This window comes from Nicotiana sylvestris, chromosome 10 (assembly GCF_000393655.2).
Source record: "Nicotiana sylvestris chromosome 10, ASM39365v2, whole genome shotgun sequence".
NCBI lineage: Eukaryota > Viridiplantae > Streptophyta > Magnoliopsida > Solanales > Solanaceae > Nicotiana > Nicotiana sylvestris.
Genome location: NC_091066.1, coordinates 53,147,211 through 53,281,217, shown reverse-complemented (window position 1 = coordinate 53,281,217; position 134,007 = coordinate 53,147,211). Strand labels below are relative to the sequence as shown.

The following is a 134,007-nucleotide window of genomic DNA, read 5'->3' as shown; positions in this document are numbered from 1 at the left end:
CCTTAAACTCCTCATCCCTTCCACAATCCCAATCCACAACCAACTTCGTTCGAACATACTCAGAATCCCTCGAATCTGAGGTTGAAGTCACAAACCCTAGCACCGCACTCATTTCCTCTGGTGGCGCCGCCGCCTCTGTTCACCACCAAATTGACACCATAGAACCGCCATGACCCCCTTGTACCAAATCCACACTCCGTTCCCCTCGAATTTTGCTAGAACATCTCGAATCTTAAGTCTAAGGTTTGAGCCCCAGAAGCCAAAGCCAAAGCTGCGCATGCAACAGTGTTTTCCCAGTTTTTATGAGTGTTCTGGGACAATTCTACCACGGAATAGCATTATTCGACAAAGAACAAGTAGTTGACGATATTCGGGGTTTAAATCGAAAAGTCAGTCGAAGGGTCGAGCCCGAGTTGGTGAGTTTCTTTCTTTCCTTTTGTTTACGCTTTTGATAACTTCATCTTTCTTTCCTCTTCTCTTCTTCTCTTTCCCTCCGGTTAATTAAAATAAAATTGAACGAGTTTTCTAGCTGAGATCGAGTACTGTCCGTTTTGTTCCGTCTCAGTTTTCCGTTCCAAGTTGGTTCTGTGATTTTTGTTTGGTCGGTCTAGTTCTTTTGTTGACAGCACGATTAATTTCTGATTTCATTTTGTTTGTTTAGACCTGTTAGTTTAATTAGAATTATATGACAATTAGTCCCTTAGCTTAGGTTTTAAGTTTTCTGAAAGTTGTTTTAGTCATTTTCCTGATGTTTGCCATAGTCTGCTCAACCTGGGTTCATTTCATTTGGGTTTTGAATTTATTTCTTAAACCATTCTAAAGATTTCGAATGGATTTTTCGAGCCCAAGTCTGTTTTGATCATTGGGTCATTTGACCCATGACCCATTTGAGGTCCCAGGGGTAATAAACAGGGTTGTTAAGTGTAATATGGGTAGTATAGGTAAGGGAATCTTTTGTAACAACCAAAGGAAACTTCTAGGAAGCTAGGGTAGGGGCTAATATGAAAATCTGAGTTTTAAGCTAAGGGTATTTGAGCAGAAACGAAAATATCAAAAGGTTAAAAACGCAAATCTGAATTCCTTTTATTCTACCCTAATAGTTTGCCTATAAAGGTATCCTAACTTGACACTCAAGGCAGATTTTGGAGGAAGGGATAAAAAATATAGAAAAGAAATGGCTAAAAGAGAAAAACTACTGCTCCATTGAAATTCATCGGGGGACTTTGAAGCTTTCCCAGTTCTGAATCAAAATATCTGGTTTATATTGAGTTGGAAATGGTTTAAGTATTCATGTGGTTAGCGTATGGAGTTATTTTAAAGTTCCTGGGGTTGTATTTTGGGTTTTAAACTTGGCATTCAAGCTTGGTTTGAGCTGATTTCTGCTGTTGGATACTGTTTTGCTGTTGCTGATTCCCTGCTTTCTGCTTAATTTTTTTCCCCAGGTATTTCTTCATACCATTTGCTAACAAATGAGGTGCTACAAGTTAGAACCGGTCTGAATTACTACATAAAGTTGGAGATCTAAGCTGGAATTTGAATAGAAATCATGTTTAAATGTTAAATTCTATTAGCTTTTGCATTTTACACCTTTAATTTCCCTGTTATAAAGTATATTATCATCTTCTCTTTCGAATATGTTAAGTCGTTCATCCATGCTCAATGACTTGGGTTTGTTTTTGGCCATTTAGAAAGAACATTTGGATTCTGGCTATGTAAATAGACTGTTAAACATTTTACAAGGATTGAATGCTTGAATATCTTAGTTTGTTTGTTTCTCTGTAGTTTGGAACTAGGATCTAGTATGAAGAAGTTTTGGTACTGAATCTGGTATAGCATGTTTTGAATCTGGATTTTCGAAATTGTGATGTTAGAGGGTTTATTTAAATGCATGTTCATATTTGTTTCAGTCAAACTCGAAGCTAGTTTGTTCTTTGGTATTCATTATTGTCCAGCTTGCTGAAATAACAAGTATAGGACGAGGTACCATATCTCAATTGGAATTCATGTTAGGGATTGTTTCGTTAGGCCTGAAATCCAAACCATACAATACTGTTTGTTTAAAAGTCAAGGGAGAGTATTAATTTCTGGGTAACAAGGTGATAATGAATAAGTCTCATAGGATAATATCCTCATTACAAGTTTGGTTTTGACATCAAAATGCATTTTGATCATGCTTAAGGATAATCAGTTCTAGTCTAGCATTTCTGGAATATTTTGAAGCAATATGGTTGTGATTGTGACGGGAATAATTTGGATCCCTAAATTGGACTATAGCGTGTGGCTCAATAACTCTAAGGGGTACATTGATGCGTCTGGTTCTATGATTTGGGCCTTTATGGATTTTGGATCATAAGTCCACTTGAGTTGAAGTTGCCAGCTCCATCAATCGGTCCAGTGCAAGTGGCCACAAGAATTTAAGTTGGGATAGCTCCCTTCGTGCTGTTGGGCTTGCCCTAGGCCCAAACGAAGCAGGTTTTTCCCTTTTAAAACGTTAGTTCGCTTAAGAGCTGAATTGAACCCCACTTGTTTTAAAATTAGCATTCTCTTGTAAGCTATGTAGGGAATTTCTAATTGGCTTAGAGACCTTTCAAGTAGAATAAATTGAGGTGCGTTGTGCCAAACAAAATTAAAATGCACGACCCTCTACTAATTTCTTATGATTTAGATGTAAAAATGACAAGTTATCGTAGTTTGCTTTGGGCATGTTTAACATATTATCATGGTCATGGACACATTCGCGTGCCATGATTATGATTGTAAAAACAAAACTGGAGTATGCGTTCGCGCAACTTTGGTCAAACTTTCCTAATAATAATAATGCATTATTAATTGTGGACACGTTCACATGACATGATTTTCGATGCGCCAAACAAATGGGTACACGTGCGCATGACCTGTTTCAACATAATCTTCTTAATTAAAAAGCGGTGAAAGGTAAAAGCACATAGGTTCTGAAATCAGTAATTAGACAATTTAGTCAAGCCATGTATAATCAAAGCGACCGTGCTAGAACCACGGAGCTCGGGAGTGCCTAACACCTTCTTCCGGGTTAACATGATTCCTTACCTGGATTTTTGGTTCGCGGACTGTTAAACAGAGTCAAGCTTTTCCTCGATTCAGGATTCAACCGGTGACTTGGGACACCATAAATCTCCCAAGTGGCGACTCTGAATCTTTTGACAATAAATCCCGTTTCGATTGTCCTATAATTGGAAAAAATCCCTTTATACACCCATCTTGGGGGTGTAGTGAAAAAGGAGGTGTGACAGCTCTGGCGACTCTGCTGGGGATCAAACCCAGAATCTCTGGTTCAGGGTTCAAGAATTCGAGCTTGTTAGTATGATTTTGCTTGGTTTTATTTATTGTTGATATTACTATATTCAGTGAACTTTTTGTGTTAAATGTTATATGTTTACCGCTTTAATATTGTTTGAATTGTATATAACTGTCTTCTTACGCCACCCATATGAGTCTTCTAGAAATGGTGCATATGTTCGCGTAGCCCGCTTTTTCTGTAGAAATTATACCAAATAGAACGAGGCTGGGCAAGCGACAAGGCCGGGTAGACTTCAGTGCTCCCGGTACGTCACCCCCTCCTCAACCCCAGTTGTCCGCTCGGGTACCCCAAGTCTAGACCAAAACCCCAGGATTTAAACCTAGAAAAACACAGCCCCATGCTGGATCCCTAGTAAGAACGTTTGTTTGCATCATGTGAATTTGACTTAGGGGACTCAATACAGGGGTTGGGTCCATCTAGGACAGGTATGCCCGAAAGAACAGACCATCCTGATGCATTCTACGTGCTATGTGAACATTTATTTTGGCTTGCATGCTGACCGGCAAGGGAAAATAAAGCCAAAAAATGGGGAGGGGGAACCAAGAGTGATATAGGGAAGGAAATAAAACCCGGTTCTAAACATCCTGGTATTTGAAAAGTGTCTTGAAACTCTGCCCAAAATATTTCAAATAAGAGTTATTTTAAAAGAGTCAAACACTGTGTTCTTTCAAATGTGTCAAAACTAACCGAACTACGCAGGTCTGATTCTCACCGGATGTGGGATACGTAGGCAACCTACATAAGGTTCGGCCTTATTTTGAAAAAAAAAAGAAGAAAAACAAGAAAAGAGAGTCAGTGGTCAAGTGAATGCAATCTTGATTTTGGTCAAAATAAGCCGATCCAGCTTCGCTACGTCTTAAACCGTTCTTGCCGAGGTAGCCTCAGAGTATTTTTCAGTTGTCGAAAGGCTATTTTTGTAAAAGGATGGACAAGTTTGTGAGGGGTCATAAAATAATTCCCTCGGCCTCAAAATTCGCGTGAAAGTGGAAAGGGGGTGCATTTGCAGAAATACCCATTTGCCTAAAGTTGGCATACAGGGGAAGAGATTATGGTTCTTTTCTCTTTTTTTTCTTTTTTTTCTTTTCTTCTTAAAAAAACTGTTTACAAAAGGGTCAACTCGAGTCAACCCTAACCTTAATCTTCCACATGAACAAATGAATACCATCCAGGAACCACCAGAAGTGGTCAGGGAATAGGCTCGGCTACACTTGCGTATATGGTGGAATGATCTAGACGAAGATGGTCAGAAATGGGTGAAAAAGCACTTGGGTGCTCTTATAGACATCTTTGAAATCAAACCGTGGGAAGATCTGGTCAAAGCTTTGGTAAATTTCTAGGATCTTGTCCACAATGTCTTCTGTTTCTCGGATTTTGAGATCACTCCTACTTTGGAGGAGATAGCCGGGTACATTGAATTCCGACGGGACTTGAGGAAGCAACACCTTATATTTGCAAGGGCTCCATCGGTGCACAAGTTCTTTGACCTCTTGAATATTAGTAAACATACAAATAAGGAACATGTGAGCAATGGGTGTTGTGCTTTCCATTTCTTATACTTCAGGTTCGGGCATTCTACTGGTTTTGAAATGCATGAAAAGGGTCTAAGCAATAAACAAAATAAGGGCCTTTGGCAAGTTCATCACCGGTTCACATTTATTGTGGCATTCTTGGGGATCATGGTTTTTCCAAATGAGAAAGGGATGGTGGATATTCGTACGGCTAGAATTGCACAAATCCTTACTACCAAGAAAAATCATACACTTGCTCCGTTGGTGCTGGCAGATATCTATCGAGCATTGACTTTGTGCAAAGCAGGGGCTCAATTCTTTAAAGGTTGCAGTATCATTCTGCAAATGTGGTTGATCGTGCATCTTCGCCATCATCCCAGATTCATGAGTTACGGTTTGAGCCCAAACAACTTTATCATTAGTTATGAGGAGAGGATAAAAGATTACAACGCACCAGAAGGATTTGAAACATAGGTTTCTCATTTGAAAGTTCTTGATGAAGGTCAGGTCGAGCGGACTATAGGATGACTCCCAAGGATAGAAGCCATCTATATGACTGCTACCAAAGGATACCTGAGGATAATGGGTGTAAGGAGTATTCAGCCATATGCACCGTAGAGGGTCTTGATGCAATTGGGAAGGTATCAGATTGTGCCTGAAGATCAAGATCTAAGCACCCAGGTCAAAGAATTGCATCCAGAAGCTGCATTGCCTGAGGCTGCAGATCAACAGGATTGGAATAGCTTTCGGTATCTAAAAAATGGCACCTAGGTACCAGACATCGCCAAGGGGGAAATAGATCCAAATTATGCTGCTTGGTTTGAGAAAATGTCTTATGTAAACAACGAGCCAGAGCCCGAGAGGCCTGCCAAAAGGCCTCATGTTCAAGCCTTTGATGATAAAATTCAAGAGAGGTTAGCTTGGGGGGAGAAGGAAAAGGAATATAAGGCCATTATCCATGGTCTGCGAGAAGAATTGAGAAATGTCACCTTCAACAATGATTTGCAGGCACAAGAGGCCAAAAGTGAAAGGAGAAGATTGGTGTGAGAAAATGAGGCCCTCAGAGCTCAGGTTCGACAGTTGAAAATTGAAGCCGAGAACCCAGGTCGAAGCAGGAAAGATGATAGGCTCATTTACAACCTCACTCAAAAGGTACGTGACTACGAAGATGACTTGCAGAAAGTTGAGTCTGAACTAGCAAAAGCACGGGCAAGGTTGGCTAAAAGCGCCAAAGGACGTGCAAATTTCATTCAACAGATGAAACAAAAATATGAAATAGGGGTCACAGGTTGGGAAAAGGCAATTGGAAACCTCGAGGGTGAAATGGCTAAACAGGCCAAAAATTTTAAGGCTGAAAGAGAACATTGTTACGCCTTAATGGCACGGCTAGAAAGGGACTTGCAACAACTCCAAGAGCAGAACCAGGTAGCCGAACGAACTTTGGAAGCCAGAACTGAACAAATTGGGCGTTTGTTGTAAGAGAAGGGCGTCATAAGAGAGCGAGTCAAAAGGGTCGCCAACTATATCGCAATGAAGTGCAGTAGCTTTGAGGATATGACGAGATCTATGTTCTTCGATACTATGATGATTTTTGTTCGCCGGGTATTGGAAGATCTCTACCACCTTCCGGGGGATTTAGCGAGTCGGCCCGCAGCAAGGCCGAATAATGCCCCGCGGGTCCCAGGGACAATTGAGGCATTGATGTATTCGTGATTTCTTGAGTCTGTGTTTTCTTTCCATTAAAGTCTGCCATGTTGTTTTGGAGTCTGTATTTCTATTATCAGAGTATGTGGGTTGTTTGTTTTTGAGTCTGTATCTCGAGTCTGTTAGTTTCTTTCGAGTCTGTTAGTTTCAGTCTTTGTAATAGCGTTTTTTATATATATATGAAAACTAAAAATCCCAAAATGTTTTACTTCACACTTATCCCCAAGAACTACGCTTGGTCTGATTCATGCGGGGTCATAATACGTAGTCAATCTCCATAGGATTCGACCGTAACCAAATAAAAGAGAGAAAGAAATAGCGGAAAAACAAGAAAGAAAAGAGAGAAAATAAAGATCAAGAGAGAATAAAAACCAAGAGAGAACGAAAGGAAGGAAAAGAAAAGAAAGAAAAGGGGAAGTTTGCAATCGAAAGAAAGAAAAGGTCGGGATGACGCATGCAACCAATCAAATACATAATAGAGTCGGTTAACTGTTTAGGTGCATTCATGCCCAATGTGCGGTTACCAATCTATTAAAGCCTAATCGCTAACAAGGTTGTTGTTGATGTATTGAGCTCAAGCAGGTGGTTAGTTGACTGGCATTCTGACAACTCATTCCTACAACACCCGATCAAAAGACAGGCTGAATATGGTCGACCAGGAACCGGAAACAAGTATTGTCGACCCACCGAAAGAGGTGGAAGAAATGGAAGTTAATGCAATGAGGGAAGAAATGTATAAACTGAAGCAGCAGATGGCTGAAATGTACCAAGCCTGGGTGAAGGGGCACCCACCACCAGTTTATCCCGCCAACCCTGCTTATATCCCACCATCAGCCCAACCTCCGGAGCCTCCCACTGTGAACTCATCTCCAGCCTTTCCTCTTTACCAACAATGCCATGGCGCCACTTCCCACACTTCTCAAGCTCCACTACCCAAACAAGTCCCATACTCTCCTCCACCAATTACACCTGTTTTTGTGGCACCTCCACCTGCTACATTACACTGATCTTCCAGTGAACCCCTGTTCCAAACTCACGACAACCAGTACTATCCCCCTGAACTCACCTTCAAAGTTCCAGAACCATATCCTTACACCCCTCATCTTGATATCCCGACAAAGACCGAGAAGCCGTCCAAAAATCCCGAGCATGAAGAGATGATCAGAAAGGTAAAAAGCTTAGAGCAATTATTCCGAGATATGAGGGGGCTGGGAGGTCAAGTGAGTGTGACCTATAAGAATTTATGTCTGTTCCCAGATGTTCAGTTTCCAGCAGGGTTCAAAATGCCCAAGTTTGATCTGTACGATGGGCATGGTGACCCAGTAGCGCATTTAAGAGGATTTTGTAGCAAAATGAGAGGAGCAGGTGGAAGAGATGAATTGCTGATGGCATATTTCAGCCAAAGTTTAAGTGGATCGGCCTGGGAATGGTACATCATACAAGATCACAACAGGTGGTACACATGGGACGACTTGGCCCAAGCCTTCGCTTGCCATTTTCAGTACAACCTCGAAATTATCCCAGATCGTCTATTATTGACAAAGCTAGAAAAGAATCCCGGTGAGAGCTTTAGGGAATATGGATTCCGCTGGAGAGAGCAAGCAGCGAGGGTTGACCCTCCAATGAAAGAACGCGAGATGGTTGATTATTTCTTGTAGGCTTTGGAACCCACTTATTTCGGTCACTTGGTGTCAATAGTAGGTAAGTCCTTTAATGAAGTCATGAAAATGGGAGGCATGGTTAAAGAAGGACTCAAGTCCAACAAGATCATGAGTTATTTAGCAATCAAGGCAACCACTTAGGCCATTCAAAACGGTACTGGGGGTGTGCTCGGGAAAAAGAAGAAGGAGGATGTTGCGACAATTGAGTCGAGAGCTTGGGTTGGATCCAGGAACCTTCCCCGTTACTACAACCAACTGCGAACCTATCTCTAAACTTACCCCCATACTCCATATAACCCACCACAACACTATTACCCACTGCCAGATCCCCATTTTTCTATCCATCACGCACAAACCTATACCCAGCCGCCTGCTCACTCACAATGGCGCGCGCCAGCTCCACAAAACCCATACCAAGCTCCACAAAATAACTACCCACCCCCAAAAGCCCACAGAAATCCTCCTGGAATGGGTTTTCGACCCAACCAAGCCTTTAAGAATGAGAGGTTGCAGAAGCAAAAGACTTTCACTCCATTGGGAGAATCGTATGCTAGCCTATTCCACAGACTAAGACAGTTGGGTATGTTGAATCCGATCGAGCCTAAATTGCCGAATACCCCTCCAAAAAATCTTGACCGCTCAGTGAGTTGTGAGTATTGTTCAGGGGCCCCGGGACATGACATAGAGAAATGCTGGAAATTGAAAACAGCCATTCAAGAACTCATTGACACCAATCGGATTGAGGTCCAAGCTCTGGAGGCGCCCAATATCAATCAGAATCCCTTGTCAGCCCATCATGAAACAAATGTGATTGAGATAGTGCATAAGGGAGGGGAGCCTAGGAAGCCTTCGCAAACCGTCATGATGATTCGGTCTAGTGAAGCCAGACCATTTGAAAAGTCAACAAGTGAGAAGTCTGTGATCAAGTTGAACAGGGCAAATAATGAACCATCTATGGAGGTTAAGAAGGGGTCCTCCAGTGACGTCGCAGGAAAACATGGAAGAGCAAAAGTGGTTGTGCCAAGAGTGACGAACAAGCCTGTGGTAATTGTGAAGGGCGCCCCCACAGATCCTGTTGTTATAAAACCGGTAACTCAATTACCGATAGTTGACAGCAAGGCAGTCCCGTGGAATTATGAATGAGTGACCGTGACTTACAAAGGGAAAGAGGTTAAAGAAGAAGTGTGTGAGACTCATGGTTTGACTCGATCGGGGAGATGCTTTGCCCCCGAAGAGCTGAGAAAAGCTAAGACCTCAAAAAATAATCCAGTATTGGTGAAGAAAGCGGTGATTGAGGAAGAAGCAGAAGAATTTCTGAGAAAGATGAAAGTGCAAGACTATTCCATTGTGGAACAGTTAAGGAAGACACCAACTCAGATCTCGCTCTTGTCATTATTGATCCATTCAGACGAGCACCGTCGCGCTTTGATGAAGATCTTGAACGAAGCCCACGTTCCTGACAAAATCTTAGTAAATCACTTGGAAACGATAGCTAACAAGATATTCGAGGTAAACATAGTCACCTTTTCTGATGATGAGTTGCCCGTGGAGGGTACCGAGCACAATAGAGCCCTTTATCTGATGGTGAAATGCGAAGATTCCGTGGTTACTCAGGTATTGGTTGACAATGGGTCGAGTACAAACATCTGTCCTCTCTCCACATTGACCAAGTTGAAAGTGGAGGATGAAAGAATTCACAAGAATAGTATTTGCGTTCTGGGATTCGACGGTGGAGGGAAGGATTCAGTCGGGGACATAGTGCTTGAGCTCACAATAGGGCCAGTTGAATTTACTATGGAATTCCAGGTGCTCGATATGGCTGTTTCGTACAATCTATTGTAGGGACGACCCTGGATCCATACGGCCAAAGCAGTCCCGTCTACTCTGCATCAAATGGTCAAGTTTGAATGGGATCGACAGGAAATTGTTGTACATGGCGAAGATAATTTGTGTGTGCCCAACGGTACCATTGTTCCGTTTATAGAGGTTGACGATGACAAGGGACCATGGGTTTATCAGGTTTTCGACACAGTATCGGTAGAGAAAATTCCGAAAGGAAAGTGCGTTCCAACTCCAAAGATGGCTGCGGCATCAATTATGGTAGCTGTTGAAATGATACGAATGGATAACCAGGTGTCACACCTCCTTTTTTCCTACACCCCGGAAAGGGTATAAGGGAGTTTTTTCCAACTTAAAGTGACAATCGAAACGGGATTCATTTATTATTAAAAATTCAGAGTCGCCACTTGGGATAATTTATGGTGTCCCAAGTCACTGGTTCAAATCCCGAATCGAGGAAAAGATTGACTCTGTTTTACAGTTCGCGAACACAAAAATCCGGATAAGGAATTCTGTTATCCCGGGAGAAGGTGTTAGGCATTCCCGGGTTTCGTGGTTCTTGCACGGTCGCTCAACTGTTATAATTGGCCTATTTTCTGATTTTAATACATGTTTTAGCCTATGGTTCAATTTTAACTTATTAACCACTCTTATTCATTTTTAGGAAGATTGCAACGTCATTTAAAATATGTCTTGAACCACGTCACATAAATGCACCCGCAGTCCATGACACATTTTATTTAACGTTGTTGGGATTTGGATTTGGGTCACATGAAATGCACACCCTAGTTTAGGAAGGTAATTTCAAATTACGCGCCTAAAGCAACTACGCATTTTTCAACTTTGCGAGGGCCATAGAAAATTCGCTAAATGACATGCCTCGAATTCTAAGGATTTAAAATTAATTAAATGAGGGTCATGAGTTTTGATGTTTTATTGTGGATGGAGTGGTATAAATTGATAAGTACAAAAGGCCTAAAGAAAGGGGTTAGCTACATGTATATCACTGAAGCCTTTTGTTATAGCATACTACAATTCAGAAAGGTGGAGTTGGCATTTATGTGAAAATAACAAAAGACAGGTGCCAACTTTGGGTTCATCTCCATATCATCTTCAAAAGACCGACTTTCGTTTTCAAATTCTAGAAAGAAACTAACAAAATTTTATAACAAAATAATGAATCTTAAATGACCATATGAGCACAAAAAAAACCATGCTGAGAACTATTCAGATGAACCAGAAGGAACAAAACAAACATGGACATACAAAAATGCATTTTAAACTTGATTATAACAAAGAACACTTAAAGTAATTAATTTATTTAACATTATGCTAAAGAGAAAGTTGTAGTATCACCACTATAACTTCTACAGTACCATTTTGAAGCAGAGGAAGTTGAATCTTCACATGGTTAATTTAAGAAAATATGCAGCCAATAACATAAACTGAAAATAAGATCCTTCCACTAACGCAATCTATTTTTTTTACATCTTAATGTTGACAAATTGTTCAACTTCACATACTTCTTTAAATTTCAAAATATGAACATGGTGCTACATGAGTTTGAAATCTAAATGTAAACAAAACAATACCTGCTGGTTACAAGTCATTAGCAAGGAAAAATTAAAAAAAGAAAAAAAAACGAGACTTAGTCATGAACATACTAAAATAACGTTAACATTTGCAAATCTCAATTCACTCAATCAAAGAAACATCATTCATGCGAACAGATTAAATACGAAAGAAACTTTATCAAAAGAACCAAATCAATTTGCTTCTGCTTCAATAAAGATGCTCCGACATTTTTTAACTCAAGAGCTTGAATTACATACCTACAAGAGAGTGAATTCAAATGAATAAAATCTGAAAGTTGTAGAGTCAATACAGCAGCAACAACAAAATCTCTATCAACTCTTCTTCAAACCCAAGATTCAAGGCCCGAAATATTGAAAGAAAAATTTAATGAAATTTTTCAACCTAAATTTCTCTCCTCCCCCTCTCTTTTTTTTCTTCTCAAATTATCTCTTCTATTTATAGCAAAATTTTCGAGATTTTTCAGATTTTTTTTAAAAATATATTTTATTATTTTTTAATTAAAATAAATCCCACTTACAAATTGCTTTTATTTTTTTATAAAAAGAAATTCCACCTTTATTTACTTTTATTTTTTAAATTCCAACTTTAATTACTTTTATCTTATTTAAAATCCCACTTTTTTTACTTTTTAAAAGACAATTCCACTTATTTAACTTTTCTTTAAAAAAAAAATCCACTTTCTTTTGCTTTTCTTTTAAAAATGCTACTTTATTTTACTTTAAATTTTTTAAATTTTTAAATACCTTTATATTTGTTTTTTAATTCCAACTATCTTTTAATTTTTATTTTTTTAAGATTTCCACAATACTTTACTTTTATTTTTTTAATTTTCTACTTTCTTTTACTTTTTAAAAGAGAATTCCACCTACTTTTACTTTTATTTTTTTTATTCAACACTTCCATTTTTCTTATTTTTAAATCACTCCTGAAAATTAAAAAAATTAATATTTTTTCGGAATTTTTTTATTATTTTAAAATAAAAATAAAATAATATTAATAGTAATAATTCACCTTTTAAATTTTTTTTTTACCCTATAATAAAATGTGTAACAAAGCTAAAAATTGTAGGTTAAAACCCCTAAAATATTTACATAGAAGAAGTGATAAAAAATTAAATATTATCAAATATTAGGTGCTCACACCTACCCCTCTTTATTTGGAAACATGAAGAGCTTTCAAGCAAAGATAAGGTGAGCCATGTGACTAATTTTTGAACATTTTTATTCAAAAGGGAAGAAATAAGTATAAGAGAAAATAGAAAGGGTGCAACCGAGTCTTAGTTTTGGACAGCCTACATATTCCGGGTTATAGGGGAATCAGGTTGCGTGTAGTTCAAGAAGTTTTGGTAGCTGGTACTACCGAAGAGCTGTGATTTTGCTGCTATTGCTGCTGTTTCTGCTTACTAAACTCCTTATTACATCGTGACAAAATAAAAGAAGCCAGACTAAACTATGATATACGAATTACAAGAATCATATCTATATCTTGAACTTGCAGTTTCTGCTGCCCTGCTGACTTGTACTCTCTGAGTGAGATTCCTTTGTTGCTGACTTGAATTTCATTCTGAGATGCTTTCCCTTTGTTCTTCAAGTGGGCTCCTGATTGTTGTCTTCCTTTGAACCTTGCTGCTTCCCTTCGTTCTCCAGGTGGGCTCCTGATTACCAACACTTGCGCTGCTTTTCCTCGAAACTTGAATTGCTTCCCTTCGTTTTTCAGGTGGTTTCCTGATTACCAACACTTGACTTGCTGCTTCCCTTCGTTCTTCAGGTGGGCTCCTGATTACCAATACTTGAATTGTATTCCCTTGCTCTCCAGGTGGGCGCCTAATTGTCAAAACTTGAATTGTATTCCCTTGCTCTCCAAGTGGGCGCCTGATTGCCAAAATGTGAATTGTATTCCCTTGCTCTCCAGGTGGGCGCCTGATTGACAAAAATGGAATTGTATTCCCTTGCTCTCCAGGTGGGCTCCTAACTACTAAAACTCGAATGTATTCCCTTGTTCTCTAGGTGGGCTCCTGACTGCTGAAACTTGAAATGTATTCTCTTGTTCTCCAGGTAGGTTCCTAATTGCTGAACTCGAAATGTATTCCTTTGCTCTCCAGGTGGGCTCCTGACTACTAAAACTCGAATGTATTCCCTTGTTCTCCAGGTGGGCTCCTGACTGCTAAAATTTCAACCGTCTTTCCTTGTTCTCCAGGTGGACGCCTGATTTCTGAAACTTGGTCCATCTTCTTCTTGAAACTGCTTTTCTTTGACTTGTTCTCCCTCGTTCCTCCAGGTGGGTGCCTGATTACCAATACTTGTGTCAATCTTCCTTGAAACCTGATTTGTTTTCCCTTGTTCTCCAGGTGGGCTCCTGATTGCCAAAACTCGAACTGTTGTTCCTTGTTCTCCCGGTGGACGCCGGATTGCTGATACTTCAACTGTTGTTCCTTGTTCTCCAGGTGGACGCCTGATTGCTAGTACTTGGTCACGCTCTTATCTTTAATATCCGTGTTGTTCTCCTTATTCTTCAGATGGGCACCTAACTTCAACAAAAATAGACAAAACAAAATAAAATTTTCTGCCCCAGTTTGGTAGTTGGGCGCATCTGTGAGTTTAAACTGAATCACATCACCAAATATTACTAAGAATTTGAAAGCTAGGTCTCATTATCCAGGGGGGTCCTGACAACTCTTGACTAAACGACGATTTGAAATCTAAGCTATATCTTGTTATCTAAGGAGGTCTTAAACTACTCCCCATTATCCAGGAGGGTCCTGACAATTCTTAATTAAACGACAATTTTAGAGCTAAATTATATCTACTGAAGGGTATGTCTTATGCTAAATCTTGTTATCCAAACCAGTTTTAAACTACGTCCTATTATCCAGGCGAGCCCTGACAACTCTTAAATCAAGTCTTATCTTAAGAGTGAAAATTCTACGGCTAAATTATATTACCCTACAACAAGAACTTATGCTAAACCTTGTTATCTAATGGAGATCTCAAAGCTAGGTCCCATTATCCAGGAGGGTCCTGAAAACTCCTAATTGAATCATATCTTAAACATGCGAACTTTAAAACCATCTTATTCCTTGGGATACATTTATGCTAGATTTTACTACTCATGACTGTTTTAAATTTTAAACTAGGTCCTATTTTTCAGGAGGGTCCTGACAACTCCTAACTAAATTCTATCTCCAGAATGAAAATTTTGAAACCAACTTATATTCTTTTGGGGTACATTTATGCCAGATCTTGCTACTCAGTCGTGTATTTTGAATTTTAAACTAAGTTCCATTTTCCATGAGGGCCCTGAGAATTCTGCGATCAAACCTGCATGGTACTTGTCTTCCTTACAGGGTGTTTCCTGAAACAAATGCCATTTTTGCCCCTGTTTCAAATCAAAGAAAATCTTGTCAGTTTAACGTGGCGGTTAGTTGTGGCATTCTTGCTAGGGGTGGTTTTCTCTTTGTTAGTCTCTGCTTCGTTTCGACTGCCTTGAACATGGTCAAAGGATTGTTTTGACCTTCTGACTGATCCTTAACTGTAGGATCCCCAACTGTTGTTCTCCATTTTTGACCTTTCTGTCTGAACTCGTATATCTCCCACGACATTACTGAACCATTCCACCGATTTAACTTTTGCTTACACCATATGTCCCACTTTTCATAATATCATCTCTGGCATGTTCTAGCCGTATTTTGCTTTGTGCAATTTCGAAACTAGTAGTAAGCTTTGAAATTCCTTCTTATTTGTTGAAACAAGGCTAAACTTGGAAAAATTAACAGCAATGAAATGCAATGATTTTGGGAATTAAGAATAAAGAAGAAAATCTGAATTTGGATGACTGTTGGAGATAGGAAAAAGGAACTTATCGAGTGGAGTCACTGGCACCAATGATCATGGTATGCATTTTGGATTAATCAGCCCAATCTATTAAACCAATCTCTTTTCCAATTGTTTTACTTTGTGCTCCAAGATGTTCCACAACCCAATTTACTTTCCGCCAACTTTACGGATCTTGTTCGACTGCAGTGCCCTGAAGGGTTTTCACCGACAAACCTCTCTCATTTGTTGATTCTTCAATTCTTTGTTGCCTGATGGTGCCCGTGAAGGTTTTCACCGATAAAACTCTCTCATTTTTATTTTCTCTCAACTTTCGTCGCCTCATGGTGCCCGTGAGGGTTTTCACCAATAAGACTCTCTTATTTTCATTACTTTCCCTGCTTGGACCAGAGTGTTACCCTGATATGAATTACCTCTATTTGCTCTACTTGGCATCTCTCGAAAACTGATCGGAAGGTCTTTCTTTTGACCGTAATGTGGGCTTTTGGATGGGGTTAGAAAGAAATGGTATCAAAGGCTCAAAACAATTTGACATGGGTTTAAAATTACAACTTTTGGAATCACATTTCTTATTATAAATACAACCTCTGCCCCAGTTTCTTGCTTGGGGATCTTTTGACTTTTATTTTACTATGACCGAACTGTAAAGCTACCTACGTATCCTTAACAGGAATCAGGTCAAACGTAGTTCACACCTGAATTTCCTTGTTGTTATACTTTTCACTTCTTTTCTTTTCCCTTTTTCTTTTCTTTCTTTTTCTTTCTTTTTCGTGATTGATTCCAAAAGAGGGGTATGAAAGAAATAAATAAGGCTCAGAAAGGGAAACAAAGGGTAAAGTGTTTAGATAGTAGAACAAATTGCCTTCGTCATTTCAATCTTCGAAATAATGCCAAATACAAACAATCAACAATTATAACAAAGAAATCATACAGAATATCTTTTTGCTGCATCAGAATTGATAGTCATGTCTATGCATTTTCCCTCGATATCTGTTAAACATAAAGCACCATTGTACAATACTCTGGTTACAATGAATGACCCTTGCTAATTCAGGGCGAACTTGCCTTTTGCCCCAGCCTGATGTGGAAGGATGCGTTTCAGCACTTGTTGGCCCACTTCAAACTTCCGGGGATGCACCTTTTTATTGTATGCTCTTGCCATTCTCTTTTGATACAACTGGCCATGACACACAACTGCCAATCGTTTTTCATCAATCAAGCTCAACTGCTCCAAACGGGTTTTGATCCACTCATCATTATCAATCTCAGCCTCAGCGACAATCCGAAGGGACGGGATTTCAACTTCCGCAGGTATCACTGCTTCGGTTCCATATACCAACAAATAAGGGGTTGCACCTACTGAAGTACGGACAGTAGTGCGATAACCTAGCAACGCAAATGGTAATTTTTCATGCCATTGCCTGGAACCTTCTACCATTTTCCGAAGTATCTTCTTTATGTTTTTGTTGGCTGCCTCAACTGCTCCATTCGCCTTGGGACGATATGGGGTGGAATTACGGTGTGCAATCTTAAACTGTTGACATACTTCTTTCATCAAATTGCTGTTAAGATTAGCACCATTATCCGTGATGATCACCTTTGGGATTCCAAATCGACAGATGATATTTGAATGAACAAAATCGACCACTGCTTTCTTGGTTACAGACTTGAAAGTTTTGGCCTCAACCCACTTGGTGAAATAATCAATGGCTACCAGAATGAATCTATGCCCATTGGACGCTGCTGGCTCAATTGGTCCAATGATATCCATGCCCCAAGCAACGAAGGGCCATGGTGCTGATATCGTGTTCAATTCCGATGGTGGAGAATGAATCAAATCTCTGTGTATCTGGCACTGATGACATTTGCGCACAAAACTGATACAATCTCGCTCCATGGTGAGCCAATAATAACCTGCTCGGAGAATTTTCTTTGCCAGCACATATCCGCTCATATGTGGTCCGTAGACTCCTGAATGTACTTCGGACATGACAGTCGTAGCTTGTCTAGCATCTATGCATCTTAACAATCCAAGGTCTGGTGTTCTTTTATACAAAACTCCTCCACTTAAGAAGAATCCACTTACCAACCGTCGAATTGTTCTCTTTTGATCCCCCGTGGCTTGCACTGGATATATCCCCATTCTGATGTACTCCTTGATATCATGGAACCATGGTTCGCCATCAAGTTCTTCTTCAATTATGTTGCAGTAAGCATGCTGATCTCGTACTTGAATGTGCAAAGGATCGACATAGGCTTTGTCCGGATGGTGCAACATTGACGCTAGGGTAGCCAAAGCATCGATAACCTCATTATGGACCCTTGGAATATGCCTAAACTCCACTGATCGAAACCGTTGACAAAGATCATGCAAACATTGTCGGTATGGTATGAACTTCAAATTGCGTGTTTCCCATTCTCCTTGAATTTGATGTACCAGAAGATCCGAGTCTCCTAAGACCAAGACTTCCTGGACATCCATGTCTGCAGCTAGCCTTAAACCCAAAATGCATGCTTCGTATTCAGCCATATTATTGGTACAATGAAAACGAAGCTGAGTTGTAATAGGATAGTGATGCCCTGTTTCAAAAATAAGCATGGCTCCTATTCCCACTCCTTTCATGTTAGTAGCCCCATCAAAGAAAAGTTTCCAACCTGGTTTTTTGGCCTGTTCTAGCTCGTCAATATGCATCACCTCTTCATCGGGAAAATAAGTCCTCAGTGGCTGATACTCTTCATCGACCGGGTTCTCGGCCAAATGATCGGCCAATGCTTGGGCTTTCATCGCAGTCCGAGTCACATAGATGATGTCAAATTCTGTGAGTAAAATCTGCCACTTTGCAAGTCTTCCTATCGACATGGGATTTTGAAAGATATACTTCAATGGATCCAAGAGTGAAATGAGGTAAGTAGTGTAGGATGACAAATAATGTTTTAATTTCTGTGCCACCCAAGTTAGGGCGCAACATGTCCTTTCTAGGTAAGTGTACTTAACCTCGAAAGCCGTAAACTTCTTGCTAATATAGTAGATGGCCTATTCTTTCCTGCCTGTGACGTCATGCTGCCCCAGTACATAGCCAAATGAATTTTCCAGGATAGTCAAGTAAAGAATCAAAGGTCTCCCTGGTTCTGGTGGTACCAGCACAGGCGAGTTAGACAAGTACCCCTTTATCTTGTCGAATGCTTCTTGACACTCATCAGTCTACTTGATTGCAGCGTCCTTCTTCATCAACTTGAAAATAGGCTCACAAGTTGTCGTGAGCTGAGCAATAAACCTACTGATGTAGTTCAACCTTCCTAACAGACTCATCACTTCAGTCTTGTTCCTCGGAAGTGGCAATTCTTATATGGCTTTGATCTTTGATGGGTCCAATTCGATGCCTCGTCGGCTGACTATGAATCCCAACAGCTTTCTGGATGGAACACCAAATGCACACTTGGCAGGGTTAAGCTTGAGGTTGTACCTGCGAAGCCTCTGGAAGAATTTCCTCAAATCCCCAACGTGGTCGGCCTGACGCTTTGATTTTATGATCACATCATCTACGCATACCTCAATCTCTTTGTGTATCATATCATGAAACACGGTAGTCATGGCCCTCATGTAAGTTGCCCCAGCGTCCTTCAAACCAAATGGCATTACCCTGTAGCAATAAGTACCCCATGGCGTGATGAAAGTCGTCTTTTCTGAATCGTCTTCATCTATTAGAATCTGATGATACCCGACATAGCAATCCACAAAAGATCCTATCTCACGCTTGGCACAATTATCGATCAAAATGTGGATATTGGGTAGTGGGAAGTTATCCTTCGGACTTGCTTTGTTGAGATTGCGGTAATCGATGCATACTCTGATCTTGTCGTCCTTTTTCGGTACAAGCATGACATTAGCCAACCAAACAGAATATCGAGTGACCCGAATAACCTTTGCATCTAACTGCTTGGTAATTTCTTCTTTAATCTTCACACTCATATTAGTTTTGAATTTCCTCAACTTTTGCTTGATGGGAGGGAATGCTGGATCAGTAGGCAATTTGTGGACCACTAAATCAGTGCTCAAACCTGGCATGTTGTCATATGACCATGCAAAAACATCTTTGTCCTCGATGAGTTCTTTGATTAACTCTTCCCGGATCTCTGGCTCAAGGTGGACACTTATTTTAGTCTCTCGGATATTGTCTGTGTCCCCTAAATTGACGACTTCTGTATCATTCAGGTTGGGTTTGGGTTTTTCATCGAAGTGAATTAACTCCTTACTAATATCTTAGAAGGCTTCATCCTCATCATCGTATTCTGATTCATAATCACAATCTACTTCTTGAACTAATATTTCAGAATTAGATTGATTTTTAAGACTGGGCTGAGGATTCCTTATGCTTGCCATGTCATTAGAACCAACGTAAAAAGAACTGTATAGAACAGAAAAGAAAACAAAAAGGAAAACTATCAGGAATGATGAAGAAAGGGAAATTGTATTTCATTGAATGATAACAAGGTTTGCACACTCAAACAAACTGGAAAAAAATGAAATCTGGATTACAACCCTGGAATAATCGGTACAAACTTAAAGGAAAATCAAAGCAAACTACCAAGACTCCTTCTGAGTAGGGAGAGGAGTAGTCTTCCAATTATTAAGCTTTGTTTTTGGCCCGACAAGTTGCACTTCCGCATTGCTAGAACCTTCTCCAATTTCCACCATGTTCACACTGTCGAAAAACTTCTCAAATCTTTCAATTAACTCCTTGTCAGGATCAATCACAGAACTCGGAATTGCTGTTACTGGGCGACTCCTCGTACCGGACTTGACAAATGATCTGGAAAGATGTGGGACCGGCTTTGGAAGGACCCATGTCCTCTGTTTCAATTTCCTGGCTCTTTTTATGTCTGCGGCTGTGGGCTTGAATCCCAGACCAAATGTTCCCAAGTTTTCAGGAAGAGACACGGGCTGTATGATGCCTTGCAGAGCTGATCCCAAACCCTTTCCTGGTACAAAACCATTCTTCAGTATTTCATACACTACCATGACTGATGCGGCGGTTATCTTTGGATTTGGGATACACTTCCCTTTTGGAACTTTCTCGACTGACATTGCGTCAGAAACTTGGTAGACCCATGGTCCCTTGTCATCTTCCATTTCAATGAATGGCACAATGGTGTTGCTGTGAGCGCAAAAATTATCTTCGCCGTGCACAACTATTTCCTGTCTGTCCCATTCAAACTTGACCATCTGATGGAGTGTTGATTGTACTACTTTAGTGGCATGAATCCACGGTCGCCCTAGTAGCAAATTGTAGGAAATAGCTATATCCATCACTTGGAATTCCAATTGTGAATTCTAGTGGACCTATAGTCAGCTCCAACATTATGTCCCTGACGGAGTCTTTGCCCCCGCCGTCAAATCCTCGCACACAGATACTGTTCTTATGGATCCTCTCATCTTCTACTTTCAGCTTGCTTAGAGTGGAGAGAGAACAGATGTTCGCACTTGAACCATTTTCAATCAATACCCGGGTAACCACGGAATCCTCACATTTCACTATAAGGTAAAGGGATTTGTTATGCTCAGTACCCTCTACGGGCAATCCATCATCGGAAAAAGTGACTCTGTTTACTTCAAAAATCTTGTTGGCTCTCTTTTCCAGATGGTTTACCGAGATCTTGTCGGGGACATGGGCCTCATTCAAGATTTTCATCAGCGACTGACGGTGTTCATCTAAATGGATTAGCAATGAGATCTGAGCGGGCGTTTTCCTCAACTTCTCTACAACAGAATAGTCATGCACTTTCATTTTCCTCAAAAATTCCTCTGCCTCTTCTTTAGTTACAACTTTCTTTACCGGCATTGGATTATCTTTAGCTTTTCTTAACTCCTCGGGAGTGAAACACCTTCCTGAGCGAGTCAAACCTTGTGCTTCACAAACTTCTTCTTTGATTTCTTTCCCTTTGTAAATCACTGTCACTCGTTCATAATTCCAAGGAACAGCCTTGCTGTTGATCACTGGAAGCTGACTTATTGGTTTTATAATAACAGGCTCTGTGCGAGCACCCTTCACGACCAGAACTGGTTTACTTGCAACCCCTGGTACTACCACTTTAGCTTTCTCTAGTTTCACTGCAACAGTGCTTGACGACCCTTTCTCGGCTACCACAACTGGCTTATTGTCTACCCCTTTCAACTGGACCACTGATTTCCCACTGGTTACCTTCTCCTTTGAACTGGTTTTGCTGGAACGGATCATCATTACCATCTGCGAGGTTTCTTAGGCTCCTCTCCTTTGTGTACCAACTCAATCATATGGGTCTCATAGTGAGCTGGCAGTGGATTATGATTGATATTTGGTGCTTCTGGGGCATGGACCTCGATCCGATGAGTATCAATAAGCTCTTGCACAACTGTTTTCAATTTAAAACACTTCTCTGTATCATGCCCAAGGGCCCCTGAACAGTACTCACAACTCACCGAGTGGTCAAGATTTTTAGGAGGGGGATTTGGAATTTTAGGCTCAATTGGATTCAACATGCCCAACTGTCTCAACCTGTGGAAAAGACTGGTATACGATTCCCCCAGTGGAGTGAAAGTCTTTTGCTTCTATAACCTCTCATTCTTGAAGGCTTGGCTTGGTCGGAAACCCATTCCGGGGGGATTTCTTTAGGCTCTTGGGGGTGGATATGTGTTTTGTGGAGCTGGGTATGGATTTTGTGGAGCCGGCGCACACCATTATGCGTGTGCTGGGGTTTGGGTATAGGTTTGTGCCTGATGGACGGAAACATGGGGATCTGGCAGTGGGTAGTATTGTTGTGGAGGGCTATATGGAGTGTGGGGGTAATTTTGGTGGTAGGGTAGGGGTTGGTTATAGTAGGGTGATGGGCCTCTAGATCCGAACCAGGCCTTGCTGCCTGCTCCCTCCATCGGAAACCATATTCTCTGAAGCTTTCACTGTGCTTCTTCTCCAGTTTAGTCAAGGACAGTCGGTCTGGAATGATCTCAATTAACAATTGCAGTGACTCAAGTCCAACAAGATCATGAGTTATTTAGCAATCAAGGCAACTACTCAGGCCATTCAAAACGGTACTGGGGTGTGCTCGGGAAGAAGAATGAGGAGGATGTTGCGACAATTGAGTCAGGAGCTTGGGTTGGATCCAGGAACCTTCCCCGTTACTACAACCAGCCGCGACCCTATCTCCAAACTTACCCCCATACTCCATATAACCCACCACAACACTATTACCCACCGCCAGATCCCCATTTTTCTATCCATCACGCACAAACCTATCCCCTATTTTTCTATCCAACTATCTATGGAGGTCAAGAAGGGGTCCTCCAGTGACGTCGCAGGAAAACATGGAAGAGCAAAAGTGGTTGTGCCAAGAGTGACAAACAAGCCTGTGGTAATTGTGAAGGGCGCCCCCACAGATCCTGTTGTTATCAAACCGGTAACTCAATTACCGATAGTTGACAGCAAGGCAGCCCCGTGGAATTGTGAACGAGTGACTGTGACTTACAAAGGGAAAGAGGTTAAAGAAGAAGTGTGTGAGACTCATGGTTTGACTCGATCGGGGAGATGCTTTGCCCCCGAAGAGCTGAGAAAAGCTAAGACCTCAAAAGATAATCCAGTATTGGTGAAGAAAGCGGTGATTGAGGAAGAAGCAGAAGAATTTCTGAGAAAGATGAAAGTCAAGACTATTCCATTGTGGAACAGTTAAGGAAGACACCAACTCAGATCTCGCTCTTGTCATTATTGATCCATTCAGACGAGCACCGTCGCGCTTTGATGAAGATCTTGAACGAAGCCCACGTTCCTGACAAAATCTTAGTAAACCACTTGGAAACGATAGCTAACAAGATATTCGAGGTAAACATAGTCACCTTTTCTGATGATGAGTTGCCCGTGGAGGGTACCGAGCACAATAGAGCCCTTTATCTGATGGTGAAATGCGAAGATTCCGTGGTTACTCGGGTATTGGTTGACAATGGGTCGAGCACAAACATCTGTCCTCTCTCCACATTGACCAAGCTGAAAGTGGAGTATGAAAGAATTCACAAGAACAATATTTGCGTTCGGGGATTCGACGGTGGAGGGAAGGATTCAGTCGGGGACATAGTGCTTGAGCTTACAATAGGACCAGTTGAATTTACTATCGAATTCCAGGTGCTCGATATGGCTGTTTCGTACAATCTGTTGTTGGGACGACCCTGGATCCATGCGGCCAAAACAGTCTCGTCTACTCTGCATCAAATGGTCAAGTTTGAATGGGATCGACAGGAAATTGTTGTACATGGAGAAGATAATTTGTGTGTGCCCAACGGTGCCATTGTTCCGTTCATAGAGGTTGACGATGACAAGGGACCATGGGTTTATCAGGTTTTCGACACAGTATCGGTAGAGAAAATTCAGGAAGGAAAGTGCATTCCAACTCCAAAGATGGCTGCGACATCAGTTATGGTAGCTGTTGAAATGTTGAAAAATGGTTTCGTACCGGGTGTCACACCTCCTTTTTTCCTACACCCCGGAAAGGGTATAAGGGAGTTATTTCCAACTTAAAGTGACAATCGAAACGAGATTTATTTATTATTAAATATTCAGAGTCGCCACTTGGGATAATTTATGGTGTCCCAAGTCATTGGTTCAAATCTCGAATCGAGGAAAAGATTAACTCTCTTTTACAGTCCGCGAACACAGAAATCCGGGTAAGGAAGAAGGTGTTAGGCAATCCCGGGTTCCGTGGTTCTAGCACGGTCGGTCAACTGTTATAATTGGCCTATTATCTGATTTTAATACATGTTTTAGCCTATGGTTCAATTTTAACTTATTAACCGCTCTTATTCATTTTTAGGAAGATTGCAATGTCATTTAAAATATGTCTTGAACCACGTCACATAAATTCACCCGCGGTGCACGACACATTTTATTTAACGTTGTTGGGATTTGGATTTGGGTCACATGAAATGCACACCCGAGTTTAGGAAGGTAATTTCAAATTACGCGCCTAAAGCAACTACACATTTTTCAACTTTGCGAGGGCCATAGAAAATTCGCTAAATGGCATGCCTCGAATTCTAAGGATTTAAAATTAATTAAATGAGAGCCATGAGTTTTGATGTTTTATTGTGGATGGAATGGTATAAATTGATAAGTACAAAAGGCCTAAAGAAATGGGTTAGCTACATGTATATCAATGGAGCCTTTTGTTATAGCATACTACAATTCAGAAAGGTGGAGTTGGCATTTATGTGAAAATAACAAAAGACAGGTGCCAACTTTGGGTTCATCTCCATATCATCTTCAAAAGATCGACTTTCGTTTTCAAATTCTAGAAAGAAACTAACAAAATTTTATAACAAAATAATGAATCTTAAATGACCATATGAGCACAAAAAAGACCATGCTGAGAACTATTCGGATGAACCAGAAGGAACAAAACAAACATGGACATACAAAAATGCATTTTAAACTTGATTATAACAAAGAACACTTAAAGTAATTAATTTATTTAACACTATGCTAAAGAGAAAGTTGTAGTATCACCACTATAACTTCTACAGTACCATTTTGAAGCAGAGGAAGTTGATTTTTCACATGGTTAATTTAAGAAAATATGTAGCCAATAACATAAACTGAAGATAAGATCCTTCCACTAACGCAATCTATTTTTTTTACATTTTAATGTTGACAAATTGTTTAACTTCACATACTTCTTTAAATTTCAAAATATGAACATGGTTCTACATGAGCTTGAAATCTAAATGTAAACAAAACAATCCTTTTCTGGTTACAAGTCATGAGCCAAGAAAAATAAAAAGTAAAAGTAAAAAAAACGAGACAGAGTCATGAACATACTAAAATAATGTTAACATTTGCAAATCTCAATTCACTCAATCAAAGAAACATCATTCATACGAACAGATTAAATACGAAAGAAACTTTATCAAAAGAACCAAATCAATTTGCTTCTGCTTCAATAAAGATACTCTGACATTTTTTAACTCAAGAGCTTGAATTACATACCTACAAGAGAGTGAATTCAAATGAATAAAATCTGAAAGTTGTAGAGTCAATACAGCAGCAACAACAAAATCTCTATCAACTCTTCTTCAAACCCAAGATTCAAGACCCAAAATATTGAAAGAAAATTTAATGAAAATTTTCAACCTAAATTTCTCTCCTCCCCCTCTCTTCTTTTGTTTTCTTCTCAAATTTTCTATTCTATTTATAGCAAAATTTTCGAAAATTTTCAGATTTTTTTTTAAAAATTGTTTTATTATTTTATTATTTTTTAATTAAAAGAAATCCCACTTACAAATTGCTTTTATTTTTTTTATAAAAAGAAATCCCACCTTTCTTTACTTTTATTTTTTAAATTCTAACTTTAATTACTTTTATCTTATTTAAAATCCCACTTTTTTTACTTTTTAAAAGACAATTCCACTTATTTAACTTTTCTTAAAAAAATAATCCACTTTCTTTTGCTTTTCTTTTAAAAATGCTACTTTCTTTTAATTTAAATTTTTTTAATTTTCAGATACCTTTATATTTGTTTTTTAATTCCAACTTTCTTTTACTTTTTATTTTTTTAAAATTTCTACAAAACTTTATTTTTATTTGTTTAATTTTCTACTTTCTTTTACTTTTTAAAAGAGAATTCCACCTACTTTTACTTTTATTTTTTTATATTCAATACTTCCCTTTTTCTTATTTTTTAAATCACTCCTGAAAATTAAAAAAAATTAATATTTTTTCGGATTTTTTTTATTATTTTAAAATAAAAATAAAAATAAAATAATATTAATAGTAATAATTCACCTTTTAAATTCTGTATTGTTACCCTATAATAAAAATTTTAACAAAGATAAAAATTTTAGGTTAAAACCCCTAAAATATTTACATAGAAGAAGTGATAAAAAATTAAATATTATCAAAAATTAGGTACTCACACCGGGCAAGGGTTTAGGTGCATCTCTGCAAGGTATTGTGCAGCTAGTTTCTCTTCCAAAGAATCTGGATACTTTTGGTCTGGGGTTCAAGCCTACCGTTGCAGACGTGAGAAGAGCTAGAAAAATGAAACAGAAAGTATGGGCATTGCCAAAGCCAATCCCGCTTCTGTCTAGGTCATTCGTTTAGGCCAGGTATCAGAAAGAAACTGTTGTCAAAGGTCCCTGGACCTCTGATTGGTGCCGATGGAGACTTGGAGAAGGGGTTCGAAAGGTTATTCGCTGAGGTCAACGTGGTTCAGGCTGGGGAAGGGTCCAGCAGGGCAGATGTGCAATTCGTGGGACCACGTGCAAAAGTCAACAACTGGGAAGCTACTCCTCTTCCTACCCGGAGGGAGTCTTAGTAGTGGGTTTTGGTTTTCTTTTAGTTGCCTGGATTATTTCAGGGTCTGTAATTCAGATATTATATTCCATCTAGTTGGATGTGTTAAAACCCTGTTATCGTTAAATTCAATGAAATGCAATTGTTCCTTTTCCTTCATTTCTTCTAATTTTATTTTTGTTTTCTTCTTTTGTACAGTTCTTTTTATGCTGATATCAATGACATGACATGCATGAGGAATCTTCGGCCCAGTTTTAAGAGCCAATCTAACTTTGAAATAATAATATAAGAAATTGAGTGTGATGACGAGTTGGAATTTGATGATGATGAGGCCTATGAAAAAATTAGTAAGGAACTAAGTCATTTTGAGGAAAAGCCCAAACCTAATTTGAATGACACAGAAGCAGTTAATCTAGGGGACCAAGAAAATGTTCGTGAAACTAAAATAAGTGTCCACCTGGAGACTCAACTCACGGAGGAGATAATTAAAGCATTGTTCGAATACAAAGATGTTTTTGCATGGTCCTATGATGACATGCTGGGCCTAAGCACTGATTTAGTGGTTCACAAGTTGCCCACTGACCCGGCATTTCCTCCTGTCAAACAGTAGCTGAGAAAGTTCAAAATGGATATGAGTGTAAAGATCAAGGAAGAGGTCACCAAGCAGTTCGATGCTAAAGTCAATCGGGTCACCCGGTATCCCACCTGGTTAGCCAATGTTGTGCCTGTACCGAAGAAGGATGGCAAGACCAGGGTGTGTGTTGACTATCGGGATCTCAACAAGGCAAGTCCAAAAGACAATTTCCCGTTGCCGAACATCCATATCTTGATTGATAATTGAGCCAAACATGAGATTGTCTCTTTTGTGGATTGCTACGCGGGTTATCATCAGATCTTAATGGATGAGGAAGATGCAGAAAAGACGGCATTCATCACGCCGTGGGGAACGTACTGCTATTGGGTCATGCCATTTGGCTTGAAGAATGATGGGGTAACCTACATGAGGGCAATGACAACAATATTCCATGATATGATACACCAGGAAATCGAGTTGTACGTGGATGATGTGATCGTGAAGTCTACAAAGCAGTCTGACCATGTCAGGGATCTGAAAAAGTTATTCCAGAGGCTTCGCAGGTACAATCTCAAGCTTAATCCTGTAAAGTGTGCTTTTGGGGTGCCGTTTGGAAAGTTGTTGGGGTTCGTAGTCAGCTGCCGGGGCATTGAACTGGATCCATCAAAAGTCAAGGCCATCCAGGAATTTCCACCTCCGAGGAACAAGACCAAGGTGATGAGTTTGTTGGGAAGATTGAATTATATCAGCAGGTTCATCGCTCAGCTCACGACAAATTGCGAGCCAATCTTCAAACTGTTAAAGAAAGACACTGCGGTCAAGTGGACAGATGAATGTCAGGAGGCATTTGATAAGATAAAGGGTATTTGTCAAATCTACCCGTGTTGGTCCAGCCAGAACCAGGGTGACCGTTGATTCTATATTTGACGGTTTTGGACAATTCATTTGGCTGCGTATTGGGTCAACATGACATTATTGGTAGAAAGAAGTAGGCCATATATTATCTCAGCAAGAAATTCACACCGTACGAGGTCAAGTACACTCAGCTTGAGAAGACATGTTGCGCCCTAACCTGGGTGGAGCAGAAGCTGAAACATTATTTGTCATCTTGCACTACCTATCTCATATCTCGCTTGGATCCATTGAAGTATATCTTTCAGAAGCATATGCCCATAGGGAGGCTTCCAAAGTGGCAGATCCTGCTCACAGAGTTTGACATTGTCTACGTGACTCGAACTGCAATGAAGGCACAGGCCTTGGCGGACCATTTGGCCGAGAACCCGGTTGATGAAGATTATGAACCTTTGAAAACTTATTTCCCCGATGAAGAGGTGATGTACATTGACGAGTTGGAGCAAGTCGAGAAGCATGGATGGAAACTTTTCTTTGATGGGGCTACAAATATGAAGGGTGTGGGAATAGGAGCGGTACTTATTTCTGAAACAGGGCAACACTACCCTGTTACGGCTCAGCTTCATTTTTACTGTACCAACAACATGGCTGAGTACGAGGCCTGCATTCTGGGTTTGAGGTTAGCTGTGGATATGGGTTTATAGTAAGTCTTGGTCTTGGGTAACTCGGACCTTCTAGTGCACCAAATTCAGGGAGAATGGGAAACGTGGGATTTGAAACTCATACCGTACAGATAATGTTTGCATGATCTTTGTCAGAGGTTTTAGTCGATAGAATTCAAGCATATCCCAAGGATCCATAATGAAGTCGCCGATGCTTTGTCTACACTGGCGTCAATGTTACATCATCCAGATAAGGCTTATGTGGACCCTTTGCACATTCAGGTTCGTGATCAGCATGCTTACTGTAATATGGTGGAAGAAAAACTTGATGGGGAGTCATGGTTCCATGATATCAAAGAATACATCAGGATGGGGGTGTATCTGGTACATGCCACAGGTGATCAAAAAAGAACAATTCGATGATTGGCAAGTGGATTTTTCTTCAGTAGAGGGGTATTGTACAAAAGAACTCCAGATCTGGGATTGCTAAGATACATAGATGTTAGACAGGCCACAACAATCATGACTGAGGTACACTCCGAAGTTTGTGGACCGCATATGAGTGGGTACGTTCTAGCAAATAAGATTCTCCGAGCAGGTTATTACTGGCTCACTATGGAGCGGGATTGCATCAGTTTTGTGCGTAAATGTCATCAGTGCCAAGTGCATGGAGATTTGATTCATTCTCCACCATCTGAATTACATAAAATGTCTACACCATGGCCTTTTGTTGCTTGGGGCATGGATGTCATTGGGCCAATCGAGCCAGAAACATCGAATGGACACAGGTTTATTCTAGTAGCCATTGATTATTTCACTAAGTGGGTTGAAGCGAAAACATTCAAATCTATGACCAAGAAAGCAGTGGTCGACTTTGTGCATTCAAATATCATCTGTCAATTTAGGATTTCGAAGGTAATCATCACGGACAATAGCGCTAATCTCAACAGTCATCTGATGACGGAGACATGTCAGCAGTTTAAGATTATACATTGCAATTCCACCCCATATCGCCCTAAGGCAAATGGAGCAGTCGAGGCAGCCAACAAGAATATAAAGAAGATACTTCGAAAAATGGTGGAAGGTTCTAGACAGTGGCATGAAAAGTTGTCGTTTGCATTGCTGGGTTATCGCACTACTATTCGTACTTCAGTAGGGGCCACTCCTTATTTGTTGGTGTATGGCACGGAGGCGGTGATACCCGCAGAAATTGAAATCCCATCCCTTCAGATTGTCGTTGAGGCAGAAATTGATGACGTTGAATAGGTCAAAACCCGCTTGGAACAATTAAGTCTGATTGATGAAAAGAGATTGGCAGCAGTGTGTCACGGCCAATTGTACCAACAGAGAATGGCAAGGGCATATAACAAGAAGGTACGTCCACGGAAGTTTGAAGTGGGTCAGTTAGTGTTGAGACGTATTTTGCCTCATCAGGCTGAAGAAAAAGGAAAATTTGCCCCAAACTGGCAGGGACCATTTGTTGTATCCAGAGTATTGTCCAATGGCGTGTTGTATTTGACAGATGTAGAAGGGAAATGTGTAGAAATGACTATCAATTCCGATGCAGTCAAAAGATACTATGTATGATTTCTTCCTTTGATTGTACTTGTTTGTATTTGGCATATTTTGAAGATTGAAATGACGAAGATATTTTGTTCTGCTATCTAAACACTTTATCCTTTGTTACCCTCTTTTGAGCCTTATTTATTTTCTTTCATACCCCTCATTCGGGATCAACGGCACAATTCAGAAACGCAAGTGCGAAGGATAAGTAAGTGAAAAGAAAATAAAGAATGAACAAGCAAGGAAAAGGGAAAAGAAAAATGAAAAGAGAGAAGAAAAAGAAAGAAAAAAAAAGAGAAAAGCAAAAAGAAAAAAGGAGAAAAAATAAGAAAAAAAGAGAAGAACAACAGAAGAAAAAGAGAGAAAGAAAAGAAAGAAAGAAAATAAAATCACAACAACAAAGTAATTTCTACGACATGAACTACATTCGACCTGATTCCTTTTAAGAATACGTAGGCAGCCTCATGGTTCGGTCTCATCGAAACAAAAATCCAAAAGTCCCCAAGCAAGAAACTGGGACAGAAGTCGTGGTTGTTGTGGGAAACCTGATTCCGAAAGTTGTAATTCTAACCCATTTAAATTGTTTTGAGCCTTTTATACCCTTCCTTCATAGCCCTGTACAAAAGCCCACATTACGGTCAAAATAAAGACTTTCTGATCAGTCTTTGAGAAATGCCAAGTCAAGCAGGTAAAGGTAATTCATGTCGGGGGAAACACTCTGGTTCAAGCAAGGAGGGAAATAAAATGAGAGAGTCTTATTGGTGAAAACCCTCACGGGCACCGTAAGGTGATGGGAGTTGAGAGAAATTAAAATGAGAGAGTCTTATTGGTGAAAACCCTCACGGGCACTGTAAGGAGAAAGTGAGTTGAGAGATGAATGAATGAAAGAGGTCTGCTGGTGAAAACCTTTCAAGGCGCTGCAGGATGAACAAGGTCAAGGTTCATGGAAATTCTGGGGCAACGAAGTACGACAACTGAAAGTTGATTGGTTGGACATATTGGGCTGATTAATCCGAAGTGCATGTCATGATCATTGGTACCGGCTGTTCCACTCAGATAAGTTTCTTTTTCTTTTTCCTTTTATAGCAGTCATCTGGTTTTGGATTCTTCTTATCCTTAACCCACAAAGTCCTTGCATTTCATTTTCTTTTGGGTATTTATCTAAAGATGTGTCAATGTCAGTCTTGTGCAAATCAAGTGAAAAGGATTTCAAAGCTCACTACCAACTTCTAAAATTGCAAAGCACGGAGTGGTCAAAGTATACTAAGGATAACATGATGTAAGAGAGGGGTACAAGGAATCACCGGAAGTTTCATCGGTGGAATGGATTGGTAATGTCATGGGAGATGCAAAGGTTCAAATAAAAAGGTCAGAGGTAAAACAATAGCATGGGTATAGAACACTCAGTTCGTCGAAGGTCATGGGGTGTGAAAGTCAGTCAGAAAGTCAAAGCGGTTCAAGGCCATTTCGGGGAAGCCAGTCAGAACAAAACAATGCAGCGGAAAGATCTTTAGCAAGAATACCATCGGCTAACCACCATTTTGAACTGACAAATTTTCTTTGATTGAAACAGGGGCAGAAAAGTTCGTTTGTTTCAGAAGAACTCTCCGTAGAGAAAGGCAGTCACCAAACAGGTTTGATTTTTGATTTTCAGGATCCTCCTGGAAAATGGGACCTAGTTTAAAGTTCAGAAATAGCATAATCTAGCATAAATATATCCCAAAAGAATATAAGTTAGCTTAGAAGTTTGCATGTTTGAGATAGGATTCAATTAGGAGTTTCCAGGATCCTCCTGAATAATGAGACTTAGCTTTAAGATTTCGATTAGATAACAATAATTTAGCGTAAACTCTGTTGTAGGGCAGTAGAATTCAGCCATGAAAGTTGTCACCCTTAAAATAAAAATTGACATTTGATTTTCAGGACCCTCCTGGATAATGGGGAATAGTTTAAAGATTCTCTTAGATAGCAAGATTTAGAAGAAGTCACACCTGTAGAAGATATAACTTAGATTTAAAATTGTCGTTCATTTAAGAGTTGTCAGGACCCCCCTACATAATGGGACCTAACTTTCAAATTCTTAGTAATACTTGGTAATATGATTCAGTTTAACACTCACATATGTGCCCAGTTACCAAACTGGGGCAGAAAAATTTTCTTTGTTTTTGTCTATTTTGTTGAAATCAGGTACCCTCTTGGAGAACAGGGAGAAGACTTTCAAGCGCAGTAGTCAGGAGCCTGCCTGGAGTACAAGGGAGTACAATTTAAGTTTTAGATTTCGAATTCTTTGTTTTATTTATGTTGAAGTCAGGAGCCTGCCTGGAGAACAAGGGAGTACAATTTAAATTTTAGCTTTCAAATTCTTTGTTTTGTCTATGTTGAAGTCAGGAGCCCGCCTGGAGAACAAGGGAGTACAATTTAAATTTTAGCTTTCAAATTCTTTGTTTTGTTTATGTTGAAGTCAGGAGCCCGCGTGGAAAACAGGGAATACTTTTAAGCGCAACAGTCAGGAGCCCCCCTGGAGAGCAGGGAATACTTTCAAACGCAACAGTCAGGAGCCCGCCTGGAGAACAAGGGAGTACAATAAATTTAGCTTTCAAATTCTTTGCTTTGTCTATTTTGAGTCAGGAGCCCGCCTGGAGAGCAGGGAATACATTCAAGTTTAGCAGTTAGGAGCCCGCCTGGAGAGCAGGGAATACATTAAAGTTTAGCAGTCAGGAGCCCGCCTGGAGAGCAGAGAATACATTTCAAGTTGAAGTCAGGAGCCCGCCTGGAGAGCAGGGAATACATTTCAAGTCAGCAGTCAGCAGCCCGCCCGGATAGCATGGGAATACATTCACGTTTTGAAGTCAGGAGCCCGCCTAGATAGCATGGGAATACATATCAAGTTCAGCAGTCAGACACCCACCTGAAGAAGGGGAAAACATTTCAGTTTACAATTCAAGGTGGCAACAAACGGATGTTTTCGAGAGAATGGAGGAGAACAAGGCAACAAGAAACACAAGAGCAAGCTTGAAGATATAGATAGGACTTTTGTAATCCATAGATCATAGTCTAGTCTAGCTTTTTGTTTTATTTTGACATGGTGTAATAAGGGGGTTCAGTAAGCAGCAGCAGCAACAACAGTGGAAGCCCAGCTTCATGGTAGTCCCAGCTACCAAACATTCTTGAACTACACTGACCTGATTCCTTTTTAACCAAGGATATGTAGGCAACCTCAGAAGCAGGGTGCGGTCAACCTTTTCAAAAATGCTTCCCACGGAGTATTCAAACGGGCAAAAATCGCTCGTATCCGCTCACTTATCTTTGCACGAAAAATCTTCATATTTCCGGGCAAAGAGGGGCAGCTGTGAGCACGTGATTTTTGCCCTATATGTATTACTCCAACAAATTCAAAACAAAATAACTTCTTTCATTATTTGCCATTTTTGTGAATTTTGTGGCATTTTCTGTTAATTGTTTGTATTTGTCTGCGCATTTTTATTTTTTGTTTAATTAATGAAAAATACAAAATATATTGCATTTGCATTTAGGATTTAATTTTTGCATTTTTGAATTAATTAGTAATTTAGTATTTTATAAAAATGAAAAAATCACAAAAATAGTTTAAATTTGCACTTTTAATTTTAGCTTTGATCTTGAATAGTTTTCTTTTGTTAATTTGTTTTTAATTAATTGAGTTAATTATCATTTTAGGGTTAATTAGTTTTTTTTAGTTCTAGGAATTGATTTTGATTTTCATTAATTTTCAAAAAAAAAAGGGAAAAAAGAGTTTTTGAATTAAAAGGGTGGGCCAGTTTTCAAATTAATTTCCCAATCCGCCAAAACTAGCCCAAACCTTTCCCCTTTAAAAATCCGGGCATGCTCAGCCCAAAATTTGTCCAAACCCGGCCTCCCTACCACTTAACCAAACGACCCCGTTCCTGATCCAAACGTCCCCGTTTTGAATTCCTTTGATCTGGGCCGTTGTTTTTTGGTTAATCAGACGGTTGGGAACTAGGATATTATTGGTATATATCTGTCTGAACGCCATTACCCCCCCCCCATCTCGTCTCTTTCAGAGGTTAATCCCCAACTAACCCTAACTGAGCCGCCCCTAATTCCCACCACCTCAGACCGGCGGCGCCACCTCCGATGACCACCATATTCACACCTTAAACTCCTCATCCATTCCACAATCCCAATCTACAACCAACTTCGTTCGAACACACTCAGAATCCCTCGAATCTGAGGTTGAAGTCACAAACCCTAGCGCCGCCCTCATTTCCTCCGGTGACAGTTCCGCCTCTGTTCATCACCAAATTGATACCATAGAACCACCATGACCCCCTTGTACCAAATCCACACTCCATTCCCCTCGAATTTTGCTAGAACATCTCGAATCTTAAGTCTAAGGTTCGAGTCCTAGAAGCCAAAGCCAAAGTTGCGCATGCAACAGTGTTTTCCCAGTTTTTATGAGTGTTCCGGGACAGTTCTACCACAGAATAGCATTATTCGACAAAGAACAAGTAGTTGACAATATTCGGGGTTTAAATCGGAAAGTCAGTCGAAGGGTCGAGCCTAAGTTGGTGAGTTTCTTTCTTTCCTTTCGTTTACGCTTTTGATTCCTTCTTCTTTCTTTCCTCTTCTCTTCTTCTCTTTCCCTCCGGTTAATTAAAATAAAATTGAACGAGTTTTCTAGCTGAGATTGAGTACTGTCCGTTTTGTTCCATCTCAGTTTCCGTTCCAAGTTGATTCTGTGATTTTTGTTTGGTCAGTCTAGTTCTTTTGCTGACAACACGATTAATTTCTGATTTCATTTTGTTTGTTTAGCCCTGTTAGTTTAATTAGGATTATATGACAATTTAGTCCCTTAGCTTAGGTTTTAAGTTTTCTGAAAGTTGTTTTATTCATTTTCCCGTTGTTTTCCATAGTCTGCTCAACCTGGGTTCATTTCATTTGGGTTCTGAATTCATTTCTTAAACCATTCTAAAGCGTTCGAATGGATTTTTCGAGCCCAGGTCTGTTTTGATCATTGGGTCATTTGACCTATGACCCATTTGAGGTCCTAGGGGTAATAAACAGGGTTGTTAAGGGTAATATGGGTAGTATAGGTAAGGGAATCTTTTGTAACAACCAAAGGAAACTTCTAGGAAGCTAGGGTAGGGGCTAATATGAAAATCTGAGTTTTAAGCTAAGGGTATTTGAGCAGAAACAAAAATATCAAAAGGTTAAAAATGCAAATTTGAATTCCTTTTATGCTACCCTAATAGTTTGCCTATAAAGGCATCCTAACTTGACACTCAAGGCAGATTTTGGGGGAAGGGCTAAAAAAATATAGAAAAGAAACGGCTAAAAGAGAAAAACTACTGCTCCATTGAAATTCATCGGGGGACTTTGAAGCTTTCCCAGTTCTGAATCAAAATCTCTGGTTTATATTGAGTTGGAAATGGTTTAAGCATTCCTGTGGTTAGTGTATGGAGTTATTTTAAAGTTCCTGGGGTTGTCCTTTGGGTTTTAAACTTGGCATTCAAGCTTGGTTTGAGCTGATTTCTGTTGTTGGATACTGTTTTGTTGTTGTTGATTCCCTGCTTTCTGCTTATTTTGTTTTTCCCAGGTATTTCTTCATACCATTTTCTAACAAATGAGGTGCTACAAGTTAGAATTGGTCTGAATCTGTACATAAAGTTGGAGATCTAAGCTGGAATTTGAATAGAAATCATGTTTAAATGTTAAATTCTATTAGCTTTTGCATTTTACACCTTTAATTTCCCTGTTATGAAGTATATTATCATCTTCTCTTTCGAATATGTTAAGTCGTTCATCCATGCTCAATGACTTGGGTTTGTTTTTGGCCATTTAGAAAGAACATTTGGATTCTGGCTATGTAAATGGACTGTTAAACATTTTACAAGGATTGACTGCCTTAATATCTTAGTTTGTTTGTTTCTCTGTAGTTTGGAACTAGGATCTAGTATGAAGAAGTTTTGGTACTGAATCTGGTATAACATGTTTTGAATCTGGATTTTCGAAATTGTGATGTTAAAGGGTTTAATTAAATGCATGTTCATATTTGTTTCAGTCAAACTCGAAGCTAGTTTGTGCTTTGGTATTCATAACTGTCCAGCTTGCTGAAATAACAAGTATAGGACGAGGTACCATATCTCAATTGGAATTCATGTTAGAGATTGTTTCGTTATGCCTGAAATCCAAACCATACAATACTATTTGTTTAAAAGTCAAGGGAGAGTATTAATATCTTGGTAACAAGGTGATAATGAATAAGTCTCATAGGATAATACCCTCATTACAAGTTTGGTTTTGACATCATGCATTTTGATCATGCTTAAGGATAATCAATTCTAGTCTAGTATTTCTGGAATATTTTGAAGCAATATGGTTATGATTGTGACGCGAATAATTTGGATCCCTAAATTGGACTATAGCGTGTGGCTCAATAACTCTAAGGGGTACATTGATGCGTCTGGTTCTATGATTTGGGCCTTTGTGGATTTTGGATCATAAGTCCACTTGAGTTGAAGTTGCCAGCTCCATCAATCGGGCCAGTGCAAGTGGCCACAAGAATTTAAGCTGGGATAGCTCCCATCGTGCTGTTGGGCTCGCCCTGGGCCCAAACGAAGCAGCTTTTTCCCTTTAAAACGTTAGTTCGCTTAAGAGCTGAATTGAACCCCACTTGTTTTAAAATTAACATTCTCTTGTAAGCTATGTAGGGAATTTCTAATTGGCTTAGAGACCTTTCAAGTAGAATAAATTGAGGTACGCTGTGCCAAACAAAATTAAAATGCACGGCCCTCGACTAATTTCTTATGATTTAGATGTAAAAATGACAAGTTATCGTAGTTTGCTTAGGGCATGTTTAACATATTATCATGGTCGTGGACACGTTTGCGTGACATGATTATGATTGTAAAAATAAAATCAGAGTATGAGTTCGCACAACTTTGGTCAAACTTTCCTAATAATAATAATGCGTTATTAATTGTGGACGTGTTCGCGTGACATGATTTTCGACGCTCCAAACAAATGGTTACACTTGCGCGTGACCTGTTTCAAGATAATCTTCTTAATTAAAAAGCGGTGAAAGGTAAAAGCACATAGGTTCCGAAATCAGTAATTAGACAATTTAGTCAATCCATGTATAATCAAAGCGACCGTGCTAGAACCACGGAGCTCGGGAGTGCCTAACACCTTCTCCCAGGTTAACAGGATTCCTTACCCGAATTTGTGGTTCGCGGACTATTAAACAGAGTCAAGATTTTCCTCGATTCGGGATTCAACCGGTGACTTGGGACACCATAAATCTCCCAAGTGGCGATTCTGAATCTTTTGACAATAAATCTCGTTTCGATTGTCCTTTAATTGGAAAAACTCCCTTTATACACCCCTCTCGGGGGTGTAGTGAAAAAAGAGGTGTGACAGATAGGAATCTTGCAACTCATAGCTGATAGGCTTGTTTAGTTTCTTTTGTTTTGACTTCGGTGTAATAAAGAGTTCAGAAAGCAGTAACAACAGCAATAATAGTGAAACCGCAACTTTTCGATAGTCCCAACTACCAAAACTTCCAGAATTATACTGACCTAATTCCAATATAGCAAAGGATATGTAGGCAACCTCGGAAGCAAGATTCGATCAAATTTTTTCTCAAAATTCTTCTCATAGAGTATCAAACGGATAAAAATTATTTATAATTTCTCACTTTATCTTTGCCCAAAAATTTTCGTGCTTTGAGCAAAGAGGGGCAGCTGTGAGCACGTAGTTTTTGCCCCAATGCGAATTACTCAATCTTCCAAGAATGGCTTTTAATCATTTTATAGAATATTATGAGTTTTTTGTATTTTATTTGATTAGAAAATAAAATGACAAAAGTATTTTATATTTAATCCTTACATTTCTAGATCTAATCACGTGTTAATTGCATTACTAAAATACAAAACCACAAAAATGCATTTAGTCACTTTGCATTTTGTATTTTAGGTTTAATTGATTAGTTTCTTTTTCTTTTAATTTGTAAAACTAATTAATTAGGTAATTAGTTATTAAGAAAAAATAGACCACCGGATTAAATTTGCAAAATAGACTTTAATTAGGATTTTTAAACAAAGTGGCTAATTTTGAAGATCAAACAAAGAAAAAAGAAAGAAAAAGAGGCTGCCCACTCTATGTCAACTGGGCTAAACAATTAGAACAACCCAGTTATTTTCAATAGGGATTTTTACCTATCTATACCATATATCAAATCTTATTATCAAAAATATTCATAATTTATTTACCAGTGTAGTCCACACTTTTACTACAAATTATATACCAATCCAAAAATAGGTAGATTTTGCCATAAAAAAGCCCTAAAATGAAGGCACCAGATATGATGTGATTCTGTCAACGATTTTATTCGAATTTTGAAACTGAAGGAGATCTCTCTTCCTGATGAAGGCACCAGATCTGATGAAGGCACCAGTTGCGTAATTCTCTCCTTCCTCAACAGAAAGAGATCTCTCTTCTCTCACTCAACTACAATTCTCAAAAAACGCAAGCTACCGAAGCTCAATACAAATTGTAGAATACAAAATTGCTCTTCGTCGATATCAGTACTCAAATTGTCGAAACTATATCTGTTCTTCGTCTTTTTTCCTATCAACTACACGAAATCATGTCAAAAATCCCAATAATGCTGAAATCGAATGGTAATTGGGATAACTATGGTAGATTTAGAGATTTTGAAGTTGACGCCATTGTGGTAGATGATAATGCAAGCTACGGAATTCTCAGTTCTACAATTGCAGAACAATTATCGATTGATACATCGGATAAAATTATAGAAATCAAATACATTGTGAACGAGAATTGTCCTCCAATGGAGATTAGGAATGATATGGGGGTTCGTGCTTACATGGAAACCAAAAAGGAGAATAAAAACTTAGGTTCGTATCCTTTATGTATAAGCGTAAGAGATTTCAATATGGAATTGGCAATCAACAATGAAAGCACCAGTGCAGGTATGTTTGATTCGACATTGCAGAGAGTTATGGTGTTACTATGTTATCTACAATATTACTACAATTACCTACAATTAAACTACAAAGCTCACATAGTACTGAAAAGGATAAAGCAATGTTGCTTTCAAAATTATCTACATAGAAACTACATTTATGAATTTATTGTTTGCAGGTTCGTCTGGATCCCTAAACTTACTTGAATTTCCATCCTCACCAGCTATAGAGGAATATCAAAGTGAAATAATAACTGAATCTACGCAAACATATATTGAAGAAGGACAAGTTTATCAGGACAAGCAAACAGTAGCTGCTGCAATGAAGAATTATTCAGTGATGCACAAGTTCCAGTTCAGAGTAAAAAGATCTAGTCATAGAAGGTATGTAGTTATTTGTGGATAATATATCAGCAAAATCAGTGTATGATTGAAGATAGGTGGGTTTTATAAATTGTAGTTAAATTGTAGTCAGTTTGTAGTTAATTGTAGTTTTTCATAAATTTGTGTAAATATTGTATTTCTTTTGTAGCTACTGGCTTATATGTGTTGCTGAAAGTTGTAAATAGCATTTCAAGGCAACGTCAATTAATGATTCGGCAATGTTCAAGATAAGAAGTTCCAGCCGTCAACACACATGCTGCCTAATGGACGAAACATTCATACAGCGCAAACGTACTGCAGCAGTACTTGGTAGCATGGTCGTTCCAAAGTATTATGATCCTAAGACTGTTTACACACCAAAGGACATACAAACTGACATGTTATCCGAACATGGACTGAACCTAAGCTACATGCAAGCATGGAGAGCAAAGGAAAAAGCTTTACAGTTTTTGAGAGGGAATCCGTGTGACTCCTACAACAAATTACCCAAATATTTTTATATTCTTGAGAAGAATTATCCTTGTTCTGTTGTTAAATTGAAGAAGGCAGCAGATGATTGCTTCTTATACGCATTTGTTGCTCTTTGTACATCAATAAATGGTTGGCAACATTGTAGGCCGGTAGTAGTGGTTGATGGGACATTCTTAAAGTCAGCCTATAGGGGGATTATGCTGACAGCAAGCACCATGGATGCAGCAGGTAAATAATGGAATAATTTTGTACTTATTTTGTAATCAGTCTTTAAAATGCAGTTAAATTGTAGTTATGTTGTAGTTATTTTGTAGTTATATAAAAGAATGTAGTTAACATGTCTATATTTCTCAATATATATTGTAGTTGTTATTTAATCATATTTTATGTCTTAAAAATGTAGGTACTATTTTTCCCTTGGCATATGCTGTGGTTGATTCTGAAAACGACGCGTCTTGGAAGTGGTTCTTTGAGCAATTCAAGGAGGCATATGGTGAAAGACCTTCAATGTGTGTTGTTTCAGATAGGCATGAGAGTATACTGAAGGCAACATCAGTTGTCTATCCGGGATGGCACACTACTCTTGCATGTGGCATATATGGACAAAAATAAGGTCAAAATTCAAGAAGGGACATCTACAATTACATGAATTGTACTTTGCTACAGCACAGTCATACACTCTGGATGAATTTAATGAAAGGATGTTGAATATTGAAGAGGTAGACCTGCATGTAAAGTCTTACCTATATGATATTGGCTATCATAGATGGTCAAGAGTACATGCAACGGTGAATAGAACTTATACTATGACGTCAAACATTGCCGAGTCGTTGAATGCTGTAACAAAAGATGCAAGAGAGCTGCCAATATTTGATATATTTGAGTATATGAGGACTCTTCTTGAACGTTGGACAAAAGAAAAGTTATCGAAGGCAAAGGGTACTTTCACATACCTTGGTCACAAATACAACAAAGAATTGGAAGACAACAGTACATTATCTCAGAAACTAAGGGTAAGATATTTTTTTTTGGTGCAGTAGAATCAAAAAAGTACTAGCTGCAGTTTTTCCAGATTGTAGTTAAACTGTAGTCAAATTGTCGGTAATAATAGTTTGTAGATGAGCTGTAATATATTTGTTGCTGATTTGTAGGTAAATTGTTGATAATCCATTTTAATGATTGATGTATTATTATTTCTGTTTGGTCTTCAATTGTAGGTGAGGGCTTCAACAGATCATATACATACTGTGTTAGATGGTGTGAAGCGGTACATTGTGTGTCTAGAAAACAAGAAATGTAGCTGTGGACAATTCCAACTTGATGAACTTCCATGTGCGCATGCTTTGGCAGCATTAAGGCATAGGAATGAAACATACGAAAACTATTGCTCTCCGTATTACACAAGGAAGAGCCTTCTGCTTACCTATGAAATGCCAGTAAATCCTCTTCCTGATGAAGGCAAATGGGATGTGCCACAACATATTTTGGATGAGGTAGTAAAGCCACCGGCGGGAGATAAAAGGCAGCCAGGGAGACCTCACAAGGAAATATATAAAACATTTGATGAAATAAAGTCAAAGAAATACAAGATGTCATGTGGCAATTGTGGAGGTGAAGGGCATAACAAAAGAACTTGCAAGAATGCGCCGAAAAAGAAATGAATATCATGTAGTTAGAATAGTTATTCAAAATAAATGTTAGTGAGCTCAAATTATCGGATTTTCTTGTGTAATTGTTTAAGTTTTTGAAGATGAATAAGAAGTATAAACATCAATTTGTGTATCTGCACTATTTATGTTTTTATGTATTCTGTCAAGCGTCTAAAGTTGTCTTTTTTTATAGAATAGTTAAACTTTAATATTTACTGTATACAAAAAACTGTTATTAATAAAGAATGCATTCAACGTAAATTGTATCCAGATTGTAGTGAATATGTAGTTTAACTGTGTTAGAATTGTAGTCATGTTATTCATATGTAGAGGAGTTGTAGTTAAAATGTAGTTTAACGTAGTTTAAATGTAGATAAATTGAATTTTTTTGATAAACCTTGTTGATAAAAGATGATTAAATTATTTATATGATTCCTGTATTTATTTTATCTTTATGTTGTGTAACAAATGACAGTTATATACAGATATTACTTGGCACTTGAAGGTATTTATAAAAATAACTTGAAGATTAAAGTCAAATTGTAAGACAAAGTTGTTGCTGTAAAAATGTAATCAGAGTACTCGAGTATAATGTAATCAACAAAAAGTGTTGTAGAAAACCAAAACGACATATTTCCTACATTGTTTTCCAATTCAACTACCAAATTTCACAGACCAAACTAGGAACACAATAGTCTATTTCTTCTTTCGTTGCACTCTAGTCCTCTCGTTTTTTGCCGGAGCACCCTTCCTCCTTGCTAGCCTGCCAGTAACCTCACTCTCACTGATTGACCCATCTTCTTGCTTCTTTGTTGCATAGTCCCACAGTAGAGCTCCATAGCGTCTACGGTGTTGGTCAATATCAGAAAGATCTTCCTTTGGGATTGCCAAATCTCCAAGGCTAACATACTCCGCAAATGCAGCCACAAATACACCACAATCGCTGCATAAGATGAGAATTTTTCATTATATAACAAATAATTAAAATAAAATAATTAAACATATAGAAAGGGAGATTATTTTTTACACTGAGCCTTCCTTTTGTTGTGGAATCTCAGCAACCATCCATTGTATGTCGAGAGGGTCCGTAACTGGTTTCTCGATGTATGCCTTTGTGGTCTTGAAGTCAATGTCTTTACGTTTACCATAGAAACCAGTGCATGACAAATACATAGGGATAATGATTGAAAACTTGTCAACCAATGTCTCAACTGTTTTATGACGGTTTGCTCTCACCATGGAATCATAAACATAAAGTTGTCTGTCCTTTATGTCAAAAACTAGCAACAACCAATGGAAGTTCTCTACAAGGTTCACAGGTATGAGCACATAGTCAACAAGATCCCAGGCAACATTAGCAAGAATTCTGTACCCAAGAATATATTCTCCAACATCATCCTCGGGTTTAACAACCGAATACCTTTGTTCCGGTGGAGAACTTATGAACTTGTCATAGATTCTTTCAATCTTTGTCTTGAACAAGCAATCCGTGGTTGTGAACCTAGTATTATTGTTGGGGCCATATTTGCCTCTTTTTCGCAGATAATACATAATAACATCAATGTGCTGCCAAAATAGAATAAACATATACAATAAGGTACGGTGTAACCACACTTGTCTACAAGACAGCTACAGATTAACTACAATTTGAATTTATTAAAAACTCTAACAGATTGCTGCAAATTAGCTACACTATAACTACAGAAATATAACAGTTAGTCCAAGTACCTCACAAAATGTAATTTAATTGTAGTTTGTATGAACCATAGTGAACAAGTACTATATGTACAATTGACCCATCAGACTACAAAACAACTACACATTAACTATATTTATGCACTGTCTACATTTATTCACTATACAGAGGAACAAATGAAACATACCACCTAACTTAAGGTCCCAATAATCAGCAAGTTCAACCTACAGTTAATATTAATAGGCACAATCACAAGCTCTACAATATTACTACAAGGTAACTACAGTTGTGGTACACAGAGATTCCAAGTCAGTCAAAAGTACCAAAATTCCAGTTTGTACATACAATCATCATCACATATGATACATAAGGTCCATAAAAAGCAAAATTTCACAGCTGAGACATAAATATAGTAACATATATATGTTGTCTACAATATTACTACAATTACACATCATAGCTGAAAAATAAACTACAATTACACTACACAGCTGAAGACAAAACAGATATTGTGAATGATTCTGTTCTTTATACTTACTGTGTTATTGATGACTTGTCCGGGGTGAGCAAGGGCATAAAACCAGTCCTTCTTATCAATCTTTTCACAACCAAAATCCAACCAAGGCTTGATTTGATTATCCTTCTTGAAAAAGTAATATTTCCTCCTGTAATAACAAAAAAATATCAAATACAAAAAATTGACAAAATGAATTACAATTTTAAAGTATAAAAATGATGAACAGACAGTGTAAAATGAAGCACTCATACCTCCTAGATACTTTATCACTACGAATGTATAACCAGTTGGTGAACCTTTCTGTCAATTCAGGATCTACATTTTCACCTATGACACTTGTGAAGGGGTGCTTGAGGTTAAAAAATTTAGGTCCAACAGATGTGCTGCCTCCAGAACTATACAAAGATGTGAAAGGTGATCGTGCATGTTTTCCCGGTTGCCTGGTTCTACCGGGATGAACAGGGGTTGATTCATCTGGTATGGGCTCGCCATACATGACCAACTGTGATAAGTTTTCTGGCAGCTCAAAATCATCCAATGTCAAACCTTTGTTGTCAATGCCTTCAGGAACAACTTCAGGAACAACTTTTTTATCAATGCCTTCAGGAACAACTTCAGTCACAGTCACACCGTGAATTGGCGACTGTGGAACTTCACCTTCTGTAGATAAGTGTAGATCTATGTAGTTATGAACAGTATTATGGAGTTATAGAGAATATAGAGAATATATTACCTGCTTGTTGTGCCTCAGCTACTTCATCAATTACTGGTTCTTCCTCAATATTTCCTTGTAGATGTTCTGCTGAAACTTCAGCTTGAATGAATAATTGGAAATGAGAATTGTAGATATATGTAGGAATATGTAGTTAAGGTGTAAATTATTAAAATTTTGCATAAAAACCTTATTGTAATGAAGGAATGGTTCTGTACCTGCTTTATATGCCTCAGCTGCTTCTTGGAAGTCAGGATATAAGTCAACATGTGGTTGAAAATGTTCTGGAGAAATTGTAGCTGCAACACATAGTAAAAAAGTGATTAGTATAATTAAATAATGTTGTCTTGAAATTTGTAGATATGTATGTAGGAATTTTGTAGATACCTGTATTGCTTGTGCTTCCATGCAGTTGATCACCAGCATTGAACTGGAATTGCTGGTTGTTCTCTCCTTGATGTTGGTAATTATTTTTTGTTGAACTACCAGCAAACTACAATTTTGGGGAATATTTGAGACTACTTTATTCATATGTCTTAATTAGTCTTAGTACAAAATTATATGTAAATTCTTACCTTTGACTCGTCCAAATCAAACCTCTTGTTTATCACATTCATAACACTCTTCAAAGATTGATCTATGAACTCTCGAAGGCTTGAGAGTTCCTCAAAAACAGTCTTCCTAAAGGCATCTAACTTTCCATCAACCTAAAAATTAAATATATAATTAGTTGGTAATCTTATTCTAACTGCTACAGTTACACTACAATTCAACAAACTATAATTGTTATAGATTTATACCACAAATTAACTACAATGTATAACATACTATAATTGTTATGTAATGAAGTCAAAATGTAGCAAATTATGTCAATATATTGTAGTTATTCATAATACCTGCACAATCCCCTTTTCCAACTTCCTGAGCTTGCTACTGACAGATTCAATGTCCTCTTGACAATCTGTATATTTGGGTTCAAATGATGGAGAAGCAGCAGTTGGAACATGTGATGGTTGAGCACCATGTTCATCTTCATATTGAATCTTGTCTGGCAGATTAAGCACTCCAAGCTCTTCTCCAGATTCAATCATGTTTGTGAACTGAATGATGAAAATAACAGTTAATTCAAGTGACAAAAAAATGTAGATTCAATGTAGTTATTATGAATGTAATTGTAGCATCATACAAAAGTGGAAAAAAATACCTTGATCCACTCAGGCTTGATCATCTTCTCTTCAATTGCAATTAACCAAATCTGCCCCTTTGTAGCTGACCATCTTAAAATGCGAGGTATAGATTCAGAACATCTCGTAGAAAGCTCGGTGCTGACGGACGAGCAACACTCATATAGCCACACTTGCAAGGCTAATGAGCATCCCCGTATCAGATAAGAATGTACATGGGGATTAAGACGATGTCAGACAGATTCAATAACCTGCTTGAAGGATTTGATACCCCATGGGTATGACTCAAAATTACCAGACTCTATTAGAAAGAACATAAACTTGTCTATGAAAGTCACATGGTCTTTATCAGAAGGACAAACAAAAAATTCCAACATATAAAGAATGCACAACTTCACCGCATCCACATCGTTTGCCCATGCTTTATTAGTCACTACATTTTTCAAATGCCATTTCTCAACCCTTTCTTTGTTCGGAAAATATGTATTCATTAAAGGGCTAACATAGGTGGAAGTGTAACCATAGTCTGAAAACTTATTCACACAATTAAGACCAGTTATCAACCCAAATTCTCTCAAGGAAAAATTCAATTTTTCACCCTTAAATAGTACTGAAAAATATGAGTCAGTAGACTTTGTCAATTCATACTTCATCAGAAGATGAAGTGATTGGTTTTGCATACAGATTGTGGGGAGACCTAATAAGTAACCAAAACAAGTTTTTTTGAAAACCCTTAAAGCATTCAGAGAGAGTAAAGCTTGTATCTGGCTAGGTATGCTAGGATCACACAAACTGTGGAATCTAAGCACACCATAATCAACATTTTGTTGTGCAAAGTAAGGGCCATTATGTAGAAAATATAAAATTAATGAACATTAGTAGTTTGCATAAAAAGGAAGCAGTAATCTACATATAACTACATGACAAATACAAAATATAACTAGAAGAAGAACAACCTACCCACACCTATAACTACAAAACAATAACAGAAGAACAATGCACGTGTAAACATTATCTACAGGATGTAACAGTTACTTCAAGTATCTCACATAAATGTATATTAACTGTAGTTAGAATGAAGTTAAATATATGAGCTATACATGCTACAATAAAAAATATCATATCTACAATTTAACCATCAGACTACACATCAACTACAAACTAATTACATTTATACACTGTCTAAGAGTCACAGTTCCAATTAACCTACAAAATTGAGACAAAGAATCTACAAAATTAGGACAACATCACATTTTACCAGAATACACTTGAACAATCAAAGAAGAACAATGCACGTGTAAACATTATCTACAGAATGTAATAGCTACTTCAAGTAACTCACAAAATGTAGATTAATTGTATTTAGAATGAAGCTAAATATAGCAGCAATACAGGTTGCAATGAAAAATATCATCTCTACAATTTAACGATCAGACTACAAATCAACTACAAACTAACTACAGTTATAGACTGTCAAATAATCACAGTTCCATTAAACCTACAAAATTGCGACAAATAATCTACAAAATTAGGACAATACCACATTTGGCCAAAAAACACTTGAGCACTAAATTAACACTTGAACAACAGATTTTTACAACCAAAATCAAACTACAAAATAGTGAGGAAAAATAAATAGTGTTTACCTTTATTGAAATTTTTTGGTGAACCAATTTTGGTACTTTTTTTGAGGGTTTCTTCTTTTTTGGTTTTGATGAAGAAGGAGAGACCTTGGGTTTTTTTCACAGATGGAACTTTGGGGGAATCATCTACAAAATCGTCATCTACACTCAACTTTTTCCCCTTGCGTTTGAGTTGTTTCTCGACTAGTTTATCAACTCCACCAGCATCAACATCGTGCAAATGCTTGCTTCTCATTTCCGCACGAATTTGTCTAGGAGATGAAATACCAGTAGTTTGTTCACTTGCATGCATCGATTGTGGGTTTTTGGGTGGTGATTTTGGTGTTAAAACACCCAAATCAAATGTTGGAATATCAGCTAATATAGTTTTTGATGATTTTTTTTTGGGAGTGTTGGTTTTTTTCATGATTTAGGAGTTGAAGACAAAGATGAAAGTGAATTCAAATCGTGGGGGATACAACTGAAGGTAATTAAGTGGAGAAGAAAGTGATGGTAATTGTGGGTGAGAAGAGATTGTACGAGAATGGGGGAAAAACTGAAGGTAAATCGTGGGGGGATTAACTGAAGGTAAATCGTAGGGGGTGTGGGGGGGTGGGAGGAGAGAGAGGCGGGTAAACGAAATAACGTAAAAATACGGTCCTAAAATCACGCCTACAATAAATAAAGGAATAATTATACCCTTAATTTGAATTATGGTATATAAATGGTAATTTAGTATGCTTAAATGTAATTAACACAATCCTTAAACAATAAAGGTAATAATGTTTGATATATGGTATAGATAGGTAAAAATCCCTTTTCAATACTCATCCAAGCCCAATCACTAACCTGACCAGCCCCTTCCTTAACATCAAACGAAGCCGTCTCTCTCTCTCTTCCCTTACCGAAACGATCCCACCTCATTTCACTCCAAAAGAAAGAGAAGGAAGCTCCCCTCACACGGATTGACCCACACTTCTACAAATAAACCCTCACTCTCATCTTTAATCACCGACTCCTCCAGAAATACACACCTACTCACGAACACATACAAAAAAGCTAGGAAACTTTTCTTGAATTAAAAAGTTTTCGCTCAGATCTGCAGTTCTTAAAACATCAAATTATTTTAGTTTATCACATGATTTCTGGAATTTTGAAGGTAGATTGAGCATCTAAAATGTTGTTGTGCTTTGTTGTCCTTCGCTGAAAATCAATGGTCTAAACTCTATTCTCACATCCCAGCTTTTATTTGGTTGTTCGCTCTTGTATTTCCTACTGAGAGGTAAACATATCAATTACTTAGTAATTCTATCTCATCTATGTTAATGAACTATTTTCTCATGTTTGACGTTTGATTTTCATGTGCTTATTAAATATTCAAACGTTTAGATGTAAAATTTTGTTTGATTTGCATATATTCATACAAGTTATTAAAAGTTTGTTTAAACTCATGGAGACGTTTGTGCTGAGAATTCTGAAGATCTAGTTTTATTTCAAATTGTCTCACTTGTTCAGTTAATTTTCGCCCACACATGCTTATGGAATTTATCACAAATCATTGTAATAGCTAAATACGAGGACATAAGAGAATTGGGAGAAAAAGGAGAAAAAACGGGGGGAGCGGGAAAGGAAAACATGACTACTTCTCCTTACTTATAGTAGCAGGGAAAATCCACTACTTCACCAAAAAATCAGTGAAACCCCCACAAAGCTCAGCTTGAAACTAGCTTAAAGCAGTCTGTAAACCAGCTTCTTACATCATTAAAAGAGCTGCAGCTTAAGCTTCATTTCAGCCATGTAAAGTCATTGGAGTTTAGTGAGTTTCCTGAGTCAACTTTACGTTTCTGGCGATTTGGTCGAGTTTTTGTTGAGGTCTTGTACGCGGTTTTGTTTGTGTTTAAGCTTCAATAGTTGTCAAAGAATCGAAGTTCAGATGCATCTATAAAAGGTCCTTTTTGTTCTTATCTCATCTTATTACAACAGCTTGATGAATGTTGTTTATGGATCCCCTCTCTCTGTTAGCATGCTTTCACATGCGATTTCATTTTGTTAATCAATTGTTATGGTGGTTATCGGATCATTAATGTTGAATTGTTAAGGGGGATTGATCAGATTTTCTATGGCTGGCCACTAAGGTGGATTTTGTGTAAATGTGCTAATTATTTCTCTCGTTCTTGAAGTCTGCTAGAGATTTGGTTCCTTATTCTATTTCTTAAATGCTTTCAAAATTAAGTGTCTTCTTGGTAGCTCAGAATTCTTAGGAATGCACGTATGGATTCTTATTTTGCTCATTGAGTGATTGAAGCATTCTGCTTGCTCTGTTCAAGATAGGTGAGGACGTTCCATGAGTTTTAATTATTTGCTAACAGCTAGGTTTATTCAACTTTGCTTGCTTGCTTTGTCTTAGATTAGTTCTGTCGTATACCATGTTAGTTGTCCATCTTAGTGTTTGGTATTTCTCAATCTTATTCATCTTTATTTTGGATTAATTTAATGGCTACTTGTGATGTTGGTTTCTTAAGATAGGATACTATATTGTTCATAGAATCTAAGAATGGGTTTTGATAAAGTAGATAAAAATAAAAGCAAAAGGATTTGTGTGTAAGGGAATATTTATCATCCCCAAACTGGTTTTTGTTGAGGTCATCACATAGTTATGCCAAATAGGTAAGTCTGCCAAGGCTAAGAGGGTGTTTGGACCTAAAAGTATTTTTCAGCACCTAATACTTATCAGCTACTCTAAATCAGCTAAGCCAAACGGGCTTTAACTCATATTTTCATAACTAATTTACTTTTCATAAACTCTTGGCCTCACAATAATACCAAACTAGTTTTAGGGAAATTAATTCATGAACATCGCTAGTTGCTTTAGGCGCGTATTGAATAATTTAATTATTATGGTTATGGATACGGCTCTCGTGGCATAATTATGATATGTAATCTCAAATTCAAGTGCACGTTCACGTGACTTCACCCTACAAATTCAAATAATTAATAATTAATATACTGTAAATAACCGGTGCATTTCACGTGACATGACTTGCAATGTGTATAAAACAACAAATGCGCGACATTGTAACTTATTTTAAATAAAATCCATAATTACTTAAAATATACAATAAAGCGGTAAAAGGTAAGAATGCACATAGGTTAAAATATGTAATAATCAGATAATTAAGCAGAGTTTAATTGTAAAGCTATTGTGTTAAAACCACAGAATCTGGGAGTGCCTCACACCTTCTTCCAGGTCAACAAAATTCCTTACCCGGTCTTCTGTGTTTCACAAACTTTAATGGAGTCTAATTTTCTTTGAATTGGGATTTTAAAATAAACCGCTGACTGGAGAAACCTCAATAATTATTCCAAGTGGCGACTCTATAATTGAAATAAATAATCTTATTTCAATAATATCCCTCAAAGTGGAAAAACTCCTTTCCCCGTAAAAAGAAGGTGTGACACCCGCGATTTCGGCACCAAAAAGTAGGGAACTGACCGAAGAAAAGGAAACCAAATAGCAATCAATGACCCCGACCTCAATCGGTGCCATTTACTCAAATTTCAAATTCCAGTCAAATTCTCATCGATTAAGTTCCCAAAACTAGATTCGTTCTTCCAATTTGACTCTGAATCATCCAGTAACTAAATTCAATATGCACGCAAGTCGATACACATAATATGAAGTTGTTCAAGACCTTACACAGTTGAACAGATCTTAAATTCTCAAAACGCCCAGCTGGGGCACGCCCCTTTTTCCTCGCGGAGTCTAGGTTTCGACATTCATTGGGAACAACTCGTTTCCTTTTGGAATTTGGTATTTGAAGAGTCGCCACCTAACAGATTAAGGTGCTAGGCCACCTAGAGCAATTAACTCATATAACAAGTTTTCATTACCAGAGATTGGGTAAGGTTTTAGGCACCCCTCGCGGTCCACAATGGTGGGTCCCGACTGAACTCAATTATGTGAATTAGTCATTTAATAGATAGGCCATCTAAGCACGCATATGTAAATAAGGTGAGGGAGGTCCTAGTTTTGTCAGTGTTACATCCCGCATTTAGTACGTTAAAGTTTCGTCATAAGTTAATCGATCTAGAGTGGGGAATGAGATTATTTTGAGATCATAAGCATTTATGCTATTTGTAACAAGCGACAAGTGTTATAAAGGTCAAAGGGTTAACGAATTGAAGAAATTGAGTATCGCCGAAGTTTGTTATTTTGGGATAAAATATGGTCCGAGATATAATATCTGATATTTATGGACTAGTACCATACAAGGTACTTTATGACCATGATAATATGATGTATAAAGTATATTAAGATAAGTAGAATTTTAAGTAATTTAAGATATTTTGGAAAATTAATTAATTATCGGGTAACAAAACATTACCTAATTAATAAATGAATTATAATATAATATTAAGAATCCCCCACGTAGCAGCACCACCATAAGCTTAGGAATGACTCTTAAAGTCATTTGTCTATGTGGCAACTTATCTTAAGACTTAAATGATATACCTTTTTGCAAAAGGAATAACATTATGTCTTAAGGACATAAAAATGGATCATATATCCATCTGATAACGTGAGAGTTCAAGAAATTGGAAGAATTCAAATGTCTGGCATTCTATAGCGTCTTCAATGCTTCAAGACCCGGGATTCCAGAGCAACTTAATTAACGTGAGATTTTGCAATATTAGGGGAGTATGCTATAATCTCTCTCAAGAGAATCGACTCAGGTATGTTAAAGCTAATCCTTCCTTCTTTTGGCATGATCCAAGTAACGATACGTAAACGTAATGTTATTCTATAAGTGATTCTACTCTTAGCAGTTAAGGATGTCTATGTTATTTATTTATGTAAAATGATATTCAAGCATGTCTAAATATGTTCCTAAGTCTCTATTGAGGCGTAGCTGGTTGATTGGTGAGTTGATCAGTTGGAGAGTCAATCGCTATATTGAACTAGCTGTTAAGAGTTTTCCCATTAAAGGCACTAACTTAACATTGAAGAGTATGTTGTTACTTGAATAAAAAAGATGAAGTTTTTAATTGGTGAATATGAAATAGTAATGTCAAGTGGAGTGCATTCAAATATATTACTCAATGCTGGTCAAATTTCAGCTAAGGAAATTTTGAGAGTTTAGACAAGAAGTGGCGTTAACAAAATCAATGACAGTTATGTCATTTAAAGCTTGGAGAATTTTGTCTTTGAGATAATTGCCTTTTGGGGAACGTGTCTTGTATAATTCACATTGATTAGTAAACGGATGGTTAAGGAGAATTTATGGTTAGGAAATGCTCCTGTATTGTTACATAATTATGATTTGCACTATTTGACCATACATTTCATTTCTAAGGTGTTCAAGGGACTTTGAAAGAAAAGGGTACGAGAGATCCAAAATTTATTGTAAACCACTAGATTCTTATGTCCTTTTTTGTCTCATGAATTCTTTAGGTACTATATGCATGTAAATATGCCGAACTCTCCTATGTTTGTGTTTTACTTACTAAGGAGAAGTAAAGAAAATAACTTCGGAACCAACAATGATTTTCTTCATATAAAGGTGTTAATGTTCATAATACACTAATACATGCATCTTCGTGTATATGCATTTACCACCGTGCTACGATCGGTTGGGCAGTTACATATTTACCACCGTGCTACGGTCGGTTGGACAGTCATACATATTCATTTACCACAGTGCTACGACCAGTTGGGCAGACATGCATTTACTACCAGGCTCCGGCTGGTTGGGCAGTTATGTATCATTATTTATCATCGATTGGGCAGTCATGCATTTACCACCGTGCAACGACCGGTCGGGCAGTTACTACTGATCAGTTGGGCAGTTAACGCCACGAGAATGATATAATCAGAACTATTATATCGTAATTTTATTTATTTATACGAATGAGTTTTATTCTACATGGTACGGCCCTCAGCAGCAAGTCAGAAATTATAAGTTGACTCTTATCTCTCCTCGAGATAGTATCTTATTATTACTATGTTTCATTTCTGCCTTACATTCTTCGTGCTGATGTCCCTTTTCCTGGGACGCTGTGTTTCATGCCACACAGGTGTAGATAGGCGAGGTGAGGACCATCCACTGTAGGCTGCCTCCATATATCAGCTTTTGGTTGGTGAGCTCCACATCTTCCTGGAGTATTGTCGAGTCATGTTCTATATATGTTACTTTGTTTTATGAAGATGTCGGGGACCCTGTCTCAACTTATATATTATGATCATGTTTTCTTAGAGGTTTTGCAGACAGTGTCCTGTGTATAGCTTTAGGTATGACATGTCAACGGCCTTGACGGCCCCTATATATCTATATAAATCTTTTGAATTAGTTATGTGAGTTACGTTCTAATATTGTTAATTACATATATAGATGTGGCCTATCATGGCCCGTGACAAGTTTAATAAAAATAAAAGGAGAATATGGGATAAAGTACGTGGCGCTCAGTTGAGTACGCACCGGATGCCAGTCGTGACAAAAGTGGTATCGGAGCAGTTCTGTCTTAGGGTTGTCTGCAAACCGTGTATAATAAAGTCGTGCTTATAAATGTGTTGTGCATCACGTTGTATAAGCAAGAAATTACAGGACATTTAGGGACCAGTTATCCTTCCTTCTTGATATTAGATCGTGCAATAGAGCAGAGTCATAGAGAATAAATCCCCTGACCTTAGACTTGTTTTATATATGCAGCAATGCCTATGACCAGGAAAGCTACGGCTAGTCAGAAGGGTAAAGTATTGGCAGCTGAGGGCATGAGTAGAGTATCAATCTCTAGTGAGGGCCAGGGTGAGGCCCCGAGGGGAAATACAACACCCTCGCATAGTTCTCCGATTTCGCCAGCAGCCGAGGAGATAAAGAGGAACCCAATACCTCCACCTATTGTTCAGGATAAGGATATGGATATGCGGAGTGCAGTACTGTTGTTGACTAGATTGGTAGCCGCTCAAGCTCAGCGCTAGGTAGGTATAAGTGTTGGTTACGTTGACAGGGCTATTAGCGCAAGAGTTTGAGACTTCATCAATCTGGACCCTCCAGTGTTTACCAGAACCATCAAGTATGAGGACCCGCAAAACTTTATTGATAGGATGCAGAGGACATTGAGGGTGATGCATGCATCAGACACTAAGTCAGTAGAGTTGGCTTCTTACCGATTGCGGGATGTTGCGGTTCAGTGGTATGAAACTTGGGAATTGTCTAGAGGGACAAATGCATCTCCAGCGGTATGGGGAGAGTTCTCATGGGCTTTCTTGCGTCATTACTTGCCGTCACAGATTTGTTAGGCAAGGGTAGACAGGTTCTTGGCTCTTAAACAAGGGAACATGAGTGTGCGGGAGTATAGTCTCCAGTTTGATTCATTGGCGAGGTATGCCCCCTCGATTGTGGCTGAAATAAGTGACCGAGTACATCAATTTGTGGTAGGACTTGGGCCGTACATAATAAATGAATGCTCCATGGCCACTCTGCTCGATGGTATGGATATTTCCCGCATCCAGGCTTATGCTCAGAATTTGGAGGACTGGAAGCGACAGCAATACGAGAATCATGATGAGGGTCAGCGTAGGAAGACCAGATCTACTAGGCGACCTGAGGATTTTTCGGGTGATCCTATGTTACCATATCCTGTTGAAAGTGTCCGCCAGTTGTAGAAGCCGTATTATGAGGGATCTGTTTATTCTAAGTCAGGTCAGGGCTCAAGAATTTCGGGTTTTCAGAATCGGAGGGATTTAGCGCAACTGAGGGTGCCCCCTCTGTGGCTCATTCTAGACAATGTCGTCAAGGGCCTAATGTATTCTATACCTGCGGTGACCCTAGTCATTACATGGGGGATTGTCCTATAAATGGCAGAAGCGGGATGGTTTAGCCCACCAGATCTATAACAGTCTCCTCCTCTTTAGTATGCCTTTAAGAGCGAGGCCCTCAGGCATCAGCTGGTAGATGTAGAGGTAGGGGAGGAACATCTAGCTCCGATGTTAGTCAGAACCGCATATATGCTTTGGCAGGTCATCAGGACCTAGAGGCTACACCAGATGCTATGTCAGGTACTGTGACTATGAGTAATGTTCGATCTTACTAACACAAATTATCTAGTTAATATGATTAAAATAAGATTGAGTTGGCATTACGTCTGAAGGGTTAAGGAAAACCAAGGCTAGCTTGAAAGCAAAGTACGAAATTGGTTGTTAAGATTACAACTAGTAGGCGTCAACGCCTAGAAGATAGATAACAGAATCATAGGTGACGAATGGATTAGGAAGTAGTTTTAGGGAGGGACGACGTCCTGACCCCGTGTGAGCCTGATAATTGTTTCATTGGAGTATAGCCCGGGAAGATATATACATTTATAATTGATGAGTATATATGTACATCTTGCAAGTTTAAACATTTGAGGACGAATGTTTCTAAGGGGGGAAGGATGTTATATCCCGCATTTAGTACGTTAAAGTTTCGTCATAATTTAATCTATGTAGACTCGGGAATGAGATTATTTTGAGATCATAAGCATTTATGCTATTTGTAATAAGTGACAAGTAAGTGTTATAAAGGTCAGAGGGTTAACGAATTGAAGAAATTGAGTATCGTCGATGTCTATTGATAGTACTAATATATCGTCTCTTATTGCTCTCTTGAGCCGATGGTCTCCTGGAAACAGCCTCTCTGCCCCTCGGGGTAGGAGTAAGGTCTGCGTACATATTACCCTCCCCAGACCCCACTTGTGGGATTATACTGGGATGTTGTTGTTGTTGTTGTTCTTGTTGTTGAATATCGCCGAAGTTTGTTATTTTGGGATAAAATATGGTCCGAGCTATAATACCCGACATTTATGGACTAGTACCATACAAGGTGCTTTATGACCATGATAATATGATGTATAAAGTATATTAAGATAAGTAGAACTTTAAGTAATTTGAGATAATTCCTAATTGTATGAGAAATTGATTAATTACCGGGTAACGGGACATTACCTAATTAATAAATATATTATAATATAATATTAAGAATCCCCCCACACACATGCAGCACCACCATAAGCTTAGGAATGACTCTTAAAGTCATTTGTCTATGTGGCAACCTATCTTAAGACTTAAATGATACACCTTTTTGCAAAAGGAAATAACATTATGTCTTAAGGACATAAAAAGGACCATATATCCATCTGATAACGTGAGAGTTCAAGAAATTGGAGGAATTCAAATGTCTGGCATTCTATAGCGTCTTCAACGCTTCAAGACCCGGGATTCCAGAGCAACTTAATTAACGTGAGATTTTGCAATATTAGGGGAGTATGCTATAATCTCTCTCAAGAGAATCGACTCAGGTATGTTAAAGCTAATCCTTCCTTCTTTTGACATGATCCAAGTAACGATACGTAAACGTAATGTTATTCTATAAGTGATTCTACTCTTAGCAGTTAAGGATGTCTATGTTATTTATTTATGTAAAATAATATTGAAGCATGTCTAAATATGTTCATAAGTCTCTATTGAGGCGTAGCTGGTTAACTGGTGAGTTGATCAGTTGGAGAGTCAATCGCTATATTGAACTAGCTTTTAAGAGTTTTCCCATTAAAAGGTACTAACTTATCATCGAAGAGTATGCTGTTACTTGAATAAAAGAGATGAAATTTTTAATTGGTGAATATGAAATAGTAATGTCAAGTGGAGTGCATTCAAATATATTACTTAAAGCTGTTCAAATTTCAGCTAAGGAAATTTTGAGAGTCAAGACAAGAAGTGGAGTTAACAAAACCAATGACAGTTATGTCATTTAAAGCTTGAAGAATTTCGTTTTTGAGATAATTGCCTTTTGGAGAACGTGTCCTGTATAATTCACATTGATTGGTAAACGGATGGTTAATGAGCATACATGGCTAGGAAATGCTCCTGTATTGTTACCTAATTATGATTTGCACTATTTGACAATACATTTCATTTCTAAGGTGTTAAAGGGACTTTGAAAGAAAAGGGTACGTGAGATCCATAATTTATTGTCAACCACTAGATTCTTATGTCCTCTTTTGTCTCATGAATTCTTTAGGTACTATATGCATGTAGATGTGTCGAACTCTCCTATGTTTGTGTTTTACTTACTAAGGAGAAGTAAAGAAAATAACTTCGGAACCAACAATGATTTTCTTCAGATAAAGGTGTTAATGTTCATAATACAATAATACATGCATCTTCGTGTATATGCATTTACCACCGTGCTACGACCGGTTGGGCAGTTACATATTTACCACCGTGCTACGGTCGGTTGGACAGTCATACATATTCATTTACCATCGTGCTACAGCCGGTCGGGCAGACATACATTTAGTATCTGGCTACGGCCGGTTGGACAGTTATGTATCATTATTTACCATCAGTTGGGCAGTCATGCATTTACCACCGTGCAACGAACGGTCGGGCAGTTACCACTGATCAGTTGGGCAGTTAACGCCACGAGAATGATATAATCAGAACTATTATATTGTAAATTTATTTATATATGCGAATGAGTTTTATTCTACATAGTGCGACCCTCAGCGGCAAGTCAGAAGTTATAAGTTGACTTTTATCTCTCCCAGAGATAGTATCTTATTATTACTACGTTTCATTTCTACCTTACATACTCGGTACATTCTTTGTACTGATGTCCCTTTTTCTGGGACGCTATGTTTCATGCCACGCAAGTGTAGATAGGCGAGGTGAGGACCATCCATTGTAGGCTGCCTCCATATATCAGCTTTTGGTTGGTGAGCTCCACATCTTCTAGGAGTATTGCCGAGTCATGTTCTATATATGTTACTTTGTTTTATGAAGGTGTTAGGGACCCTGTCCCAACTTATATATTCTGATCATGTTTTCTTAGAGGTTTTGCAGACAGTGTCATGTGTATAGCTTTAGGTATGACATGTCAATGGCCTTGACGGCCCCTATGTATCTATATAAATCTTTTGAATTAGTTATGTGAGTTAAGTTCTAATATTATTAATTACATATATAGATGTGGCCTATCATGGCCCGTGACAAGTTTAATAAAAATAAAAGAAGAAAAGGGGATAAGGTACGTGGCACTCGGTTGAGTAGGCATCGGGTGCCAGTCGTGGCCCTCTAATTTAGGTCAAACAGTTAGCCTATAGGATCACATATGTCTAATACCCGGTAAGCCTTCCTCAAATAGAGGGGTTACATGTGGCATTAGCGCACAGGTCATCATATCCTTTACTACCCAGTTACTATCCCATTGGTCATAGCCTAAAGCGTTCTAGTAACCTTGAGATGTATCCTATGCGTGCATTACCCGTCCCTTTCTTATGGACCTGGAGGTATTTAGGACCTCCAATTTAGGCAGTTCTAGACTATCCTAAGGTACTTAAAGGAGAAAAATCTAGGTGACAACCAAAATAATTAGGATTGTCAAGTAAAGAACAATTGAGGGGGCTCATATTTTACCTCCACAAACAGAACAAGCAAATGCACGTCTCAGACAATAGTGTTTTAGACATTTGAAAGGAATCCTAATGACAGGATATCTAGGTAAATATGACAAGCAGAGAATATGCAACGCTGAGTTAAGGCAAAAGTGTTAAAGACCTAATCAGTTTACCTACTAATTTTAGGATATGTTGAATCTGGGCAGTTCACAAATAAGCACAACATAGTTTCCAATTTTTATAAGATTTTAATTACCTGCAAGCTTGCCTAGGCGGAGATACCATTTAAACATAGTGTCAAAATGCAAACCGGGTCAATTTAAAACAAACAGTTTTGGAACTTATTAAGTCCTATAGGCATGCTGGTCTAGGTGTTAAACCTTACAGAGCTGGTTTACATACATTAAATCCTAGAACATGATATTTAGGTGTTGAGATTGCTTTATTAAACAGGATAGTTACTGATTTTATGCAATGTAGACATGGTTTTAAAGCGAATGCAATTGACGCTTTGTTAAGCAAGATTATAGTAGTGATCTAATAACAGAATTTCTAGGTGATCATGATCATGTAGAAGCAGAATTTCGTAACAAATAAGGTGATGAGCCCATAACATGTTTTCTAATATGCCAAACAATCCTAAAAGAATGGTTTCTAAACCAAGTAAACATAATAAATCTACAGCATGATTTCTAATGCAAGTAAGCATAGTGATCTTAAGGGCATGATTTTTACCCGATTTCCCTTACAAAAATCATATAAGAATCCCCTTCCCTTTTACTAATTTCCCCAACATCTATTTACAAAGGTCATTATTACAGAACAATAGTGAATGAATTACATAAATAAATATAAACTATCTATAAGGAGCCTGAATTAGGCCCAAAGTAAACCCGGGGATGGCAGGCCTTCAAAACAGCCTAAAATGCCAAGAGTCTCATAGCCAATAGTGTGTCAAAGTTCCCTAAGGACGTTAGGATCCCAGGAAGTGCTCACACCAATAACCTTTCTTAAAATAGAGAACTGGTTATGTGCAGTGTGGAAGGGCCAGCCCCAGTGTGCCAGACATCAGAGGAACCTCATGGATTCCTAGGCATTACTCACACTAGAGAGGTAGAACTTAATAGTCTAAGAGTAAAGTGAGAGTGCTTGACATAGTTTAGAAAACACTTAGTAAAAATAGAGTAGAGATAACTTTTAGGAGTGAAAAGATTTTCACGAATAAAAATAGTTTTGAGAAACTACTAAGAGTGGAAAACAGTTTTTGAAATCAATTCTGAAAAGAACAAATATTCAACATACAATCACACAAACTTGGAATGCCCAAAATCACAACCATTTAACAGGTAACATATAGAGCTCACATCAGGGACACATGATCAGGGTACACAGGGGAAGCATATGGACGACAAATGCACAGAATAATTAGGAGCCTACAGATTCAGAGACCTAACAGGTTAGCCATGATAATAGGAAATTAAGACATAGAGGCAGAGTATAGGAATAGTCATATTGAAGACAGGGGTGCATTGGACAGGATTAGCCATACAATTAGGATCAATCAAGTACATTAGGAGACTAAGTTACTAACATAATCACACCAATTGAAAGGAGTAAACAAAGTCTAATAAACATGATGGCCAAGTATCCAACAACCAAGTGAGACCTAGACATGCTGATTACACGTTTGAACAAGAGAAGACAAAATTTATACATGCTGAATAAAGCAGTAAACAGGAAGACAAATTAAATACATAGCCAATCGAATTAGTGCAGGAATAGATTTATAGACGTGGAACACACAGAGTTTGATCTTCAGAATTGAACTAGGGACATACCAGTTTAAAGAGGCAAAGTGCATAATGTAAAGCAAGTATAATGCCACTGTCTAGCCTTGGCTTTCAGCCGGCTAGACCAATAGTTAGCACAAGTAGCAGAGAAAGAAGAGAGAGTTTGAGTGTGTGTTTGTGTATTCTGAACTAAGTGTTTGTCTGTTGAGAGGTAAAACCAGATTGTATATATAACAATTTAAGAGTAGAACAAATAAGGTAAAGGAATCAACATTCAGTCAATTAAGAAAATCATAGGATCACAGAATCCAATCACAGAAAGAAGTTCAGAATAGACCCCTTAATTAGGGGTAATTGATCAAATGATAATAACAAGGGTCTAATTGAGGAAAGAATCCCAATCATACCATGTAAAGGAATCAGTAAGAATCCACAATTATACGGGCAATCAAATAAGGCAGGGATGACCAATTAAGGTCATAAAGAAGGAAACACACAAGATTTATGCATACGGATCTCTAACAGAGTAAATCAATCAGCCAAAACTTTCAAAATAACACTTATTTCCGGAAAGAAATACTCAACTTCCATAAACAGAAATTAGCCAAGTAAAACCTCACAAAAATATGGAAATTAGACGGAGAAACAAATTTAAACCCTAATAGAGATTAATTAGGGAAAAAACCACAGAATAATGGATTTGACAAAGAAAAAATGTGTAAGTCAAAAACACAGAGTAAATTCATACGATTGGTAACACAGAAAGACTCAAAATCGAAGCAAAGGTTAGAAAATTAGAGTATCATACAAAATCTACTAAGGTTTAAGTATTTTTGCACAAATCAGTCACGAAGACGAAAAATAATTAATCAAACACTTAGGAGTCAGAAAAAACTTTGAAAAGTAACTTGGGATGAACCCTAGGTTTGGGAAAAAATCGGAATAATCAGTTAAAATCAGAAATTCTTAGAGAAGAACAAGTAATAGTGCTTGATTCATCTCAGATCTGTATAATAGACTAGGGTTTTCAGAAAAGTAATAGAGATGCGAGAATAGGTCAAGAGACCATAGATTCGTAACAAAACAAAAGGAAATTCTTACTCATAGTCGAGAAAATGGCCTGAGACAGGCTAACAAGAAAGGTTTCAAACTAGGACCGGTAGGGTTCCTTGAGATCGTCTCAAGGATCTAAGAAGTCAAAAAGCTATAGTGCGTAGAAGGACAGGACCGGCCGGAGAAGACATGGAAACATCACAAGATTGAGATATACGCTGGCGTCGGCGTTTAGAACTAGGGTTGGGTCGAGAGAGTTGAGAGAAGAGGGGAGTGATGATGTCGGATGAGAGGAGTGAGTGAGAGGGTTTGGGGGGGGTAGTTCTAGGTTTAATTAAGGAATGAGGAATATGGACCGTTGATCTGAATGATCAAAGGTTAGGATTGAATGGGGGGTATTGGGTCGGGCAGGTGTGTATTTGGGCCTAAAGGGATTGGGTTAATTTTAAAAGGGGTTTTGGGCTGGTCTTTTGGGTTAAGTCTGAAAACAAAAGGGACTATTTATTAAATACCTAGATAATTGAGTAAAAATTAATTTATAAAATAAATAACAAATTATAAAAATAATTTTCATGCATAGAAATAATTATTCGATATTTTAAAAATAAAATAAACCATTTTCTGGTAAAATAATGCAATAATGTATGCTTGGGCTATAATTGCAACGTTATTTCAATTATAACCAAAAAAGTGTAAATCTGGTCATTTGTGAAATAATTTAAACTTAATATGACTATAAATAGTAAAATTAAATCAAGAACTGTTATGAAGTCATTTGTGATGCAATTTTGTAATTGTTTACATAAATAATATACTGGGATAAATTAATTTTAAAATGTAAAAATTATGAAAAAATATCATTTGATGCTAATGCATAGTTTTGAAGATATATATGCATTTTGAAAAAATAATATAGGCAGTCTAAGCACACATATGCAAATAAAGGAAGTTTAACAGATAGGCAGTCTAAGCACGCATATGTAAATATGGTGAGGGAGGTCCTAGGTTTGTTAGCCTATATGATCACATCTGTACAATACCCGGTAAGCCTTCCTCAAATAGAGGGGTTACACGTGGCATTAGCTCATAGGTCATCATATCCTTTACTACCCAATTACCTTCCCCTTGGTCATAGCCTAAAGCGTTCTAGTAACCTTGAGATATATCCTATGTGTTCATTACCCGTCCCTTTCTTGTGGCCCGAAGGTATTTAGGACCTCTAATTTAGGCAGTTCTAGACTATCCTAAGGTACTTGAAGGAGAAAAATCTAGGCGACAACCAAAACAATTAGGATTGTCAAGTAAAGAACAATTAAGAGGGCTCACATTTTACCTCCACAAACAGAACAAGCAAATGCACATCTCAGACAGTGGTGTTTTAGACATTTGAAAGGAATCCTAATGACATGATATCTAGGTGAACATGACAAGTAGAGAATATGCAATGCTTAGTTAAGGCAAAACTGTTAAAGACCTAATCAGTTTACCTACCGATTTTAGGATCTGTTGAATCTTGGCAGTTCACAAATAAGCACATCATAGTTTCCAGTTTTTATAAGATTTTAATTACCTGCTAGCTTGACTAGGCGGAGATACCCTATAAACATAATGTCTAAATGAAAAACGGATCAATTTAAAACAAACAGTCATGGAACTTATTAAGTCCTATAGGCATGCTGGTCTAGGTGCTGAACCTTACAGAGCTGGTTTGCATACATTAAATCCTAGAACGTGATATCTAGGTATTGAGATTGCTGTCTTAAACAGGATAGTTACTGATTTATGCGATGTAGACATGGTTTTAAAGTGAATGCAATAACAGTCCTAGGGCAGGATCTCTAATGCACATGATGAATAGACATTTTGTTAAGTAAGATTATAATAGTGATGTAATAACAAACTTTTTAGGTGATCATGATCATGTAGAAACAGAATTTCGTAACAAATGAGGTGATGAGCCTATAAGAAGTGGAACCAAGAGGTAAAGCGGTAGTTGAGACTTGATTGTGTTCGTGACTTTGAGGTAAGTATTTGATCTAACCTTAGCTTGAGGGATTAGGAGTCGTGTCTTATTTGCTATGTGTTAATTGTTGAGTACGACGTATAGGCATGGTGACGAGTATCTATACATTGGTGTCAAGCGTGCATGTGAGTCTTATACTATGATTAATGTGACTCCGTTTCATATTGTCCATGCCTTATATGATGATTTCTATTGATGAACAAGACTTGTGGAAGTATTAGTGGTAATTAAACATTGTAGAGCGTTGGCTCAAGTTGAGAAATGAGTTGTGAAGTGTCACGACCTAAAATCCACTAAGGGTCGTGATGGCGCCGGACACCGCTGTCAGGCAAGCCAACCAAAATACTTAATTAAATACACGTTTTAATAATTTTGAAAACTATGAATTTTCCTTCAGTTCTACTAGTAAAAGGTAATCAATTCAAATTAATTATAAATGTTAAGAAGTTAATACAAGATACCCCATAATCATCCCAGAACCCGGTGTCACAAGTGCATGAGCATTTACTAGGGAATGACATAAAATACAGTAACTGTCCGGAATACAAGTGGACAGAAATGAAAATACAATACAATACTCTGAAGGGGACTCTGCTAGCTGCGAGTCCTCTCGATAATTGCAGCTCACCTAAGTCTCCGTATCAACCATGCCCTATACCACTAAGTCACTAGCCACACATGAACATGTGCAACAAAAATGCACAACAAGTGTAGTATGAGTACGAAAACAACGTGTACCCAATGAGTATCCCGTCTAATCTTGAAGAAGTAGAAACGAGAGGTCGACTTTGACACTTACTAGTGGTCCAATAGTAATATCTTATTAATACGAATAATCATGGATTTATTAAAAACGACAGTAAATTCAAATAAGTCACGAAACAGGTAAACGTTCCTTCTTATATTAAAAAGTCTCCGAATTCATAATCTATTAATTATCAATTTATCTCAAGTAAGGGAAAGCAAATATCAATTTCAATAAATCTCAAGGCAAGCAATACAAGCATGCACAAATCATGCTGAGGTCGTATGGCCCGATCCAACCTAATGTAAAATGTGCACTGCCGAGGGTTGAATGACGCGAACCATAGATGCATCTATTACCCTGCTCGCGAATCATACATGCAAAGCGGTCAAATATAAATAAACACAATAATCAGTCAATCAAGAATTCATCAGGGAACAATTATCCAAAGAAAAGTCATTTTATCAATTCAAGAAAATGAAGTTTAATCTTTTTAGAAATTCGTTTACTAATTCGAAGTGATTTAAGCAATTCAAACTGTCAATAAGATTACAAATATTCTAAGTACAACATGCTTTTGTGTCCTAGACTACCCGAAATTAAACATAATAGTAGCTACGCACGGATTCTCGTCACCTCGTGCGTACGTAGCCCCCACAAATAGAAGCACACAACCAATTATTTCACCTATGGGGACAATTCCCTCTTACAATGTTAGAAAGGAGACTCACCTCGCTCCGAAGATCCATAACCGGCATTCCACGCCCTTTCGACGGCTTGAATCGATGTACAATGCTCCAAAACTAGACAATAATTACACAAATCCATTAATATATGTTCAATTACTCATTATGAATCAATTTATAACAATTCCAAACCCCGATCGATAAGTTGACAAAATTTCCCTCGAGCCCACGTGCCCGGATTCAGAAATTTTTCGAAGATAAAGTTTACCCATGAACTCACAAACTCAAATATATGATTCTTTTCCTAATTCCATGCTCAAAATCATGGTAAAAGTTCAAAATATAAATTTCTAGGTTTCCTACCAAAAACCCCACAACTTCTACCAAATTTTCATGCTCAGATCCGTATATAATCCAAGTATTAACTCAAAACTTAGTAGAATCCACTTACCTCATGCTTGGTGGTGAAAATGGCACTTCAAAGTTGCTCCAAAACCGGCTCCAATGGAAGAAATGGGCTTGAAATGAACCCAACCCCCAATTTAAAAGAACTCAATGCCTCTAGCATTTCCGCACATGCGGTCCCTCGACCGCTTCTGCGGTTCCGTAGGTGCGGCACTTCTACCGTTTCTGCGGATATCTCACCAGGCCCTCCCTTCCGCTTCTGTGACTCAACTGTCGCAGGTGCGGTCCCACTTCTGCGGCTGCTCGACCACCTCTGTGGTCCCCTTCACTTTTGGCCCAAACCGCATATGCAGCTCCTCTGGCCACTTCTGTGGCTCCGCACCTGCAGCCCAATTCTCGCAGGTGCGATTATACCAGCAACCAGCAACTTCAGCCTTCCAAAAATTCCATTTTCGATTCGTTAACCACTCGGAATCTACCCGAGGCCCCCGGGACCCCAACCAATCATACCTACCAGTCCCAAAACACATTACGAACTTGTTCGAGGCCTCAAATCATATCAAACAACGCTAAAACCACGAATCGACCTCCAATCCAAGCTTTATGAACTTTAGAATTTCAAACTTCTATATTCGATGCCGAAACCTATCAACTCATATCTGATTGACCTCAAATTTTGCACACAAGTCATGTTTGATATTACGGACCTACTCCAACTTTCGAAATCAGAATCCAACCCCGATATCAAAAAGTCAACTCTCGGTCAAACTTCTCAAAAAACCTTAGAATTTCTATCTTTAGTCAAATGACTCCAAAATGACCTACAAACCTCCGAATTCACTTCCGATCGTACTCCCAACTATAGAATCACCATACGGAGCTACTCCCAGACTCAGAATCCCAAACGGACATCAATAACACTGAAATGCACTTCAACCCAAACTTATGAAATTTCTTCCAAAATGCTAACTTCCACAATATGCGCCAAAACGTTCCCGGATCTTCCAAAACCCGATCCAGACATACGCCCAAGTCCGAAATCATCATACAAACCTGCTAGAATCTTTAAATCCCAATTCCAAGGTCATTTAATCTGAAATCCAATCTTAATCAATCCTTTCAACTTAAAGCTTCCAAAATGAGAATTCTCTTTCCAAATCAACTCCGAACTACCTGAAATGAAATTCCAACTATGCTCACAAGTCATAATACCTGAAGTGATGCTGCTCATGGCCTCAAACCATTGAACGATGTGCTAGAGCTCAAAACGACCGGTCGGATCGTTATATGAAGGAATTATGGAAAAGAGAAGAGGTTTATGATATTGTTCCCTTGCCGGGATATTATTGCTGTTTTGATATTATCTCCCTTGCCGGGATGTCATTATTCATAAAATTGTTTCCCTTGCCGGGATATTATTGTTATGCTATTGTTCCCTTGGTGGGATTTTATTGTGATATTATTGATTCTCTTGCCCAAATTGCTTTGTGATTGTTTCTTGGGTGAGGAAGAGTGTAAAGCACGAAGGCTGATGTCGTGCATGATTTTAAGAGTGTTAATGCACGAAGGGTGATGTTGTGCTGATATTGTGAGGTGAAAGCACGAAGGGTGATGCCGTGCCGCACGATGTACAATTATGTCCCATGATATGAGTGATAATGCACGAAGGATAATTCCGTGCCATGATTATGTGAGGTAAAATCATGAAGGGTGATGCCATGCCGATTATATTGATTCTTATGGCGAGGACACGTGTAAAAGCACGAAGGGTGATGTCGTGCACTTGCCTTTGATTTCTGATTCTTGTTGATAATTGAATTATGGTGTCCTTTACATTTATCTATTATTTTTCTGTTGATACTTATTGTTTCCCGCAGCATGTTTCCCCTTCCCATTTTTAACTGCTAGTTTATGCTTTTATTTTTCCACTGTATATGATTTAACTATACAAGTTTATTTGGTAGTCTTGTCCGAGCCTCATCACTACTTTGCTGAGGTTAGGCTAGGCACTTACCAGCACATGGGGTTGGTTGTGCTAATACTACACTCTGCACTGTGAACAGATCTCGGTGCTGCAGCTTTTGGACCACAGTGAGGTTGTTGCCTTCAGTCCATTCAGGCGACCCGAGGTAGTCCTGCAGGCATCCGCAGACCCTAGCATCTCCTTCTATCTTTCTATATTGTTTCTTCTATGTACTTTTAAAACAACTTGTATTTATCTTTCGGACCCTTGTTTGTAGTACTCTTAGACAGTCTGTGAAATTGCGACACCAGTTCTGGGTTATTTATGTTTAAAAATTTGTATCGGTAATATTTAAATTGTTACATTTCGTTCTTCCACTTATTTAATTCCGCTGTTTATATAAAATGTCAATTCACAACTGTTAAAGGATTTAAAAATGGAAAAGGTAAAATATTTGGAATGACTAGCTTGCTTAGCTTTCACTAGTAGGCGCCATCATGACTCCCGAAGGTGGGAAATTCGGGTCGTGACAAGTTGGTATCAGAGCTCTAGGTTGCTTAGGTCTAACAATTCACAAACAAGCTTAGTAGAGTCTGATAGATTTGTATAGAGATGTCTGTATTTATCCCCCTGAGGCTACAGAGTTAGGAAAAATTTCACATCTATTCTTTCCTGTCGTGCGACTTGATTCCTCAATGTTAATTGAACTTCCACTATGTTCTTTTGCAGATGGTGAGAACACGTACTGCTTCATCAGTTGATCAGCAGCCCAAGCCCCCAACAGCAGCTCCCATGAGGGGCAGAGGTCGAGGCCGTTCTAGGTCCCGAGGCAGAGGCATGGCTCAGCCCAGAGCTCGAGCAGCAGCACCAGCGGCGGAGCCTTAGGTTGAGTTTGATGACGAGGTTCCAGCCCAGTTAGTTCTAGTGGGGCCAGCTTAGGTCCCATAGGGGTTCATCGCCACCCCAGTACTTTAATATGCTCTGGTCCGTCTAGTAGGCCTTATGGAGAGTTTTGCCCAAGAAGGCTTGCTTCCTGTAGCACCAGCCGTCTATCAGGCTAGAGGAGGAGCCCAGACTCCTTCTACTCGCACTACGGAGCAGATGGCTCCCCAGTTTCATACTCTAGTAACTCAGCCAGTTAGTCTAGTTCAGCCTGGTGTTGTGGCATAGACCGGAGAGGGGCCAGCTATGTCTGCCGATGCCTTGTGGAGATTGGACAGGTTCACCAAGCTCTTCACCACTACTTTTGGTAGTACATCTTCAGAGGATCCCCAGGATTATTTGAATAGCTGTTATGAGGTTCTTCGGAACATGGGGATAATGGAGACCAATAGGGTCGACTTTGCTGCTTTTCATTGTCTGGATCTGCCAAGACTTGGTAGAGAGATTATTGTTTGGCTAGACTAGCTGGGTCACCAGCTTTGACTTGGGATCAATTTTCTCAGCTATTCTTAGAGAAGTTTCTTCCTATCACTCAGAGGGTGAACTATCGGAGGCAGTTTGAGCATCTCCAACAGGGTTCTATGACTGTTACTTAGTTCGAGACCAGATTTATTGACTTAGCTCGTCATGCTCTTCTTATACTTCCCACTGAGATAGAGAGGAGGAGGTTCATTGATGGACTCGTTCAGCCTATTCGATTAAAGATGTCAAAGGAGACAGGGAGCGAGATTTCTTTTCAAGAGGCGGCCAATGTGGCCAGGAGAGTTGAGATGGTTCTATCGTATGGGAGTGGCCAGGGGTCTGACAAGAGGCCTCGTCATTCGAGAAGGTTCAGTGGTGCCTCATTTGGAGGCAGAGATTCTTTTGGTAGGGACCATCCTTCCAAGTCGTTCCATTTAGCACTTCAGACTTCTCACGGTGCTCCAAGTGGCCATGGTTCTCATATGCAGTATTCAGATCAGTTACCCTACAGTGCACCGCCAGCTTCTATCAGTGCACCACTGCTTCAGAGTTTTCAAAGTGGTTATTCAGTCCGTCAGGGTCAACAGTCTCAGCCGCCGAGGGCATGTTATACTTGTGGCGATACGAGGCATATTACTAGATTTTGCCCTTGAGCACCGAGTAGCTCTCAGCATCAGGGTTCCCGTGCTATAGTTCAGGCACCGAGTGTTTCACTGCCCGCTCAGCCGGCTAGAGGTGGAGGTAGAGGTGCTATAGGTGGAGGTAGAGGTGCTAGAGGTGGAGGTAGAGGTATTAAAAGTCGAGGTCAGGCCGCTAGAGGTGGAGACCAGCCAGTAGGAGGCCGTCCCAGAGATGTAGTTCAGAGTGGTGGGTCCCAGCGCTGATGTTATTCTCTTCTAGCGAGGCGTGAGGCTGAGGCTTCCTATGCAGTTATCACAAGTACTGTTCTGGTCTGTAGTAGAGATGCTTCAGTTCTTTTTGATTCAGGATCTACATACTTCTATGTGTTATCTTATTTTGCACCATATCTGGTCATGCTTAGTAATTCTTTGAGTGCTCCTGTATATATGTCTACATCGGTGGGTGATTCTATTGTGTTAGAGCGTGTCCATCGTTCATATAGTTGTGATTGAGGGTCTTGAGACTCGAGTAGATTTGCTACTTTTGGACATGGTTGATTTTGATGTCATATTGAGGATGGACTAGTTATCACCTTACCATGCTATCTTGGACTGTCATGCCAAGACTGTGACCTTAGCCTTGCCGGGGTTGCCTCGTTTAGAGTGGAGAGGGACTCCTAGTCATTCTACCCGTAGTGTTATCTCATATATGAAGGCTCGGGGTATGGTCGAGAAGGGGTGTTTGGCCTATTTGGCATATGTTTGTAATTCTAGTGCTGAGGTTCCTTCCATAGATTTTGTGCCTATCGTTCGTGAGTTTCCTGAGGTGTTTCCTTCAAACCTGTCGGGTATGCCACCCGATAGGGATATTGACTTCTGCATTGATTTGGCTCCGATCACTTAGCCTATTTCTATTCCACCATATCGTATGGCCCCGCCCGAGTTGAAAGAATTGAAGGAGTAGTTGCAAGACTTGCTTGATAAAGGCTTCATTAGACCTAGTGTCTCACCTTGGGCTACACCGGTGTTATTTGTTAAGAAGAAGGACGGATCGATGAGGATGTGTATAGATTACCGGCAGTTGAACAAGGTTACAATCAAGAATAAGTATCTATTGCCAAGGATTAATGATTTGTTTGATCAGCTTCAGGGTGCCAAGGTATTTTCAAAGATTGACTTGAGATCTAGCTACCATCAGTTGAGGATTAGGGCATTTGATATCCCTAAGACAGTTTTTCGCACTCGGTACGGGCATTATGAGTTCTTGGTGATGTCATTTGGGTTGACAAAATGCCCCAGCAACTTTGATGGATTTGATGAACCGAGTGTTCAAGCCTAACTTGGATGCATTCGTGATAGTCTTCATTGATGATATTTTGATCTATTCTCGCAGCCGGGATGAGCATGAGCAACATCTGAGAGTTGTTCTTCAGACTTTGAGAGATAGTCAGTTGTATGCCAAGTTTTCAAAGTGTGAGTTCTGGTTGAGTTCAGTTGCATTCTTGGGTCATGTTGTTTCAGCAGAGGGTATTCAGGTAGAGCCGAAGAAGATAGAGGCAGTCAAGAACTGGCCTAGACCCACGTTAGCTACAGAGATTCAGAGTTTCTTTTGCTTGGTAGGCTATTATCCTCAGTTTGTGGAGGGGTTTTCATCTATTGCAGCCCCGATGACCAGGTTGACCCAGAAGGGTGCCCAGTTCAGGTGGTCGGACGAGTGTGAGGTGAGCTTTCAAAAGTTCAAGACAGCTTTGACCATGATGCCGGTGTTGGCTTTGCCCATAGGTTTAGGGCCATATACAGTTTATTGTGATGCATCTCGTATTTGACTTGGTGCGGTGTTGATGCAGGATGGTAAGGTCATTGCTTATACTTCGCATCAGTTGAAGATTCATGAGAAGAATTATCCGGTTCATGATTTGGAGTTAGCAGTCATTGTTCATGCGTTGAAGATTTGGAGGCACTATCTGTATGGGGTATAATGTGAGGTGTTCACGGATCACAAGAGTCTACAGTATTTGTTCAAACATAAGGAGCTAAACTTGAGGCAGAGAAGGTGGTTGGAGCTATTGAAAGACTATGATATCACCATCTTATATCATCTGGGGAAGGACAATATAGTGGCCGATGCTTTAAGTAGAAAGTCAATCAGTATGAGCAGTCTTGTGTATATTCCGGTCGGTGAGAGACCGCTTGTTTTGGATGTTTATGCTTTGGCCAATCCGTTTGTGAGGCTGGATGTTTCTGAGCCCAACCGTGTGTTGGCTTGCACAATCGCTCGTTCTTCTTTATTGGAGCATATCCGAGATCGGCAGTATGATGATCCTCATTTATGTGTCCTTAGGGACACGGTGCAGCACGGTGGATCCAAGCAGGTTACATTAGGAGATGATGGAGTTTTGAAGATGCAGGGTCGAGTTTGCGTGCCTAATGTGGATGGACATCGAGAGTTGATTCTAGAGGAGGCTCATAGTTCCCGGTACTCTATTCATCCGAGCGCTGCTAAGATGTACCAAGATTTGCGGCAGCATTATTAGTGGAGGAGGATGAAGAAGGATATTGTTGCATATGTGGATCGGTGTTTAAATTGTCAGCAGGTAAAGTACGAGCATCAGAGATCTGGTGGTTCATTCCAAAAGATTGAGATTCCTGAGTGGAAGTGGGAGCGTATCACTATGGACTTCGTTGTTGGACTCTCATGGACTCAGAGGAAGTTCGATGTAGTGTGGGTTATTGTTGATAGGCTGACCAGGTCAGCACATTTCATTCCTGTGGCAGTCTCATATTCTTCCGAAAGGTTAGCTGAGATTTATATCTAGGAGATTGTTCGTCTTCATGGTGTGTCCGTGTCTATCATTTCGGACCGAGGTACGTAGTTTACCTCATATTTCTGGAGGGCAGTTAAGCGTGAGTTGGGCACACAGGTCGAGTTGAGCACAATATTTCATCCTCAGACGGACGAGAAGTCTGAGCGCACTATTAAGATTTTGGAGGATATGCTCCGAGCTTGTGTCATTGACTTTGGAGGCTCGTGGGATCAGTTTTTTCCTTTAGCAGAGTTTGCATACAACAACAGTTACCAGTCGAGCATCCAGATGGCTCCCTATGCGACTTTATATGGTAGGCGGTGTCGGCCATCGGTTGGATGGTTTGAGCCAGGAGAGGCTCGGTTGTTGGGTACGGATCTAGTACAGGATGCCTTGGACAAGGTCAGGATTATTCAGGATAGGCTTCGTACAGCTCGGTCCAGGCAAAAGAGTTATGCCGACCGTAATGTTCGTGATGTGGCATTCATGGTCGGCGAGCAGTTGTTGCTTCGGGTATCGCCTATGAAAGGCGTGATGAGATTTGAGAAGAGGGGCAAGCTTAGCCTTAGATTCATTGGTCCTTTTGAGATTCTTGATCGAGTGGGAGAGGTGGCTTACAAACTTGCATTGCTGCCGAGCTTATCAGCTGTGCATCTAGTGTTTCATGTGTCCATGCTTCGGAAGTATCACGGCGATCCATCCCACGCGTTAGATTTTAGCACTGTCTAGTTGGACAAGGACTTGTCCTATGAGGAGGAGCCGGTAACTATTCTAGACCGGCAGGTTCGTCTGTTGAGATCGAAGAGTTTTCCTTCTGTTCATGTTCCGTGAAGAGGTCAGCCTATTAAGGCAGCGACTTGGGAGTCCGAGTCCGATATGAGGAGCCGATATCCCTTTCTTTTCTCCGACTCAGGTACTTCCTTCTTATGTCTATTCGAGGACGAACAGTTGTTTTAGAGGTGGATAATGTGATGACCTTTAGGTCATCACTTGTTTTGGAAATAAATTCTATGTTAAGAGGCCTTAAAACCTCCTTTTTGTCTCAGCTAGATTTGTGTGCGCAGTCCGAGCATGTATCCGGAAAGCCATTGTGTGAAAATCTATGAAAAATAATAAATCTTACTTTTAAAATAAATTCAAGTTGACTTCGGTCAATATTTTGGGTAAACAGACCCGGACCCGTGATTCGACGATCCCGGAGGGTCCGTAGGAAAATATGGGACTTGGGCGTAAGCCCGAAATTGAATTCCGAGGTCCCAAGCCCGAGAAATGAATTTTTTGAAGAAAAATGTTTAACTGAAATTATAAGAGTTTTTGAAAATTTGAATGTATTGGAATTTGATGGTATCGGGCCCGTATTTTGGTTCTTGAGCCCGGTACAGGTCTTATATGGTATTTAAGTTGAGCCCGTAAAATTTCGTAAGAGCAAGTCCGTATGATATTTTTAGACTTGTATGCATGATTAGTTTGGAGCCCCGAGGGCTCGGGTATGTTTTGGATAGGCCACGGAGTGGATTTAGACTTAGAACATTATAGTTGCAGGTTCAGAGAAAGTTGCAGGTCTTTAAAACCAGACTTCGCGACCGAGGTGGGGTCTTCGCGACCACGGTGGGGTCTTCGTGATCGCGGTGGGATCTTTACGGTCCGCGGTGGGCAAGGCCATACCTTTGCGTCCCCGCTCAATTTCTCGCGGTCCGTGGTGGAGCTCCTCGGCCGCGGTCCTTTTTATGCGGTCCGCAGTGAGGGTCTGAGAGGGGTATATAAACGGGACTCTTCAGCTATTTTTCAATTTTCAAAACCATGAAACATAAGAGGCGATTTTTTAAATACTTTTTCTTCCCCAGAACACTTGTAAGTGATTTTTAACTTATTTCTTTCACTCATTAACTTTTTTTTTACAAGATTTCATCCTAGAATCTAGGGTTTTCATGGTGGAATTGGAAATTTTGGGTAAAACCTAAGAATATTGAAATTTGGGGATTTAGACCTCAAATTGAGGTCGGATTCCAAAACCAATTATATATCCGGGCTCGGGGGTGAATGGGTAATCGGGTATTGGTCCGAATTTTGGGTTTGGACCAAGCAGGCCCAGGTCAATTTTTGACTTTTTGGGGAAAACATTCGAAAACCTATTTTCATGCATTAGAATTGACTTATTTAGCATTTACTAATATTATTAAGTAAATTGTGACTAGATATAAGCGAATTGGAAGTGGAACCAAGAGGTAAAGCGGTAGTTGAGGCTTGATTGTGTTCGTGGCTTTGAGGTAAGTGTTTAGTCTAACCTTAGCTTGAGGGATTAGGAGTCGTGTCTTATTTGCTATGTATTAATTGTTGAGTACGACGTATAGGCATAATGAGGAATATCTATATGTTGGTGTCAAGCATGTCCGTGAGTCTTATACTATGATTAATGTGACTCTGTTTCATATTGTTCATGCCTTATATGATAATTTCTATTGATGAACAAGATTTGTGGAAGTATTAGTGGTAACTGAACATTGTAGAGTATTGGCTCAAGTTGAGAAATGAGTTGTGAAGGAATTGTGGAAAAGAGAAGAGGTTTATGATATTGTTCCCTTGCGGGGATGTTATTGCCTTTTTGATATTATCTCCCTTGCCGGGATTTCATTATTCATGAAATTGTTTACCTTGTCGGGATATTGTTGTTATGTTATTGTTCCCTTACCGGGATTTTATTGTGATATTATTGATTCTCTTGCCCAAATTGCTTTGTGATTGTTGTTTGGGTAAGAAAGAGTGTAAAGCACGAAGGGTGATGCCGTGTATGATTTTGAGAGTGTTAATGCATGAAGGGTGATGTCGTGCCGATATTGTGAGGTAAAAGTATGAAAGGTGATACCGTGACCCACGATGTACAATTCCGTGCCATGATATGAGTGATAATGCACGAAGGATAATTTCGTGTCATGATTATATGAGGTAAAAACACAAAGGTTGATGCCGTGCCGATTATATTGATTCTTATGGTGAGGACGAGTGTAAAAGCATGAAGGGTGATGTCGTGCAGATTATATTGATTCTTATGGTGAGGACGAGAGTAAAAGCACGAAGGGTGATGTCGTGCACTTGCCTTTAATTTCTGATACTTGTTGATAATTGGATTATGGTGTCCTTTACATTTATCTGTTGTTTTTCTATTGATACTTGTTATTCCCCGCAACATTTTTCCCTCTTCCCATCTTTAACTGCTAGTTTCTGCTTTTATTTTTCCATTGTATATGATTTAACTACACATGTTTATTTGGTAGTCTTGTCCTAGCCTCGTCACTACTTTACCGAGGTTAGTCTAGGCACTTACCAGCATATGGGATCGGTTGTGCTGATACTACATGATCACGCCCAACTATGCCTTATAAAAAAGGATAAGCGAACATTGTAAATATAATCTGAGTATTTAGCCCAGAGTCGAACCCACAAGGAATTAACTTATCAATTACTCTTGTTAGACTCACTAAATTCTACGGAATCAACTTCCCAAACATTTTGAATAACAATTGAGGATATTTCTACTAACTATAACTAACTGCAATTAAGTAACTAAAGACTAACTATGATTAAGTTGTAAACAATTAAGAGAAGGATCTAAGGTTGTGATTTCCCCTATTGATGAAATCCTTTTCTGTTATGTTTCACATAGATTTGCCTAATCATCTCTATCGATCATGAGCACTGTTATTACCGTAAATCTCTCCCGAATAATCACGATAATTTACTAGACGCACTCTCCCGAGTTACACTAGCTGGCTTTTAATACATCTCACTTTAGATCGCACCCAAGGCTTCGTTATCCCTAATCCCACCTTTAAACCCTCAATTATTGATGTCTCATATACTCTAGGAGTGGTGTTGTTCAACAATTACCTAAATATGCACTCTCTCCTGAGTAATACATACTAAATAGGCTCAGCTAATTGAGGATCCTATCAATTAACTACAACAAGAACGTAGTTGAACAAATAGGGATTAAACCGGGCAAACTATATTAACATAACAAGAAGTTCATCCTTCAATAGGTTCTATAAAAACCTTAGACTAAATATTTAGCTACTCACACTAGTGTTCATCATAACAAAAGCCAAATTCATCACAAATGGTAAAATACAAAAGGAAGAAAGGAAGAACTCGATGTTGAATTATCCTTCTTGCCTCTTGCTTTTCCTTGCCTTCAACTAAGCCATAAAAACCTTGATAATATTCCTTTGGGCGATCTAGACCTTTTATAGGTTAAGTAGAATTACCCCTGAACTTCCAAGTTTACCCCTGAATTATATTTATTCAAACTGGACTAGCGCGGTTGCGCTAATGGGCGCGCTACTGACCGCGCATATGGCATAACATTCTGTCTCGAACTCCTGGGCTAGCGCGGTTGCGCTAGTGGACGCGCTAGTCTTGGTCATCGTTTCAGCCCTCTTTTCTCTCTTCTTTCAACGTACTCAGCTCTGAGGGGCTTCCCTTGTTTCAATTTAGCTCCAAACATGGTTCTAAGTCCTCATACACGTAACTCGCTCCTGCAATATGAACTTCACAATTAGAGCCAATTTATCATCATTTAACTATCCTATAACAGTGAAACATAGTCAAGCTGGGGCATAAACAGTCACTAAATTACATGAATCTAGCCTATTATCAACACCCCACACTTAAATCATTTCTAGCCCTCGAGCAATCCACCACACTCTATAAAGGTTTCTTCACTAAGCCTTTTCCCCTAACGTATCACACCAAGAACAAATCACTGAAATTACGTCTAGTAGTGAACAATCTTTGCCTCAAAAGTTGACTCTCACGTGTCGTGCAATATTCGTACTTATTCAAATTACTCTATATAGAAGTCAAGACTTGCCTTCCCTTCGTGAATCACATGCACTCACATCACACAAGAGAGTAGTTCCACCCAAATAATAATATTAAGAACAAGTAGGAATTTAGATAGACAAAATTCGCTCACTCTCAAAAAGAACATTCACATGCCACAAGGATGCACCATAGGCTTGCCCGTAGTGTACTACTCTACTAATCGAGTTCATTCAATCTAAGATCAATTAGGTCTTCACTTGGTTGTAATGTAGACTAAGGGATGAGTAGGATATAATTGGATATAGTGACTAACCTCCCTAAGCACTTTTAAAACAATCATACTAACCTTCAAAATCATACGTATGTCAACCAGACATTCCACCACATTTTTATTCGTAACATCCCACTCCATTAGGTGCAATTGTATCAAGTCATCACTTATCAACTACTACATTTACTCATTCTCTTTTTTTTCTTTCTAAGTAGTGATTATTCTTTTACTTTTCCAAAAACTGCACCTTTCCTCTATTTCATCGGTTCTACTCAAAAACCAAACCGCCACCCTACACTTTAGATTTTGCATATATTAAGGCCATTCAAGTGCTCATGGGAGGTAAAATGAGTTCAAACAGATGGGCCATTCAAACAATTGGGTTAGGTTCGCAATGTGGTTGCCAAAGAAATAGGCTTATAGGCTCAACGGGGTTGACTACGATGTATTACATTTAGGCGGATCTACTTTATATATCTGGCTTAAAAAAGAAATGCCTATATCACTTCTAAGACTGAATGAAGCTACTATTTCGCTTTGCAAACAGATGGGGCAAGTTCTAGGCATCAAATGTAAATCATAGAATACAGTACAACTCACATACACATGGCGCATGACTCACTCCATATTGGCTTATCAAGACACTCTCGTTTGAGTATTCAAGTTAGTTACAAACATACAATATAAGGCACTTTAGCAAGAATCAACCACTGAGACTAAGCGTTACACTCTAGTGTCTACTGTGTTTAGGTGTATCAACGCGAAGGGTTTCTCTTTCTATTTCGGCTCGTAGCCCATCAATACTTACCTAAAAACTAAAAACAAAATAAACAAAAACTAACTACACCCGGTTCAAGATAAACCCTTGAAAAAGAACCATGGCCCAAATAAAACCAAGGGGGAGTTACTACACTACCTAAAACAAAAAAAATAATCTTTTTGGTATTTTTTTAGACTTACTTCCCTCAAGAAAACTGTCTAAAGATTCGTTATTAGGAAGAGTCCCCATATTCCTATTTTTTTTACGTCGACTTAGACCCTCAAGAACCTCATCGAAAAAGATCCGTCGTCGGGACAAATCAACTTACCTACCTTAAGCTTACCTAATGTAACTATTACTCAAAACACTAAAAACAATCAAGAAGAAATAAAGAAACAACAAACAGTCAAATTGTTACATATATATACATACATTGAAGTATACCCCAGCCCACACTTAAAAGGAAGCCATGTCCCCATGGAATACAAAATAAAGAATAGTGAGGTAAAGGAACTTCCCTGAAATATCACTCTTGATCGGAGACCGTGTCTGGGGTTCAAATTGCAAGCACGACCTAGAGCTCTCAGCCAGCCCAAGATTTTCTTCTTCGATTTCACCTACTAGGCAGCCACCGCGTCAACACGTGTACCTAAGTCAGCGACCGAGGTACGCAATCCAGCAACGTCATGCTCCAAAGCTGTGAACCGGGTAACCCGAGCAGCTCCAGATGGAGACTCAGTCCCAGATGGTGCTGCAGCTGCTGTAATTTGCTTATGGGCCTGTGGCTCGGCCCCTACATCCTCCTGCTCAGCCTCCGCATCCTCAGAGTCATCAGATTCACCACTATCATTACCACCTACTGCCACCGGCTCCTTACTAGTAGTGACCTTGTCATCTCGGAACTTGTGGTCTCTTGGCACTCTCCCATCTAGATCCAGATTTTCCAGCACCCGAGCTACCCGGGAAAGCCTAGTAACTAATGAAGGAGAAGAAGAACCCATACCTTTTCACCGGACAATGGGTGAACATCTACTCATGAATCACTTTGGCCACATCAAAGTTGTGACCATTAACAAAACACCAAATCAGAGCCGCTTGAGGACCATTCACCTCCGTAGTATTGGAAGACGGGATCAGGAGGTTGTTGATAATATACAACCAGCACTTTCCTTCAAAGGTTAGCGCCGAAGAGTGAAACTTCCGACCAAACTTCATCTAGACAATATCCTTTTCGGGTACACATATTGTTTCAAAGAACATCAACTACGTGTGTGATCTGTCATACCCCTCATAATAGTCATCATAAGGATCCATAGGAGGGGGCAGCTTGTACATCGTCCGTATAACCTCAACAGAGGCATCCACCGCTTTTCTGCGCATAGTTACTATGCCATTCATATGCTCTTTCACATTAGCGTAAAACTCTCGGATAACCATCACATTCCCCTCACCCGACTCGTCAATGAAGGTTTGTAACCCCCGCCTTACCAGCTCAGTATACATATGAGGGCAGCCCAACTGGACCAATCCTATATCAATGCCCCTTTTCAGTATCAGCTTTTTAGGGGCCTTATCCGCAAAGCGGTCCTGAGCCTTGGTAGATACAAACCTGCTACTATCAAAGGGACGAGCAGGAGCTGACCTGCGCACCCTGGACGATCCAGCTTGACTGCTAGAAGAGGCACCTGTGGTGCGACGTTTTCTAAATGGAGCCATAGTACCTAGAAAAAGGAATAGCATTAGCATAGCCCAAAGAAAATTGTGACGCTATGTGGTTACACAGACTATACACTCACAATTGGTCATAATTACTCAAATACATTCACTGAGGCATTTACACAAACACCTTGTGGGCATTATATACTCACACCCCATTTCAAACATGTTACAACCCCAAACCACTACCATGTCCCCAAAATCACATACTAAATCAAGCTACACTCCACCATTCTTACCACCCACAATCACTACAACGTATGCTATAAATTTCTACTAAGAAAAGAAAAGAAAAAAATAACTACATAAATGCAAAAATAAAAAACAAAATTCTGAAAAAAAGCACCAAGAAATCATACCTGTAGTGAGAGAATGTGAGGAGAAGTGAAGATGAGTAGGGTAAAGCGTGGCTTGAAACTTGGGGAATGTGGGTTGGGAATTTGAAGAAGAGGGGAGTTGAAGAAAATGGAATTTGGAAGAAGAAGGGGGTTAAGGTTCTTTTGTTTTGTTTGAACGTTGGGAGAATTAGGGTTGAAGAAGGGGGATTAATTAGATGGGGGAAAAAGAATAGAATAAAGGAAAAGGAATTAACATAAAACATAAAAAAAAACTATTTTTAAGTTAAAGGGAAAAAAACGCGTCAGTTGGGAGGGACTAGTGCGGTCGTAGCGCGGTACGAGCACGGCCGCGCTAGTCCAGGCAGAACACTTGTCCATATACGCGGCCACTAGCGCGGTCACAAGCGTGGTCAGTAGCACAGTCGCGCTAGTGTTTTGGAGCTGAGGCAGAACACTTGCCCATATGCGCGGTGCGTAGTGCGAGCGCACTCCTGGGCATGATTTTGTTTCATATTTTTCACCTGTTCTTTCCGCTTCCGATGGACTTGTCACCTGCCCAAGCTCACCTGCATTGATTAGTACTTCCCCGAGATCAAAATTAACAACTACTACTATCATTAGGTTGCCTCCCAACCATAGCCTTAGTTAATATCGTGGCACAATGATTACAACAAATCAATGGGTTGCCTCACATGCAACGCCTGATTTAACGTCATGGCATGACGTAGACAAGCACATTTAAAGCTCGCTCGACCTCTGAGGTTCAGTCAGGTGGATCTATGACACTTCCTTTGGTTCATTCATGCCTAAATATAGTTTCAATCTCTGTTCATTGACTCTAAATGTATGAGAGTCTTTCTGTAAGGCAATCTTTACAGCCCCTGAAGGGAATACTTCAACCACTCGAAATGGGCCAGACCATCGTTTCTTGAGCTTACCCGGGAATAGCCTTAATCTTGAGTTATAGAGCAATACCATGTCCCCAGGGTTGAAATGTTTCTCAACAATGTTTTGGTCGTGCAACCTCTTCATTCTTTCCTTGTACGACCTTGTGCTCTCAAAAGCCAGATATCGGAACTCGTCGAGCTCATGTAATTCTATGATTCTCGTTGTGCCCGCAGCCTCAATATCTAGATTCAGCTATTTCAGTGCCCACCAAGCTCTATGTTCAAGTTCCACTGGCAAGTGGCAGGCCTTCCCGAACACCAACCTATATGGTGACATACCAATCGGTGTTTTAAAAGCAGTTCTATGGGCCTAGAGTGCATCATCTAGCTTTTTTGCCCAATCAGTTCTTGTGGCATTTACAGTCATGGTCAATACACTCTTTATCTCTCTATTAGACACTTCGACTTGTCCACTGGTCTGAGGATGATATGGTGTTGCCACCTTATGGCGCACATCGTACTTTGCCAGCAACTTCTCGAAAGCTCGATTACAGAAGTGAGTGCCTCCGTCACTGATAATAGCTCTCGGGGTCCCAAAATGAGTGAATATGTTCTTCTTCAAAAACCCCACCACCACTCTTGCATCATTGGTGGGAAGTGCTTCAGCTTCCACCCATTTGGACACGTAATCTACAACAACAAGTATGTACTTATTGGCAAAGGAGCTGATGAAGGGGCCCATGAAGTCAATCCCCCAAACATCAAATACTTCAACCTCTTGAATTGGGTTCATGGGCATCTCATAGAGTTTGTTGACATTCATTACAGCCCTTCACCCATTGATGTGCATCCTTAAACACTGTTGGCCAGTAGAACCCGGCCTCTAGCACTTTCGCGGCCGTCCTGACTCTTCCAAAATGCCTTTCATACACCGATGCATGACATGCCTACAAAACAGAAGATTGTTCTATCTCGGGGACACACCTCCGGATCATATTGTTAACATATATTCAAAACAGATAAGGTTCATCCCAATAATACATGTGGTAGTCACGATAAAACTTTTTCTTTTGTACAGAGGAAAGGTCATATAGAACTATACCGCTTGCCAGGTAATTTGCAAAGTCTACATACCATGGCACTTCCTTCAGGCTTCTAGCGAGCAACTGCTTATCTGGAAAGGTTTCCAGAATATCCTCAACCCCAACTGAGTTTTCAGCTCCCTCAAGTCGTGATAGATGATCAGCGACTTGGTTTTCTGTGCCCTTACGGTCATAAATTTCGAGGTCAAACTCTTGCAGTAATAGCACCCAACGAATCAGGCACGATTTAGACTCCTTCTTCTCAATCAAATACCTAAGAGCTGCATGATTAGTATATACAATTACCTTAGAGCCAATCAGGTATGATCTGAACTTGTCGAATGCAAACACCACAGCTAGCATCTCCTTTTCAATCATAGTGTAGTTCAGCTAAGCTCCACTCAGCATTCTACTGGCATAGTAGATTGGTGCATTATCTTGTCTTTCCGCTATCCCAGCACTACCCCCACTGCATAGTCATTGGCGTCACATATAAGTTCGAATGGTTGCTCCCAGTTAGGGGCGACAATGATGGGTGTTGTGACTAGCCTCTTTTCCAACTCCTAGAATTCTACCCTACAATCATCAAAAAATAAGAAGGGGTGATCTTTTTCTAACAACTTACAGAGAGGGTTGGCAATTTTGAAGAAGTCTCTTATGAATCTCTGGTAGAAACCGGCATGCCCGAGGAAGCTCCCGATTGCCTTGACTGAAGTGGGAGGTGGCAGCTTTGCTATCACATCAACTTTAGCACGGTCCACCTCGATTCCCTTGCTTGATACCCGGTGTCCCAATACTATGCCCTTTTGTACCATGAAATGGCACTTCTCCCAATTAAGTACCAGGTTAGTCTCAATACATCTTTTCAGCACACGGGTCAGATTTATAAGGCACTCATCGAATGAATTTCCCACCATTGAGAAATCATCCATGAACACCTCCTTTATGTCTTCGACCATTTCAGTGAATATGGCCATCATGCATATTTGGAATGTGGCGGGTGCATTGCATAGGCCAAAGGGCATCCTCTGAAAACATAAATGTCATATGGGCAAGTGAAGGAGGTCTTCTCTCTGTCTTCTGGTGCAATGGAGATTTGATTGTACCCTGAGTACCCATCCAGAAAACAGAAAAGAGACCTCCCTGCCAATTTGTCTAGTATCTGATCAATGAAGGAAAGTGGGAAGTGGTCTTTCCGGGTGGCCAGATTTAATTTTTGTAGTCCATACAAATTCTTCAGCCTGTGACGGTTCTTGTAGAGATCAGCTCATTGTTATCATTTTTTACCACCGTTATGCCACCCTTCTTAGGAACACATTGCACCGGGCTAACTCAGTTACTGTCAGAGATTGAGAAAATGATTCCCGCATCCAATCACTTTATCACTTCTTTCTTCACCACTTCCTTCATGTTGGGTTTCAGCCTTCTTTGGTGTTCCCTGGAAGGTTTGTGTCCCTCTTTCAACAGAATTTTATGCATACAATAGGCTGGGTTGATCCCCTTAATGTCTGACATGGTCCACCCAATGGCAGTCTTGCACTCCTTAAGTACCTGCAAAAGTTGTTGTGCATGTACATCTAACAAACTAGATGAGATAATAACAGGTAATGTGGAGTTAGGTCCTAGTAACTCATACTTGAGATAAGTGGGCAGTGGCTTCAATTCCAGCTTTGGTTGTTCTTCTATGGATGGATTGGCTGGAGGAGTTTCTCTATTTTCCAAGTGTAGGGGCTCGAATTCAAGAGTTTTATCCCAAAACCCTCTTCCCTCTAAAGTCAACACCTATTCTTCCAGTTCTTTCCCATTCACCTCATCTAAATTTACCAGACATGTAGCAAAAGGGTCCTCAATATTTAGCATCTCATCATCAGCTTCTACGATCACATCCACGACATCAATAAGAGAACAATTGGCAAATTCACTTGGTCGCCTCATAGATTTCTGCACATTAAATGTTATCTCCTCATCGTTCAACCTCATCTTGAGCTCCCTAGTCTCACAATCAATGAGAGCTCTCCCAGTGGACAAGAACGGTCTTCCCAAAATTATGGGAATTTCTTCATCCACCTTGCAATCTAGAATCACAAAATCTGCAGGAAACATAAATTTTCCTACCTGAATCAACACATCATCCAAGATACCAAAGGGTCTTTTCAAGGTCCTGTCAGCTAGCTGCAACAACATAGAAGTGGGTCTGGCTCTTCCAATCCCCAACCTCTTATAAATCGCCAGGGGCATAAGATTTATGCTAGCCCCCAAATCATAAAGTGCTTTGGCGAAAGCAAAGTTACCAATAGTGCATGGAATCGTGAACCTCCCTGGGTCAGACAGCTTCTCAGCAATTGGTCTAGTCACCACCGCACTACAAGTATGAGTAAGAGTCACTGTGGCCAATTCTTGGAAATCAAATTTTCCCGACATCAAGTCCTTCATCATTTTTGCATAACCAGGCATCTCCTTCAAAGCATCAATCAATGGAATATTTACCTGGATTTGTTTCAGCATCTCCGAGAATTTCTTGTATTGTTCCTCTTTTTGGTACTTGGATAGCCTCTGTGGGAATGGTGCGAGGGGTCTCTTCTTCCCAATTATGTGGGTATTTTCTTTGTCAACTACCACCTCAACTACCGGTTCCTGGGATGTGTCAGCTTCTTTCTCAGCCTCAATCTGGGTGTTTGTTCTTCCCAGGCAGGTTGTATTGTCACCTCTGTCAGTTTCGTTGACTCATCTAGCTCAATGGGCACTGGTACAAGTGTCTCAGCTTGTCTGCTTTCTCGAGCCCTGTTTTGCTCCAAGTCTAAGTCTATGCCATTACGTAGACTCACTACTATCAGCTGCTTTGGTCCTTGATCTTTTAGATTTACCTGCATGCCTGCAGGCAATGTCCCAAGAGGACGATTATTCAAGGACATTGAATTTTGGCCCATCTGCACTTCAATATTCTTAATGGCTGACTCATGTGCATCTACTCTTTCACTCATTTTTGCATTTGACCTAATAACCTGCTGCATCATTGCCTCGAGTCTAGAAAATCCATCTTCCTGTCTTCCACCATGCTGCTGCTAAGGAGGATGATAACCCTGCTGCTGATTTTGATTATTATATCCATGTGGCCTTTGGTAAGGCGCCATATTATTGTGAGGTCTCATACCTCCCATGTTTCAATTGTTGAGTTGTGGCTGGACTGGCATGTATGGCTGATTTTGTTGGCCCCAATTTTGATCACCCTGTCCTTGGCCTCCATAATTAGATATATAATTCATGTCCTCAGGGTAGTGATGATGAATACTTTCTGCATTCCACTGGTTACCAATTGGCTGACTAATGCAAGATGTGCATAAGCCCCCATTGGTAGTATCCACAATGTGTACATGCTGCTTCTGCCCTGACTCTTCCACCTTTTTGGTGAGTATACTCTCTGTGTCATTAATGTGGCCATGTTTTCAGCAAGAGTGTTGGATAGATCTAAGGGCACTGAGTGAACCACTGGAGTGATAGGGGCATTCCTAGTTGTCCACCCCGAATTCTGTGCCATCTTGTCAAGCAGACTCTGGATTTCTCTCTATGTTTTGATCAAAAATGCTCCACAAGCTTAAGCATCAACATTACCCTTTACGCCATCTGCCAAACCCATGTAAAATCGCTGCCCCAACATCTGATCTGGAATAGCGTGGTGCGGACATATAACCAACATCCCTTTGAATCGTTCTCATGTTTCTTGCAATGTCTCCATTGGTCTCTGTTTGAAACTCAAAATTTCATCAATTTCTTGAGCAGTCTTGTTGGGTGGATGAAACTTATTCACAAATTGCTTGACTAACTCCTCCTAAGTTGTTATAGAATTAATGGGGAGCGAGTTTAGCCAACTCTGGGCAGCTCCTGTCACTAAGAATGGAAATAACAATAGCTTTATTGCTTCCTGAGTTATGTTGGGCTGCCTTTGAGTTTTGTAGATTGACAGGAAATTCTTTAAGTGCTGTTGAGGATCTTCGATTTGTGACCCCAAAAATAGTCTCTTATTTTGCAACAAGTGCAGCATGTTGTTCGTGATTTGAAACGATTCAGCCTGTATCTGCGGGACTAAAATCTTTGTGGCCAAGTTTTATGTTATGGGTTGTGCCCAGTCATATAGCGCAGCCTCTGGCACAAGAGGTGCCACTGGCACTAATGGCGCAGCTGGGTCTACTACGTGATCCCCCATGTCTAGTTCGAATTGTTCAGTTGTTTCTTGTTGTTTGTTTTTCCGGTTGGCCTGATTTAAGGCCTTGAAAACTTTCTTGGGATCAGATAATACTTCACCAGTTCTCAATGAGTTTCTAGGCATGCACCTGTACAACCAAGTCAACAAACGTTAAAATTTCAATGTATAGTTTGGATATAGAGAAAACTGACTACACTAAGAATTTTTGTACTTCTTTCAATTGTACTTGATAACATCGTTAATTCCCTAGCAACGGTGCCAAAATTTGATCACGTCCAACTATGCCTTATAAAAAAGGACATGCGGACGTTGCAAATATAGTCTGAGTATTTAGCCCGGAGTCGAACCCACAAGGAATTAACCTATCAATTACTCTTGTTAGACTTACTAAATTCTATGGAATCAACTTCCCAAGCGTTTTGAATAACAATTGAAGATATTTCTACTAACTATAACTGACTGCAATTAAGTAACTAAAGACTAACTATGATTAAGTTGTAAATAATTAAGAAAAGGATCTAAGGTTGTGATTTTCCCTATTAATGGAATCCCTTCCTGTTATGTTTCACATAAATTTTCCTAATCATCTCTATCGATCATGAGCACTCTTATTACCGTAAAACTATCCCGAGTAATCACGACAATTTACTAAACGCACTCTTCCAAGTTACGCTAGCTGGCTTTTAATACAGCTCACTTTAGATCGCACCCAAGGCTTCGTTATCCCTAATCCCGCCTTTAAACCCACGGTTATTGATCCCCCATATACTCTAGGAGTGGTGTTGTTCAACAATTATCTAAATATGCACTCTCTCCCGAGTAATACATACTAAATAGGTACAGCTAATTTAGGATCCTATCAATTAACTACAACAAGAACTTAGTTGAACAAATAGAGATTAAACCGGGCAAACTATATTAACATAACAAGAAGTTTATCCTTCAATAGGTTCCATCAAAACCTTAGACTAAATATTAGCTACTCATACTAGTGTTCATTATAACAAAAGCCAAATTCATCACAAATGGTAAAATACAAAAGGAAGAAAGGAAGAACTCGATGTTGAATTATCCTCCTTGCCTCTTGCTTCTCCTTGCCTTCAACTAAGCTATAAAAACCTTGATAATCTTCCTTTGGGCGAGCTGGACCTTTTATAGGTTAAGGGGAATTACCCCCGAACTTCCAAGTTTACCCCTGAATTCTATTTTTCCGAACTGGACCAGCGCGGTTGTGCTAATGGGCGTTCTACTAACCGCGCATATGGCATAACATTCTGTATCGAACTCCTGGGCTAGCGCGGTTGCGCTAGTGGATGAGCTAGTGGGCGCGCTAGTCTGGGTCATCATATCAGCCTTCCTTGCTCTTTTCTTTCAACATACTCAACTTCGAGGGGCTTCCCTTGCTTCAATTTAGCTCCAAACATAGTTCTAAGTCCTCATACACTCAACTCGCTCCTGCAAAACATGAACTTCAGAATTAGAGCCAATTTATCATCATTTAACTATCCTATAACAGTGAAACATAGTCAAGCTGGGGCATAAACAGTTGCCAAATTACATGAATCTAGCCTATTATCACTACACTCTGCATTGTGTGCAGATCCCGGTGCTACAGCTTTTGGACCGCAGTGAGGTTGCTGCTTTCAGTCCATTCAGGCGACCCCAGGTAGTCCTGCAGGCATTCGCAGGCCCTGGCATCTCTTTCTATCTTTTTATATTGTTTCTTTTATGTACTTCTAAAACAGCTTGTATTTATCTTTCGGACCCTTATTTGTAGTACTCATAGACTGTGTGTGAAATTGTGATACTGTTTTGGGTAATTTATGTTTAAGGATTTGTATCGGTAATATTTAAATTGTTACATTTCGTTCTTCCGCTTATTTAATTCCGATGTTTATATAAAATATCAATTCACAATTGTTAAAGGATTGAAAAATGGAAAAAGTAAAATATTTGGAATGATTGGCTTGCCTAGCTTTTACTAGTAGGTGCCATCACGACTCCTGAGGGTGAAAAATTCGGGTCGTGACAATTCTCACTAAAAATGCTCCTATTAGAATAAGTCATAGAAGGACAAAGTCTATGGTACATTTAAAGCGTATAGACAGATCGGTTTCAAATAAACTTCTTTATAAAGAATATGAGAAAATGGTCAAAACGATATAAAGGACGCAAGTGATCTAGAAGATCGCATGACATAAAACTTCATAAAATCTCAAGAGAGATTCAAGTACCTAAAAATATGAATGAAGAGATCTCTATATCATATCTTTATGGAAAAAAAAACTGGAACCGATATAAAACGTTCGTCGATGACATCTATGATAGCGCTAAGTATAGATGAGGATCTTAAGTCTGTCTAATACAAACATAAAAATATTAGCCAAATGGAAGAGAAATAATTCAAGTAAAATTAGTTTCATATGAAAGACTTGTAGTTTTGGACTTGCAGTTCAAACACTTGAACGTATAAAGTCAATGATATATGCAATAAATTTTCGATATCTTATATGGCTGGAATGACATAAAAACTTAATATGCATCTAAAGTCTATTTATATGGCTTATTTGGCCATACTTATATGATAATCCCTGGAGGATTTAAATTGCTTGAAGCATATACTATTCTTGATCTTGAAGTACCACTTCCTCAGTGCAATTTGTGCACAAATGCATCTTGCTATAACTATAAGCATGATAATATAATAGCAATAGTTTTCACCTTTATGTGAAGATATTGAAATGATGATTCCAACAAGATTATATGAAGACAATACATCTATCATGGATAGTGATTTCAAGGTGAAACAAATTCATTCAAGTTAATATGGCTGATTTATTTGTCGAATCTCTACCAATGATTTTCTGAAGATGGTTCACAAGATTGGAATGCAAAGGCTTAAAGCTGTTAATAGATGCTCTCATTATGGGAAGTTAATACGCGTTGTACTCTTTTTCCTCTACAAGATTTTGTCTCACTGGGTTTTCCTTGCAAGGTTTTTAACGAGACAACCAAAAAGCGTATTTCTAAATATGTGTACTCTTTTTCCTTCTCTAGAATTTTTTTTCCATTGGGTTTTATTTTAGTTAAGGTTTTAACGAGACGCATTATCTGTTGAATAGACATTCAAGAGGGAGTGTTATAAATAGAATTGTATTTAAGGTAAATGTCTATATTAGAGAGATTTTAGGACTTGTTACTTGATGGCTAAGTTATTTTCCCCCTATAAATAGAGGATCATATTCCATTGTAATTCATCCCAAAATTAATAAAAATTCTCTCTCTACTTTAGTCTGATCTGCAATACTCTTCTTCTTCTTTTATTATTATTTTATAACATTTTTCTTAAACTTCGGTTTTTCAAACACCATTATATGATATATTGAGAAAGAATAGCAAATGAGAGAATTGATGACTTCTGGTCACAGTAAAGGCTAGTCTTCGTATCATTTGTATTGGGCGTTACTAGAATATATTTGTGCTAAATGTTCAATATGCTGTTACTGTTACACTACAATGCTACTCGCTTCTCGTACATTGATTAAATTGAGAAAAGAATAAGAAATCTCTGAATACTTCTACTTAAAAGAAAAACTTCAGATATTTTTGGGTCTTTGCTCCATTTGGTTTTGCTCTAAAACTCTATTTCTCACATGTTTATATACTCCTTCCATCTTAATTTAGCTGAAGTAGTAACAAGGAGGGAGTATTATTTTGACAAACTTTTGGGCTCACATGCCACAATGATGTTTCACTTTGGCTTGCAAATTGTCAAATGATTCCAAGTTTGTTCGTTAGCACCTAAGCACTGTGGTCTACCATTTGTATCGATGACCACAAAGTTAGGTACTCTAAATTAGATCAATTTAAGTTTGCTTATGTTTAGCCAGCTAGCATATATATTTTAAACTATATTAATAAAACAACAAAGTAATACATGTGAGCGTTACTGTGTTAAAATAAAAATCAAAAAACTGTTAGAAGAATAAAGAAATGTATAAAATAGTAAAGAATCAGAAATGTTCCGAGTCCACAATTTTCTTGATCGTTCTTAAGGAATTTTAACCCCATCACACGTTGCCAAGGTAATGGATTAAATCCTCCCAGGATAAAACGGAATAAACCTTCCTGCAACAGTGGCAATACAAACTGCAGGATACCAACGAACTCAAAGAACGGAGAAAAATCACACTTACGAATTTGAGAGAGGGAGACTGCGAATTAGGATGCAGTATATTCAGAAAGAAAGAAGTTCTAGAGTGTTTTTTCGAGTCTTGAAGATGCAGCCTTGCCTCAGAATTTATAGGCAAATATCAGAAGAGGTGTCTGGAAAGGTGCCTTTTCAGAAAATACGCGGTCTGCCGCGGTTCTACCGCGGCCAGAGAGGCTCTCTGAATCTGACTGTCGCGATTCTACCGCGGTCGCGGCAGAACCGCGGCCAGCGAGGCCCTCTGAACTTTCAGCAGTGATTTGGCATTTAATTAATTATTAAATAATTAAATAAATTTTGTCCAAAAATAATCTTATCGATCGATCTTTTGACAAATCCAAATCCAAATCCAAATACGAAGCCGAACCGAGCGAGCGACGACGACGACACGAGGGTTCATTCTCTTCAACTCCTTTTAAGAGCTTTAAGAAGTGAATCTATATATAAGCACACAAATGTGATTGTCCCTCACCAATGAGGGACAAAGTGCAAGACAAAAGTTCACTTCTTCAAATTTTCATTTTCCCTCCATTTCCAATTCACACTTCTTCTACTTTAAAGCCCAATGGCTTAAAGTCCAACAATCCCCCACATGAATGGGAATGGCTGTATCAAGAAAGATCATAGATGAAAGCTATGTGATTTTGCAAGTAAGGATTAATTGCATCTGGATAAGTAGGTTTCCCTTTGAACTTTCCGTAGTGAACATATGTCGGATATACTCGGTCAATCGGTAGATTTGATATCTTTGAACCGTCGAACTTTAGTGTATACCTAGACAACCATATGACACACAACCAACCCTGAACCGTTTTTTGGTTCTCATTGTTGTGTTCGTTTTAGCCATGAACACCGCCTGGTTTCATAAGTGCGTAGAGAATTGGCCTTACAGAATTCTCATTGAAGCGGCTTCCACTTCACACTTACATAGGTGATTCCTAAACGTGTAATCCTTTAGATTGACACTATTTGATAAATACCTCATCAAACTTAGGTAATCATTAAAGAACGTGTAAAGTTCTATCCTTGTTACTGAACATTGTCTTCATCACGAAAATGGACCAAAGTTTTTATTTTGACAATGTTGAACCGGTCAATCATAACTTTGTTTGAGCTCCTTGAACCTAGATCTCGGAACAACCAAAATTCTAGGTAGAGTTACCACCATGTTGACTTGTCCTCGACCATAGTCCCATTCCCTTAGATGTTTTCTCAACTCCCTCTCTAGTTAAGCCTTTTGTAAGTGGATCCGCAACATTATCCTTTGATCTTACATAATCAATAGTGATAATTCCACTAGAAAGTAGTTGTCTAACGGTATTATGTCTTCGTCGTATATGACGAGACTTTCCGTTATACATAACGCTCCCTGCCCGTCCTATTGCAGCCTCACTATCGCAATGTATGCAAATAGGAGCCAAAGGTTTTGGCCAGAACGGAATGTCTTCTAAAAAATTCCGAAGCCATTCAGCTTCTTCACCGGCTTTATCCAATGCTATAAACTCTGATTCCATTGTAGAGCGAGCGATACATGTCTGTTTGGAAGACTTCCAAGATACTGCTCCTCCACCAACAGTAAACACATATCCACTTGTGGACTTTGTTTCTGATGAGCCGGTTATCCAATTAGCATCACTATATCCTTCAATAACCGCAGGATATTTATTGTAGTGCAAATCGTAGTCTTGGGTATACTCCAAATATCCCAGAACTCATTTCATAGCCATCCAGTGATGCTTGTTGGGATTACTTGTGAATCGACTAAGTTTACTTATTGTACAAGCTATATCGGGTCGTGTACAGTTCATGATGTACATTAGACTTCCCAACACACGAGCATACTCCAATTGAGACGTACTTTCGCCTTTATTCTTCATAAGATGATGGTTTAAGTCAATTGGAGTCCTTGCACTTCTAAATTCCAAGTGTTTGAATTTTTCAAGTACCATTTTCACGTAATGTGATTGAGACAAAGCTAGACCTTGAGGAGTCCTCTGGATTTTAATTCCTAGAATTACATCGGCAACTCCTAAGTCTTTCATATCAAACTTACTAGCAAGCATACGCTTAGTAGCTTGAATGTCGGCAATGTCTTTGCTCATTATTAGTATCTTCAACATATAAACAAACAATGACTACATGATTTTGAACGTTCTTAATGTAAACGCATTTATCACATTCATTAATCTTAAAACCATTTGACAACATTGTTTGGTCAAATTTCGCATGCCATTATTTGGGTGCTTGTTTTAGTCCATAAAGAGACTTAACAAGTCTACACACCTTCGTTTCTTTTCCCGGAACCACAAACCCTTCAGGTTGGTTCACGTAAATTTCTTCCTCAAGATCACCATTTAAGAAGGCTGTTTTTACATCCATTTGATGGATTTGAAGACCATACATATGCTAATGCTATTAGCATCCGAATAGATGTAATTCTTGTTACCGGCGAGTAAGTGTCAAAATAGTCAAGACTTTCTCGTTGTCTAAATCCTTTGACAACAAGTCTTGCCTTGTATTTGTTAATAGTACCATCGTCTTTCATTTTCTTCTTGAAAATCCATTTAGAACCCAACGTTTTGTTACCCGGAGGAAGATCAACCAATTCCCAAGTATGGTTGCTCAATATGGACTCTATTTCACTATTGACAGTTTCTTTCCAATATTGTACCTCTGAGGAAGACATTGCTTCCTTGAAGGTACGAGGCTCATTTTCTAACAAGAAAGTCAGAAAATTTGGACCGAATGAAGTAGATGTCCTTTGACGCTTACTTCTTCTCGGATTTTGCTCATTAGGCATACCATCTGTTGTTTCCTCCCGAGATCGTTTTGACTTTTGGCAGATCACTTCACTTTCCTTTTTATATGGATAAATAGTTTCAAAGAATTCAGCATTATCTGATTCTATTATCGTATTAATGTGAATCTCAGGATTTTCTGATTTATGAACCAGAAAACGATATGCCTTGCTATTGGTTACATATCCAATAAACACACAATCAACCGTTTTTGGACCTATCTTAACCCTTTTAGGTTTAGGAACTTGTACCTTAGCTAAACACCCCCACACTTTGAAGTATTTCAAGCTAGGCTTCCTTCCTTTCCACTTTTCATAAGGAATGGACTGTGTTTTACTATGAGGTACACGATTGATTATCCGGTTAGCTGTAAGTATAGCTTCCCCCCACAAGTTCGGTGGTAAGCCAGAACTTATTAGCAATGCATTCATCATCTCCTTCAATGTTCGATTCTTCCTCTCCGCAATTCCATTAGATTGTGGAGAGTAAGGGGCAGTTGTTTGGTGAATAATGCCATTTTCCAAACAAATTTCTTCAAAAGGAGATTCATATTCGCCACCCCTATCACTTCTTATCATTTTGATCTTTTTGTTTAGTTGCGTTTCAACTTCACTCTTGTATTGCTTGAAAGCATCAATTGCCTCATCTTTACTATTAAGTAAATAAACATAGCAGTATCTCGTGCTATCGTCAATAAAAGTAATAAAATACTTTTTCCCACCGCGAGATGGTGTTGACTTCATGTCGCAAATATCTGTGTGAATTAAGTCTAAAGGACTTGAATTCCTTTCAACGGACTTATAAGGATGCTTAGCATACTTTGATTCCACACATATTTGACATTTGGAATTAATGCAATCAAATTTTGGCAATACTTCTAGATTTATCATCTTCCGCAATGTTTTGAAGTTTACGTGACCTAAACGCGAATGCCATAAAGTGTTTGACTCAAGTAAGTAAGAAGAAACATTCACTTTATTGATAGGAACTGCTATTACATTTAGCTTAAAAAGGCCCTCATTTAGGTAACATTTTCCTACATATACATCGTTCTTACTAAGTACAACACTATTAGAAACAAAAATACATTTGAATCTATTTTTGACAAGAAGTGAGGTAGACACAAGATTCTTGCGAATTTCTGGAACATGGAGGACTTGGTTTAGAGTCACTATTTTTCCCGACGTCGTCTTCAACGCAATCTTGTCAACTCCTTCAATTTTTGTCGTAGATGAAATTCCCATGAAGATTGTCTCGTCGGGACCTGCGGGGGTATAAGAAGAAAATAACTCCTTGTTAGCACACACATGGCGAGTGGCTCCAGAATCTATCCACCATTCTTTCAGATTTCCTACCAAGTTGCATTCAGACAACATGGCACGCAAGTCTTCCATTTCATCTTCAACCATGTTGGCTTGATTCTTTTTCTTCTTATCAGTCTTTGGTGCACGACAATCCACTGCCTTATGCCCAGTTTTTCCACAATTGTGGCAATTACCCTTGAACTTCTTCTTGCTTGGGTAATTCTTTGGTCCAGAAGCCTTCTTCCTTTTCTTATTTTGTGGTGCCTCCTCAACAATGTTTGCCCCCACAATTGTTGAGTTTCCACATGACTTCTTTTTAACATTTTTGTTGTCTTCTTCTATCCTCAGATGAACAATCAAGTCTTCTAGTGTCATTTCCTTCCGCTTGTGTTTAAGATAGTTCTTAAAATCCTTCCACAACGGAGGTAATTTCTCAATGAAAGCAGCGACTTGAAAGGCCTCATATATGACCATACCTTCAATAACAAACTCATAATTAGTAATAAGATAAATCTTATTAATAAAATTATTGACTCGGGTCATACCTTCAGCAAGGAGGTCATGCACAATGACTTGTAATTCTTGGACTTGGGTTATGACTGACCTAGTATCAATCATCTTGAAATCCAAAAACCTTGCAGCCACGAACTTCTTAAGTCCGGCATCCTCAGTTTTGTACTTCTTCTCAAGTGCATTCCATAACGCTTTTGAAGTTTCCATGACACTATAGACATTGTACAAGTCATCTTCCAAACAACTCAATATGTAGTTTTTGCACAAGAAATCAGAATGTTTCCATGCTTCAGTTACAACAAGTCATTCATCATCCGGAGTATTCTCAGCCATGACCGGAGGATCCTCCTTGATGAAACGTTGCAAACTCAACGTAGTAAGATAGAAGAGCATCTTTATTTGCCAGCGTTTGAAGTCAATACCGGAAAACTTTTTGGGTTTTTCTGCCGGTGCCATAGCATGAGCAGGAGTAGAACGGCTTGACGAGGCAGCAACACTCGTAACAGTAGCACCCGTTCCCGCAATACTTCCATTAGTTTGGTTTTCATTCGTCATATTTCTGTAAAGTTGAAAACAATACAGAACTTGTTAAATCAGTGAAGTTTTGATATCTTCAAACTGAATACCAAACCAAACATAGAACACGTAACAGTGGTGAAGTTTATATATACTTCAAATCCGTACGTTTATTATTCCGGCAAAGTTTTTATGTACTTTAAACCGGACAGAAACAATTATTGGAGTAGAAAACAACAAGGCTTTAGTCTCCAACAAAGTATATAGAAAACAATTTAATAATCAACACAGAAACGTTAGTAATAAAATTCCTTAAGCTTGCGAGCGTTACTGTGTTAAAACAAAAATCAGAAAACTGTTAGAAGAATAAAGAAATGTATAAAATAGTAAAGAATCAGAAATATTCCGAGTCCACAATTTTCTTGTGCGTCCTTAAGGAATTTTAACTCCCTCACACGTTGCCAAGGTAATGGATTAAATCCTTCCAGGATAAAACGGAATAAACCTTCCTGCAACAGTGGCAATCCAAAGCCGAAGTCGAAGTCGAAGCCGAAGCCGAAGCCGAAGCTGAAGCCGAGCGAGCGACGACGACGCGAGGGTTCATTCTCTTCAACTCCTTTTAAGAGCTTTAAGAAGTGAATCTATATATAAGCACACAAATGTGATTGTCCCTCACCAATGAGGGACAAAGTGCAAGACAAAAGTTCACTTCTTCAAATTTTTATTTTCCCTCCATTTTATTTCCCTTCATTTTCAATTCACACTTCTTTCTATTCGAATAATGCATAACTGAAGTTGAATGAAATGCTTATTAATTAATACAGGTGCATTAGAAAAAGTACTAATCAACATAAGAGATGCATATATAGGACAAAAGAAGGTTAGGCGATTCCACATTTGTATAAGTTTTTGTGCAATTATTAAAAATACCCTTAAATTAAGAAAGTGGCTTTGCATAGTAAATTAATTCTTTTTCTTTAGAGATAAACTTGGTGCATTCATGATCTCTCGTTCCCATAATCACGGACTAGGGTAGGAAAGTGGCTATGATCTGACAATTTTTTTATTATATATAAATCAATCATGCATAATTTATGACCAAACATATACGTGAAAAGACTTGTTTAAAACTTTTTCATTATTACTATTGCCCTTTCAAGAAACTAATCATGCCTATGCTATTGTCTTTTTTATATTTTTTTAAATTTCAAAAGTAAAAGTAGATGTAACAGGAGTAGGAAGGAAAGGACGGATGACGTGGATAAGATGTGGAGCTTGGTCATCCTTCATGCAGTTTAGAAGAAGAATTTACACAAGAGTTTAAATATTGTTTATACTACTAATATAGTTTGAACTTAGAGTTCATTATTCAAATGGTCACTTAATTATCCCAAATTATATTCGAAATTCACTTCTTTTTTTGTAATAACAAGGTTACTGAACTATGCCTACGGCACTCAAAAGGTCACTCAACTAGATTTTTCAAATTTTAGATTGACAAATACCTATTTTACCCTTTAAATTATAAATATTTATCTTTTTTATTTTTTTAAACTTTCTGAATGCAATAGGCACAATTCAGTGAAACTCATGTAGGAATTTGACAATCTAAAATTTGGAAAATCTAGTTGAGTGACCTTCTGAATGCAATAGGCACAATTCAGTGATCTTGTTGTTACAAATGAAAGAAAAGTGACTTTAGGATCGTTTAGGAGATAATAAGTTAATTATAAAAATAATTTTTTACAGTATTGACGTGTAACTTAAAGTTGAAGAAACATTGAGGGATCAGAAGTTCCTCTCACAATGTGACTGGGAACTGAGCAAGAGAGGCTTCCACTTACATGAGTTTTACGCGTGCGGTGTGGATATAGATTAATCGAGTTTATCACAGGTACTGAACATAGGATAAAAAAAAAGAATTGGGCGAGTGAAGACAAGTTGAGAGAACGAGATGGTTGGATTGATAGAAATAGATATGTCCTCCGCACAATTTGTGTGAACCTATTTGACTGGACATGAAGTTTAAGGAAAAATGAAGATTTTTAAAATTTGTGGTCCTAAACAAGTTAAAAAAAATTCTGAATATTTATGTGATTATAAAAATTTCTAATTATAATAAAATTGAAAGTTTAAACTAAATTATTTTTAAATTTAAAAAAAAGATTATTCTTTTTAAAATAGACCAAAAAGAAAATATGTTCAAATAAATTGAAACTGTGGTAGCTTGAAGAAGCAATCATCATTGGTAAGAACCAGATTATACTGTGTAAGGGGCCACCAGGATTCCATAAAGGTTGTACATGTCACTCCATCCTTTCAAAAGGTTCTAAAAATCTCCGAGAAACTCTTTATTTCTTTTAACCTTTGCTCTTTGCCCCCTCTCATATTGCCATACCCCAAGATTTCACTATCATTGGTATTTTGAACGGAAATTACGATATACTCTCAATTTTGAACTCTCACTTTGTCCAATATCTACTTTGATCTAGTACCATACCCCTTGGCCCATTCTTTCGCTGCTCTTTTTTACTTGCTTTTCTTTCTAACCTTTTGTAAAATTCTATGTTGAAGTTATTTAGGGCCTGTTTGACAATAAAACATTCACTTTTTTCGTTTTTTTTCCTTTTTTTTAAGAATCAATGTTTGATCATAAAAATTCTAAATCCAGAATTTTTCGGAATTTTAAAAAACTCCAAAAAACTTTTTCTCATAATTTTCACTCCAAATCACTCACAAAAGTTCAAAAATAACTCTAACTTGTATTCATGTCCAAACACAACTTCAATTTTTAAATACCATTTTCAACTTCAAATAATTTTTTTCCCCGGAATTTCACAAATCTTATATCCAAAAGCCCACTTAGTTTTTCACTTTTTTGGATTTTTCAATGTTGATGTGGTTTGTCTTTAAAATTCAAAATCAAAGGGCTAAAGTAAATCCTACTCTATTATGTTTTGGTGGGAGCACACTGATTATTAAGCTATGTTTGGATATAAATTTGGTTGAAAATTGAAAAAAAAAATTGAAATTGAAATTTTGTTAGAAAATAATTTTGAAAGTTGAAATTGTGTTTGGACATATATTTTATTTGAATAGAAGCTGAAGTTTTGTGAGTGAAAAAAAAGAATTTCACCCAAAAACTGCCCCAAATCAATATTTGAAACGTGAAATTTTTTTCTTCAAATATTTTTTTCAAAAACTGATCAAGCTACCTAAACAAACAAAGTTTTCAATATTTTTTTTGAAAAATAGTAGCCAAATCTATTCTATAGAAGACGGACTTAGAGGGTTAATTCGACATATCATTTTGATGTAATGTAATGCGAGAAAATATACTCCCTCCCTCTGTTTTAATCTAAGTGAACTTATTTGACAAGACACGAAGTTTAAGAAAAATAAATTTTTTTGACATTTGTGGTAATTGTTTCCAAATTTAGAAAGATGTCATACTTTTTTAAATGGGCAAAAACAAAATATTAGTTCACATAACCTGGACGGAGTAGCAATTAGCAAAACTCACGATCACGGCGCATGTAAAATCAGCTCATGTATGAAACAGTTTTTTTTTTCTTTTTTTTCTCTTTTGGTTCTTTTCTTTCCTTTTTAATCTTATGGGAACTTTCCTCATTGACCACTGTGACAAAGAATTAAAATCTGGAAGATGACTTGAAAGAAATAACACCTACTTACGTAACACTATAGATGCATGTGTAAATAATAAATATTCATTGCTACATATGGCAGGAAAAGGAACTAAAAGATCTTTCAAAAGAAGCAATGTAATCCCAGTCGGTAACAGGGATGCCGAAATTAGCAGGAAGAACTTAGTTTTTATCCTTAATTAGATGCTAAATTTGTACTATTAGACTGAGGTGCATTGTTGATTGAGCAGCTCCTGGAGCTGGACCTATGTCTAGCTCTAGTGTTTTTTTTTGTTTTTTGTTTTTTTTTGTAAATACATCCATTTGTAATAAAAAACTTATCTACCCAAAAAAAAATTTTGGTCGCCGACTCCAGTTCTCAAGTATGATTTTTTTACAATAAATGAATTTTCACAATAACATATTAATAGGGATAACTCAGTGATGACAGCAAAAACTAAGAAGATGATAAATTGAACTTAAAAATTCTGTAACCATTCTTCCAATTTTTAATCATATCATAAAGAAGTATTAATACAATTTATGTCATATCCACGAGTATATAATAAGCTACATATAATTAAACAAACTAAAATCATACTTACTAATTAATGAAATTACACTCATGACCTAGATGAACGAATTCATCAATGTTATTTTGCCACATACAATGTCACCATGCCAATACTAATCTAAGTTTTAAAAAAATATAGTATTAGGGTGAGCCAAGTCGCCTAACAAGTCAGCCAGAAGGGCAAGTCCATGAACCTACTGTTCCTTCACCTGCTGTGCACACATAATTTTCAAAACCCTTCTCAGAATGGAATTCTGATGTAGAAAATGACTGAATCTCATCATTCTGCATGTTGAACAACTTATTCTGTGCTTGTTTTGAAATTCCAATATCAGAAGTGGAAGCATTTGTTATAGCAACCATGCTATTATTTATTGCACCAGATGGTGGCATAAATATTGGAGAATCTTGAACCTTTTGTGTGGACGGCCTTAAAGTAAAAAGATGTCCCAAATTATCCAAATGGCCTGATCTTATGACTGAGGTAGCAGTTGAGAAAAGATCAAGGCGGCGAGTGTAGGCTGAACCAGTAAACGGAGTTGTTGGGATCCCTGTGAATTCTTGAACCATTTGTCGAAAATTTGTAGTGTCAGTTATTAGAACAGTTGTTGGCGCCCGCCTCGATGCCCTGCTTCGTTTCTTAGGATTTTTCCCCACATTAGGCTGATGATCAATGGTTGATTTTATTGGTATTGAATCATAGGATGGACCTTGAGTATTAGTAAGCAGAATAGCATGATTAGTAGCACTTGATGATGAGGAATTTAAGTTTCCAAAGTTGTTAAAATTGTTATCGGATCCCAAGGATTTAGGCCAGATAAGATCATTGTTGTAAAGAGAATTTGCTGAATCTTGGAAATTGGAGTTGAAATTTTGTGAGTCAAAGAGAGTGTGTTGGTGAGAAAGAAATTGTGGGAGTGGATTTGATGAGATTGAACCAAAATGGGCTGAAGAATTCAAGAAAGTTGAGATTGAGCCCCCATGTGAATCATACTCTTCATCACCGCCACTTGAAGATTGTACACTGCCACTATTCCCAGAATCCATGGCTCCTATTAGGAACAAAAAAAAGAAAGAGAGAGTGATGGTTGAAAAGTTTGGAGAAAGAAAAAAGAGATGAGATTCTTAAAAGAGATTGCTCAAGAAAGGAATATGAAAAGTGAACAAAAGAGGAAAACCAAATAACTAAAGTATAAATCCTTATAATATTGAAAGATCTGACGATGATCTACAAAATTAGGAGTCAACTTATCAAACTTGTCATTTGCCACTCATTCCTGGACCACAAGGTTGTTCTCACACAAGATCAGGAAACAACAACAAAAAAAAAACATGTTAGTTTTAAAGTGCAGAGATTTGAGAGTCTTGAATCGACATACATATTTTCTGCATTATCTCTTTCTTTGTAAGCTCTGTGGATTAGGGTTTAGAATGAAAGGGAAGAGAGAAAGGAAAGATAGAGAGAAAAAGGTTGAATATATAAGGCTATGATCGGAAGGGCTCTAAAACAGAAAAAGGAGAAATTAATAAAGGAAGGGGAGGGAGGTTAGTGGGGTCTCCACTGAAAGGAAGGCTCGAGGGTAAGAGTGTGAAAACGAGAGAAATTTGGCCAATTTTTTTTTTTCGCCAGAAGTGCATTTTTTTTTTAGCTAAAAGCACTTTTAGTAAAAAATTGTGGTGTTTGGCCAAGCTTTTGAAAGGAAAAAAGTACTTTTGAGGAGAAGCAGAAAAAGGTAGTTTCTCTCCAAAAACACTTTTTTGAGAAGCACTTTTGAGAAAAATACGCTTAGAAGCAATTTTTTAAAGCTTGGTCAAACACTAATTGCTGCTCAGAAGTGCTTTTCAAACTAATTAGTCACACACAAACTACTTCTCACCAAAAGTACTTTTGAGAAAAGCACTTTTTAAAAAAAAGCACTTCTCAAAATAAGCTGATTTTTGCAGCTTGGCCAAACAGGTTATAAATTAGGCTTATATTTGTCTTATTCCTAAGGTAAAGCATGCTCAAACACTTCAACAATATAGACCCATAAGTCTTTGTAATACCACTTACAAAATTATAACAAAAATTATTGTCAATAGGCTTAAACCTATTATCTCTAAAATAATAGGCCCCACACAGACCAGTTTTCAACAAGGCAAACAAGCTTCGGATAATGCTATAATAGTTCAAGAAGCTCTACATCATTTTACAAAAATGAAAGGAAGGACTGCTTATATGCTTCTGAAACTAGACCTAGAAAAGACCTTTGATCGTTTAGAATGGTCTTTCGTTAGGAAAACACTTGTCTTTTTTGGCATACCTACAAAAATGATCAGGCTAATCATGTCATGTGTTACTACGACTTCAACTTCAATACTCATTAATGGCTCATCTACACCTTACTTCACTCCATCAAGAGGAATTCGTCAGGGAGATCCTTTATCACCATACTTATTTATGTGCATGGAGATGTTTTCAAAATGCATAAACCTATCAGTTGATTATTTACAATGGCAACCAATCAATATTGCAAAGAAGGGACTAAAACTCTCACACTTATTCTTTGCAGATGATATTATCTTATTCTCAAAATTAACCACTAAGAGTTGTAATGCGATAATTGATGTCTTAAATCTTTTTACAAGTTGTTCAGGCCAAAAATTAATTTTGACAAATCTAAATTATTATTCTCAAAGAACTGTTCAACTGATGATAAGAATCTGGCTATGGCATGCTTTCAACTCAAAGAAGGTATTAGCTTTGGTAAATATTTGGGTTTCCCAATATTTCAGGAAAGACGGGGAAAAAAAGCGACTTTCAGTTCTTACTTGATAATTTTAAATCTAGATTAGCGGGATGGAAAATTAATTTCTTAACAATGGCTGGAAGAGTTACTCTGATCAAATCTACCCTAAATAATCTACCAAATCATGTAATGCAATACATCCAAATCCCGTCAAACATACTTGCGAAAATGGATCAATATCAATGTAATTTTTTGTGGGGAACAACCGCCACCAAAAGAAATTGCATCTTCTAAACTGGAAGAAAATAACAACACCACGAGAAATAGGAGCTCTGGGAATTCAAAAGTTAAGACAAAAGAATAATGCTTTACTAGCAAGTCTAGCATGAAGAGTATTCCATTCTCCTCAATAACTCTGGGCTAATCTGTTAATTAATAAATACATTCATCGGACTCCTTCTTCATACTTCTCCACAACTTGGCACAGTATATTACAAGGTTGGACAAGTTGCCAAATTGGATTAAAATGGAAAATTGGAACAAGTAAAAATATAAATTTTTGGCACGAGGATTAAAAATGAATTAACTCTTCGTACATTAATTAATGGACCATTATCTTACCAACATCAACAAATGAACATTCACACAATTTTTAATGAGGGTTGAAAATGGGATCTTTTACCATTTGAACTACCTTAGGATATCCAAAACCTTATAATAAATCAATACATTTCTAGGTATAGTAAAAAGAATGATAGCATTTACTGGGCATTAACTCCCAATGGAAAATTTACGGTCAATTTTATGTATAAAGCCCTATAAGATACTTCTAATAATAATCAAAATATAATACCAACATTCTGTTGGATGTGGAAGCTACCAATACATCCAAAAATTAGATATTCCATTTGGCTTTTAAATCATAATAGACTACCCACATTTCAATTTCTTCATCATCTCAACACTATTTTAAACCCAGAATGCCAATATTGTTATAAGGCTGAAGAATCAACGACTCATATTTTTCTAAAGTGTGAAAATGCTATAACCTATTAGAATGAATTAGGAATGGGAGGATATGTCAACACCCTTACTAACATGAATATGCCACATGAATGGCTTCCTAAATTAATAAGGTACAGAGAAAAAAAATTCCCTCATAATATTAATTCTCACACTTATGTGTCTTTAAGCCTTTGGAATATTTGGACAACTAGAAATAAAAATATTTATGAGCACTTTTACGAACATGTTAGTGTCAACTTTGCTACTCAGCAGGCTACTAAATTTTGCTATCTTACGTCTTCTAATCATAAAATACAAAGGCATGTAAGAACACCTTTAAAATGGATACCTCCCAAGCCTGATATTTACAAACTAAACACGGATGGAGCACATTCATCATCTCAGAAAAAGAATGGCATTGGTGGAGTAATTCGAAATCATAATGGAGACTGGATTATAGGTTTTTCGGGCAACATTCTATCACAATCTATTATTACAACTGAGATATATGCATTGTTATAGGGAATTACTTTGGCTATGCTTCATAATCTAATACCAATTCAAGTGAAAATTGATGCCAAATAGGTAATTATAATACTATGTAGTGATAACTTAACGTTTGCTAATCTATCACATGATTGCAGGCACCTACTAGGGATTAGGGGTGGGCATCGGTCGGTTCGGTTCGGTTTTGAATATTATCGGTTTTGCCTATCGGTTATCGGTTTACAAATATCATAACCCGATAACCAAACCGATAAGATATTGGTTATCGGTTATCGGTTAATCGGTTATATATCGTTATCGATTCGGTTATCGGTTTACCCGATAACATAAAATAACTAAAAAAAATTGCAATATATAAAACAAAGAAATCAAACTGCCAGAACGTGTAAACTGCCAACTTTTGTTGTTTCTTAACAAAAGCACGCTCCCACTTCTGTGCAGTATCTACTGATGTCTGGCGGAGAACTGGTGGTGAGTCTTGCGTCTTGACTCTTGGGGGCTGCGACGGAAACAAGAATGAGAACTGAGAGACAAACGACTGAAGACTGAAGAGTAAAGAGGGAATTAGGAAAATAAATAATCCTAGTATATACTTAAGGGTAAATTAGTAAATTACATCATTCTTATTGGGTTATCGGTTTTTACCCAATAACAAAAATGCAAACCGAGCCCGAACCGATAACCCAATAAAAAAAAATTTAACCCGTTACCGAACCGTTAACCCAATAACCCAATACCGATAACCCAATAAAGAATTAACGGTTCGGGTTATCGGTTTTACCCGATTTACGCCCACCCTTACTAGGGATGCTCCATGATCCGTAACTTACACATGCATACAGAGAACAAAATAGATTAGCAGACAAATTAACAAGTTTGGGAAGTCTTTTGGAAGGAACTAATGAAGTAGAAGTCTTGCACCATCCACCACCTTTTGTTGAACAAATTTTGGAATATGACAAGCTAGGACTGCCAAGGTTCCGCTCAATTCCACAGAATGTAGATGATGGTCAAGATCAAACAACTACAGTACATGGAACGAACCCCTATAGTCTGACTTCAAGTTGTATTGGAGGGTTAAGCAGGGATAGATCTACTCCTAGTATTTGTAATATAATATTTGCTACTGCTCCTAACTTACTTGGCTCTATGCCTAGTGCTACTACAAGTAACTTGGTTTGTAATATGGTGCAATATACGCACCAGCTACTCTGTACGCATGTTTAGTTATATATAATATCTACCTTTAGTACCAAAAAAAAGAGGAATGTTGTAAACCTATTTTTAAATGTGTATTCATCCATGATGTAAATAACCTTTCACTACTCATCACTATTATGATGGTAACTTCCATACTTTCATAACCACTCCCTGTGATCTTTCCCCATGATCTCAATTATTAATGTCATATTTAAGACAATCATTTTATAACCTTCTATAGAATAGTAGAAACAGAGGCATGAAATGTGATATGGGATACACTTGTTCTATTACTTATCTTATTCTATTACTTATCTTCTTATTTCGTAATATTACTTTGAACTACATTTCTTAATACATTATCAACACGAATTCTCTAACTTCGAGATTGAATTCCACTTGCAAGATATTTACTCAATTAGCATTATGTATTGTCTCGTAAAAGGGAAAGATGACAATTATACTGAGTGCATTCTTAATGCCTAAATGTGTTTAGTTTATAAACATAATACTAAGTTGTACCTGGACACATACAATTATCTATTGCATGTTTGATGCCAATAGTTCACATGATTGTCAGATTGATTAGAAATATTTTTTTCCTACTATTTTAATAGTCTATCAAATGACTTCCTGTTTTTCTCTATCAAATCTTTGCATTCTTTCCTTACGACTAATGGCTTTCGAAAAAAAAAATACGTTCTTGTTTATTTTGAAAAACTATTACCACTTTTTATATGCATGTACAAGTTAGACTAGGTAATCTTGTTAGTTCATATAAACACTAATATTTATATTTTATTATTATGGCATAATTGATTCGTGTATTTTTATGATGATTAACTGGTCAATTGATGTTATTATTTTTACGGGATTATGATCAGATTGACCATTTTTGAAAATATCTTCGTTTATTTTTTTTTTACTATTTCTAATTCACTTATTTTCTTTGATAGTTTTTACTATGTCGAATTTATCAAAGCTTGAGTTTCTGGTACTTGACATTTTTGGAAAGATTTACCTATCATATGTTCTCGATGTTGAGATTCACTTAGCCACTAAAGGCCTTGGTGACACTATTACTCAGGATAATGAGGCATCAAGCCAGGACAAAATGAAGGTCATGATTTTCTTTCATCATTATTTAGATGAAAGTTTGAAGGTTGAATATTTGACAGTGAAAGATTCACTTGAATTGTGGACTGGCCTGAAGGAAAGGTATGATCACCTTAAGGTTACGGTATTGCCAAGGGCTCGATATGAGTGGGTGCACTTACGGTTGCAAGATTTTAAGACTATAAGTGAGTATAACTCTGTTGTATTTCGAATAACTTCCCAATTAAAATTATGTGGGAATGTTAAGAATGAAGAGGATTTGTTAGAAAAGACTCCTACGACTTTCCATGCCTCAAATATGGTATTACAACAATAATAGCATGAAAGGGGTTTTAAAAAGTATTCTGAATTGATCTCATGCCTTTTGGTGGCTGAGCAACATAATACCTTTGGATGAAAAATCTTGAAGCTCATCCCACAGGGTCAACTCCGATTCCTAAAGCGAATATGGTAGCGAGACGTGATAAGTCTGGAAAAAAGACAGAATAATTATCATGGCCATATGTATGTATGTAGGAATGGTACTAGCAAAAGACGATATAATAATCATTATTGTGGTGGTCGTGGAAAACAAGAGAACAATATGGGTTCTCAAAACAATCGTTCAAGAGGCAAAAACGGTAACTGCCACCATTGTATCATGAAAGGTCACTGAAAAATTAAATGTTGTGCACCTCAACATTTTGTCAGGATTTATCAAAATTCTATCAAAAGAAAGACACATAATGTTGGAGCATCTTCTGCTAATGCACCAGTGGAGTCTCACTTGACTTTTAAAAATGATTTTGAGACAGGGCCTTCAAACAAAAATGATGATAATGCCGAGATAAATCTTTCTTTGAATGATGATAATTTTGAACGCCTTGATGATGTTACTCATTTGGAAGTTGAAGACTTCTTTGGAGATCAAAACTAAAGTTTGATTATCTTACTGAGGAATGAAATTATATTGTTATTTTTATTTTCAGTGTTTTCTTTTGTCTCGTTCTAAAGTTATTTTTATTTTCAAGTAGTATTTAAGTTGTCTTATGTTGTTGTTAGTTTTTTTGTATTTCTCGTGGTGTACTTTTTTTTATGAAGAAAATAAAATTTTCCAGTCTTCAATTAAATCCAAGATAAGTAATGAAGATTTATGCCTTTTGGATAGTGCTACAACTCACACAATATTAGAGAAAATATTTTTTTCCTTATTTGGTTATAAAAAAGGCTTATGTTACTACAATATCTCGTAGTACAAAATTAATTGAGGGCTCTGGAAGAGCGGCCTTATTACTACTTAGAGGAACGATATTGACTATTAATAATGCATTGTATTATAGTAAGTTTCAAAGAAACTTGTTGAGCTTCAAAGTTATTCACCAAATGGCTACCATGTTGAGACCTCTAATGAAGGAAAGGTTGGATACCTTTATATTACTATAATAAAAGCGGTAAAAAAATGTGCGCATGAAAAATCACCCGCATTTTCTTCTGGATTGTACCACACAAACATTGGTGTGGCTGAATCATATGTCATAGTAAATAAATAGTTTATTACTTCTAATGATTTTATCATTTGGCATGAGCGGTTGGGCCATCCCGGTTCTAACATGATGCGCAGAATAATTGTCACGCCCCGAGCCCGGGGGCGAGACCGGCACCTAGTGCCTCATCTATCCTTGCGTACCATTTATGACTAAGAGACTCTGAACATGTAATGTCATATTTTGGCTATGGGCCACATTACAAGATAATGTGCGATGCAAAATATAAAACTAAATGGAGACTAACACTAACTAATGTCAACATAAAGCTGGGCTGGCAAGACCGTCATAATTACTACAACTGACAGGTCAACAAAATATACGTACAGGCCCTATAATCCCAACATACTGTACTAACTGATAGGATATATCTACAAGCCTCTACTGATAGATGTACTATGATCGGAATAGGGCCCCGACCTTGTAATGACCCGACCGGTCGTTTTGAGCTTTTACATTTTACTTGCTAGTTCTCGGGCATGAATTGCTCCGCGTGATGTATTATGACTTATTTAAATCATTGGTTTTGGTTTTCAGGGTAATCAGAATGAATTCGGAAAAACAGTTCTCAGTTTGAAGCTTGAAATTTGAAAGGTTTGACCAAGATTTGACTTGTTTGTATATGATCTCGGATAAGAATTTTTATGACTTGGTTAGCTCCATTAGGTGATTTGAGTCTTAGGAGCGTGATCAGAATGTATTTTGGAGGTCCGTGGAAGGTTTAGGCTTGAATTGGCGAAATTGAGATTTTGACGTTTTCCAATTGATAGGTGAGATTATGATATAGATGTAGGAATGGAATTCCGAGAGTTGCAGTAGTTCCGTTGTGTCATTTGGGATGTGTGTGCAAAATTTCAGGTCATTCGGACGTGATTTGGTCGGGTTTTTGATCAAAAGCGAATTTTAAATGTTTTTGGAAACTTAGGCTTGAATCCGATGTGTTTTGGTCGATTTGATATTGTTTGAGGTGTTTCGAAGATTGGTACAAGTTTGAATAAAGTTTTGGGATATGTTGGTGCCTTTGGTTGAGGTCTCGGGGGCCTTGGGTGAGTTTTGGATGGTCAATCGGGCCATTCATAAAGTTGGAACCTGTAGAAAATTGCATGTCAGTGCTGCAGAAAAATGACCTTCGCGTTCGTGAGAGGGTCCTCGTGTTCGCGAGGGAGGCTCCGTGTTTGTGAAGGGCTGGGCATCTGTGCACCGTGTTTGCGGGGGTGTTGTCGCATTCGCATAGAAGGAATGGGCAGCTGAGCTTCAGGGGGCATTTGTTCATCGCGTTCGCGAGAGGCGGAATGTGATCGCGAAGGTAGGTTTGAGCAAAGCATCGCGTTCGCGATGGGGATGTCACGATCGCGAAAGAGGAAAATTGGTCAAAGTTAATTTGTGCTTCGCGAACGCGAGGCTTTGACCGCGTTCGCGAAGAAGGATTTCAGGCCTGGGCAGAAGGTTTAAAAGGTCATCTTGTCCGCGAATGTGGGGTTTATTTCTTCCATTGTTGGTTGTTTTTGGAGATATTTGAAGGAGTTTGAAGAGGGATTCAAGGGGAATCATTTGGAGGTATGAATTTTGGACTTAAAACTCGATTCTAATGTGAAATCTACCTAATAAATCATGGAATCTATGCCTAAAATTGAGGAATTAGGGCTTGAGATTAAGAGACTTTAGAATGAGAATTAGAGTCATTTGGACTTCGATTTCAGTGTTCTTGGTATGTATGGACTCGTGGGAGGATAAGGATTCCGTTGATGTAATTTTTATCGAGTTTCGAGACGTGGGACCGGGGGTCGGGTTTGGCCAATTTCGGGATTTTTTGTATAATTTGATTATTTTCATTTGGGCTTCGTTCCCTTAGCATATTTTGATGTCGTGATTCTTATTTTGGATATATTTGATGTGAGTGGAGGGTGATTCGAGGGACAAAGGCGTCGCAGAGTAGTATTTTCATTAGTTTGAGGTAAGTAACCATTGCAAATCTGGAACTGAGGATACAAATACCGACTAACGCATCGGATCCCATCAAAACCCCGAAGTTAAGTGTGCTTGGGCGAGAGTAGTACTAGGATGGGTGTACCCCTCATTGGATGATTGCGTATTAGAGGTATGTTGTATATTCGAGCGGCGAAATTGGGATCAGATATGGTAATTCATATGCTTTATGGACTGGGAGACCGAAAGTTCTTATAAATAGGTTAGCTCGTGGTTGTGGACGGTAAAGATGTGGGTAAGTTAGTCAGATTATAGCATGTGCTATGATTCAGTCATTGTGAACCTTCAGAGGGTCATTTATCTGTTGTGTGTGACTAGAGTTGATGTGTGGTTCATTGGTAGACCTATATGGATGTGTGTTCTGCCTCGAGATGGCATTGTTGACTTTTCCTAGTGATGAAGGATGTGTTGATTCGGTTGTTAATGAGCTATTAGTAATCAGGGGGATCTATGAGTTATCTTTCTGTGTTGCAAGCCGTTAGGATTTATTGGTTATAGGCACATGTGGTGCGGTGTTATTAAGGCCTCTCAGTGGAATTCGAGCGGGAGGAGTATTGGGTATTGCTTAGTGGATGGCGTATCGGTTATGTCCTTTCGAGTTGTGTGGTGTTATGTAATTACTTCGCGGTGGTTATGATGATTGCTTTGGCTTTAGACATCATATTACGCACGGTTGGCGATTTTGAGCATAGTGACTTAAGGTGTTTCATACGGACCAGTGTTTGGATGAGGTCGCGCATTGGAGCGAAGCTATGATCCTGCTGGTTAGATTCATGTGTTCTGTTTCTACAATGTGTGACGGGTTCTCAGCCTTGTGTTATGGTGGTACTGGTAAGCTTGCGGTACAACTCTTTCATTTGAGTCATTTTCATGATTTGGGTATGTTCGAATTGTTGCTTATTGGTGCACGGGTTGCACAAGTTGTGGCTTTAGCTTGTATTGATGTGTCACGTCACTAGAGTAATTGTGTTGGATTAGATAAGATTGTTGGGGTTTTTAATGAATACAAACGGATTCGACTTCAGCATGTTGGAAGGATAATATCGAGGTTCGGCTCAGGAATTTGCTATGGTCTTTGCCAAAGGAGAAGTGGCTTCATAAATGGTTGATTTGAGGAATGGTTATGGCTTACTACGTGTTTCGTTTGTGGCAGTATATGAAAGAGTTGGAATGAGACTTTAGTTGATAAGAGGTTTTCTATCGATATTCGGTTGTCGTGTGCAGCTGCTGTGATTAGAAGTTATCGCTACAAGTGTTTAAATTATGTGGAATATCATGTAATCGCACCTGAGGTTGCTGGTATGGGTTATTACAGTTGTTCGGGCTCATTTAGAGTATAAATATGAGATTTTGATCTTGTGGATGATTTCGGTAGTGGAAATGTGGTTCTAAGGTTTATGGACTAGGTTGGATTGTGAAATTTCAGTTACATTGTGTTATCAGATCTATATTAGATAGGGTGACGTAGGATCACCCCCGGGTATGTGCATGGTAAGGGTATTCAGCGATTGGTTGGCTTTTGGAACAACTCTGGGCACGTTCGAGGACGAACGTGTGTTTAAGTGGGGGAGGATGTAAAGACCCGACCGGTCGCTTTGAGATTTTGCACTTTTCTCGCCAGTTCTCGGGCATGACTTGCTCCGTGTGATGTATTATGACTTATGTAAATCGTTGGTTTTGGTTTTCAGGGTAATCAGAATGAATTCGGAAGAACAATTCTCAGCTTGAAGCTTGAAATTTGAAAAATTTGACGGATCAGAATTTTATGACTTGGTTAGCTCCGTTAGGTGATTTGAGACTTAGGAGCATGATCAGAATGCATTTTGGAGGTCCGTGGAAGGTTTAGGCTTGAATTGGCGAAATTGAGATTTTGGCGTTTTCCGGTTGATAGGTGAGATTTTGATATAGGGGTCGGAATGGAATTCCTAGAGTTGCAGTAGTTCTGTTGTGTCATTTGGGATGTGTGTACAAAATTTCATGTCATTCTGACGTGGTTTGGTCGGGTTTTTGATCAAAAGTGGAATTTAAAAGTTTTTGGAAACTTAGGCTTGAATCCGATGTGTTTCGATCGATTTGATGTTGTTTGAGGTATTTTGATAATTGTTACAAGTTTGAATAATGTTTTGGGATATGTTGGTTCCTTTGATTGAGGTTCCGGGGGCCTCGGGTGAGTTTTGGGTAGTCGATCGGGCCATTCCATGAAGTTGGAACCTGTAGAAAATTGTAGGTCAGTGCTGAAGAAAAATGACCTTCGGTTCGCGAGAGAGTCCTCGCTTTCGCGAATGGTCAGTTGAGGAAGTTGGAAATAACCTTCGCGTTTGCGAGGAAGGCTCCACATTTGCGAAGGGCTGGGCATCTTTGCACCATGTTCGCGGGGGTGTTGTCGCGTTCGCATAGAAGGAATGGACAGCTGAGCTTCAGAGGGCATTTGTTCATCGCGTTCGCGAGAGGCGGAACGCGATCGCAAAGGTTGGTCTGAGCAAAGCATTGCGTTCACGATGGGGATGTCGCGATCGCGAAAGAGGAAAATTGGTCAAAGTTAATTTGTGCTTCGCGAATGCGAGGCATTGACCGCGTTTGCGAAGAAGGATTTTAGGCTTGGGCAGAAGGTTTAAAAGGTCGTCTTGTCCGCAAATGTGGGGTTTATTTCTTCCATTGTTGGTTGTTTTTTGAGCTATTTCAAGGAGTTTGAAGAGGGATTCAAGGAGAATCACTTGGAGGTAAGAATTTTGGACTTAAACCTCGATTCTGATGTGAAATCTACCTAATAAATCATGGAATCTAAGCCTAAAATTGAGGAATTAGGGGGCCATTTGGACTCCAATTTCAGTGTTCTTGGTATGTATGGACTCGTGGGAGGATAAGGATTTCGTTGATGTAATTTTTATCGACTTTCAAGATGTGGGCCCGGGGGTCGGGTTTGGCCAATTTCGAGATTTTTGGTATAATTTGATTATTTTCATTTGGGCTTCGTTCCCTTAGCATATTTTGACGTCGTGATTCTGATTTTGCATAGATTTGATGCGAGTGTAGGCCGATTCGAGAGGAAAAGGCATTGTGGAGTAGTATTTTCATCGGTTTGAGGTAAGTAACCATTGTAAATCTGGAACTGAGGGTACAAACCCCGGTATTTGACTTGTTTGATAAATGCGGTGACGCATATGCTAGGTAATGAGCGTGTGTGCGTGCACTGGTAGGGATTGTGACTTGGTCCATCCCTTAGCGGCTATTAAGCCGCGTATTTGATTTGGAACCTTATGATATTCCGTACTTTAGCTATTTGTACTATATTATGGGATGTATGCCATGTTTGGGGTCTTGTGCTGATCTGTTGAGACCCTTAGGGGTATTTTTACTGTTTTTCTTCACTCTACTTGTTGAAAGCATATCCTCAGTCATGTTTTACCTATTTAAATGTTTAAAACTGGTTTTATCACCCTACTTTTAAATGTGAGGACTGTTTGGGCTAAGTTCCCTAATTTCTACTGTTGTGCCCGAGAGACTGTGAGATTAATGACTGAGAGAGGTTGAGAACCTAATGGTGAGGATAATTATATATGTATGAAATATGGATCGACCTGCCCGCCGCGGCGATACTTATATGGATCGGGCTACACGTCGCAACAATATATATAGATATATTGGATCGGGCTGCTCACCGCAGCGATATAACGTTTGGGCTGTAGGAGCCCCTCCGGTGTCTGCACACCCCCAGTGAGCGCAGTCGACTATATTTATGGATCAAGCTCCATGCTGCAGCGATATTTGGATCGGGTTGTGCGCCTCAGCGGTTACTATATGGTACCTATTGAGTGTGAGTGCTGAGTGTGAGCGCTGATTGTAGACATGTGATTTTTGACCATCCCCAAGATTTTTCATATTTTAGCATGTAAATATTTAATTTAGGCCTAATATAGCTATTTCAACTAATTTTGACTCTTTTACTTTATTTTATTACAAAAAATAAAAATTACAAAAATAGTTTCATTAAGGTTTTTGTAGTCATTTTTAATCTTGAAAAATACCAAAAATAGTTCTGTTTTAACGGTCAATCTTATTTTAATAGTTATTTTATTTAAGTAAAATTAATTAATAAATAAGGTAGTATTTTAGTCTCATTTGCGGGGAAAGAATAAAACTTGGACTCGAGCAACCCATTTTTAGGCCTAATTTTCGGACCTAGCCCATAATTCCCAAGCTCATAATTACTAGGCCCATACCCCTAACCTAATCCCTACCCCTATATAATAGTACCTAATGCCTAAATAGTGACCTACACCTAAAAACCTAGACAAAAAACTTGGATCCGTCGTTTTTTGGACTGAGACTCCCCCTCGGTTTTCTCTTCTTCTTCACAGACTTGAATAAAGCTTCAGCAGCCATAAACGACCCCATCCCCACGTAGCTTCTTCATCTTCTTCATGATAAAGCCAACGAAAAAACCCATTCCACACCTTTAGAGAAGCTAGCAGCTGAACCTTCTCCAAACGACCACCACAGCCGCTACCAGAGTCCGCCGGAAAGCAGCAGCAACCAAAGTCATTCTCGACCAGCTCCACCGGCGCAGCATTACATCAGGAACGACCTCCCCCCAGCCAAGCTTCATCTTCTTCTTCATGAAAGAACCAAAGAAAAAACCTAAAATCCATTGAACCTCTAAGAAAAAACCTAGATCTAAGAAGACTAGAACACCCCTTCCAAGCCATCTCTCTCTTTTTCTATCTCACCCCATCGCCGGCGACGGTTGCTGCTCCTCGTTCCCGCCTTCTTCCCCCTCTACTGTCGTTGTTTTGCCGGAGTCGTGCCATTAACGTCGAATGAACAGGAAACCGGCGATAGTCATCAAAACTACCGAATCTATTTCTGCCGAGTTATATCAAAAATAGCATGTTGATGCCGTCTGAGGTCGTGGTTCGAGGTTGCCGGTTCGAGGTTCGTCGTGGTCGAAGTTTGAGTTTGTCGAGTTTCAGTTTCGTTTGATTTTATTGCCGATTTTCCATCGCTTAGCATTTTCAAGCTGTCAAACAATCATATTTCAGATTTGTTCAAGGTCTATTTCTCCCTTTCTTTTACTGTTTTGCCTTAGTTTCATGTTTCTATTTTGTTGATCTATTAGTTAAGGCTTCATTGTTGTTTGTGATGCCTTAATAGCATTGGTGTACGTTTTCTGATGATATTTGTTTTGTGTGTTGCCTTCATGAATTCGTATTCGGTTGGTTTTCGAGGGTTGAAATGAGTTGTTTTTTATCCTTGACATATTGCTTTCGTTGAAAATAAATGTTCCATAGTTCAGAATCAAATTTTTGACAAAAATGAATACAGGAAACGAACCAAAATTATGAGATTCATGTATTTAGTTGTTGAGATTCTTTACACTGTCATTAGCTTTATCGTGTATTATTTTCCAAGTAGCTGGTACATCATAATCGTTGTTGGCTTCTTTGTATGAACTTTTCAAGTCTTGCAATTTTAAAAATAATTGATGTTGTATTGGTGGAGGTCAAATATGTGATACTCATTATTGACCAATAAGTTAACGTAATTGAGTAATTCGACTGCCATTCTCGTTGTTTTGAATGTGGAGATTGGACATCCAGAATGAAAAATCAAGCTTATCATTTTACTTTGCCTGCTCAGACCATTAGGAGCATGTTTAGGCCCACCACACCCGGGTAGGCAAATCTTCAGGCGCATTATTAATATATCTTCATGATTGTGGACATGTTCGCGTGATATAATTACAATTCCTTAAGGATAGATTGAGGTGTGTCATCCATAATTAAATTGCTCATGACCCTCACATATTTATAACTTAGATACTAAAAATGAATTTCGTAGTTTGCTTTACGCGCATAATTTAAAATTACCTCCCTAAACTCGGGTGTGCATTTCATGTGACCCAAATCCAAATCTTAACAACGTTAAATAAAATGTGTCTCGGACTGCGGGTGCATTTCATGTGGCGTGGTCCAAAGACGTATTTCAGCCAACGTTGCAACAATTTCTTAAATAAATAAAAGCGATTTTAAAGTTAAAAATTGCACCATAGGTTTAAAACATGTATTAAAATCTGATAATAGGCCAATTGTAATAGTTTAAGCGACCGTGCTAGAACTACGAAATCCGAGGGTGCATAACACCTTCCCCCGGGTTAACAGAATTTCTTATTTAGAATTTCTATTCGCGGACTGTAAAACAGAGTCAATCTTTTCCTCAACTCGGGATTTGAACTGGTGACTTGGGACACCATAAAATTATCCCAAGTGGCGACTCTGATTCTTAAATAAATAATCCCGTTTCGATTGTCACTTTAAGTTGGAAAAAACTCCCTTATTATACACCCTTTCTAAGGTGTAGGAAAAAGGAGGTGTGACAGCTCTGGCGACTCTGCTGGGGAACCAAACCCAGAACTTCGGTTCAGGGTTTCAGAATTCGAGCTTAGAATAATTGTTATAGTTGACTTGTTTTATCTGATTTTTACATGTTGAGCTTAATGTGCTAAATACCACTTTTACCGTTTTAATATTGTTTGGACTGTATATAAATTACTACGAAACCCTCATCTCTGAGTCTTCTAAATCATCTGGGAAGTGTGCAGTTCGTGTGACTTCTTTTCTGTTAGAGTCTTATCCCAATTTTAGAACAAGGTTCGGACAAGTTGCAAAGCCGGTGAAGCTTCTGTATTCCCGGTACGCTGCCCCCTCGGCTCGAGTTGTCCGCTCGGGTAAGCCAGTTCTAGAAGAATAAACCCATATTTTTAAACCTAGTATAACAAAGCCTCATGCCGGATCCCTAGTAGGAACGTTTGTTTGCATCATGTGCATCTGACTTTGGGGACTCAACACAGGGGTTGGGTCCGTCTAGGACAGGTGTACCCAAACTAAAAAGACCATCCTGATGCATCTTAAGTGTTACTTGCGCATTTGTTTGTTTCGGTTTGCATGTTGACCGGCTTCTAGAATAGGGAAAGAAAATCAAAAACGAAAAAAAAGAGAAAAAAGAGAAAATAAAAAATCAAAGAAGAAAATAAGAGTGAGAGGTAGGTATTTAAAAAATTCTGAAACTCTGCCGAAATTTTGAAAAAATAGAAAAAGAAAAGTCATTTCAAAATAAGTCATGTTCTTCCTGTTCCGTCAAAACTGGGTGAACTACGTGGGTCTGATTCTCATCGAATGTGAGATACGTAGGCAAACCTCATCGGTTCCGCCCACCATTTTCAAAAAATCCAAAAATATTTTCCTTTACTTCCTTCTTTAGAAAGTCTTTCGTTTAAACCCCAACTGTTTTTTAAAAAAAATACAAAAATATTTTCTTTTAATCTCTCTCAGAATCCAAAAATATTTTTATTCTTCTTTCGAAAATTCAAAAGAAAACTCAAGATTCAAAATATATTTTCTCTTTTCTTTAGAAGTATTTCTTTCATAAATTTAAAATAAAAGTCCAAAAATCCAAAAATATTTCCTTTCTTCTTTAGAAATTTTTCTTTCGAAGTTCCAAAAAAAGAAGAAGTCGTAATTCAAAAAAGAATATTTTCTTTCTTCTTTAGATATCTTTCTTTTAAAAAATTCTCAAAAATACAAACAAATCAAAATGCAAACAAAAAATTCTTTCTTCTTTGTAAGTCTTTCTTCCAAAAAATCCAAATCCAAAAAAAAAATTTAGTTTATTTACTTTATTCATGATCCTCCCGAACTACGCAAGATCTGATTCATGTTCCCACATGATACGTAGGCAACCCACATCAGGTTCGATCACCATTAAAAAATGAAAAAAAATATGAAAAAATGAAAACAAATGAAAAAGAAAAAAAATGATGATAATAATAAGGACTGATTGAGTCCATTCTAACGTGTCTTTTGTTTTAAAAGTTTGAGGTGGTCGGTTTGTGGTAAGTGGACAGCACAAGATCCAAGAAAAATGATAACTGACATCGAAACTGTTACAAGTGCTCAAGAGACTCAGAGTCAGAGGGTTTGACAAGAGCCTGCTATGGTTAAGGAAAATAGAATACTGAAATAACAAATGACTGAAATGCATCAAGCATGGGCCAATGGCCAAGGACCGCCCTTTTCTTCCGATGGTTGCCCAGAGTTCACACCCATCTCGACTACTACCACTCAGGTCTCATTGTCTGATCAATCCCATCCACCTGGGTTCAGTCTTTATCCCAACTGTGCGGCTACAGTTGGAACTTCTGTTGCGCGCCTCCAAAGTGTTCCATTGACAAACAATCAGATAACCACTACTGTTATGCCTGTCTTTACCGTCCCATAGCCAACAATGGTGTAGAGGAAAACTCATGAGCCACAGTTTGCCACCCAACAAGAACAATCTCACTCTCCTGAGTACCACTCGTACCTATTTGATCTTCCTGCAAAGATTGAGAAGCCTGCCCGAAAGATGGCACAGGAAGAAATGGCCCAAAGAGTGAAAAGCTTAGAACGACGGTTGAAAAACATGCAAGGGTTGGCAGGTCAGAAGAGTATTGCCTTCAAAAATCTATGTATTTTCCCCGATGTCCACTTGCCGCCTGGTTTCAAGACTCCCAAATTTGAAAAGTATGATGGACATGGACACCCCATAGCCCACTTGAAAAGGTATTACAATCAACTAAGAGGTGCAGGAAGAAATGAAGAATTGTTAATAGCTTATTTTGGGGAAAGCCTTACGGGAGTAGCATCCGAATGGTTTTTGGATCAAGACACATCTCGCTGGTATTTCTGGGATGACATGGCACAGGCCTTTGTCAAACAATTCCAATACAACATCGACATTGCCCTAGACCGCAATTCCTTTTCAAACCTGAAGAAGAAACCAACTGAAAGTTTCAGGGAATATGCCATCAAATGGAGAGAACAAGCAGCTAGAGTTAAGCCACCTATGGATGAACACGAGCTAATCACTATCTTCCTTCAGGCTCAAGAGTCAGATTATTTTCAAAATATGATGTCCGCAATTGGCAAATCCTTCTCGGAAGCAATCAAAATGGGAGAAATGGTATAGAATGGTCTTATGGCAGGCAAAATTATAAGTCAAGCAGTTCTTAAAGCCGCAACTCAGGCTGTCCAGGTTGAATCTGATAATTTTAGTGACACGAATGAGAAGGATGAAGAAATCATGATGACAACAGGGTCGAGAAGAGGTCCCAGGAGAACACCTCGAAGGTATGAGCGGCCTCATCAGGTTTCCCATGACTCCCCTGAGCATTGCTATCCACCTCAGAACCCACAATACTCTGTCGCTCTACATCAGTATGTTGTCCAGCCACCAAAACACCCTAGAAGGCGAGCACGAGCATCACAAAATCTCCACCAGTCTCCAAAAAATTTTCAAGTACCCTATAACCCACATCCAGGCCAGAGGTATAGAGGGGAATAAAGGTTGAAAGATAAATTTACACCAATAGGAGAGTCCTATGCAAGCTTGTTTGAGAAATTAAAGCATTATGACATAATTGCACCTATTCCTCCAAATCATGTGGACCCACATGCAAGAAGCTTTGACCCTTCTAAAAGGTGTGAATACCATTCCAATGCCCAGAGGCATAATGTTGAAAGCTGTCGGGATTTGAAAAGAGAAATAGAAAGGATGATCCAGGAAAACCTGATTGTGATCCAAGATAGTGACACCCAGAATATCGTGCAGAATCCTTTACCTGCACATGATGATGCACACTTTGTGGGGATGATGCGTGGTGACAGGGAGTATGAGAATCCTCTCGGGAATTTGCTAACTGAAGTTAATGATTTTGAAATTTGAGAAGGCTTTGCTGATTTTGATGAGCAAATTTATGGCTAAATGTCAAGCTTAGCAATTGAAAATCATTCCCTCCTCACTAGGAAGGAGTCTTGGTAGTTTGTTTTGATGTTTTTTTCTATTATCTAGGTTATTTCAGGGTTGTGATCCAGATTTTATTTGTTTTATTTAGTCAAACCCTTCTATTCCTCCATTCTGTTTGTGCGAGTCTTGTCTTTCTGTTCTGTTGCTATTTTATTAGCTGGGTTATTTAGGGTTGTAACTCGGATTTTAGGTTATTTGTCTTGTTGTTTACTCAATGAAATACAGTTTGTCCTTTTGTGTCATTCCATGCTTAGTTCTTTTCCCGCTAGCTTTAATGACATGACATGCATGCGGAATTTTTGGCCAGATTTTAGAAAATTGATTTAAGTTTGAATTGGACAACTAAGGAAAAGGTATTTTTGAGGATGAATAAAGAGTTGAAATACATTAGAATTAAGGTCGAGTAAAATTCACCTTCAAATCATTGTGAAGATCGGGCTTGAGGATGTTTAATCAATTGAAGTTTGTTAGAAATTTTGACATTAAGGATGGAAAGTGTCTTCTGACCACGACACACCAAGAGGACAGACATGTTCGTCAATGTTGTGATCGCAAAAGATACTATGTTTGGCATTCTCGAGGCTGAGAGGCCCTCTTTCTGCTATCCAAACACTTTATATCATTCGCTACCCCTTTTGAGCCTGTGTTATTTTTTTGAATACCCTCTTTTTGAATCAAATTTAGAGTCAAGAGTCAAAAAAAATATATACAAAAAAAAGAAAAAGAAAAAAAAGAGAGAAAGAGAGAGAGTCTATGTCCCAAGAGTACAAATTGGGGCAATTCTTAGAAAGTTCAAGTGAAAAAAATGAAGAAGAAAAGAATTGTCAAAGGTCCATGCCCTAAAAAATAGAAGCTGGGGCAACTTGTTTTGAAAACAAAAAGAAAAAAGATAGAAAAGAAAGAAAAGAAAAGAAAACAAAAAAAAACAGAAAGCAAAATGAAAAATTAGTTAGGTCAGATGTTTGAACTACGTTCGACCTGATTCCTTAAAAAAGGATATGTAGACAGCCTCACGGTTCGGTCCAATCAAATAAGAATTTAGAAAAGAAAAACAAATTCCAAAAAAAATCCCCAATATCTGAAATTGGGGCAAAGATTTTATTTTACTTTTGAAAGAGTCGATTCCAAGAGTTGTAAGTCTACACCCCCCTTTTATTTTGAGTCTACGTTAAGCCTTCATGCCGACCCTTCTGTCCAACCCTAACCAAAACCGTCCAAATGAAGACCTCCCAATATGCCTTCAAGAATGCCAAGAGAAGCATGCAATGAGAAACGACTGTCACGCGACATAGAACACTGTCAAGTTGCTCGCACAAGAAAGTAAAGGAAAAAGAAAAATAAGGAAAATGAGAGAGTCTTACTAGTGAAAACCTTCACGGGCACTGTAAGGTGACGGTAAGCGGAGATAAATAAATGAGAGAGACTTGTTGGTGAAAATTTCTCGGGGCACCATTAGTCGAAAGTGAGTCATGAAGCTGATGTAAAGGATTGGCACGGATAGGCCTGACTTCAAAGATCATAGGAATGGTAAAAGGGAGGATTGGATTAATTTGATAGATCATGCCGTTGAGTCCAAAATGCATGTCATGATCATTAAGGCTAGTTATTGAAAAAAAAAACTTCCTTCTGTCCTTCCTACAGGGTATTTCTTGTAAATATTTGTTTCTTTGCGTCATTGTGTCTTTTACCCTGAGTTAGTCCTTCTCAAAACAAGCAAGAAAAGATTTCAAAATCTGCTACCAGCTTTTCAGTTGTACAAAGTAAATTTGTCAAGCAAACTTAGTTGTTAATGTCAACATGCCTTGAGGATTCATACAAAGGCTCCCCCAAAAGACTCTTGTCATCCTGCTTGGCGCAAACAAAGATAACTTGTGATTCTCTCTAATAGACAAATTGCTCAAAAGCAGGAAGTCATTCAAGATATCAGAAAAAGGTCATCTAAGAAAAGATCTCCAGTTGGGATAATGCTGATTGAGCCAGAAATATAATGGGTCTGGGTGTGAAACAATTGGGGTTGATTTAGAGCAAAAGTTTCTTGAAGCCGACTCAAGCTGATTGAGCAAAAGCCAAGCTGCCCAAGACTCAAGGCCACAAACCGACCGCCATTTTTAAAACTGACAAATTTTTCTTTGTATGAAACAGGAACAAAGGGGTGCAGGGAAAGTGATTCAAAAAGAGAAAAATATGAAAAAAGAAAAAAAAAGAAAAAAAGAGAAGAAGGAGAAAAGACGAGAAGAGCCGACAAAGGGAAGTTTCTCAAATCTTGGCCTTTATTTGATTTGCTATTGTGCATAAAATCTTGCCATTTATCTTCACATTTTTCCTCCTAGGATAAAAAGTCCTAGTCTGATGAATTTTCCTCCCAATCGAAATCCTGGTCTGATGAACTTTCTCCTAGGATAGAAATCTTAGTCTTATGAATCTTTCTCCTAAGGTATCAAAAAAGAAGAAGAAGAAGAAGAAGAAGAAGAAGAAGAAGAAGAAGAAGAAGAAGAAGAAGAAGAAGAAGAAAAGAAACCTAGTCTGATGAACTTTCTCCTAGGATCAAAATCTTAGTCTGATGAATTTTTCTCCGATAGAAGACCTAGTCTGATGAACTTTCTCATAGGATAGAAATCTTAGTCTAATGAATTTTTCTCCTAAGATAGAAAACCTAGTCTGATGAATTTTCTCCTAGGATAAACGTCTTAGTTGGATGAATCTTTCACCTAAGATACCAAAAAACAAAAACAAAAAGAGAAAAAGGACCTAGTTTGATGAATTTTCTCCTAGGATTAACGTCTTAGTTTGATGAATCTTTCTCCTAAGATAGAAAACCTAGTCTGACGAATTTTCTCCTAGGATATTTTGAAAAAAAGAAGAAGTCTGGATTTGAAAAAATGGGTCAATTTTTAGTTTTCTTAAGTTATCAATATTTAGTTTTCTTGAAATCAGGGGTCCCGCCTAGAGAATAGGGTCAGTCTTTACTTTAGTCAAGCTTAGTTTATAATTTTCCTAGTCTATTCTTTAGTTTACTCTCATAATTGCATCAATATTACAAGTGGTTTACAATTTTGCTAACAACTCACAAATCTTCCTAGTGCAAACTGGGGCAGAAAAAATTTCTTTTGTTTTGTCTGTTTTGTTGTAATAAGGCGCCCACCTGGAGAACAAGGGAAGACACCTCAAGTTTCAAGGGAAAGCAGTTTCGAAGGAAGACAACTCGAGTTTCAAGGGAAAGCAGTTTCGAAGGAAGACAGTTTAAGTTTAGGGGGAAAATGGTTCAAGGTACAAGGGAAAACAGTGTCAAGTAACAAGAGAAGGCGGTTCAAGTTCAGCAATCAGGCGCCCACCTGGGAAAAAAAGGGGGAATTCAATTCAGAATGCAATTCAGGTCAGCAACAAAAGAAGCTCGCATCAAGAATGCGAGTCAGCAGTCCTAGATGATCAACAGAAGTTAGTCACAATCCAGAATAAAAATAAAAATAAAACAAAAGGAAAGACAAGAAGTGAATCCAAATGCAGAAGTCAATAAAAGATGTGAGCTGCTCAAGACAGGACTGAGGTTACAAGCTCTGCATGTCCCGTCTTGGTTTGAAAAGCTAAAGAAGATTGAACCAATACCTGCGGCTGACAAGCATCAAGATTCAGATCAAGGTCCGCATGAGGAACCAACCAAGACTCAAGATCAAGCTTCAGAAGACTCATAGATAGGAATCTTGTAACTCGTAGCCGATAGGCATAAATAGACTTTTTTATTTTTGATTTTGATGTAATAATGGGATCGCAGACTGGAACCTCAGCGGAACGGCACCTCGACTGGCTCTCCATCTCGGTATACTCCATCATCTCACTCACCTCTGAACTACACGTGGCCTGATTCTTTTATAGCCAAGGATATGTAGGCAGCTCAGATATCAGGGCTCGGTCACATTCCCTATTTCTCTTAGTTTTGGTTTCCTTAAATAAGGGCCGGGTCAAAAAACTTGTCTAGTCGTTCTTTGTCTGAAAATACTTCGTATTTTCAGTCAAAGAGGGGCAGCTGTAGACATGTGATTTTTGACCCTCCCCAAGATTTTTCATATTTTAGCATGTAGATATTTAACTTAGGCCTAATGTAGCTATTTCAACTAATTTTGACTCTTTTACTTTATTTTATTACAAAAAATAAAAGTTACAAAAATAGTTTCATTAAGGTTTTTGTAGTCATTTTTAATCTTGAAAAATACTAAAAATAGTTCTATTTTAATGACCAGTCTTATTTTAATAGTTATTTTATTTAGGTAAAATTAATTAATAAATAAGGTAGTATTTTAGTCTCGTTCGCGGGGAAAGAATAAAACTTGGGCTTGAGCAACCCATTTTTAGGCCTAATTTTCGGACCTAGCCCATAATTCCCAAGCCCATAATTACTAGGAACATACCCCTAACCTAATCCCTACCCCTATATAATAGTACCTAATGCCTAAATAGTGACCTACACCTAAAAACCTAGACAAAAAACTTGGATCCGCCGTTTTTTGGACTGAGTCCCCCCCTCGGTTTTCTCTTCTTCTTCACAGACTTGAATAAAGCTTCAGCAGCCATAAACGACCCCATCCCCACGTAGCTTCTTCATCTTCTTCATGACAAAGCCAACGAAAAAACCCATTCCACACCTTTAGAGAAGCTAGCAGCTGAACCTTCTCCAAACGACCACCACAGCCGCTACAAGAGTCCACCGGAAAGCAGCATCAACCAACGTCATTCTCGACTAGCTCTACCGGCGCAACTTTACATCAGGAACGACCCCCCCCCCCTCCAGCCAAGCTTCATCTTCTTCTTTATGAAAGAACCAAAGGAAAAACCTAGACTCCATTGAACCTCTAAGACAAAACCTACATCTAAGAAGACTAGAACACCCCTTCCAAGCCATCTCTCTCTTTTTCTATCTCACCCCATCACCAGCAACGGTTGATGTTCCCCGTCCCCGCCTTCTTCCCCCTCTACTGTCGTTATTTTGCCAGAGTCGCGCCATTGACGTCGAATGAACAGGAAACCGGCAATAGTCGTCAAAACTGCCGAATCTGTTTCTGCCGAGTTGTATCGAAAATAGCATGTTGATGTTGTTTGAGGTCGTGGTTCGAGGTTTCCGGTTCGAGGTTCGTCGTGGTCGAAGTTTGAGTTTGTCGAGTTTCAGTTTCGTTTGATTTTATTGACGCTTTTTAGTCGCTTAGCATTTTCAAGATGTCAAACAATCATATTTCAGATTTGTTCAAGGACTATTTCTCCCTTTCTTTTACTGTTTTGCCTTAGTTTCATGTTTCTGTTTTGTTGATCTATTAGTTAAGGCTTCATTGTTGTTTGTGATGCCTTAATAGAATTGGTGTACGTTTTGTTCTGATGATATTTGTTTTGTGTGTTGCCTTCATGAATTCGTATTCGATTGGTTTTCAAGGGTTGAAATGAGTTATTTTTTATCCTTGACATATTGCTTTCGTTGAAAATAAATGTTCCATAGTTCAGAATCAAATTTTTGACAAAAATGAATAAAGGAAACAAACCAAAATGATGAGATGCATGTATTTAGTTGTTGAGATTCTTTACACTGTCATTAGCTTTATCGTGTATTGTTTTCCAAGTAGCTGGCACATCACAATCGTTGTTGGCTTCTTTGTATGAACTTTTCAAGTCTGGCAATTTAAAAAATAATTGATGCTGTATTGGTGGAGGTCAAATATGTGATACTCATTATTGACCAATAAGTTAACGTGATTGAGTAATTCGACTGCCATTCTCGTTGTTTTGAATGTGGAGATTGGACATCCAGAATGAAAATCAAGCTTATCATTTTACTTTGCCTGCTTGGACCATTAGGAGCATGTCTAGGCCCACCACACCCAGGTAGGCAAACTTTCAGGCGCATTATTAATATATCGTCGTGATTGCGGACACGTTCGTGTGGCATAATTACGATTCCTTAAGAATAGATTGAGGTTTGCCATCCATAATTAAATTGCTCATGGCCCTCACATATTTATAACTTAGATACTAAAAATGAATTTCGTAGTTTGCTTTAGGCGCATAATTTAAAATTACCTCCCTAAACTCTGGTGTGCATTTCATGTGACCCAAATCTAAATCTTAGCAACGTTAAATAAAATGTGTCTCGAACTGCGGGTGCATTTCATGTGGCGCAGTCCAAATATGTGTTTCAGCCAACGTTGCAATAATTCCTTAAATAAATAAAAGCATTTTTAAAGTTAAAAATTGCACCATAAGTTTATAACATGTATTAAAATCAGATAATAGGCCAATTGTAATAGTTTAAGTGACCATGCTAGAACCACAGAATCTGGGGGTGCCTAACACCTTCCCCCGAGTTAACAGAATTCCTTATTCAGAATTTCTGTTCGCGGACTATAAAACAGAGTCAATCTTTTCCTCGACTCGGGATTTGAACTAGTGACTTGGGACACCATAAAATTATCCCAAGTGGCGACTCTGATTCTTAAATAAATAATCCCGTTTCGATTGTCACTTTAAGTTGGAAAAAACTCCTTTATTATACACCCCTTCTGGGGTGTAGGAAAAAGGAGGTGTGACATTGATTGGTAAGAGTTGAGTCACGAGTGACTGAGAGGCTTGCCCGATGGGCTATATATATACATGTACATGAGTGATGCTTTGCCTGAGGGGCTAGTTTATGAACTTACTGTTTTTCACTCCTCTTTAAAGTGAATTTCTATTGAACATATTGATTTAATTACTGCTTTCACTGATCTTTAGACCAAGCCTCTATTAAAATTGTTGAATAAATATTTTAAATAACTTTCATTTAAACTGAAGTTTTTAAGTTAGGAAATGGGTAAGAATTTCTGTTTTTCCGAGGACTGTATATGAACTATGTTTCGCCCGAGAGGCCGATTTTGAATTTCATCACTTTCACTATATATATATATTTCATTAAGCCTATATTGACAAGTCTAGAAAGATAATTTTTAAAGGATTTGTTCTGAAATTGGGAGTTTAACACTTAAATGATTTGAATGGTATATTGATTCGGGAACATGTTGTAATCACTGTGGTGCTATAACATGGTTGACATATTTTTTTACTGCTCAGTCTTTATTTACTCTTATTACTTACTGGGTTGGAGTACTCACATTACTTCATGCACCTCATGTGCAGATTCAGGTATTTCGGAACCCGGTAGTGGGTGTTGATTGCTCAGAGGCAGAGTTATCGGAGTTAGCAAGATGGTTGCATGATGTTCGCAACACCGCTTTCCTTCATCTCATTTTTATTATTGTATTTAGTATGTTTTTAGACTCTTGTTGTATTCAGACCTTGGTAAATTCTCATGACTAGTGACACCCCGATGTCGGGCTTGTGTAATTATTCCTCACTTTTCTTTTAAATTTCTTTATGATATATTGGTTTATAAATGGTATAAAAATAACTTTTATTGGAAAATGGTTGATTAGAGAGTTATGTCAGATAGCCTAGTTTCACAATAGGTGCCATCACGACCGTATCAATTTTTGGGTCGTGACAGACCTGCCCTTAACCTATCTACATATATGCACAAGATGTACACAAAACTGCTAGACCCGGCAACTCCGAAAGACGGGGAGCTTACCGATAAGGCTGAACTCGACAAACACCTACTGAGGAGGTCTACCTGTCTGTATGTCCGAACCTGCACGCATGAAATGCAGCGCCCCCAGAAAGGGACGTTAGTACGAAATAATGTATCGAGTATGTAAGGCAATATATTGAAAGCTGAAACTGAACTGATAACTTGAACATATGCTTAGCTGCTGATACTAACTCAATTCTCTCAATATAATAAGTAAAATAGTTGTCCGACCCTATAAGGCTGGGTGTATATATATATATATAACTGTTTTGCCGTAGTAGGCTCGCTCATAGGTTCTCGGCCATACCAGGCTCTCTCATAGGCACTCGGCCATAGTAGGCTCGGTGTATAACTTACGATCTGATCAGAGGTTACCCAATAGAGGCATGCCCATCGATTATAACACGATGGTAATGAAAATACTGTAATATTGTATATATAAACTCTCTACTCTCTTGACTGGAAGAAGGAAATACTCAATTGAATATAAAGTCCCGATAAGGAGAATATCATAACTTACAACACTAGGAAAATATACGTAACTTGCGAGACTAGTAAAATATACGTAAATTCCGGGATATGAATTTTTCTTTATGACTCATTATCAAACTTGTGTAATTACAAGATCCTGCAAAATAAAGGATGAGCTTAGCCTTAACATACTTGGAGCAGGGAAAATCCGTATGATATCCTTGTAAAAAGAATACACCGTACTCCCTTATAACCGCAAAATTTTCTAAATCTTGTTGGAACCGTTGAAACTTGTAGGACCTGATTTCAACGTTCTTTGAGAATGAAATTGAAAGAAATCTTATGATTTACTAACGATGCCTCCTCTGTTTGTGCCTTATTGAAAGTCTTTTGCAAGAATTAAAAATGATTTAGTTTTTAAAAGTCTTAAGGTATTAGGTGTCTTGCAATTGAATTGTCAAGATGCCATCTATCTTAATGTGACTATGAGTCACATAATTGCTAGTGGCTTGCTGCCACATGGGGTGGGTTGGGGTGTTTTAATCTTTATCCGCTTATTAGTTAACTGGTTGTTACCCGATAATTAATCAGTTTCCCGCATAATTTAAAAATTATTCCAAATTACTTAAAATTCTATTTATTTTTAATATACTTTATATATACTTTATACATTATACTTCTGTAGTCATATGGTACCTTTCATGGTACTAGTTTATAATTATCGAGTATTATCACTTGATCCGTATTTTATTCCAAATTGGTCATTTTCAACGAAACTCGTTTTCTCTAATTCGTGTGCCCTTTCTTCCATGGCACTTACTTATTGCTTGGTACAAATAGCATATATATTCTAACCTCAAGGTAATTTCATCACCAAGTTTACGTCAATTAACTGAGGATGAAACCTTAACGTACGAAAAACACGAGATGTAACATCCTTTCCCCCCCCCCCTAGAAACATTCGTCCTCGAATGCCTATTGTAATACTTTGGGAAAATTTTTGCCGGAGCCTCTTTCGTACATTAGACTAAAACCAATCTGTACACAACCAGAAAACTTACTATACACACGAACCTCCGGTAATATCCTGCTAAGCCTAGAAAGCTACGAATCTCTGTCGGAGTGGTAGGTCTAGGTCAGGATTTCATAGCCTCAATCTTATGAGTATGTACCTTTATACCTCCGTCGGATACAATATGCTCCAAGAATGCTATGGACTTTAACCAGAACTCATACTTAGAAAACTTAGCATAGAATTTATTATCGTAGAGGGTTTAGAGTATTGCTCGCAGGTGATCCACATGCTCATCCTATGAACATGAATAAACCAGAATATCATCAATAAAGACTATCACGAACAAATCCAAATATGGACGGAATAGGCTATTCATCAAGTCCACAAATATGGCAGGTGCATTCGTCAACCCGAAGGACATAACAAGGAACTCAAAGTGGCCATATCGGTTCCTAAAGTCTGTCTTGGGAATATCTTTCTCCCGAACTCTGACCTGGTGGTACCCTAACCTCAAATCTATCTTTGAAAAGCATCTAGCTCCCTACAACTGATCAAACAAGTCATCTATCCTTGGAAGGGGATACTTATTCTTAATAGTTACCTTGTTCAGTTGCCTATAATCAATACACATCCTTAGCGAGCCGTCTTTCTTCCGTACAAACAATACCGGTGCACCCCAAAGTGAGGTACTGTGTCTTATGAAACCTTTCTCCAGTAAATCTTTTAACTGCTCCTTTAACTCCTTTAATTTGACAGGTGCCATTATATACGCGGGGATGGATATTGGTTGCGTTCCTGGAAGCAAATCGATGCCAAAATCAATCTCTCTCTCTGGAGGAATACCTGGAAGTTCATCTGGAAATACATCCGCATATTCTTTGACTACTGGAATAGACTGAAGTGTAGGTATCTCAGCATTCGCATCTTTAACTCGCACAATATGATAAATGCACCCTTTTGCGATCATTTTCCTCGCCTTCAGATAGGAAATAAACCTACCTCTGGGTGTCGCTGTATTACCTACCCATTCAAGGAATGGCTCACTCGAAAAATGAAATTTGGATATCTTTGCTCGACAATCAATTGTGGCATAACAAGCTGCCAACCAGTCCATGCCCATGATAGCATCAAAATCCATCATTTCTAGCTCAACTAGGTCGGCTGAGGTCCCACGACCACAAACTAATATCGTACAACCTCGGTAAACGCGTCTAGCGATAATCGAATTTTCGACCGGTGTAGATACTACAAAAGGATCACTTAGTATTTCAGGCACTATACCAAATTCCGCGCGACAAATGGGGTAATACATGATAAAGTAAATCCTGGGTCTATCAAGGCATAAATATCGTGAGAACAAATGGTCAACATACATGTCACATCGTCTGGTGAGGACTCTTGGTCCTGTCGACCTGCTAGCGCATAGATACGATTCTAGTTGCCACATGATTTGGACCCTCTTCCTCTGCATCAACCTCTACCACCTGAAGACTGAGACTCGCGCCCTAAAGGATGCATGGACATAATTGATCCTGTTGCTGAATTTGCTAGTCATGCCATACCCCTAGAATCTATATTTGGGAAATCTCGCATCATATGCCCTGGACGTCGACATGTATAAGAAGCATTGGAACTGGCTCGGCATTGGCCCAAGTGTCCTTTACCGCAGATAGCATACCGTGGTGGGATTGACCATGTTTGCCCCGAACCTCACTGTCGCTGCAAAGGGGCCGCCTGTGAGCTTTCACCTGGTCCTGACTAAGTATAACGGTCATACCTGTAACCCTGTAGCTGAGGTAGAGGAGGTCTAGGTGGACGTTCGAAGTATTGGGGCCTGTAACTACCCTGAGACTACTCCTGAGACATGGCAAATCTCATCCTCTTACGTTGTCCTGACTTAGTCCTCTCCGCACCCTACTGTCGATGCCTACCCCTTTCTATATCCTGGGAAAATACCTGAATCCGGAAGATATCCATACTATCCTAAAATGCAGCGGTGGCACACGCCTTGGTCAACTCTAGGGCCAAACCTGCTATAAACCTGTGGATTCTATCCCGCATAGTAGCAACTATGGATGGTGCATATCTGACCAATGAGTCAAAACAGAGACTATATTCTCGAACAATCATATCGCCTTGCTTGAGGGATAGAAATTGATCGAGTCGGTCCTTTCAGATCTCCTTTGGTAAGTACTGGTCATGGAATGCATCTGAAAAATTCTCCCAAATAGCAGGAGGTGCATCATGTCCCCTGGACCTTTCCCATCCCTCATACCAAAGGATGGCTATATCTCGGAGTCGAAAAGCTGGTAACTCAACCGCCTCTTTCTCCGTGGCATGCATAACCCGAAAGATCCTATGAAGCTGATCTATGAAATCCTGCAGGTCCTCCCTCTGATCTGTCCCCGTGAACTCTGGGGGATTCAAAGCAATAAACTCTCGGACCCTTGAACTTCCTGATCCCTTAGAAGGTCCTGTATTAGTGGATGCCCTAGCCTATTACTGGGTAGCTATCAACAAATGCACTGTAGTGGAGGGGGAATTGGACTCCCTAGTAATCTCCTCAAGTGGTGGAGAAGCCGGTAATCGCTGGGTAGGGGTCTCTCCCTGCGACTCCGATTAGGCCCCATCTGCTGGGGGTACCCTGCTAGTCCCCTCATCTACTGTTGTTTCTCTCCTCTAGCTATCCGTAGTCCTCCTTGTTACCTTCATCTGTGCATGCAAACATCAACACGTAATTTTAACTCAAATTTCCTATAACTCAGTGCTACAACACGATTTAGATTTGAAAGAAGGGTAACCAACTCCTAAATGTCCTGTAGTCCCCTACTTATATAATATGGTGCACCACACATCTATAAACAAGACCCTACTAGACACAGCTTGTAGACTCCTTGGGACAGAACTACTCTGATACCACTTTTGTCACGCCCCAAGCTCGGGGGCGAGACCGGCACCTAGTGCCTCATCTATCCTTGCGTACCATTTGCGACTAAGAGACTCTGAACATGTAATGTCATATTTTTGCTATGGTCCACATTACAAGATAATGTGCGATGCAAAATATAAAACTAAATGGAGACTAACACTGACTAATATCAACATAAAGCTGGGCCGGCAAGGCCGTCATAATTACTACAACTGACAGACCAATAAAATATACGTACAAGGCCCATAAGCCCAACATACTGCACTAACTAACATGATATATCTACAAGCCTCTACTGATAGATGTACTGTGATCGGAACAGGGACCCGACCTACCCTTAACCTATCTACATTATGCAAAAGATGTACACCAAACTGCTAGACCTGATAACTCCAAAAGACGGGGAGCTTACCAATAAGGCTGAACACGGCAAACACCTACTAAGGAGGTCTACCTGTTAGTATGTCTGAACCTGTATGCATGAAATGCAGCGCCCCCAGAAAGGGACATTTGTATGAAATAATGTACCGAGTATGTAAGACAATATATTGAAAGCTGAAACTAAACTGATAACTTGAACACATGCTTAGCTGCCGATACTGACTCAATTCTCTCAATATAATAAGTAAAATAGTTGTCGGCCCTATAAGGCTCGGTATATATATATATAACTACTTTGCCATAGTAGGCTCGGCCATAGGCGCTCGACCATACCAGGCTCTGTATCTCGGCCAACTGGGCTTGCTCATAGGAACTCGACCACAGTAGGCTCAGTGTATAACTTACCATCTGATCAGAGGTTGCTCAATAGGCGCCTGCCCATCGATTATAACTCAATGGTAATGAAAATACTATAATATTATATATATAAACTCTCTTCTCTCTTGATTGGAAGAAGAAAATACTCAATTGAATATAAAGTCCCGATAAAGAGAATATCGTAACTTACAACACTAGGAAAATATACGTAACTTGTGAGACTAGCAAAATATAGTAAATTTCGCGATATGATTTTTTCTTTATGACTCGTTATCAAACTTGTGTAATTATGAGATCATGCAAAATGAAGGAAGAGTTTAGCCTTAACATACCTGGAGCAGGAAAAAATCTGTATGATATTCTTGGAAAAGGAATACACAGTACTCCCTTAGAACCGCAAAATTTTACATTGCTAAATCTTGTTAGAACCGTTGAAACTTGTAGGATTTGATTTCAACGTTCTTTGAGAATGAAATTGAAAGAACTCTTATGAGTTACTAACGATGCCTCCTCTGTTTGCGCCTTATTGAAAGTCTTTTGTAAGAATTGAAAAATGATTTGGTTTTTAAAAGTCTTAGGGTATTAGGTGTCTTGCAATTGAATTTTCAAGATGCCACCTATCTTAATGTGACCATGAGTCACATAATTCCTAGTGGCTTGCTGCCACATGGGGTGGGTTGGGGTGTTTTAATCTTTATCCGCTTATTAGTTAACTGGGTAATGTTTTGTTACCCGGTAATTAATCAATGACCCCCATAATTTAAAAATTACTCCAAATTACTTAAAATTCTACTTATTTTAATATACTTTATACATTATACTACCATGGTTATATGGTACCTTGCATGGTACTAGTTTATAATTATCGGGTATTATCACTTGATCCGTATTTTATGCCAAATTGGTCATTTCCAACGAAACTCGTTTTCTCTAATTCGTATGCCCTTTCTTCCATGGCACTTAATTATTGCTTGGTACAAATAGAATAAATATGCTAACCTCAAGGTAATCTCATCCCCAAGTTTACGTCAATTAACTAAGGACGAAACCTTAAAGCACGAAAAATGCGAGATGTAACAATAATAGAGAATTCAAATAGACACACACTGAAGA

The 134,007-nt window shown here is 38.6% G+C and overlaps 4 protein-coding genes and 1 long non-coding RNA gene across 5 annotated transcripts; 2 read left to right on the top strand and 3 right to left on the bottom strand.

Annotated features, from left to right (window-relative positions):
• The first annotated feature begins 40,068 nt into the window (after window positions 1-40,068).
• On the top strand, window positions 40,069-41,937 carry LOC138879336 (uncharacterized). The gene is made up of 4 exons (XM_070158945.1): window positions 40,069-40,504; window positions 40,680-40,811; window positions 40,943-41,289; window positions 41,494-41,937. The coding sequence occupies exons 1-4, from the start codon at window positions 40,069-40,071 to the stop codon at window positions 41,935-41,937; spliced, it is 1,359 nt and encodes a 452-aa protein (XP_070015046.1).
• Window positions 41,938-48,519: 6,582 nt separating this feature from the next.
• On the top strand, window positions 48,520-54,003 carry LOC104214437 (uncharacterized). The gene is made up of 2 exons (XR_707903.2): window positions 48,520-48,938; window positions 53,732-54,003. It is a non-coding gene; the product is annotated as an uncharacterized lncRNA (long non-coding RNA).
• Window positions 54,004-81,742: 27,739 nt separating this feature from the next.
• Window positions 81,743-82,195, bottom strand: LOC138879335 (uncharacterized). Its single transcript, XM_070158944.1, has one exon. The coding sequence runs from the start codon at window positions 82,193-82,195 to the stop codon at window positions 81,743-81,745; it is 453 nt and encodes a 150-aa protein (XP_070015045.1).
• A 1,633-nt stretch (window positions 82,196-83,828) lies between these two features.
• LOC138879334 (uncharacterized) lies at window positions 83,829-85,468 on the bottom strand. Its single transcript, XM_070158943.1, has 3 exons — window positions 85,160-85,468; window positions 84,279-84,941; window positions 83,829-84,005 (listed from the first exon to the last, which is right to left on the bottom strand). The coding sequence occupies exons 1-3, from the start codon at window positions 85,466-85,468 to the stop codon at window positions 83,829-83,831; spliced, it is 1,149 nt and encodes a 382-aa protein (XP_070015044.1).
• A 14,669-nt stretch (window positions 85,469-100,137) lies between these two features.
• Window positions 100,138-101,695, bottom strand: LOC104214438 (uncharacterized). Its single transcript, XM_009764094.2, has 2 exons — window positions 101,594-101,695; window positions 100,138-101,266 (listed from the first exon to the last, which is right to left on the bottom strand). Exon 2 carries the CDS (start codon window positions 101,259-101,261, stop codon window positions 100,383-100,385), a length of 879 nt encoding a protein of 292 aa, XP_009762396.1. The 5' UTR covers window positions 101,262-101,266; window positions 101,594-101,695; the 3' UTR covers window positions 100,138-100,382.
• Between the last annotated feature and the right edge of the window lie 32,312 nt (window positions 101,696-134,007).

Bases quoted from the DNA above. Each gene is read 5' to 3' on its own strand.
- LOC138879336 (XM_070158945.1), top strand. From the start codon at position 40,069: ATGGACGAAACATTCATACAGCGCAAACGTACTGCAGCAGTACTTGGT. The intron at 40,505-40,679 runs GTAAATAATGGA...TTAAAAATGTAG, and splicing joins AAGCACCATGGATGCAGCAG to GTACTATTTTTCCCTTGGCA. The intron at 41,290-41,493 runs GTAAGATATTTT...CTTCAATTGTAG, and splicing joins CATTATCTCAGAAACTAAGG to GTGAGGGCTTCAACAGATCA.
- LOC138879335 (XM_070158944.1), bottom strand. From the start codon at position 82,195: ATGAATGTCAACAAACTCTATGAGATGCCCATGAACCCAATTCAAGAG.
- LOC138879334 (XM_070158943.1), bottom strand. From the start codon at position 85,468: ATGATGCAGCAGGTTATTAGGTCAAATGCAAAAATGAGTGAAAGAGTA. The intron at 84,942-85,159 runs GTGACAATACAA...AAACAAATCCAG, and splicing joins AGTCAACGAAACTGACAGAG to GTAAATATTCCATTGATTGA. The intron at 84,006-84,278 runs GTAAATTTAGAT...CAACTTTTGCAG, and splicing joins ACCCTTTTGCTACATGTCTG to GTACTTAAGGAGTGCAAGAC.
- LOC104214438 (XM_009764094.2), bottom strand. From the start codon at position 101,261: ATGGATTCTGGGAATAGTGGCAGTGTACAATCTTCAAGTGGCGGTGAT.